This window comes from Brassica napus, chromosome A5, assembly GCF_020379485.1.
Source record: "Brassica napus cultivar Da-Ae chromosome A5, Da-Ae, whole genome shotgun sequence".
Taxonomy (NCBI): Eukaryota; Viridiplantae; Streptophyta; class Magnoliopsida; order Brassicales; family Brassicaceae; genus Brassica; species Brassica napus.
This window is the reverse complement of record NC_063438.1, coordinates 26,800,893-26,939,302: the sequence shown is the minus strand read 5'-3', so window position 1 is coordinate 26,939,302 and position 138,410 is coordinate 26,800,893. Positions and strand designations below refer to the sequence as shown.

General features: G+C 34.4%; 20 protein-coding genes and 1 long non-coding RNA gene across 31 annotated transcripts; 11 read left to right on the top strand and 10 right to left on the bottom strand.

Annotated features, from left to right (window-relative positions):
• Positions 1–27,565: 27,565 nt before the first annotated feature.
• On the bottom strand, positions 27,566–29,994 carry LOC106345634 (protein SINE3-like). The gene is made up of 4 exons (XM_013784808.3): positions 29,881–29,994; positions 29,709–29,792; positions 29,236–29,627; positions 27,566–27,823 (listed from the first exon to the last, which is right to left on the bottom strand). The coding sequence occupies exons 1-3, from the start codon at positions 29,977–29,979 to the stop codon at positions 29,280–29,282; spliced, it is 531 nt and encodes a 176-aa protein (XP_013640262.1). The 5' UTR covers positions 29,980–29,994; the 3' UTR covers positions 27,566–27,823; positions 29,236–29,279.
• A 177-nt stretch (positions 29,995–30,171) lies between these two features.
• LOC106452990 (huntingtin-interacting protein K) lies at positions 30,172–31,299 on the top strand. The gene is made up of 4 exons (XM_013895204.3): positions 30,172–30,404; positions 30,533–30,588; positions 30,923–30,989; positions 31,081–31,299. Exons 1-4 carry the CDS (start codon positions 30,273–30,275, stop codon positions 31,171–31,173), a joined length of 348 nt encoding a protein of 115 aa, XP_013750658.1. The 5' UTR covers positions 30,172–30,272; the 3' UTR covers positions 31,174–31,299.
• Positions 31,300–31,554: 255 nt separating this feature from the next.
• LOC106452988 (serine/threonine-protein kinase STY8) lies at positions 31,555–37,104 on the bottom strand. Its single transcript, XM_013895203.3, has 13 exons — positions 36,505–37,104; positions 35,128–35,542; positions 34,420–35,056; positions 34,278–34,318; positions 34,117–34,185; positions 33,772–33,872; positions 33,595–33,673; positions 33,321–33,419; positions 33,131–33,199; positions 32,989–33,038; positions 32,817–32,898; positions 32,341–32,435; positions 31,555–32,214 (listed from the first exon to the last, which is right to left on the bottom strand). Exons 1-13 carry the CDS (start codon positions 36,888–36,890, stop codon positions 32,085–32,087), a joined length of 2,253 nt encoding a protein of 750 aa, XP_013750657.2. The 5' UTR covers positions 36,891–37,104; the 3' UTR covers positions 31,555–32,084.
• Positions 37,105–49,677: 12,573 nt separating this feature from the next.
• LOC106452987 (peptidyl-prolyl cis-trans isomerase CYP21-4) lies at positions 49,678–51,828 on the top strand. 3 transcript variants are annotated; one of them, XM_013895202.3, is made up of 8 exons: positions 49,678–49,837; positions 50,184–50,374; positions 50,454–50,493; positions 50,582–50,632; positions 50,818–50,903; positions 51,099–51,236; positions 51,338–51,488; positions 51,588–51,828. In XM_013895202.3, exons 2-8 carry the CDS (start codon positions 50,223–50,225, stop codon positions 51,672–51,674), a joined length of 705 nt encoding a protein of 234 aa, XP_013750656.1. In that variant the 5' UTR covers positions 49,678–49,837; positions 50,184–50,222; the 3' UTR covers positions 51,675–51,828. The 3 variants fall into 3 exon arrangements, with proteins under 3 accessions (XP_013750656.1, XP_048636036.1, XP_022575647.1); XM_048780079.1 differs by having other exon boundaries at positions 49,813–49,963; XM_022719926.2 differs by lacking the exon at positions 49,678–49,837 and adding an exon at positions 49,840–49,959.
• A 402-nt stretch (positions 51,829–52,230) lies between these two features.
• On the bottom strand, positions 52,231–55,808 carry LOC106452986 (aldehyde dehydrogenase 22A1). The gene is made up of 14 exons (XM_013895201.3): positions 55,547–55,808; positions 55,401–55,444; positions 55,062–55,166; positions 54,833–54,960; positions 54,604–54,726; positions 54,370–54,523; positions 54,051–54,154; positions 53,900–53,978; positions 53,733–53,828; positions 53,484–53,621; positions 53,166–53,381; positions 52,899–53,090; positions 52,675–52,818; positions 52,231–52,583 (listed from the first exon to the last, which is right to left on the bottom strand). The coding sequence occupies exons 1-14, from the start codon at positions 55,656–55,658 to the stop codon at positions 52,428–52,430; spliced, it is 1,791 nt and encodes a 596-aa protein (XP_013750655.1). The 5' UTR covers positions 55,659–55,808; the 3' UTR covers positions 52,231–52,427.
• Positions 55,809–56,006: 198 nt separating this feature from the next.
• Positions 56,007–59,771, bottom strand: LOC106452985 (probable E3 ubiquitin ligase SUD1). The gene is made up of 9 exons (XM_013895200.3): positions 59,476–59,771; positions 58,878–59,402; positions 58,018–58,800; positions 57,743–57,930; positions 57,354–57,659; positions 57,137–57,288; positions 56,897–57,048; positions 56,662–56,808; positions 56,007–56,568 (listed from the first exon to the last, which is right to left on the bottom strand). Exons 1-9 carry the CDS (start codon positions 59,671–59,673, stop codon positions 56,188–56,190), a joined length of 2,832 nt encoding a protein of 943 aa, XP_013750654.1. The 5' UTR covers positions 59,674–59,771; the 3' UTR covers positions 56,007–56,187.
• A 6,638-nt stretch (positions 59,772–66,409) lies between these two features.
• LOC106452984 (serine/threonine-protein phosphatase 4 regulatory subunit 3) lies at positions 66,410–72,956 on the bottom strand. 4 transcript variants are annotated; one of them, XM_013895197.3, is made up of 24 exons: positions 72,620–72,956; positions 72,250–72,330; positions 72,045–72,144; positions 71,879–71,963; positions 71,730–71,779; positions 71,584–71,663; positions 71,418–71,477; positions 70,987–71,086; positions 70,815–70,892; positions 70,459–70,526; positions 70,129–70,197; positions 69,969–70,046; positions 69,788–69,883; positions 69,480–69,550; positions 69,290–69,367; positions 69,073–69,166; positions 68,852–68,953; positions 68,344–68,540; positions 68,134–68,248; positions 67,688–67,819; positions 67,504–67,611; positions 67,310–67,419; positions 67,108–67,233; positions 66,410–67,021 (listed from the first exon to the last, which is right to left on the bottom strand). In XM_013895197.3, the coding sequence occupies exons 1-24, from the start codon at positions 72,665–72,667 to the stop codon at positions 66,556–66,558; spliced, it is 2,592 nt and encodes an 863-aa protein (XP_013750651.1). In that variant the 5' UTR covers positions 72,668–72,956; the 3' UTR covers positions 66,410–66,555. The 4 variants fall into 4 exon arrangements, with proteins under 4 accessions (XP_013750651.1, XP_013750652.1, XP_048636034.1 ...); XM_013895198.3 differs by having other exon boundaries at positions 68,344–68,537; XM_048780077.1 differs by having other exon boundaries at positions 71,730–71,963.
• A 908-nt stretch (positions 72,957–73,864) lies between these two features.
• LOC106345633 (60S ribosomal protein L29-1) lies at positions 73,865–74,488 on the bottom strand. Its single transcript, XM_013784807.3, has 3 exons — positions 74,360–74,488; positions 74,172–74,275; positions 73,865–74,086 (listed from the first exon to the last, which is right to left on the bottom strand). The coding sequence occupies exons 2-3, from the start codon at positions 74,271–74,273 to the stop codon at positions 74,003–74,005; spliced, it is 186 nt and encodes a 61-aa protein (XP_013640261.1). The 5' UTR covers positions 74,274–74,275; positions 74,360–74,488; the 3' UTR covers positions 73,865–74,002.
• Positions 74,489–74,604: 116 nt separating this feature from the next.
• LOC106454330 (thioredoxin-like protein CITRX, chloroplastic) lies at positions 74,605–76,238 on the top strand. The gene is made up of 4 exons (XM_048780081.1): positions 74,605–74,908; positions 75,022–75,144; positions 75,769–75,849; positions 75,944–76,238. The coding sequence occupies exons 1-4, from the start codon at positions 74,678–74,680 to the stop codon at positions 76,058–76,060; spliced, it is 552 nt and encodes a 183-aa protein (XP_048636038.1). The 5' UTR covers positions 74,605–74,677; the 3' UTR covers positions 76,061–76,238.
• Positions 76,239–77,615: 1,377 nt separating this feature from the next.
• Positions 77,616–78,327, bottom strand: LOC106348751 (formin-A). Its single transcript, XM_013788553.3, has one exon. The coding sequence runs from the start codon at positions 78,161–78,163 to the stop codon at positions 77,672–77,674; it is 492 nt and encodes a 163-aa protein (XP_013644007.2). The 5' UTR covers positions 78,164–78,327; the 3' UTR covers positions 77,616–77,671.
• Positions 78,328–80,227: 1,900 nt separating this feature from the next.
• Positions 80,228–90,131, top strand: LOC106348750 (protein DEHYDRATION-INDUCED 19 homolog 4). The gene is made up of 6 exons (XM_048780080.1): positions 80,228–80,414; positions 85,375–85,506; positions 88,774–88,922; positions 89,321–89,398; positions 89,499–89,758; positions 89,837–90,131. Exons 2-6 carry the CDS (start codon positions 85,428–85,430, stop codon positions 89,940–89,942), a joined length of 672 nt encoding a protein of 223 aa, XP_048636037.1. The 5' UTR covers positions 80,228–80,414; positions 85,375–85,427; the 3' UTR covers positions 89,943–90,131.
• LOC106435328 lies at positions 86,367–88,752 on the bottom strand. Of its 4 annotated transcripts, none has more exons than XR_007339594.1 (6): positions 88,065–88,752; positions 87,670–87,870; positions 87,546–87,585; positions 87,267–87,332; positions 86,948–87,159; positions 86,367–86,852 (listed from the first exon to the last, which is right to left on the bottom strand). It is a non-coding gene; the product is annotated as an uncharacterized LOC106435328 (long non-coding RNA). The 4 variants fall into 4 exon arrangements; XR_001286972.3 differs by having other exon boundaries at positions 87,670–87,836; XR_007339593.1 differs by having other exon boundaries at positions 87,546–87,870.
• Positions 90,132–91,139: 1,008 nt separating the features above from the next.
• On the top strand, positions 91,140–91,962 carry LOC106348749 (twist-related protein 1). Its single transcript, XM_013788551.3, has one exon. The coding sequence runs from the start codon at positions 91,220–91,222 to the stop codon at positions 91,805–91,807; it is 588 nt and encodes a 195-aa protein (XP_013644005.1). The 5' UTR covers positions 91,140–91,219; the 3' UTR covers positions 91,808–91,962.
• A 665-nt stretch (positions 91,963–92,627) lies between these two features.
• Positions 92,628–97,156, top strand: LOC106348748 (probable acyl-CoA dehydrogenase IBR3). Of its 2 annotated transcripts, none has more exons than XM_013788549.3 (17): positions 92,628–92,652; positions 92,752–92,908; positions 92,989–93,123; positions 93,298–93,438; positions 93,531–93,662; positions 93,731–93,916; positions 93,997–94,074; positions 94,153–94,272; positions 94,351–94,449; positions 94,774–95,136; positions 95,427–95,609; positions 95,695–95,837; positions 95,924–96,008; positions 96,095–96,304; positions 96,396–96,548; positions 96,614–96,718; positions 96,804–97,156. In XM_013788549.3, the coding sequence occupies exons 2-17, from the start codon at positions 92,774–92,776 to the stop codon at positions 96,996–96,998; spliced, it is 2,463 nt and encodes an 820-aa protein (XP_013644003.2). In that variant the 5' UTR covers positions 92,628–92,652; positions 92,752–92,773; the 3' UTR covers positions 96,999–97,156. The 2 variants fall into 2 exon arrangements, with proteins under 2 accessions (XP_013644003.2, XP_022561717.2); XM_022705996.2 differs by having other exon boundaries at positions 92,634–92,652; positions 92,746–92,908.
• Positions 97,157–99,376: 2,220 nt separating this feature from the next.
• On the top strand, positions 99,377–101,791 carry LOC106348747 (probable pectinesterase/pectinesterase inhibitor 23). Its single transcript, XM_013788545.3, has 3 exons — positions 99,377–100,140; positions 100,358–100,747; positions 100,948–101,791. The coding sequence occupies exons 1-3, from the start codon at positions 99,510–99,512 to the stop codon at positions 101,634–101,636; spliced, it is 1,710 nt and encodes a 569-aa protein (XP_013643999.2). The 5' UTR covers positions 99,377–99,509; the 3' UTR covers positions 101,637–101,791.
• Positions 101,792–102,600: 809 nt separating this feature from the next.
• Positions 102,601–107,191, top strand: LOC106348746 (glyoxysomal fatty acid beta-oxidation multifunctional protein MFP-a-like). Its single transcript, XM_048780076.1, has 18 exons — positions 102,601–102,844; positions 103,174–103,245; positions 103,340–103,405; positions 103,484–103,540; positions 103,611–103,678; positions 103,790–103,871; positions 104,126–104,181; positions 104,268–104,570; positions 104,671–104,757; positions 104,900–105,074; positions 105,140–105,261; positions 105,354–105,517; positions 105,614–105,868; positions 105,949–106,070; positions 106,145–106,266; positions 106,331–106,479; positions 106,565–106,703; positions 106,868–107,191. The coding sequence occupies exons 1-18, from the start codon at positions 102,742–102,744 to the stop codon at positions 106,901–106,903; spliced, it is 2,178 nt and encodes a 725-aa protein (XP_048636033.1). The 5' UTR covers positions 102,601–102,741; the 3' UTR covers positions 106,904–107,191.
• Positions 107,192–111,568: 4,377 nt separating this feature from the next.
• LOC106348745 lies at positions 111,569–113,061 on the top strand. Its single transcript, XM_013788543.3, has one exon. It carries the CDS (start codon positions 111,826–111,828, stop codon positions 112,900–112,902), a length of 1,077 nt encoding a protein of 358 aa, XP_013643997.2. The 5' UTR covers positions 111,569–111,825; the 3' UTR covers positions 112,903–113,061.
• Positions 113,062–114,679: 1,618 nt separating this feature from the next.
• LOC111213651 lies at positions 114,680–115,354 on the top strand. Its single transcript, XM_048780075.1, has one exon. It carries the CDS (start codon positions 114,833–114,835, stop codon positions 115,208–115,210), a length of 378 nt encoding a protein of 125 aa, XP_048636032.1. The 5' UTR covers positions 114,680–114,832; the 3' UTR covers positions 115,211–115,354.
• Positions 115,355–115,774: 420 nt separating this feature from the next.
• Positions 115,775–118,893, bottom strand: LOC106452981 (probable histone-arginine methyltransferase 1.3). The gene is made up of 15 exons (XM_013895192.3): positions 118,556–118,893; positions 118,423–118,482; positions 118,239–118,341; positions 118,030–118,161; positions 117,803–117,906; positions 117,608–117,706; positions 117,469–117,538; positions 117,286–117,382; positions 117,152–117,206; positions 116,967–117,050; positions 116,775–116,852; positions 116,585–116,688; positions 116,327–116,499; positions 116,088–116,245; positions 115,775–116,003 (listed from the first exon to the last, which is right to left on the bottom strand). Exons 1-15 carry the CDS (start codon positions 118,751–118,753, stop codon positions 115,923–115,925), a joined length of 1,596 nt encoding a protein of 531 aa, XP_013750646.2. The 5' UTR covers positions 118,754–118,893; the 3' UTR covers positions 115,775–115,922.
• Positions 118,894–126,818: 7,925 nt separating this feature from the next.
• Positions 126,819–129,243, bottom strand: LOC106345632 (tRNA selenocysteine 1-associated protein 1-like). Of its 2 annotated transcripts, XM_013784806.3 has the most exons (7): positions 128,939–129,243; positions 128,361–128,484; positions 128,218–128,259; positions 128,040–128,078; positions 127,837–127,909; positions 127,683–127,740; positions 126,819–127,589 (listed from the first exon to the last, which is right to left on the bottom strand). In XM_013784806.3, the coding sequence occupies exons 1-7, from the start codon at positions 129,224–129,226 to the stop codon at positions 127,050–127,052; spliced, it is 1,164 nt and encodes a 387-aa protein (XP_013640260.2). In that variant the 5' UTR covers positions 129,227–129,243; the 3' UTR covers positions 126,819–127,049. The 2 variants fall into 2 exon arrangements, with proteins under 2 accessions (XP_013640260.2, XP_022575645.2); XM_022719924.2 differs by lacking the exon at positions 128,040–128,078 and having other exon boundaries at positions 128,939–129,225.
• Positions 129,244–129,359: 116 nt separating this feature from the next.
• On the top strand, positions 129,360–132,632 carry LOC106452979 (DEAD-box ATP-dependent RNA helicase 50-like). The gene is made up of 8 exons (XM_013895191.3): positions 129,360–129,677; positions 129,779–130,626; positions 130,717–130,911; positions 131,006–131,193; positions 131,289–131,502; positions 131,625–131,756; positions 131,843–132,018; positions 132,114–132,632. The coding sequence occupies exons 1-8, from the start codon at positions 129,434–129,436 to the stop codon at positions 132,349–132,351; spliced, it is 2,235 nt and encodes a 744-aa protein (XP_013750645.1). The 5' UTR covers positions 129,360–129,433; the 3' UTR covers positions 132,352–132,632.
• The last annotated feature ends 5,778 nt before the right edge of the window (positions 132,633–138,410 follow it).

Genomic DNA, 138,410 nt, shown 5'->3' with positions numbered 1-138,410 from the left:
CTTTAGTGTTGTTTTAATATTTCTAACACATTCTACATTTGTAATAATATATATTAAACTCTCTTTCATGGTACATGGATATCGTTTTAATTTTTTGTCAATTAATTTAGCAAAACTTCATAATACTCCATAAATTGGTGGACTAGCCACTATAAAAATGCTATTTTCTAGAGAAACGGAGACAATAAAAGTTTCAAACCTCTTTGACATTCATCATATGTTGGTAAAAGATGCAACTATGCATTAAAACAATATTTTCATTTTTTTGAAATTTTCTCAAAATCTATGGGCTAACAACCCCTACGAAATATTAAATTTTTTAGGTTAATGCTTTATATACTGAAGCCTATGATTTTTAATGTTGTTTTAAAATTTCTAAATACATTCTACATTTGTAGTAATGTATATTAAACTTTCTTTTATGGTACATGAGCATCATTTTAATTTTTTTATCAATTAATTTAGTAAAACTTCATAATACTCCCTAAATGGATGGATCAACCAGTATAAAATCGTTTTTTTCTAGAGAAATGAAGACAACAAAAGTTTCAAACCTCTTTGACCTTCATCATATGTTAGTGAATGATGCAACTATGCAATAAAACAGTATTTTCATATTTTTGAAGTTTTCTCAAAATCTATGGGTTAACCCCTATTAAAATATTGAATTTTTCGGTTAATGCTCTATGTACTGAAGCCTATAATCTTTAGATTTGTTTTAATATTTCTAAACACATTCTACATTTTTAATAATGTATATTAAACTCTCTTTCATGGTACATGGACATCGTTTTATCTTTTTGTCAATTAATTTAGTAAAACGTCGTAATACTCCCTAAATTGGTGGACTAACCACTATAAAAACGCTATTTTTCTAGAGAAACGGAGACAAGAAAAGTTCCAAACCTCTTTGACATTCATCATATGTTAGTGAAGGATGCAACTATGCATTAAAACAGTATTTTCATATTTTTGAAATTTTCTCAAAATCTATGGGTTAACCCCTATTAAAATATTGAATTTTTCGGTTAATGCTCTATGTACTGAATCCTATGATCTTTAGAGTTGTTTTAATATTTTTAAACACATTATACATTAGTAGTAATATATACTAAACTCTCTTTCATGTTACATAAACATCGTTTTAATTTTTTGTTAATTAATTTAGTAAAACTTCATAATACTCACTAAATTGGTGGACTAACCACTATAAAAACGCTATTTTCTAGAGAAACGAAGACAAGAAAAGTTCCAAACCTCTTTGAACTTCATCATATGTTGGTGAAGGAAGCAACTATGCATTAAAACAGTATTTTCATTTTTTTGAAAATTTCTCAAAATCTATGTGTTTTTCGATAGATGTTCTATATATTTAAGCCTATGATTTTTTGTGTTGTTTTAAAATTTTCTAAACACGTTCTACATTTGTATTAATGTATATTAAACTCTCTTTCATGGTACATGGGCTTCATTTTAATTTTTTATCAATTAATTTAGTAAAACTTCATAATACTCCCTAAATGGGTGGAACAACCACTATAAAATCGCTATTTTTTAGAGAAATGGAGGCAACAAAAGTTCAAACTTCTTTGACCTTCATCATATGTTAGTGAATGATGCAACTATGCATTAAAACAATATTTTCATCTTTTTGAAATTTTCTCAAAATCTATGGATTAATCCCGATTAAAATATTGATTTTTTCGGTTAATGCTCTGTATACTGAAGCTTATGATCTTTAGTGTTGTTTTAAAATTTCTAAACACATTCTACATTTTTATTAGTGTATATTAAACTCTATTTCATGGTATATTGGCATCGTTTTAATTTTTTGTCAATTAATTTAGTAAAACTTCATAATACTCTTTAAATGGGTGGATCAACCACTATAAAATCGCTATTTTCTAGAGAAATGGAGATAACAAAAGTTTCAAACCTCTTTGACCTTCATCATATGTTAGTGAAAGATGCAACTATGCATTAAAACAGTATTTTTAAATTTTTGAAATTTTCTCAAAATCTATGGGTTAACTCCTATTAAAATATTGAATTTTCGGTTAATGCTCTATATACTGAAGCCTATAATCTTTAGAGTTGTTTTAATATTTCTAAACACATTCTACATTTGTAGTAATGTATAGTAAACTCTCTTTCATGGTACATGGGCTTCATTTTAATTTTTTATCAATTAATTTAGTAAAACTTCATAATACTCCATAAATGGGTGGAACAACCACTATAAAATCGCTATTTTTTAGAGAAATGGAGGCAACAAAAGTTTCATCATATGTTAGTGAATGATGCAACTATGCATTAAAACAATATTTTTATCTTTTTGAAATTTTTTCAAAATCTAAGGGTTTACCCAGATTAAAATATTGATTTTTTCGGTTAATGCTCTATATACTGAAGCCTATGATCTTTAATGTTGTTTTAAAAATTCAAAACACTTTCTACCTTTTTATTAGTGTATATTGAACTCTCTTTCATGGTACATTGGCATCGTTTTAATTTTTTGTCAAATAATATAGTAAAACTTCATAATACTCCCTAAATGGGTGGACCAACCACTATAAAATCGCTATTTTCTAGAGAAACGGAGACAACAAAATATCCAAACCTCTTTGACCTTCTTCATATGTTAGTGAAGGATGCAACTATGCATTAAAACAATATTTTTCATATTAGTGAAATTTGTTCAAAATCTATGGGTTAACCGCTACGAAAATATTGATCTTTTTGGTTAATGCTCTATATACTGAACCTATGATCTTTATTGTTGTTTTAAAATTTCTAAACACATTCTACATTTGTAGTAAGGTATATTAAACTTTCTTTCATGGTACATGGACATCGTTTTAATTTTTTATATTCCCTAAATTGGTGGACTAACAAATATAAAATCGTTATTTTCTAGAGAAACGGAGTCAACAAAAGTTTCAAACTTCTTTGACTTTCATCATATGTTAGTGAAGGATGCAACTATGCATTAAAACAATATTTTCATATTTTTGAATTTTTTTCAAAATCTATGGGTTAACCCCTATTAAAATATTAACTTTTTCGGTTAATGCTCTATGTACTGAAGCCTATGATCTTTAGTGTTGTTTTAATATTTATAAACACATTCTACATTTGTAGTAATATATATTAAACTCTCTTTCATGGTACATGGACATCGTTTTAATATTTTGTCAATTAATTTAGTAAAACTTCATAATACTCCCTAAATTGGTGGACTAACCGCTATAAAAACGCCATTTCTAGAGAAATGGAGACAACAAAAGTTTCAAACCTTTTTGACCTTCATTATATGTTAGTAAATGATGCAACTATGCATGAAAACAGTATTTTCATATTTTTGAAATTTTTCTCAAAATCTATGGGTTAACCCTATAAAAATATTGAATTTTTCGGTTAATGCTCTATGTACTGAAGCTTATGATCTTTAGTGTTGTTTTAATATTTCTAAACACATTGTACATTTGTAGTAATGTATATTAAACTCTCTTTCACGGTACATGGACATCGTTTTAATTTTTTGTCAATTAGTTTAGTAAAACTTCATAATACTCCCTAAATTGGTGGACTAACCACTATTAAAACGTTATTTTCTAGGGAAGCGGAGACAAGAAAAGTTCCAAACCTCTTTGACCTTCATCTTATGTTGGTGAAAGATGCAACTATGCATTAAAACAAAATTTTCATTTTTTTGAAATTTTCTCTAAATCTATGTGTTTTTCAATAGATGTTCTATATACTTAAGCCTGTGATCTTCTGTGTTGTTTTAAAATTTCTAAACACATTCTACATTTGTATTAATTTATATTATACTCTCTTTCACGGTACATGGGCATTGTTTTAATTTTTTTTATCAATTAATTTAGTAAAACTTCATAATACTCCCTAAATGGGTGGATCAACCACTATAAAATCGCTATTTTCTAAAGAAATGGAGACAACAAAAGTTTCAAACCTCTTTGACATTCATCATATGTTAGTGAAGGATGCAACTATGCATTAAAACAGTATTTTCATATTTTTTAAATTTTCTCAAAATCTATGGGTTAACCCTATTAAAATATTGAATTTTTCAGTTAATGCTCTATATACTGAAGCTTATGATCTTTAGTGTTGTTTTAATATTTCTAAACACATTCTACAATTTTATTAAATTTATATTAAACTCTCTTTCATGGTGCATGGGCATCATTTTCATTTGTTTGTCAATTAATTTAGTAAAACTTCATAATATTCCCTAAATTGGTAGACTAACCAATATAAAATAGCTATTTTCTACAAAAACGGAGACAACAAAAGTTCCAAACATATTTGGCCTTCATCATATGTTAGTGAAGGATGCAACTATGCACTAAAACAGTATTTTTATATTTTTGAAATTTTCTCAAAATCTATGGGTTAACCCCTACGAAAATATTGAATTTTTCGGTTAATGCTCTATATACTGAAACCTATGATCTTTATTGTTGTTTTAAAATTTCTAAACACATTCTACATTTGTAGTAAGGTATATTAAACTCTCTTTCATGGTACATGGACATCATTTTAATTTTTTATACTCCCTAAATTGGGGGACTAACAACTATAAAATCACTATTTTCTAGAGAAACGGAGACAACAAAAGTTTCAAACTTCTTTGACCTTAATCATATGTTAGTGAAGGATGCAACTATGCATGAAAACAGTATTTTCATATTTTTGAAATTTTCTCAAAATCTATGGGTTAACCCCTTTTAAAATATTGAATTTTTCGGTTAATGCTCTACATACTGAAGCCTATGATCTCTAGTGTTGTTTTAATATTTCTATACACATTCTACATTTGTAGTAATATATATTAAACTCTCTTTCATGGTACATGGGCATCATTTTAATTTTTTATCAATTAATTTAGTAAAACTTCATAATAATCCATAAATGGTGGATCAACCACTATAAAATCGCTATTTTCTATAGAAATAGAGACAACAAATGTTTCAAACCTCTTTGACCTTCATCATATGTTAGTGAAGGATGCAACTATGCATTAAAACAGTATTTTCATATTTTTGAAATTTTCTCAAAATCTATTGGTTAACCCCTATTAAAATATTGAATTTTTCGGTTAATGCTCTATGTACTGAAGCTTATGATCTTTTGTGTTGTTTTAATATTTCTAAACACATTCTACATTTGTAGTAATGTGTATTAAACTCTCTTTCATGGTACATGGATATCGTTTTAATTTTTTGTCACTTAATTTAGTAAAACTTCGTAATACTCCCTAAATTGGTGGACTAACCACTATAAAAACGCTATTTTCTAGAGAAGCGGAGACAAGAAAAGTTTCAAACCTCTTTGACCTTCATCATATGTTGGTGAAAGATGCCACTATGCATTAAAACAAAAAATTTATTTTTTTGAAATTTTCTCTAAATCTATGTGTTTTTCAGTAGATGTTCTATATACTTAAGCCTGTGATCTTTTGTGTTGTTTTAAAATTTCTAAACACATTCTACATTTGTATTAATGTATATTAAACACTCTTTCACGGTACATGGGCATTGTCTTAATTTTTTTATCAATTAATTTAGTAAAACTTCATAATACTCCCTAAATAGATGGATCAACCACTATAAAATCGCTATTTTCTAGAGAAATGGAGACAACAAAAGTTTCAAACCTCTTTGACCTTCATCATATGTTAGTGAAGGATGCAACTATGCATTAAAACAGTTTTTTCATATTTTTGAAATTTTCTCAAAATCTATGGGTTAACTCCTATTAAAATATTGAATTTTTCGGTTAATGCTCTATATACTGAAGTCTATGATCTTTAGTGTTGTTTTAAAATTTCTAAACACATTCTACGTTTGTATTAGTGTATATTAAACTCTCTTTCATGGTACATGGGCATCATTTTCAATTTTTGTCAATTAATTTAGTAAAACTTCATAATATTCCCTAAATTGGTCGACTAACCGCTATAAAAACGCCATTTCTAGAGAAATGGAGACAACAAAAGTTTCAAACCTTTCCGACCTTCATTATATGTTAGTGAAGGATGCAACTATGCATTAAAACAGTATTTTCATATTTTTGAAATTTTTCTCAAAATCTATGGGTTAACCCCTACGAAAATATTGAATTTTTCGGCTAATGCTCTATATACTGAAACTTATGATCTTTATTGTTGTTTTAAAATTTCTAAACACATTCTACATTTGTAGTAAGGTATATTAAACTCTCTTTCATGGTACATGGACATCGTTTTAATTTTTTATACTCCCTAAATTGGTGGACTAACCACTATTAAAACGTTATTTTCTAGAGAAGCGGAGACAAGAAAAGTTCCAAACCTCTTTGACCTTCATCTTATGTTGGTGAAAGATGCAACTATGCATTAAAACAAAATTTTCATTTTTTTGAAATTTTCTCTAAATCTATGTGTTTTTCGATAGATGTTCTATATACTTAAGCCTGTGATCTTCTGTGTTGTTTTAAAATTTCTAAACACATTCTACATTTGTATTAATTTATATTATACTCTCTTTCACGGTACATGGGCATTGTTTTAATTTTTTATCAATTAATTTAGTAAAACTTCATAATACTCCCTAAATGGGTGGATCAACCACTCTAAAATCGCTATTTTCAAAAGAAATGGAGACAACAAAAGTTTCAAACCTCTTTGACATTCATCATATGTTAGTGAAGGATGCAACTATGCATTAAAACAGTATTTTCATATTTTTTAAATTTTCTCAAAATCTATGGGTTAACCCCTATTAAAATATTGAATTTTTCGGTTAATGCTCTATATACTGAAGCCTATGATCTTTAGTGTTGTTTTAATATTTCTAAACACATTCTACATTTGTATTAAATTTATATTAAACTCTCTTTCATGGTGCATGGGCATAATTTTCATTTTTTGTCAATTAATTTAGTAAAACTTCATAATATTCCCTAAATTGGTAGACTAACCAATATAAAATAGCTATTTTCTACAAAAACGGAGACAACAAAAGTTCCAAACATATTTGGCCTTCATCATATGTTAGTGAAGGATGCAACTATGCATTAAAACAGTATTTTCATATTTTTGAAATTTTCTCAAAATCTATGGGTTAACCCCTACGAAAATATTGCATTTTTCGGTTAATGCTCTATATACTGAAACCTATGATCTTTATTGTTGTTTTAAAATTTCTAAACACATTCTACATTTGTAGTAAGGTATATTAAACTCTCTTTCATGGTAGATGGACATCGGTTTAATTTTTTATACTCCCTAAATTGGTGGACTAACAACTATAAATTCGCTATTTTCTAGAGAAACGGAGACAACAAAAGTTCCAAACTTCTTTGACCTTCATCATATGTTAGTGAAAGATGCAACTATGCATTAAATCAGTATTTTCATATTTTTGAAATTTTCTCAAAATCTCTGGGTTAACCCCTAATAAAATATTGAATTTTTCGGTTAATGCTCTATATATTTCAAAACACATTCTACATTTGTAGTAATATATATTAAACTCTCTTTCATGGTACATGGACATCGTTTAAATTTTTGTCAATTAATTTAGTAAAACTTGATAATACTCCCTAAATTGGTGGACTAACCACTATAAAAACGCTATTTTCTAGAGAAACGAAGACAAGAAAAGTTCCAAACCTCTTTGACATTCATCATATGTTGGTGAAGGATGCAACTATGCATTACAACAATATTTTCATTTTTTTGAAATTTTCTCAAAATGTATGGGTTAACAACCTCTACGAAAATATTGAATTTTTTTTGGTTAATGCTCTATATACTGAAGCCTATGATTTTTAATGTTGTTTTAAAATTTCTTAACACACTCTACATTTGTAGTAATGTATATTAAACTATCTTTCATGGTACATGAGCATCATTTTAATTTTTTTATCAATTAATTTAGTAAAACTTCATAATACTCCCTAAATGGGTGGATCAACCACTATAAAATCGTTATTTTCTAGAGAAATGGAGACAACAAAAGTTTCAAACATCTTTGACCTTCATCATATGTTAGTGAAGGATGCAACTATGCATTAAAACTGTATTTTCAGATTTTTGAAATTTACTTAAAATCTATGGGTTAACCCCTATTAAAATTTTGAATTTTTTGGTTAATGCTCTATGCACTGAAGCTTATGATCTTTAGTTTTGTTTTAATATTTCTAAACACATTCTACATTTGTAGTAATATATATTAAACTTTCTTTCATGGTACATGGGCATCATTTTCAATTTTTTGTCAATTAATTTAGTAAAACTTCATAATATTCCCTAAATTGGTGGACTAACCAATATAAAATAGCTATTTTATACAAAAACGGAGACAACAAATGTTCCAAACATCTTTGACATTCATCATATGTTAGTGAAGGATGCAACTATGCATTAAAACAGTATTTTCATATTTTTGAAATTTTCTCAAAATCTATGGTTAATCCCTATTAGAATATTGAATTTTTCGGTTAATGCTATATGTACTGAAGCTTATGATCTTTAGTGTTGTTTTAATCTTTCTAAACACATTCTACATTTGTAGTAATGTATATTAAACTCTTTTTCATGGTACATGGACATCGTTTTAATTTTTTGTCACTTAATTTAGTAAAACTTTGAAATACTCACTAAATTGGTGGACTAACCACTATAAAAACGCTATTTTCTAGAGAAGCAGAGACAAGAAAAGTTTCAAACCTCTTTGACCTTCATCATATGTTGGTGAAGGATGCAACTATGCATTAAAACAAATTTTTTATTTTTTTGAAGTTTTCTCTAAATCTAAGTGTTTTTCAGTAGATATATATACTTAAGCCTGTGATCTTCTGTGTTGTTTTAAAATTTCTAAACACATTCTACATTTGTATTAATGTATATTAAACTCTCTTTCACGGTACATGGGCATTGTTTTAATTTTTTTTATCAATTAATTTAGTAAAACTTCATAGTACTCCCTAAATAGATGGATCAACCACTATAAAATCCCTATTTTCTAGAGAAATGGAGACAACAAAAGTTTCAAACCTCTTTGACCTTCATCATATATTAGTGAAGGATGCAACTATGCATTAAAACAGTATTTTCATATTTTTGAAATTTTCTCAAAATCTATGGGTTAACCCCTATTAAAATATTTAATTTTTCGGTTAATGCTCTATATACTGAAGCCTATGATCTTTAGTGTTGTTTTAAAATGTCTAAACACATTCTACATTTTTATTAGTGTATATTAAACTCTCTTTCATGGTACATGGGCATCATTTTCATTTTTTTGTCAATTAATTTAGTAAAACTTCATAATATTCCCTAAATTGGTGTACTAAACACTATAAAATAGCTATTTTCTAGAAAAAATGGAAACAACAAAAATTCCAAACATCTTTGACCTTCATCATATCTTAGTGACGGATGCAACTATGCATTAAAACAGTATTTTCATATTTTTGAAATTTTCTCAAAATCTATGGGTTAACCCCTACGAAAATATTGAATTTTTCGGCTAATGCTCTATATACTGAAACCTATGATCTTTATTGTTGTTTTAAAATTTCTAAACACATTCTAAATTTGTAGTAAGGTATATTAAACTCTCCTTCATGGTACATGGACATCGTTTAAATTTTTTATACTTCCTAAATTGGTGGACTAACAACTATAAAATCGTTATTTTCTAGAGAAACGGAGACAACAAAAGTTTCAAACTTCTTTGACCTTAATCATATGTTAGTGAAGGATGCAACTATGCCATAAAACAGTATTTTCATATTTTTGAAATTTTCTCAAAATCTATGGGTTAACCCCTATTAAAATATTGAATTTTTCGGTTAATGCTCTATATACTGAAGCCTATGATCTTTAGTGTTGTTTTAAAATGTCTAAACACATTCTACATTTGTATTAGTGTATATTAAACTCTCTTTCATGGTACATGGGCATCATTTTCATTTTTTTGTCAATTAATTAAGTAAAACTTCATAATATTCCCTAAATTGGTGAACTAACCACTATAAAATAGCTACTTTCTAGAAAAACGGAAACAACAAAAATTCCAAACATCTTTGACCTTCATCATATCTTAGTGAAGGATGCAACTATGCATTAAAACAGTATTTTCATTTTTTTGAAATTTTCTCAAAATCTATGGGTTAACCCCTACGAAAATATTGAATTTTTCGGATAAAGCTCTATATACTGAAACCTATGATCTTTATTGTTGTTTTAAAATTTCTAAACACATTGTACATTTGTAGTAAGGTATATTAAACTCTCTTTCATGGTACATGGACATCGTTTTAATTTTTTATACTCCCTAAATTGGTGGACTAATAACTATAAAATCGTTATTTTCTAGAGAAACGGAGACAACAAAAGTTTCAAACTTCTTTGACCTTAATCATATGTTAGTGAAGGATGCAACTATGCAATAAAACAGTATTTTCATATTTTTGAAATTTTCTCAAAATTTATGGGTTAACCCCTATTAAAATATTGAATTTTTCGGTTAATGCTCTATATACTGAAGCCTATGATCTCTAGTGTTGTTTTAAAATTTCTAAACACATTCTACATTTGTATGAGTGTATATTAAACTCTCTTTCATGGTACATGGGCATCATTTTCTTTTTTTTTGTCAATTAATTTAGTAAAACTTCATAATATTCATTAAATTGGTGTACTAAACACTATAAAATAGCTATTTTCTAGAGAAACGGAGACAACAAAAGTTTCAAACTTCTTTGACCTTAATCATATGTTAGTGAAGGATGCAACTATGCCATAAAACAGTATTTTCATATTTTTGAAATTTTCTCAAAATCTATGGGTTAACCCCTATTAAAATATTGAATTTTTCGGTTAATGCTCTATATACTGAAGCCTATGATCTTTAGTGTTGTTTTAAAATGTCTAAACACATTCTACATTTGTATTAGTGTATATTAAACTCTCTTTCATGGTACATGGGCATCATTTTCATTTTTTTGTCAATTAATTTAGTAAAACTTCATAATATTCCCTAAATTGGTGTACTAACCACTATAAAATAGCTATTTTCTAGAAAAACGGAAACAACAAAAATTCCAAACATCTTTGACCTTCATCATATCTTAGTGAAGGATGCAACTATGCATTAAAACAGTATTTTCATTTTTTTGAAATTTTCTCAAAATCTATGGGTTAACCCCTACGAAAATATTGAATTTTTCGGATAAAGCTCTATATACTGAAACCTATGATCTTTATTGTTGTTTTAAAATTTCTAAACACATTATACATTTGTAGTAAGGTATATTAAACTCTCTTTCATGGTACATGGACATCGTTTTAATTTTTTATACTCCCTAAATTGGTGGACTAACAACTATAAAATCGTTATTTTCTAGAGAAACGGAGATAACAAAAGTTTCAAACTTCTTTGACCTTAATCATATGTTAGAGAAGGATGCAACTATGCAATAAAACAGTATTTTCATATTTTTGAAATTTTCTCAAAATTTATGGGTTAACCCCTATTAAAATATTGAATTTTTCGGTTAATGCTCTATATATTGAAGCCTATGATCTCTAGTGTTGTTTTAAAAATATCTGAACACATTCTACATTTGTATTAGTGTATATTAAACTCTCTTTCATGGTACATGGGCATCATTTTCTTTTTTTTTGTCAATTAATTTAGTAAAAGTTCGAAATATTCCTTAAATTGGTGTACTAAACACTATAAAATAGCTATTTTCTAGAAAAACGGAAACAACAAAAATTCCAAACATCTTTGACCTTCATCATATGTTAGTGAAGGATGCAACTATGCATTAAAACAGTATTTTCATATTTTTGAAATTTTTCAAAATCTATGGGTTAACCCCTACGAAAATATTGAATTTTTCGGCTAATGCTCTATATACTGAAACTTATGATCTTTATTGTTGTTTTAAAATTTCTAAACACATTCTACATTTGTAGTAAGGTATATTAAACTCTCTTTCATGGTACATGGACATCTTTTTAATTTTTTATACTCGCTAAATTGGTGGACTAACAATTATAAAATCGCTATTTTCTAGAGAAACGGAGACAACAAAAGTTTCAAACTTCTTTGACCTTAATCATATGTTAGTGAAGGATGCAACTATGCAATAAAACAGTATTTTCATATTTTTGAAATTTTTTCAAAATCTATGGGTTAACCTCTATTAAAATATTGAATTTTTCGGTTAATGCTCTGTATACTGAAGCCTATGATCTTTAGTGTTGTTTTAATATTTCTAAACACATTCTACATTTGTAGTAATATATATTAAACTCTCTTTCATGGAACATGGGCATCATTTTAATTTTTTATCAATTAATTTAGTAAAACTTCATAATACTCCCTAAATGGTGGATCAACCACTATAATCGCTATTTTCTATAGAAATAGAGACAACAAATGTTTCAAACCTCTTTGACATTCATCATATGTTAGTGAAGGATGCAACTATGCATTAAAACAGTATTTTCATATTTTTGAAATTTTCTCAAAATCTATGGGTTAACCCCTATTAAAATATTGAATTTTTCGGTTAATGCTCTATATACTGAAGCCTATGATCTTTAGTGTTGTTTTAATATTTCTAAACACATTCTACATTTGTATTAAATTTATATTAAACTCTCTTTCATGGTACATGGGCATCATTTTTATTTTTTTGTCAATTAATTTAGTAAAACTTCATAATATTCCCTAAATTGGTAGACTAACCAACATAAAATAGCTATTTTCTACAAAAACGGAGACGCCAAAAGTTCCAAACATATTTGTCCTTCATCATATGTTAGTGAATGATGCAACTATGCATTAAAACAGTATTTTCATATTTTTGAAATTTTCTCAAAATCTATGGGTTAACCCCTACGAAAATTTTGAATTTTTCGGTTAATGCTCTATATACTGAAACCTATGATCTTTATTGTTGTCTTAAAATTTTTAAACTCATTCTACATTTGTAGTAAGGTATATTAAACTATCTTTCATGGTAGATGGACATCGGTTTAATTTTTTATACTCCCTAAATTGGTGGACTAACAACTATAAAATCGCTATTTTCTAGAGAAACAGAGACAACAAAAGTTCCAAACTTCTTTGACCATCATCATATGTTAGTGAAAGATGCAACTATGCATTAAATCAGTATTTTCATATTTTTGAAATTTTCTCAAAATTTCTGGGTTAACCCCTATTAAAATATTGAATTTTTCGGTTAATGCTCTATATACTGAAGCCTATGATCTTCAGTGTTGTTTTAATATTTCTAAACACATTCTACATTTGTAGTAATATTTCATGGTACATGGACATCGTTTAAATTTTTTGTCAATTAATTTAGTAAAACTTGATAATACTCCCTAAATTAGTGGACTAACCACTATAAAAACGCTATTTTCTAGAGAAACGAAGACAAGAAAAGTTCCAAACCTCTTTGACATTCATCATATGTTTATGAAGGATGAAACTATGCATTACAACAATATTTTCATTTTTTTGAAATTTTCTCAAAATGTATGGGTTAACAACCTCTACGAAAATATTGAATTTGTTTTGGTTAATGCTCTATATACTGAAGCCTATGATTTTTAATGTTGTTTTAAAATTTGTAAACACATTCTACATTTGTAGTAATGTATATTAAACTCTCTTTCATGGTACATGAGCATCATTTTAATTTTTAATCAATTAATTTAGTAAAACTTCATAATACTCCCTAAATGGGTGGATCAACCACTATAAAATCGTTATTTTCTAAAGAAATGGAGACAACAAAAGTTTCAAACATCTTTGACCTTCATCATATGTTAGTGAAGGATGCAACTATGCATTAAAACTGTATTTTCAGAATTTTGAAATTTACTCAAAATCTATGGGTTAACCCCTATTAAAATATTGAATTTTTCGGTTAATGTTCTATGTACTGAAGCTTATGATCTTTAGTGTTGTTTTAATATTTCTAAACACATTCTACATTTGTAGTAATATAAATTAAACTCTCTTTCATGGTACATGGGCATCATTTTCATTTTTTTGTCAATTAATTTAGTAAAACTTCATAATATTCCCTAAATTGGTGGACTAACCAATATAAAATAGCTATTTTATACAAAACGGAGACAACAAAAGTTCCAAACATCTTTGACCTTCATCATATGTTAGTGAAGAATGCAACTATGCATTAAAACAGTATTTTCATATTTTTGAAATTTTCTCAAAATCTATGGGTTAACCCCTATTAGAATATTGAATTTTTCGGTTAATGCTCTATGTAGTGAACCTTATGATCTTTAGTGTTGTTTTAATATTTTTAAACACATTCTACATTTGTAGTAATGTATATTAAACTCTCTTTCATGGTATATGGACATCGTTTTAATTTTTTGTCACTTAATTTAGTAAAAGTTCGAAATACTCCCTAAATTGGTGGACTAACCACTATAAAAACGCTATTTTCTAGAGAAGCGGAGACAAGAAAAGTTTCAAACCTCTTTGACCTTCATCAAATGTTGGTGAAGGATGCAAATATGCATTAAAACAAAATTTTATTTTTTTGAAATTTTCCCTAAATCTAAGTGTTTTTCAGTAGATGTTCTATATACTTAAGCCTGTGATCTTCTGTGTTGTTTTAAAATTTCTAAACACATTCTACATTTGTATTAATGTATATTAAACTCTCTTTCACGGTACATGGGCATTGTTTTAATTTTTTATCAATTAATTTTGTAAGACTTCATAATACTCCATAAATGGATGGATCAACCACTATAAAATCGCTATTTTCTAGAGAAATAGAGACAACAAAAGTTTCAAACCTCTTTGACCTTCATCATATGTTAGTGAAGGATGCAACTATGCATTAAAACAGTATTTTCATATTTTTGAAATTTTCTCAAAATCTATGAGTTAACCCCTATTAAAATATTGAATTTTTCGGTTAATGCTCTATATACTAAAAGCCTATGATCTTTAGTATTGTTTTAAAATATATAAACACATTCTACATTTGTATTAGTGTATATTAAACTCTCTTTCATGGTACATGGGCATCATTTTCATTTTTTTGTCAATTAATTTAGTAAAACTTCATAATAATCCCTAAATTGGTGTACTAACCACTATAAAATAGCTATTTTCTAGAAAAACGGAAACAACAAAAATTCCAAACATCTTTGACCTTCATCATATGTTAGTGAAGGATGCAACAATGCATTAAAACAGTATTTTCATATTTTTGAAATTTTCTCAAAATCTATGGGTTAACCCCTACGAAAATATTGAATATTTCGGCTAATGCTCTATATACTGAAACCTATGATCTTTATTGTTGTTTTAAAATTTCTAAACACATTCTACATTTGTAGTAAGGTATATTAAACTCTCTTTCATGGTACATGGACATCGTTTTAATTTTTTATACTCCCTAAATTGGTGAACTAACACCTATAAAATCGCTATTTTCTAGAAAAACGGAGACAACAAAAGTTTCAAACTTCGTTGACCTTAATCATATGTTAGTGAAGGATGCAACTATGCAATAAAACAGTATTTTCATATTTTTGAAATTTTGTCAAAATCTATGGGTTAACCCCTATTAAAATATTGAATTTTTCGGTTAATGCTCTATATACTGAAGCCTATGATCTTTAGTGTTGTTTTAATATTTCTAAACACATTCTACATTTGTAGTAATATATATTAAACTCTCTTTCATGGTACATGGGCATCATTTTAATTTTTTATCAATTAATTTAGTAAAACTTCATAATAATCCCTAAATGGTGGATCAACCACTAAAAAATCGCTATTTTCTATAGAAATAGAGACAACAAATGTTTCAAACCTCTTTGACCTTCATCATAAGTTAGTGAAGGATGCAACTATTCATTAAAACAGTATTTTCATATTTTTGAAATTTTCTCAAAATCTATGGGTTAACCTCTATTAAAATATTGAATTTTTCAGTTAATGCTCTATGTACTGAAGCTTATGATCTTTAGTGTTGTTTTAATATTTCTAAACACATTCTACATTTGTAGTAATGTGTATTAAACTCTCTTTCATGGTACATGGACATCGTTTTAATTTTTTGTCACTTAATTTAGTAAAACTTCGTAATACTCCCTAAATTGGTGGACTAACCACTATAAAAACGCTACTTTCTAGAGAAGCGGAGACAAGAAAAGTTTCAAACCTCTTTGACCTTCATCATATGTTGGTGAAGGATGCAACTATGTATTAAAAAAAAAAATTTATTTTTTTGAAATTTTCTCTAAATCTATGTGTTTTTCAGTAGATGTTCTATATACTTAAGCCTGTGATCTTCTGTGTTGTTTTAAAATTTCTAAACACATTCTACATTTGTATTAATGTATATTAAACTCTCTTTCACGGTACATGGGCGGCATTGTTTTAATTTTTTTATCAATTAATTTAGTAAAACTTCATAGTACTCCCTAAATAGATGGATCAACCACTATAAAATCGCTATTTTCTAGAGATATGGAGACAACAAAAGTTTCAAACCTCTTTGACCTTCATCATATGTTAGTGAAGGATGCAAGTATGCATTAAAACAGTATTTTTATATTTTTGAATTTTTCTCAAAATCTATGGATTAACCCCCTATTAAAATATTGAATTTTTCGGTTAATGCTCTACATACTGAAGCCTATGATCTTTAGTGTTGTTTTAAAATTTGTAAACACATTCTACGTTTGTATTAGTGTATATTAAACTCTCTTTCATGGTACATGGGCATCATTTTCATTTTTTTGTCAATTAATTTAGTAAAACTTCATAATATTCCCTAAATTGGTCGACTAACCGCTATAAAAACGCCATTTCTAGAGAAATGGAGACAACAAAAGTTTCAAACCTTTTTGACCTTCATTATATGTTAGTGAAGGATGCAACTATGCATTAAAACAGTATTTTCACATTTTTGAAATTTTTCTCAAAATCAATGGGTTAACCCCTATAAAAATATTGAATTTTTCGGTTAATGCTCTATGTACTGAAGCTTATGATCTTTAGTGTTGTCTTAATATTTCTAAACACATTGTACATTTGTAGTAATGTATATTAAACATTCTTTCATGGTACATGAACATCGTTTTAATTTTTTGTCATTTAGTTTAGTAAAACTTCATAATACTCCCTAAATTGGTGGACTAACCACTATTAAAACGTTATTTTCTAGAGAAGCGGAGACAAGAAAAGTTCCAAACCTCTTTGACCTTCATCATATGTTGGTGAAAGATGCAACTATGCATTAAAACAAAATTTTCATTTTTTTGAAATTTTCTCTAAATCTATGTGTTTTTCGGTAGATGTTCTATATACTTAAGCCTGTGATCTTCTGTGTTGTTTTAAAATTTCTAAACACATTCTACATTTGTATTAATTTATATTATACTCTCTTTCACGGTACATGGGAATTGTTTTAATTTTTTATCAATTAATTTAGTAAAACTTCATAATACTCCCTAAATGGGTGGATCAACCACTATAAAATCGCTATTTTATAAAGAAATGGAGACAACAAAAGTTTCAAACCTCTTTGACATTCATCATATGTTAGTGAAGGATGCAACTATGCATTAAAACAGTATTTTCATATTTTTTAAATTTTCTCAAAATCTATGGTTTAACCCCTATTAAAATATTGAATTTTTCGGTTAATGCTCTATATACTCAAGCCTATGATCTTTAGTGTTGTTTTAATATTTCTAAACACATTCTACATTTGTATTAAATTTATATTAAACTCTCTTTCATGGTACATGGGCATCATTTTCATTTTTTTGTCAATTAATTTAGTAAAACTTCATAATATTCCCTAAATTGGTAGACTATAAAATAGCTATTTTCTACAAAAACGGAGACAACAAAAATTCCAAACATATTTGGCCTTCATCATATGTTAGTGAATGATGCAACTATGCATTAAAACAGTATTTTCATATTTTTGAAATTTTCTCAAAATCTATGGGTTAACCCCTACGAAAATATTGAATTTTTCGGTTAATGCTCTATATACTGAAACCTATGATCTTTATTGTTGTTTTAAAATTTTTAAACACATTCTACATTTGTAGTAAGGCATATTAAACTCTCTTTCATGGTAGATGGACATCGGTTTAATTTTTTATACTCCCTAAATTGGTGGAATAACCACTATAAAAACGCTATTTTCTAGAGAAACGAAGACAAGAAAAGTTCCAAACCTCTTTGACATTCATCATATGTTTGTGAAGGATGCAACTATGTATTACAACAATATTTTCATTTTTTTGAAATTTTCTCAAAATGTATGGGTTAACAACCTATACAAAAATATTGAATTTGTTTTGGTTAATGCTCTATATACTGAAGTCTGTGATATTTAATGTTTTTTTTAAATTTCTAAACACACTCTACATTTGTAGTAATGTATATTAAACTCTTTTTCATGGTACATGAGCATCATTTTAATTTTTTATCAATTAATTTAGTAAAACTTCATAATACTCCCTAAATGGGTGGATCAACCACTATAAAATCGTTATTTTCTAGAGAAATGGAGACAACCAAAGTTTCAAACCTCTTTGACCTTCATCATATGTTAGTGAAGGATGCAACTATGCATTAAAACTGTATTTTCAGAATTTTGAAATTTTCTCAAAATCTATGGGTTAACCTCTATTAAAATATTGAATTTTTCGGTTAATGCTCTATGTACTGAAGCTTATGATCTTTAGTGTTGTTTTAATATTTCTAAACACATTCTACATTTGTAGTAATATATATTAAACTCTCTTTCATGGTACATGGGCATCATTTTCATTTTTTTGTCAATTAATTTAGTAAAACTTCATAATATTCCCTAAATTAGTGGACTAACCAATATAAAATAGCTATTTTATACAAAAACGGAGACAACAAAATTTCCAAACATCTTTGACCTTCATCATATGTTAGTGAAGGATGCAACTATGCATTAAAACAGTATTTTCATATTTTTGAAATTTTCTCAAAATCTATGGGTTAACAACCTCTACGAAAATATTGAATTTTTTTTGGTTAATGCTCTATATACTGAAGCCTATGATCTTTAGTGTTGTTTTAATATTTCTAAACACATTCTACATTTGTAGTAATATATATTAAACTCTCTTTCATGGTATATTGGCATCATTTTAATTTTTTATCAATTAATTTAGTAAAACTTCATAATACTCCCTAAATGGTGGATCAACCACTATAAAATCGCTATTTTCTATAGAAATAGAGACAACAAATGTTTTAAACCTCTTTGACCTTCATCATATGTTAGTGAAGGATGCAACTATGCATTAAAACAGTATTTTCATATTTTTGAAATTTTCTTAAAATCTATGGGTTAACCCCTATTAAAATATTGAATTTTTCGGTTAATGCTCTATGTACTGAAGCTTATGATCTTTAGTGTTGTTTTAATAATTCTAAACACATTCTACATTTGTAGTAATGTGTATTAAACTTTCTTTCATGGTAAATGGACATCATTTTAATTTTTTGTCACTTAATTTAGTAAAACATCGTAATACTCCCTAAATTGGTGGACTAACCACTGTAAAAACGCTATTTTCTAGAGAAGCGGAGACAAGAAAAGTTTCAAACCTCTTTGACCTTCATCATATGTTGGTGAAGGATGCAACTATGCATTAAAACAAAAAATTTATTTTTTTGAAATTTTCTCTAAATCTATGTGTTTTTCAGTAGATGTTCTATATGCTTAAGCATGTGATCTTCTGTGTTGTTTTAAAATTTCTAAACACATTCTACATTTGTATTAATGTATATTAAACTCTCTTTCACGGTACATGGGCATTGTTTTAATGTTTTTATTAATTAATTTATTAAAACTTCATAATACTCCCTAAATAGATGGATCAATCACTATAAAATCGCTATTTTCTAGAGAAACGGAGACAACAAAAGTTTCAAACTTCTTTGACCTTCATCATATGTTGGTGAAGGATGCAACTATGCATTAAAACAAAATTTTTATTTTTTTTGAAATTTTCTCTAAATCTAAGTGTTTTTCAGTAGATGTTCTATATACTTAAGCATGTGATCTTCTGTGTTGTTTTAAAATTTCTAAACACATTCTTCATTTGTATTAATGTATATTAAACTCTCTTTCACGGTACATGGGCATTGTTTTAATTTTTTATCAATTAATTTTGTAAAACTTCATAATACTCCCTAAATGGATGGATCAACCACTATAAAATCGCTATTTTCTAGAGAAATGGAGACAACAAAAGTTTCAAACCTCTTTGACCTTCATCATATGTTAGTGAAGGATGCAACTATACATTAAAACAATATTTTCATATTTTTGAAATTTTCTCAAAATCGATGGGTTAACCCCTATTAAAATATTGAATTTTTCGGTTAATGCTCTATATACTGAAGCCTATGATCTTTAGTGATGTTTTAAAATTTCTAAACACATTCTAAATTTGTATTAGTGTATATTAAACTCTCTTTCGTGGTACATGGGCATCATTTTCATTTTTTTTTGTCAATTAATTTGGTAAAACTTCATAATATTCCCTAAATTGGTGTACTAACCACTATAAAATAGCTATTTTCTTGAAAAACGGAAACAACAAAAATTCCAAACATCTTTGACCTTCATCATACGTTAGTGAAGGATGCAACTATGCATTAAAACAGTATTTTCATATTTTTGAAATTTTTTCAAAATCTATGGGTTAACCCCTACGAAAATATTGAATTTTTCGGCTAATGCTCTATATACTGAAACCTATGATCTTTATTGTTTTTTAAAATTTCTAAACACATTCTACATTTGTAGTAAGGTATATTAAACTCTCTTTCATGGTACATGGACATCGTTTTAATTTTTTATACTCCCTAAATTGGTAGACTAACAACTATAAAATCGCTATTTTCGAGAGAAACGGAGACAACAAAAGTTTCAAACTTCTTTGACCTTAATCATATGTTAGTGAAGGATGCAACTATGCAATAAAACAGTATTTTCATACTTTTGAAATTTTCTCAAAATCTATGGGTTAAACCCTATTAAAATATTGAATTTTTCGGTTAATGCTCTATATACTGAAGCCTATGATCTTTAGTGTTGTTTTAATTTTTCTAAACACATTCTACATTTGTAATAATATATATTAAACTCTCTTTCATGGTACATGGGCATCATTTTAATTTTTTATCAATTAATTTAGTAAAACTTCATAATATTCCCTAAATGGTGTATCAACCACTATAAAATCGCTATTTTCTAGAGAAATAGAGACAATTTTCTAGAGAAATAGAGACAACAAATGTTTCAAACCTCTTTGACCTTCATCATATGTTAGTGAAAGATGCACCTATGCATTAAAACAGTATTTTCATATTTTTGAAATTTTTTCAAAATCTATGGGTTAATCCCTACTAAAATATTGAATTTTTCGGTTAATGCTCTATATACTGAAGCCTATGATCTTTAGTGTTGTTTTAAAATTCCTAAACACATTCTACGTTTGTATTAGTGTATATTAAACTCTCTTTCATGGTACATGGGCATCATTTTCATTTTTTTGTCAATTAATTTAGTAAAACTTCATAATATTCCCTAAATTGGTGTACTAACAACTATAAAATAGCTATTTTCTAGAAAAACGAAAACAACAAAAATTTCAAACATCTTTGACCTTCATCATATGTTAGTGAAGGATGCAACTATGCATTAAAACAGTAATTTCATATTTTTGAAATTTTCTCAAAATCTATGGGTTAACCCCTATTAAAATATTGAATTTTTCGGTTAATGCTCTATGTACTGAAGCTTGTGATCTTTATTGTTGTTTTAATATTTCTAAACACATTCTACATTTGTAGTAATGTATATTAAACTCTCTTTCATGGTACATGGACATCATTTTAATTTTTTGTCACTTAATTTAGTAAAACTTCGTAATACTCTCTAAATTGGTGGACTAACCACTATAAAAACGCTATTTTCTAGAGAAGCGGAGACAACAAAAGTTTCAAACCTCTTTGACTTTCATCATCTGTTAGTGAATGATGCAACTATGCATTAAAACAGTATTTTTTCATATTTTTGAAATTTTCTCAAAATCTATATGTTTTTGAGTAGATGTTCTATATACTTAAGCCTGTGATCTTCTGTGTTGTTTTAAAATTTCTAAACACATTCTACATTTGTATTAATGTATATTAAACTCTCTTTCACGGTACAAGGGCATTGTTTTAATTTTTTTATCAATTAATTTAGTAAAACTTCATAATACTCCCTAAATGGATGGATCAACCACTATAAAATCGCTATTTTCTAGAGAAATGGAGACAACAAAAGTTTCAAACCTCTTTGACCTTCATCATATGTTAGTGAAGGATGCAACTATGCATTAAACAGTATTTTCATATTTTTGAAATTTTCTCAAAATCTATGGGTTAACCCCTATGAAAATATTGAATTTTTCAGTTAATGCTCTATATACTGAAGCCTATGATCTTTAGTGTTGTTTTAAAATTTCTAAACACATTCTACATTTGTATTAGTGTATATTAAACTCTCTTTCATGGTACATGGGCATCATTTTCATTTTTTTTGTCAATTAATTTAGTAAAACTTCATAATATTCCCTAAATTGGTGTACTAACTACTATAAAATAGCTATTTTCTAAAAAAACGGAAACAACAAAAATTTCAAACATCTTTGACCTTCATCATATGTTAGTGAATGATGCAACTATGCATTAAAACAATATTTTCATATTTTTGAAATTTTCTCAAAATCTATGGGTTAACCCCTACGAAAATATTGAATTTTTCGGTTAATGCTCTATATACTGAACCTATAATCTTTATTGTTGTTTTAAAATTTCTAAACACATTCAACATTTGTAGTAAGGTATATTAAACTCTCTTTCATTGTAGATGGACATTGGTTTAATTTTTTATACTCCCTAAATTGTTGGACTAACAACTATAAAATCGCTATTTTATAGAGAAACGGAGACAACAAAAGTTCCAAACTTCTTTGACCTTCATCGTATGTTAGTGAAAGATGCAACTATGCATTAAATAAGTATTTTCATATTTTTGAAATTTTCTCAAAATCTCTGGGTTAACCCCTATTAAAATATTGAATTTTTCGGTTAATGCTCTATATACTGAAGCCTATGATCTTTAGTGTTGTTTTAATATTTCTAAACACATTCTACATTTGTAGTAATATATATTAAACTCTCTTTCATGGTACATGGGCATCATTTTCATTTTTTTTGTCAATTAATTTAGTAAAACTTCATAATATTCCTTAAATTGGTGTACTAACCACTTTAAAATAGCTATTTTCTAGAAAAACGGAAACAACAAAAATTCCAAACATCTTTGACCTTCATCATATGTTAGTGAAGGATGCAACTATGCATTAAAACAGTATTTTCATATTTTTGAAATTTTTTCAAAATCTATGGGTTAACCCTTACGAAAATATTGAATTTTTCGGCTAATGCTCTATATACTGAAACCTATGATCTTTATTGTTTTTTAAAATTTCTAAACACATTCTACAATTGTAGTAATGTATATTAAACTCTCTTTCATGGTACATGGACATCGTTTTAATTTTTTATACTCCCTAAATTGGTAGACTAACAACTATAAAATCGCTATTTTCGAGAGAAACGGAGACAACAAAAGTTTCAAACTTCTTTGACCTTAATCATATGTTAGTGAAGGATGCAACTATGCAATAAAACAGTATTTTCATACTTTTGAAATTTTCTCAAAATCTATGGGTTAACCCCTACGAAAATATTGAATTTTTCAGTTAATGCTCTATATACTGAAGCCTATGATCTTTAGTGTTGTTTTAAAATTTCTAAACACATTCTACATTTGTATTAGTGTATATTAAACTCTCTTTCATGGTACATGGGCATCATTTTCATTTTTTTTGTCAATTAATTTAGTAAAACTTCATAATATTCCCTAAATTGGTGTACTAACTACTATAAAATAGCTATTTTCTAAAAAAACGGAAACAACAAAAGTTTCAAACCTCTTTGACCTTCATCATATGTTAGTGAAGGATGCAACTATGCATTAAACAGTATTTTCGTATTTTTGAAATTTTCTCAAAATCTATGGGTTAACCCCTACGAAAATATTGAATTTTTCAGTTAATGCTCTATATACTAAAGCCTATGATCTTTAGTGTTGTTTTAAAATTTCTAAACACATTCTACATTTGTATTAGTGTATATTAAACTCTCTTTCATGGTACATGGGCATCATTTTCATTTTTTTTGTCAATTAATTTAGTAAAACTTCATAATATTCCCTAAATTGGTGTACTAACTACTATAAAATAGCTATTTTCTAAAAAAACGGAAACAACAAAAGTTTCAAACCTCTTTGACCTTCATCATATGTTAGTGAAGGATGCAACTATGCATTAAACAGTATTTTCGTATTTTTGAAATTTTCTCAAAATCTATGGGTTAACCCCTACGAAAATATTGATTTTTTCAGTTAATGCTCTATATACTGAAGCCTATGATCTTTAGTGTTGTTTTAAAATTTCTAAACACATTCTACATTTGTATTAGTGTATATTAAACTCTCTTTCATGGTACATGGGCATCATTTTCATTTTTTTGTCAATTAATTTAGTAAAACTTCATAATATTCCCTAAATTGGTGTACTAACTACTATAAAATAGCTATTTTCTAAAAAAACGGAAACAACAAAAGTTTCAAACCTCTTTGACCTTCATCATATGTTAGTGAAGGATGCAACTATGCATTAAACAGTATTTTCGTATTTTTGAAATTTTCTCAAAATCTATGGGTTAACCCCTATGAAAATATTGAATTTTTCAGTTAATGCTCTATATACTGAAGCCTATGATCTTTAGTGTTGTTTTAAAATTTCTAAACACATTCTACATTTGTATTAGTGTATATTAAACTCTCTTTCATGGTACATGAGCATCATTTTCATTTTTTTGTCAATTAATTTAGTAAAATTTCATAATATTCCCTAAATTGGTGTACTAACTAATATAAAATAGCTATTTTCTAAAAAAACGGAAACAACAAAAATTTCAAACATCTTTGACCTTCATCATATGTTAGTGAATGATGCAACTATGCATTAAAACAATATTTTCATATTTTTGAAATTTTCTCAAAATCTATGGGTTAACCCCTACGAAAATATTGAATTTTTCGGTTAATGCTCTATATACTGAACCTATAATCTTTATTGTTGTTTTAAAATTTCTAAACACATTCAACATTTGTAGTAAGGTATATTAAACTCTCTTTCATTGTAGATGGACATTGGTTTAATTTTTTATACTCCATAAATTGGTGGACTAACAACTATAAAATCGCTATTTTCTAGAGAAACGGAGACAACAAAAGTTCCAAACTTCTTTGACCTTCATCATATGTTAGTGAAAGATGCAACTATGCATTAAATAAGTATTTTCATATTTTTGAAATTTTCTCAAAATCTCTGGGTTAACCCCTATTAAAATATTGAATTTTTCGGTTAATGCTCTATATACTGAAGCCTATGATCCTTAGTGTTGTTTTAATATTTCTAAACACATTCTACATTTGTAGTAATATATATTAAACTCTCTTTCATGGTACATGGACATCATTTTATTTGTTTTGTCAATTAATTTAGTAAAACTTCATAATACTCTCTAAATTGGTGGACTAACCACTATAAAAACGCTATTTTCTAGAGAAACGCAGACAAGAAAAGTTCCAAACCTCTTTGACATTCATCATATGTTGGTGAAAGATGCAACTATGCATTAAAACAATATTTTTATTTTTTTGAAATTTTCTCTATATACTTCCTAAATTGGTGGACTAACCACTATAAAAACGCTATTTTCTAGAGAAACGAAGACATGAAAAGTTCCAAACCTCTTTGACATTCATCATATGTTGGTGAAGGATGCAACTATGCATTAAAACAATATTTTCATTTTTTTTGAAATTTTCTCAAAATGTATGGGTTAACAACCTCTACGAAAATATTGATTTTTTTTGGTTAATGCTCTATATACTGAAGCCTATGATTTTTAATGTTGTTTTAAAATTTCTAAACACATTCTACATTTGTAGTAATGTATATTAAACTCTCTTTCATGGTACATGAGCATCATTTTAATTTTTTATCAATTAATTTAGTAAAACTTCATAATACTCCCTAAATGGGTGGATCAACCACTATAAAATCGCTATTTTCTAGAGAAGCGGAGACAACAAAAGTTCCAAACTTCTTTGACCTTCATCATATGTTGGTGAAGGATGCAACTATGCAATAAAACAAAATTTTCATTTTTTTTGAAAATTTCTCTAAATCTATGTGTTTTTCGGTAGATGTTCTATATACTTAAGCCTATGATCTTTTGTGTTGTTTTAAAATTTCTAAACACATTCTGCATTTGTATTAATGTATATTAAACTCTCGTTCATGGTACATGGGCATTTTTTTAATTTTTTTTCAATTAATTTAGTAAAACTTCATAATACTCCCAAAAAATTTTTTTTTATAAAATTTCAAATTTATTGATCAACTAGGTAAAAGAATTACATTTACAAAGAATCAGATTATGAAGAATATACTAAAAGAATAAAACAGAATAGGGAGATCTATAGAAAGACCCCCATCTACCTAAGCAGTGAGCTCGAACCATCTCTGTAGCAGTCCAGCATATCGATGCTGCGGGCCATACTTCAGCGACACTATCCATGGTACATGGGCATCATTTTCATTTTTTGTCAATTAATTTAGTAAAACTTCATAATATTCCGTAAATTGGTAGACTAACCACTATAAAATAGCTATTTTCTAGAGAAACGGAGACAACAAAAGTTTCAAACCTGTTTGACCTTCATCATATGTTGGTGAAGGATGCAACTATGCATTAAAATAATATTTTCATTTTTTTTTAAATCATCTCAAAATCTATAGGTTAACAACCCCAACGAAAATATTGAATTTTTTGGTTAATGCTCTGTATATTGAAGCTTATGATTTTTAATGTTGTTTTAAAATATCTAAACACATTCTAAATTTGTAGTAATATATATTTTATGGTACATGGACATCATTTTAATTTTTTATCAATTAATTTAGTAAATCTTCATAATACTCCTAAATTGGTGGATCAACCACTATAAAATCGCTATTTTCTAGAGAAATGGAAACAACAAAAGTTTCAAACCTCTTTGACTTTCATCAATTAATCAATTGTAGTAAGTAATTAATCTTTTTTCTCTTTCTAATTTTTATTTATCAATGAAAAAGTTAATTAGAAAAGGAAAAATCACTCTTAAGTATGATGAAGGTGGCACATAGATTGCCTCCCGTATTCTGGACACCCAAAGAACAAGCGAATGACAATGGGTGATACGGAGTGTTTTTTAGTAAGGAGAACAAAGTGAAGTATTGATGAGATAACATTTTGTTTCTTTTTAAAGGGCTTTCTTAAACATATCAATTATTAACCACTAAATAAGACTAAAGTTGCCAATATCAATTAGAAATATCAGCTCAACACTGTTCAGAGAACAAATACGAAATACTTATCTGTAGAATTGTTTCCATATGTATATGCTTCCACCTTTTACATGCTTGGCTTCCGAATAAGTAGTTGAGTTTTTGGCCCCTGGTTTCTCAGTGACAGCACCCAAGATCCTGTTTAAAGAGCACAATATGATTATTATTATATTACGTAGACTAAATTATAAGCATTTTGAAGCCTAACTCTTTTAAGTTGTTATCATTGGTTTACCAACAAAACTGACCAAACCTGACAGGTACTTGAGAGAATCAATTACAATTCATTTTTGTCAGTCGGTAAGCTGAATTGATACATGTGAAAAACACCAATATTTCCTAATGGGAACTCGATTTTCAAAATCGAGAATCAGTTTCTCACAAAGAATCACTATTCAGCCAAATGAATTAGACAAATGCTACAAAAGTCAGAAAATAATGATACCGACCCTTGCTCATAATACAAAAATATGATCATCCATGAACTAATCAATGTTAAGAAACTTTACATCAAAAGTAAACCAACAAATGCTCCTTTTATTTAACACATGGTATATATAATAATTTTAGTTTTTCTTCTGATGTTTATTGGCCTAGCTACTACTCTAATCTCCTGTAAAAAAATCAAACACAGTCTGGATAATTCTGTCATTCATTTTTTTTTAATTAAAAATACATGACTACTAATTTCCAATTCCTAATACATTGTACCATTATCCATAATGGAGAAGAAACCTAACCTAACGCTTCCAAGAGCTTATCCTAATGATTTATGAAATAAATATCAAATCAAGTAATTACCCAAAAAGCTTCACACGCTGGACTTTGCATATGATTTGTCTGCCTTAATACAACTAAAATAAAGGAACATCTTGCATAAGAATGGAAACAAAGGCTAGCACATGTCTTGGCACTAAGATCTAAAACCTACCAAACTGAGAAGCAGAAGAAAACAAGCTTGCCAAATATATGATTACAGAGCTAAGAACGGAAACTCATCAAAGTAGATTAGGACCTATAGACATAAACGTTACAGAAGCCTATATATTGGACATGTGATGCAGAAAAGACTATGTATTTAGCCAACACGAGTCACCATGATTACAAAGATCAAATGTCATATCACTTGTGCCAATAAAGTGTAAGGGATCACTCATTGGTTAGGAATGAGACTAACCAGCAGCTTATAAGGCCTACTTGTCGACTAACAATCATCAACTTACCAAACGAATCTTGTAAGACCACTTGGTTTGGGCCTAGAATGTGCTATCAAAAGGCCTGGGAAGCTTGAAATTCTACCAAATAAGACTTCACTGAGAGATCAATTATTCAAAGAGATGTGTGACTTCTTGAAATAGTGACAAAAAAAAAAAAAGTGTGACTTCTTGAATTAAAGAAACAATCTAGAACTGTTGATTGAAATATGTTACAACGAACTAGAGATACTAACGCAAGATAGATGATCATAAAAAGAGATTCAACTTCAAAAGAAGCAAATCAGCATAGGTACTAATGTTATCATCATGTAACGAAAAGGAAAGTGAGATAACCTGACGATTCACAGAATCAATGGATTGTTGTGACTTTGTATCCTTCAAGTTGGAAGTGGTCCAGAGTAAGCAACCTCCTCTCCTGAGCTGACTCCGACCACAACCGCAGCAAAGAGAGCCCAAAGGACGAAAGCGAAAACCACAACGCGGAACTTGAGAGTAACAGCTCCATCGATCCGTTTACTTTCATCAGAACTCTCAACTGAACAGATCGTTTTCTTCAGGTCGCTGATCTCGTCGCGCAAGGACTGCACAGAAGCAGGCAAGTCCGCAGCAATCGCAGCGTCGATGACGTGAAAAGCCTTATCATCAGTAACGGTTGAAACTGGAGATTCGTCGTCACAAATCTCTGGCGTTGGTAAGAGGTCTACACTCGATCCTTGCAGGAAACTCTGAGGTTAAACAAACGCAATTTCAAAATCGAGCTAACCGAAACTGAAGATCTGAGCTAAACGGATCTGGAGAAGCCGTACCTCAGCTTCGTGATCGGAGATCGCGAAATAGATCGGATCGAAATCAGATGGATCCTTCGTGCTTCCGACGGTTGCGCTCTGTCTCTTCTCCGCAAACGAGAAGGAAAATGTGATTAAACTTACGGCGGATGAAGAAGAAGAAGAATCAAATAGGTTCATACGTTCATACTACCTTTCGATTCTTGAGCTCAGGATCCTTGATGATGATCCTCTTCGTTGCGGGATCAGATGAGCGCGTAGAGTTTTTCCTGGGAATTTGAATTTCCTTCATCTCTCTCTCTCCAGAGCGTTTTCGAATTTTGTGATGGAAAGATATTTGTTATAGGCTATTTCTATGGGCTAAGTAAGGCCCAGCCCAATATTAACGTTTACTAAACCGAATTATCAACTAAAATCAGAGTTATTTCAATTTGGTTCGGTTCGACTCGGTTCGGGTTTGGTATTGTTTAGCCTTTAGGGTTTCTTCCTAACGCTGGAGCTCGAGACACTACCCAACCTCAAAATCTCTTTGTAGCCGGACGGAGAGTTGGATTCACCGAGAGAGAGGAGAAGAGTTTGGAAGCAATGGAGGGAGCAGAAGAAGCCGGGGCGGAGATGACGGTCGATTCAAAGGACTTACAGCAACAAAGCAAAGCTTTAGATAAGCTTACCGATCGCGTCGAGGATCGCCAGCTCGATTCTAATCGTGTTCAATCGGTTTGTTCACTCTTTCTTCATCTACAAAGAATGACTATTATATCTTATGATTAGACTTAAATTTTGAGCTCAGTTAAGTTTAAAAAAAAAATTGATTGGGGTTACGAAGGTCAATGTCCGTGTTTCAGGCTATGGCTTCGATTGGTGCTTCTAGGGAGGCTGATCTTAATGCTAAGAGATTGAGGTAAAAGAAAAGTCTTAGCCTTTTCGTTTTATAAAGATTCTTACGAACATAACTCAATCTTAATTCAGAATTAAGTTAAATAAGGCATTACACTTGTCGTTGATACTGTTTCTAATGTCTCTTATGTTAGTTAAAAAAACGTTCACAGGATCATTTTGTCACTCACATCTACATAGTATTGACGCCAAATATTCATTGTATTGTAATAGTACCAGTCAATAAGTGCTTTTATTGATACAGAAGTGAAGATAAGGAGGACTAGAGTTTTCTCATATCAGCATCTTCTGTGTAGTGTTTGATAATGATTGACAAGTTGCTGGAACTTTATATGCAGGGAGAAGGAACTGGCTTCTGTTAAGATCAATGCCGCTGATGTTGAGCTCATTGTTAACGAACTTGAGGTTAGTTTCTTCCTCTTTTTTTTTTAACATTTTAAACATCCATTATTATTGTGGCTGTGTCCTTAAAGTTTGCTGTCTGTGAACATTGTAGCTGGAGAAGAATGTGGTGGAGAGAACTCTAAGGGAGCACAAAGGCGATGCAGTTGCTGCAACTAGGGAGTTGCTTTCACGATATCCTCTATGATGGGACCAGTACCAGCATTTCTCGCTTGTTCTTTGTGTGTGCGAGGTCGAGAGACTTGAGAGTTATGTAAACCAAATATTAAATTGAGTTTTGAAATTTCATTGCTGAATAAGTCTTCTTCCCTGAGTATACATCCCTCAGTAAAATGTCTGCTCCAGAAGTTATATTTTGCGATTTGGATAACAAAAGGTAACAATCCTGATAGTGTAAAGGAGCCACCTCACATAGTCTTATCCCTTATTCCTTTTTTTTTGATCAAAAGTCCTATTCCTTATTTCCAGATGCTGCCACAAGAATGAACCAACCTCTCTTGAGCCTTTAGCTGTGCTAAGTGGTTCACTGTTTGTTTGATTGGGCATTACTGTGTTTGTATGTAGAGAATAGGATAATGACACATGATTATACAAAAATCCCCAATGATGTAGCATATTCTCTCATAACTATCCCTTTGTCCTCTATGTATAAACCATCAAATGGTTCTACCAATTGATCATATAGATATGTAACAGTGATAAGTGAATATGCAAATAAACATATTATATATGCAGTAAGTACTCTCTTGTACACCTACCCAACGAATTGTGACGTCTTTGCAATCAACTTTACATCAAATCCCTTTCACTCACTTCCTTTAAGCCTCCACCAATCATCACAGTTGCACTACCCAAACTGAGCCTTTATGTTTCTTTTGGCAATTTGTGTAATGACCAGAAACACATCACTAACTGCACTTTAGACCAGTCCAGAATTCCACTGGCTGCCTCTGCTCATGAGTCTCCTCCACGTTGTAATTACAACCAACCATTATGTTACTGCTCAAAAACAGACCAATTCTCTATCTTCCTCTGTTTTCATGAACAGCTTTTAGTCTTAAAGCGTCACCTTGAGGAACAAAAGAGTATACTTTGTGTTTAGTTGTCATTAAGGGGCGAGTTGTCAAGTAAGGCAGCACGTTTAGCTTGGAACTGTATTGAATACTTCTTTTGCAGCTCTCTTAGCTTCTCCATCAGTTCTCGGAATGTAGGTCTCAGCTTCGTATCGCTGCAGTGTTGGAGAAACAAAAAAAACACATTTTAATGTCTAGCATTAGCTGTGAAATATGTAGAACATCAAAATCAAGGAGAACTGTAATAACTAAAGGTTATATTCTTCAATATGTTAATTTACCTGTGCCAACAGCTCTCCATTAATGCGATCCATAAGGGATCAATGTCCTTTGGAATTTCAAGCCTCTGGTTCATGAACCCCACAGCTCCTATCACCTGCACATTTTTCAAATAAGCATTTCTGCATTTATCATACTTTTCAAGTGAAGCGAGTCTGAAAATGGAAGTTTTCTGCAAGCAGAATAAACATATGCCATGGAAACATGAAATTAAATTCGTAGAGATGTTGCAAAAATATCCCACCTATAAAAATGGCCAAATCGTATATAGTAACAAATTTCACTGTATCTATTCTATACACATTACACTATAGTATAGCGTTTATGAATCTTACCTTCCTAATTTACAATTAATTTTGTATTGACAATAATTAGATGAGCAAAGGTTTACCCTGAAACTAATCTTTTGAAAGTTCTATGACCAGTTGGCAATTGGAGACATTATCTTTTCGTTGTTCTATCTATAGAAACATAATACCTGCATAGAGTTGAGAGTTTCCCAAGGGATCTTCTCTGTGGCAAGTTCCCAGAGTACTACTCCAAAGCTGTAAATATCAGACCTGTATCAATGAATTAAGAAGCTAGTTAGCATGAAGGCTAGAAGAACAAGTAATCAAGAGAACTTAACCAAACAGAAAACAGGAATATACTTCTCATCAGCAGACTCATTTCGAAGTACTTCTGGTGCCATCCATTGAGGCTGCAGAACAGGTAAAAAATGCATTCAAATATCGCTGTGAGAGGATGACTATAAATCAGGATTCAAATAGGCAAGAGCCTAAATTTAAGTACCGTTCCCTTCCCGGACTTGGAGGTAAGGTATGTCTCATGCTTGATACGTGAAAGACCAAAGTCAGCTACCTGTTAGACAAGTGGATGTAAGTTTACGATGTTTCTAGTTGCAAGGTCTGAGTCTAACTTTTCTGCTTCGCTCACAAAATTAATTTTTTAATCTAAATGTATCTCAAGATGAATATCTTACTTTAACGGTCCAGTTCTTGTCTACCAGCAGATTTGACGACTTCAGATCACGATGGATGATGGGTGGACTACAATGATGAAGATAATTCATACCGCGAGCCTGTGTGAAGAATTATGTAATATGATGGATGAGATGCACAAGAAGGATCACAAACCAAATACAACGAAGTAACCAAATAGAGCAGCTCATCCTTAGAAAATTGTCCAAGTGCAATCATCAATGATCATAGGAATGGAAAAATCACATGTCAAATGACCATATAACTAATACTCACAATGTCCATTGCCATATTGATACGCCGCCTCCAATCCAGTTTTGACGTGTTCCTCTGAAGTAAACGGAAGAGACTTCCACTGCAAATAGTAAATCGAATTATTATGAGCTATGGCTTGAAGGGCCGAGAAGCACAAAGAAAGTGAGAGTAGTGAAACTAAAAGAGATGAGACCAAACCGTGGAAGGAACTCCGACACTATACAGAGGCGCGGAGGTGAAGTGACAGCACCCATAAAGAGCAGTACATTAGGATGTCTAAGTCTTCTCATCAACGATACCTTCACAATAAAACAAGAGCAACAATGACATAATTAAGAATTTGGAACTAGCTGCAGTTTTTGTTAGGGTGTCTAACTAAGTTTTCATAAATGAATCCTTCAGTGAGATGCAGTCTGTAAGGGAAAATGCTTAGCACATAATATTGGTCTACTTGAAAAATCAATCTGCCTATTATGATATGAAAGACCGAGCGTCTTTTGCCAATAACACTCAGACAATTCCAGCGTAGACAACAAGCAATACCTCTTGTCTGAAAGATTGGATAATCTCTTTTGAATATTCTTGCTTGGAGAACACTTTTACAGCTACATCCTGTGGTGACATTATAAGCTCTCAATGTGACAGATATTTGAACTTGCATTTTTGTTTTTTTATACAATGGGAGCCAGAAGCCAATGACTTACAGATCCAAACCAGAGACCGTGATAGACAGTTCCACATGAACCTGTAAAATAGAAAAATGCATTTGTTAGCAAAACAAATGACAGAAAATCACATAAAAGTAAGTCTGGGAAACGAGATAATCTGTTTAAGAGAATAAATGACCTTGTCCGATTTGTTCTCCAATTGTCAAATCATCCCATAAAATTTCATATTCGAGGCCTTCACTATCAGTATCAACCTTGTTCATTACACTATTGCTGGTACTTCCGTTGCTACTAGCGCTGCTTGTGTTGTTCGCATTTACAGAGGAGGACCACAAACTACTGCCCTCACTATTCGTAGGCTTCTTACTCTCAAAGGCAAGGCTTTCAGACTTCAAACCAGACTTATCTTTCTCTTGATCATTTTGTACCCAAGGCCATACAGAATGAGTTGGCCTTCCTTTTGAATCTTCCTGCTCATTCCCTTTCCATGGCAATGAAAACCCTTTCTTTGCCATCCATTCTTCAGCTTTTGAGGTGAGAACCTTATGGATTGCAGGCTTTTCATCACCCTCGTCACTGGAATCTTTGAAGGGTTTCGAAGGTAACTTCTCATCGTTACATGTGAATACACCAAAAGGCGCCGGGATCAAATCCCCTCTTGGTGTGGTGGAACCACTTGACGCTGCATCGTCCCTGTGGTCAGAGAGAGTAGCACCAAAGACACCGTGATCTGAATGATGACTATCACCACTTCCACCCTCAGAGAGTGTGGCACTACTGTCACCGGCTCGCATTTTCGACCTCACCTTGGAGGCCTGCGAATTTTTAACACTAGTCAGAATTAAAGGTGAGAACTGAGAATATGCAAAACCACAACTGAACTAACCAAGTTTGATATCTTTGATGATATAGCAGCTTGTATAGGCTGATCAGAGTCCAAACCAAGTTTAGAGGAAAAACTATTCCTTGCAGGATGAGAGCTCGTTTCACCTTCTTGCCCCTTTAATTTAGCCAAAGAGATTCTCGGGTTCATGTAATGTTCCGTTTTACTTGTGATACAAATGACCCCTATAAGAGTACCATCATCATCATAGAAAGGGGAACAAGTAGTGACAGCTGAGAATCTTTCCCCTGATTTGGTCTTGACAGGAAACTCACCGGTCCAGCTCTCTCCACGGACACAACGTCGAGCAATATTCATTGCACAGGCAGCGTCTCGGTTATCTGCAAGAATATCAATTGGGTTCTCACCAAGTGCTTCTGCAGCAGAGTACCCGTAAAGCTTTTCCGCCATAGCGTTCCTGTAACAATCACGACATCGAACTGGAATCTTAATACATAAAAGAGATTACAAGAAAATACTACAAAATGAACAATGATCCACTAACCAAATCTACTCCTGGCCATAAAAGAGATTACAAGAAAATACTACAAAATGAACAATGATCCACTAACCAAATCTACTCGTGGCCATATTATCCATACCCAAACCAAACCAGAACCGAACAAAAAAAAACAAAACTGAAACTGGACCAAAATTTACAAAAACTGGAACAGTTTCTATTTTTCTAAATCCAAAAACCGAATTCTAACTGGAATCTGAAATTTTAAGAGATTACAAGAAAATACTACAAATGAACAATGATGCATGAATCAAATCTAATCCTGGCCATATTATCCATATCCCAAAACAGACCAGAACTGAACTGAAAAAAACGAAACCCAAACCAGACCAAAATTTAGAAAAATCTGAATAGTTTCTATTTTTCTAAATCCAAAAACCGAAATCCAACCAAAAACCTAACGAATACCTTTTTTAACTATAAGAAGAATATAAATTATTTTAAATTATATATATAAATATCTAACCCAAATTACACGATTTTTTTTTAAATATAAGAAGAATGTTAATTATTTTAATTTATATATATCTAATTGTCTAAAACTCCAAATTACCCGAATATTTTTTGTTTCTTTCCTCGGGTTTTGGGGGTTATTTCTTCTTTTTTTTTTGCTTTAACCCTGAACCAAACTCGAACTATTTCTAATTTGGTTCCACTTCGGGTTTTATGAAAAATATAAACCCAACCCGGACATTACCATCCGATTCAAAAAATGTCTTCTGCCTAAACGGAACCTAAACACCCCAACCCGAATAATCAAAAATCTAAATAATCTGATCCTAACCGAAAACCCAAATGCCCAGTACTAATCAAATCCACCATCTAACTTCGATATTCAAAAGATGGAACTACATACATACCAAAAGATAATTCGCATATTGAGATCGTAGGCATGAACAGTCTGTGCCATCGACTGCAAAATATTCAAATACTGATTATCCGTAAACTTCCCGGCCGATGCTCCCGCTCCTCCTCCTCCTCTCAGATTCATCGAACCTTGGAAACGGCTCTCCTTCCGCATCGGCGAAGCGTTTCGATTACGAAACGAGGCGGCGCCGCTCTTCCTCCACAACTGAGCTCCGTCCCCGATGCTTCTCCTCGCAGGACGATGAGGCGAGACGGAATGCGATCGCTGCCTGATCTCCGTGGATACCTTGAGCCTCGACATCTCCTGCTTCAGATGCTCTTGGCTTTCCTCTAGCTCGAGTATCTTCTTCAGCAGCTGTTCCGCGGGTGGAGTCTCCATTTTCAGTCGAATCTGGAGGTAAAGCGAGTTGAATCGCGGGATCGTTCGAGTCGAATCGGAGGTTGAAGAAGAAGGTGTTAAGCAAGCATGGTGGATGATTCGACTATGGAAGCAAAAAAGTTTTTTTTTCTCTCTCTAGAGAATAAAAATGGAATTGAAGAAATTGAGTGATGCGAGAAGATACGTGCTCTGCGGTCTCAAGCGGTCAACATTAATGGAAACTTTCCTTTCTTATCTTGCTTCTTTTGGTTTACTTTTTCATTTATTTAATTTAATATTTACTACTTTTGCCTCAATTTTCCAGGTTTAGCTTCTTTTTTTTTTTTAATTGTTGTATTTTAATTTGGAGAGATTCTTGATTATATCAAGAAAAATATCTGAACTAGATTGTAAACATTTGACTCATCCTAAATTAAGGCTTTGAATGGTGACCAAAGAACGAAGGGGAACACTGAATTCCTTATCATTCCCAAAAAAAATCACCATTCACAAAGAATAGTTTTTCCTTCTTGTTCCTCTCCATTCCTTTTTTTGTAGAGAAATATAGAACAAAAACATTCCTTGTTAAATTTGATAAGGAACAAGCATTCCTTTTCATTCCTTCAATTTTATTCCTATACATTCCTTTCCTATTCGTTCTTCGTGTTCCCGAAAAGGTCACCAGTCGGAGCCTAAGTGTATTTCTTTTCAGTGTTCCATATAAGCTATAGTTTTTTGTACGTGAGATTTTTGTTCTAATCTAAACTATATAAAAGGGATAGTTTTTATTCAGAAAACTTAAAGGGATAGTTTTTATTCAGAAAACTATATAAAAGGAAATAATAAGAAATGGACAGAGGTTGATCTGTTCCTAGTTTCTTGGGGGTTCCTCAGTTTTTGTGATCAAAGATTGCGTACTATGTTGTCACTCTTAATTGTCGACAAAAAAAAATGTTGTCACTCTAATTTATTGGTACTCGACAATTTTGCAGACAAAAACAAAAACCTCAATCACTTGAAAATTCACGTGATACGTAAGAAAGAAACTCGCGACTATGATCCACAATCAGTGGAGCTTCTACGTTCTTCTTCTTACTAATTCTATTTATTTATTTTTTGGTATGAAGGTTAAGATTTTTAGTTTTCCATTATATATATAGTACGTGACAATCGGTACAATAATTTACAATTGCATGAATGTAAGCTAATTAAACCTCTTTCGTGTATTAACGAACATATTATCACGTCACAATTCTTTTCTTAATAACTTTAAAAAGGTTCAAATTCAGAGTTATAGCAAAAAAAAACATTAAGAACTATAAGATTTATACTACATAACTGAAAATTAAAATTAATTTGAACTCCCTATTTTCTTGCTGATATCACATATGTTCTTCATTATAAATGCTAACCCTTTTTTTTTTGAAACCATTATAAATGCTAACTTGGCAAGCTGGCATCATGGTTTTCGTTTAGCATTTGGATATTATAGGTTTAAAGTTACTGGTTTCTTTTTTCCGCAGTTACTGGTTTCTATAGAAAACTAGATTTAGATGGGGACTTTTGATGTAATAACCAGAAAAGTTATGTGAAATCACAACAAAACACAAAGATGATATTCAGAACAAATAACTATACAAATATACACAAAAAGCCTCATAATTAATAATATCATGAGAATATACACAAGATTCTCATGACTGCTACAGTCTCTAGAGAGTATGAGGTTGTTGGCTTTAGAGTGTGTGTACGTCTCTACTTTGACTGCGTATTCCATGTGCCTCACTGACACACTGGACTTCTGAAGCACTCTTATGTCTCTTTTCTCCATCCTACGAGATACAAATAAGATGTTAGAAAAAGAATCCCGCAAGAGAACGTTCTTGTTTCGGCTGCTCGAGATGTCAGAGCGCAGAGTCGGTCTCACTAGCTAATAGTAGTACTCAACATCATCTGTGTCAGGACATGAAAAGACGAGCAAAGATATGCAACCTCAATAAATTTTGTACAGCAACAAGGAAGAAGACTACATTTGAACTGATCAAACAAAGGCCAATTCTCTATCTTCCTTTTTTTTATGAACAGACTCTTTGCCTTGAAGCGGTGCGTTTAGGAACTAAAAGCTGTTTTGTTTTAGTTGTCCTCTAGGAGAGGGTTGTCAAGTGACCCAGCACGGGTCGCTCGGAACTTTAGTGTATACTTTCTTTGCATGTCTCTTAGTTCCTCCATCAGTTCTTGGAATGTGGGTCTCAGCTTCGTATCGCTACAGTGTTGGAAAGACCACAATAAAAACACAGAATTATTTAACAAACACCTATTTGAAGGTTATATTCTTCTAGCCAGGAACCATGGGGTACTCCATATGTTACCTGTGCCAACAGCTCTCTATTAACGAGATCCAACGAGGATCAATGTCCTTTGGAATCTCCAGCCTCTGGTTCATGAACCCCACAGCTCCTATCACCTGCAGATAGATAGAGCAACACAAATCGCTTACAGATGATTACATATGTGATTTCTAGGACCATTTTTCATCTGGAGACACTTTAGTTTCATTGGTTTAGCGCTCAAAAACGTACCTGCATGGAGTTTAGAGTTTCCCATGGGATCTTCCCTGTGGCAAGCTCCCATAGTACTACTCCAAAGCTGTAAATGTCAGACCTGTATCAATGAATTAAGAAGAGCTATTTAGCATTAAAGGCTAGAAAAACAATTAACCAAACAGAACACGAGAGTATACTTCTCATCAACAGACTCATTTCGAAGAACTTCTGGTGCCATCCACTGAGGCTGTAGAACTAGGCCTGGGATTTCGGGTATTCGGGTCGGTTCCGGATAAGAACCGTTCGGGTCCGGGTTTTCGGTTATTTAATAAATGTATCCAATGAGTACTTGGAACACTTACGGTTCGGTTTCGGATCGGGTACGAGCGGTTCCGGGTCGGTTCGGTCTTTCGATAAAAGTAACCATATTCAATCCAAAAAAATGGGTACCCAATTTTTCGGTTTAAAAAATATCCAAACTTTTACCCGAAACCAATTGGGTACAAAACGGTTCGGTTAAAACCGTACCAAAATCAAATTAGTAACCGAAATAAAACCGATTTTGAAACCAAACTCATGGCGTACATCATGTCTGAAGACTGAAACATGTAAAACCAATTTTGAAACCAAACAAGAACAAGAATATAACATACTTGATGTCTGAAACAAGAACAAAAACTGAAAGCAAATCAAGCAAATCACAAGTTCACAACAGAAACATAAAGAAGTTGATGTCTTAAACAAGAAAAAAAAACGAAACGAAGCAAATGATCACAAATGACACAGTCACTCTTTGTCGTCCACACTCCATACTCCATAGCCACTCCTTAGTCTAAATTGCATCCAGCTTCAAACTCTATGAAAACAAAAACAGAAACGTATAAGTGTTCAAAACTTCAAGTCTTCAAGATTCAAAGCTATACTATAAATGTAAAGAGTTTAGAAGAAGTGAATCATACCTCTCATAAGATCATCTTGAGTTTCCACATCTGAAAGTAACTGCTCTATTGTAAGAATGCCTTTCTCATTGATGTGAATCTCGGATTTCAACCATTGTTCTGTGCACACTAACACCTCGACCATGAAGTGTGTTAAGCAGCTCCTGTATGGGTCTAAGACTCTCCCACTAGTGCTAAATGCACTCTCTGATGCTACAGATGATGCTTGAACCGCAAGAATATCAGCAGCTATCTGAGACAAGATCGGGAACTTCACACTGTTTCTTCTCCACCACGATAAAACATCAAACTCGGTCCCAAGTCCAGTACCACCCTTTGAAACCTCTACTTTCTCTCTCAAATAAACTTCTAACTCATTACTAGAATCTTCTGTACCTGTTTCTTGTACAAGCTCCTCATAGAGATTATCCATTCTTTCATATCCGATACCACTGCCTATAACTTGACTCTGGAAAACTGCACCAGCACCACTGTCTTGAGTTTGGGTTTGAGAAGACGATCCTCCTTGCGACTGTGAACCACCTGATCCTCCACCACTTGTGCTGTATCCAAGAGTGTACTCTTCATATAAGCGCTTCATGATCTCCATAATTGAGTCAGAAAGCAGAGTATACTCGATGCTTTCTTTTCCATAGAGCTTCTCAAAGCAGAGGTTAGCAAAATTCATCTTCTTTCTTGGATCAAAGACAGTAGCAACAATCAAAAGCTTGTTCATCTTACAGCTCTTAGACTTACTGCTCTCAGACTCAGATTCTTCCGTAAATGGATTCCAGTACTTCCTTATTTTCCCCATCATCGTCAAAGCATTGACCCGCAGTGTTTCATCAGGACCAGGCGCAGAGCTTATCTTGCTGACATTCCTAGTGATCGTGACAATCTCATTGTAGATCTTGTGCGACGTAATGCCCTTTGTAGCCGAGAGCATCAGAGTTGAATTGTAAAAGATGACAAGAAAGTGCACCAACCTCTCAGCTTCTTCCCAATCTGTTCTAGTCGCTGGCCCAATCCTCTTTTTTCCATTTTCAAGCTCCAAGAAGTAGTCATTGTACGGTTTGTCTTCAGCCTCCATCTTCTCAAATGCTGCTCTGAATTTGATCGCTTGGTCTAGCATGAGATAGGTCGAGTTCCATCTCGTCTTGACGTCTAATGGAAGGCTTCCTCTAGTCATCTTTCCACTATCAACCCGAAATTCGAAAGACTTGAGTCTATTGGTTGAAGACCTCACATACTGAACCCCATTCCGAATGGCAGTCAAGCTATCATCCACCTCGGTTAACCCTTCCTTCACAATCAGATTCAGAATATGTGTTGCACACCTAACATGCAAGAACTCACCCTTTAGAACCAGCGCATCTTCACCATGTTTCATGAATTCTTCCTTGAACTTCTTCAAGGCCGACGTGTTAGCTGTGGCATTGTCAACTGTGATGCAGAAGACTCGTTTTATATCCCACTCTGCTAAACAATCTATCAGGACTCTTGCAATGGTAGACCCTTTATGATCGTCAACATTCTTGAACCCAATTATCATCTTTCTAAGCTTCCAACTTGAATCAATGAAGTGAGCTGTAATCACCATGTAACTAACCGCAGTGTAGGGAGCAGTCCAAATATCGGTTGTGAGAGAGAGTCTTTGCTTGTTCTGTCCGAGCACCTTCTTCATCTCTGCTTTCCTCGCCATATACATTGCCGCAATCTCCTTTGTGCAAGTCTTCCTACATACCGGCGGATCCATCTGGGCTTTCTTGCAAAAGTTTTTCCACGCTAAGCTCTCCACAAAGGATAACGGCAACTCGCCTAAGACTATCATCTCATTGGTAGCTTCTTTGAACACTTCCTCAGACACCTTAGACAGACTCACGTTACCTTCTTCATCGACATTTATCTGTGACTGATCTCTGGACTTATTTGCAGCCTTCCACGCCATGTATGCCCTACAACCGCTCTTGTGCTTCCTCAGATTAGAGGTCCCAGACTTGGTTGGACAGCTAAACTCTTTCTTACAATAGCGGCATTTGCATCTGTTGTAGTTGGTTGGCAGCCTGCTGTAATGGTTCCAGACATCAGACCTCGTCTTTTTCTTTGACCTAGAACCATCATCTTCTTCTCTCTCGTTCCTTTTTCCCGAACCCGGTGTTTGTACATCTTCATCTGAAGATATTTCTTCATCCATTAGTTGATGGTTGACTTCGTCTTGTTCATGAGTTGGAGAAGAATCCATCTACATAGTACATACAAGAACAAGTTAAGAACTGATACAAATTTTGAATAAATAAGTTGTAGCAATCAAACATCAAAACTGTAATCATACTCGACTAAGAGTCTAAGAATTATCAAACATCAACATTCGACATTATCAGATCAAAAGTTATCAAATACGATTGAGGAATCAAAGTTATCATTTATCAAACAATCAATATAGCTTAATCGATCAAAGTATCAAACAATCGAAGATTCGAAATCGTTGCTCACCTCCGAATGAATTCTCGAAGATGCAGACGGTGGAGAGAGAAGAGAATCGACTAATGTTTCCAGCTTTAATATTTCTGATAACACCAGTTGCTCTATTTGTATATAAACCTTCACAATTCTCGATTGCTATAATGGAGAAGATGAATCGAAAAGCTAGGGTTCGTATTTTGGGAATTGGGGTTTGTCTCGAGCTGATACACTGTGTATGATGTATCATACCCACGCGTGTAACGGTTATGTCGGGACTTAAAGTCTAGATATATCGGATATCCGATTTGGCTCGGGTAAAACCCGGATCCGACCCGTTACCCATGGATTTTTATATTATTATCCATTGGTTATTTTTGGCTGTACCGAAGTCAATCCGAACCGGGCAAAATCGGGTCGGTTCCGGTCCGGTTTTCCGGTTCCGGTTATAAATCCCAGGCCTATGTAGAACGGGTAAAACGCAAGCAAAGATCATTGTGAGAGACTGACTATGAATCAGGATTAAATAGAAAAGAGCCTAAGTTTAAGTACCGTTCCCTTCCCGGACTTGGAGGTTAGGTATGGTTCATGTTTGATACGTGAAAGACCAAAGTCAGCTACCTGTTAGAGAGATGTCACTGTAAGTTGACTTTATTTATAGTACAAGTTTGGAGTCTCACTTTCCAGCTCACGGAAAACCAAACGTACAATCAAGTACTATATGTTACCTTAACAGTCCAGTTCCTGTCTACCAGCAGATTTGACGACTTCAGGTCACGATGGACGATGGGTGGACTACAACAGTGAAGATAGTTCATACCGCGAGCCTGTGTCATTAATTATGTCATAGTTTGTCTCACCATATAGAATGCAAAAGAACCAATCAAATAGAACTAATACTCACAATGTCCAAGGCCATATTGATACGCCGCCTCCAATCCAGTTTTGATGCGCTCCTCCGTAGTAGAAGGAAGAGACTTCCACTGGAAATAGTAAATCGAATTATAAGGAGCTATGGCTTCAAGGATGAGAAGCAAAAAGAAAATGAGAGTAGTAACTAAAAGAGATGAGACCGAACCGTGGAAGGAACTCTGACACTATACAGAGGCGCGGAGGTGAAGTCACAGCCCCCATAAAGAGCAGTACATTAGGATGTCTAAGTCTTTTCATCAAAAATACCTTCATAATAAAACAAGACCAATTAATATTAATAACTTTAGAACTTTTAAATGTTGGCTCTACAAAATTTTGACTGTCTTTAGTTGACTACACTCAAAGCAATCAACTCTAAACAATACCTCTTGTCTAAAAGATTGCATAACCTCTTTTGAATATTCTTGTTTGGAAAACACTTTTACAGCTACATCCTGCAGTGACATTAGCAACTCTAAATAAGACACATCTATGAATTTGTAACTTGTTTTTTTAATATCATGGAATCTTGACCAATAGATCAACAAATGCTTATTCTGTAACATCACTAGAAACAAAGAAACATACAGATCCAAACCACAGACTGTGATAGACAGTTCCACATGAACCTGTCAAAATAGGAAAATCACATCTAAGAAAATGTTTGATTGTTATAAACAATGGATTTGTATGGTAAATAAAAATAACAATGTTTAACTGGACAAGTTACCTCGTCCGATATCTTCTCCAATAGTCAAATCATCCCATAGAATTTCATATTCCAGGCAATCACTATCAGTATCATCAACCTTGTTCATACCACTGCTGCTTGCACTTCCACAACTACTAGTGCTGCGTGTGCTGTTCGCGTTTACAGAGGAAGACCACTTACTACTATCAGAGGATTCGCTTCCAGAGTTAACGTCACAAAAGGGATTAATCTGGTGACACCTTTCTCTCGCTTGTTCATTTTGTAACCAATGCCATCTGGAATGAGTTGGCCTTCCTTTTGAAACTTCATGCTCAGCCTTTGAGGTGAGAATCTTAGGGGCTGCAGTATTTCCATCACTCTCATCACATGAGAATACACCAAAAGGAGGATAGATAAGATCCCCTCTTTGTATGCTAACACCACTTGATGATGCATCGTCACCTTTGTCAGAGAGAGTAGCACCGCAGACCCCTTCAGAGAATGTGGCACCACTGTCACCTACTCGCATTTTCGACTTGACCTTGTTGCTCACCTTGGATGCCTGTAAGTTCAACACTAGTCATCAAAACGTGCAACATCAAAATAAAAGGTGAGAGAGAATGGTGTTGTTATGAACGAACGCGAACTAACTTAAGAAAAATAAAGAACCTTAAGAACAAAAACGAATTCAGACAAATTCACGTTTAGTATTTGTATATTGATTGGACAATTCTTTCAAATAGCTATTTTAAAAATTTTGTCACAAAATAACCTTCAATAATGAAAATGACCAAAATAGTTCATTTTTATTTTAAAAGTTTTAATTTTAATTTTTTAAAATTTGAAACCATATCCTCCAAACCTCACTCATTAACTCTAAACTATAAGTCTAGATTAGTTAACCTTAGAGTATAAATGTATTTTTATTCTTTAACAAAACTTATTTTGGTTATTTTTCTAATTTATGGTTATTTTTGTAACAAAAACTTATGATATCTTAGAGAATTTCTCTATTGTATTATGTAGATGAATAAAATTACAATCAAAACTCATATTTATAGTAGCCACAAAATCCTTTTTTATTCTTAAGAAAAATATCATTATTTACAAAAAAAATTCCTAAGTTCAGTCCAACCGAATGTTGATTTTTTTTTTCTGGTGCACATGAATTAAGACATTACGAGAATTAACAGGCACTAACCAAAAATGATATCTTTGATACTATAGCAGTTTGTATAGGCTGATGAGAGTCAAGGCCAGCTCCATTGGTTCCAAAACCAAGTCTAGACGCAAAACCATTCTTTCCAGTGCTAGAGCTCCCTTCATCTTCTTTTGCCTTTAACGTAGCCAAAGGGACTCTCGGGTGCATATAAGGTTCAGTGTTACCTGTGATAGAAATGATCCCAACCAAAGAACCTTCATCATCGTAGAAGGGAGAACACGTACAGACAGCTAAAATTCTCTCCCCTGATTTGCTCTTCAGAGGAAACTCGCCGGTCCAGCTCTCTCCACTGACACAACGTTGAGCAACACCTCTAGCAAAAGGAGCATCTCGTTCATCTACCATTACATCAACTGGGTTCTTCCCAACTACTTCTTCAGCTGTGTACCCATAAATCTTTTCAGACATGGCATTCCTGTCATAAATCATATTAGTATTTGAATACTGTTAATGAATGAATGAAATCCGATGCTAAATATGTAGTTGGAAACTAATATATTTAAAACTACATACATTATAACCTTTTTAAATTAATAATCTATAAATTAATATACACTAAAAACTTCTATAAAATAATATAACTTTATACTCTCAAATTGAGTTTTTGGTTCAATTAGTATATCGATAAATTAATATCTCTATAAATTATTAAAAAAATTATAGTTTTAGTGTAGTCCCAACATTATTAATTTATAAAGGTATAAAGAGTTAGAGACTTATGGCCGATTGGCCGATTGGTTTTAAGTTGAAATCTCCTCATAAACTCAAACTTAATAAATATATATATGAGATGTGGATAATAATACAGAAAGATGGAAATACTTACCAAAATATTATTTGCATATTTAGATCGAAGACATGAACAGATTGTGAAATCGACTGCAGGATATTAAAGTACTGTCTATTCGTGAACTTTCCAACCGATGATCTTCTTCCTATTCCACCTACTCCATTTCTCAAGTTGATTGAATCTTGGATACATTTCTGCTTCTGAAACGCGGCAGGGACGCTCTTCCTCCTCGCTGGAGCTCCCTCGCCGATGTTTCTCCTCGCAGGCTGATACGGCGACACAGAATGCGATTGTTGAGTAAGCTCCGTAGATACCTTGAGCCTAGACATCTCCTGCTTTAGATGCTCGTGGCTTTGCTCTAGCTCTAATAACTTCTTCAGAAGCTCATTAGGAGGTGGTTTCTCCATTGCGCTCGAAAAACCGAACACAAAAGCAAGTTGAGTAAGAACTTGAACAAGGAGTACTCAAACAATGGTTGAAAGTCTTCTTGTCTGTGGGTATTGAGATTGATCACTGCCTTTCTCTTTCATTAAGGAAACGTTACGCGAGAAACCTTTTAATGTCACAAAAGCACTCGACAGGGATGAAAACGTTTCTTCACTTACACTCCTTAAATTGAAGGAGTGTAAGAAGAGGAGGAGGTTGGTCGGATCTATACTTCTATCTGGATTGAAACTCGACGATTTGTTGGTTACGCAGAAAACCCCAAAACTACAATCAGTTGACAGTATCATGATACGTAAGAAAAAGAAGACAGAGACCATAGACTGTTTCCATAACCTTCTTTTTTAGATTTTTGGTCTGTATATTACAAAGATAACCTTCTGTAGTAGAGACTATATTAATAATATGTACGTATACGCAGTGGCAGAGCCATGATAATTGTATAGTGGTGGAAATGTAATATAATTTTGAATTATACTATTATTTATTGTAAAATAAATGATGTGCAGGTCTGGATTATGGGGGCAAAATCAAATTAATCTTTAAACTAGTGGGAGCATATATTGAAGAAATACAACCAATTTTCTGAGACATTAACTAAATTATTCAGCAAAATAATATAAAATTCACAAATAAACTGGGGGCACGTGAACCCCTTATGCATAACATAAATAATGGGGGCAAAATCAATTTAATCTTTAAACTAGTGGGGCATAATGAAGAAAATACAACCAGTTTTCTAAGACATTAACTAAATATATATTCAGCTAAATAATTTTAAATTCACAAATGAACAGGGGGCACGTGAACCCCTTTATGCACAACATAGCTCCGCCCCTGCGTACACGAATGTAAAGTAAACGTGCATAGTATCTTAAAATGTACGTGGACGATAATGCGTAAACACATTAATAAAATTCACAAATTAACTGGGGGACGTGAACCCCTTATGCATAACATAGCTCCGCCTCCGCCCCTGCGTACACGAATGTAAGTAATTGTGCATAGTATCTTAAATGCAGTACGTGGACGTTAGTGCGTAAACTCTTATCAGAGTGTTCATATTTACGTGGACGATGCTCAAGAGTGCTATCTTGGCAAATTAAAATAACTTTGATCTTGCCGCCTCACCGCTTCTTTTTAACTACAATATTGCATTCGTTATCTTAGACTAATAATGTACGTATGTCGGCCAAAATATCGGCAAGTTCAACGTAACTAACGCACCTTTTGCAATTGAAATCGTATATTTTCCCCTCTTCTCTTGCACGTATCACATGTCCTTCAGTTAGGAACGTGGCGTAGCTTCCGTTTAGTATGTGGAAGATACTAATTCAAGTTCTTTGGTTTCTTTAGAAAACTTCAAAAATAATCAAAGACTCATCATCGTTAAAGAACGCCAGAAGGAAGCTTTTTTCTTTTAAGACACCAATTCAAGTTTAACAAAAGCTTTATTCATCTAGTGTTGGTTTTCTTTACAACCAATATCTAAGAAATATTGAACACCCCAATTTTCAAAAACTATTCCAAGTTAAAATAATTACGGTTTACCGATGGTCAGCGAACCCAAAACCATCAACAAAAGTGGCATTTTGTTTGACAAAAGTCAGAAAACCGACTCTGACCTAGTTTTCAAGTGATTTTGCATTTTCATTTTTTCATTTAATGTCTGGCTAGACTAGAAGATTTGTTGACTTTGACCATATACTTATGTTTTAAGGATTTGAAATCAAATAAAATTGTAGCCAATAATCTAAACGGATGTGTCTGAATTAGTGAAGTGTATGGCAATCATGATAACTAGAATTGGTTATAGACATACACAAAGTGGAATATTAGTTTTTGCCACCAAATTTTAAGAGAATCTTTTATAGCAGAATCTCTCAAATTTGTTTAAAAAAATTATTTTATTGAAATCTTTAATAAATTATCTATAATCTTTGCAATATTAGGGTTGGTCTTTGTGATTAGGACTGTGCACAGATCAGATATCCAAATTTTTAGAGGTATTCATATTTGCTTCGTATATTACAGATATCAATTTTTTTGATTTGTTTTGCTCCGGAAAATACAAATATCCAGAAAATTGAATATTTGAAAAATTTGTAGATATTTACAAATATTTAAAAATATTATGGATATATCATTTTGTTTTAGTTAATACAAATAATCTAAAAATGAGATAAATTTGTTCTTTCAAATATTTTTACATGATATATAAAATAAAAAATAAAAGAAGCAATGAAACTATATGTTTTTAAATTTTTAAATTGTTATAAGAAAGACAAACTTAAGAAAAAGTTATAAATATCATAAAAAAATTCTTCACTTTTTTTCATTTTAATACTTTTATAACTAATAATGTGAATATAATTTCTTAAATCATATGTTAAAATAATAATTATATAAACTCATACATATAAAACTCTACATTTAATTGATATATATATATGTATTTATTTAGCTGTCGGAGCGGAACGGATATCCGATTCTTAAAATTTTAGTATTTGTGGTTTGTTTCGTTTTTAACAGATATCAATTTTTAGTATTTATTTTGCTCCGAAAATTTACGGATATCTGGATTTTTCGGATCGAATCAAAACAAATAAAGATCGAATCAAATTTAACGGATAAAATATCCGGCCCTAGTGATAACCACAACAATAGAGTAAAGTTTCATATTACAAGGTTGATGATGTATGATAACCGGTTTACCTTTGAAGAAAAACCAGACCAATTATCGAGTTTTTAAAAAAATTGGAAGAAAAGAAAACTAAAAGAGTAATAATTTTCGTCGAGTTCTGGTAAGCTGTAAATCACAGCCGTCGGATAATAGCACACGGCTCATCTGAAGCGTCTCTGCAAAAAAAAAAAAAAATATTCAAAAGCAGTTTTCCGATCGACGATACAAAACACGACCAATCTTCGCACGGTTCCTGTCGTAACGCTCTTTCCTTTTGTTTTCTAGGTGCGTCTTTTTTTTTCTTCTTTCGAATTTATATTATCTGTTTGAGACATGAGAGCATCCGTTACTCGAGATTGATTATATACTTTTTGTTTGATTTGATTGAGAATTGGAAAAAAAAAAAAGTAAGTGGATCTGATGTATCTGAAGTTACTGGTTGAAGCTATTGCCAGAGATAAACTCTTTTGTGGTGTTTTCACATGTGTTGATTTGATTATATGTTAGATTCTGAATCAAGTCAATACCTTAGTATGATTAGTGGCTTGTTGAGCTGGGGAGAACTACCCAATCTTATGCAGTTTGGAGCTTTTTGAGTTTAAGTTAATAAAGGATGATTTGTGGTTTGCAGAGAACAAGTTTTATTTGCTGTGAGATATAAAGGTTGGCAATGGCGAGGATAAAACCTCAGGCTCTGCTTAATCAAAGCAAGAAGAAGAAGGGTCCTAGTCGCATAAGTATTTCTACAATTGTCGTGTGTAATCTCGTAGTTGCTGTAGTTGTACTCTCCTTGGTCACTACTTATCGTCATTGGTCCCAGAGGTTTTGTTTCTTTCTTTCTTTCCATCTTTCTTCTTTATCTTACAACTTTCTATCTGTTAACGTTTAATTTATCTCTCAGGTCAAGAAACACACTTGAAACCCAGAGCCATAGTTTTGAGGTACTGTTTTTGAGATGTCTTTTTTTTTTCTCAGTGATCGTGTTTTGATTCTGATGAACTTCTAAGCACTTTGTGTTTTGTGTTGCAGGACACAAATGCTGTATCACAACAAAAGAATTACGATCTTCCTGGTTATGCCGTAAGTTAATCTAATCTCCATGTTTACTTGCTTAAGTTTATTGTTTAATCACTGTTTTTATTATCTCACCTTGGTTATTATGTTTCTGTTCATAGACGTATTTAAATGTAATACATCATCGGTCTTATCTCCTGGATATACATTCGTAATGATATATATTTGCTTCTACTTCTTATCTCATGTAGGATATAAACACATCCAAAGGTCTCATAGCTGTGGAACTCTTTAAAGATGCTTCCCCTGAAGCTGTCGACAAGTTTCTGGATCTATGGTTAGTATATCATAATTCTCTTACCGTCTTTCAAGCTAGATATAAAGGGAAAGTTTAAGAACTTGATTATTTAAGCTTGGTCATGAATTGTTATTAAGTAGGACTGTTACATCGACTTTGATAGGTTTCGAGTAACGTGACAATATTCTCAATTCTGTGGTAGAGGCAATAATACATTTCGAGTATTTGTTGCAGTCAGAAGGATCACTTTAAGGGAATGCCGTTTCATCGGGTAATAAAAAACTACTTGGTGCAAGCTGGTCACTCCTCGAGCTCTATACCTATAGAAGAATGGACAGCTAAAGGAAAGCTCCGTGGTCGCCTTGACACAAGGTGATTTTTCTTTCTCTGCCTTTGCTTTTAAGACTTAAAAATCCTCATCATATCTGTTTAGTCTAATAAGATCAAAACCAAACCCGTGTTGTGTTATTCAGCCCGAAACATGAGGCGTTCATGTTGGGGACACCAAAAAACAAAGGGAACAACAAGGACTTCGAGCTTCTGATCACAACAGCACCAATCCCGGATCTGAATGATCAGCTTATAGTGTTTGGAAGAGTTCTTAAAGGAGAGGATGTAGTTCAGGTTTGATCCATAACAAAACATACTTATTTGTTCACCTTTTATAGTTTGTTTCATTTGTTTTCATGTGTATTTAACTGTTAAGTCATGTTATTATTACAGGAGATTGAGGAAGTGGATACAGATGAGCATTTCCAGCCAAAATCGCAGATAGGGATCATTAGCATTGTACTTAAACGAGAGTTATGAAATGAAAAAAAAAACTCTTTCTTTTGTTACCTCACGCCAAATCTTTTCTTCATACTCGCTGTTTGTCCAAATCTTTATTTTACTGAGTATTTCCTATTGTTTTGTAATTTTAATTGATATCGAGGAAATAGCATCTTTGTTTGAGTTGGCATAATTGGTTGTTTCTGAATGTTGGATAGTCTTCATAAGCACACTGTCTTCAACAAATCGAAAGTTACAATACCAACAGATCATAACCAGTTATTACGTATCTGCCATTTAACTAAGATGAAACAATGACTTTAACTAGTTATTTTCATCCCTCGTTAACTGTTGGTCATCATTATAGAGAATCATGAGGAAGACGAAGCTTGCATCCGCTTAATGAGAATCATGTTACTCCTTGAGCTCCTCAAGAGAAAGCTCCTTGATACATTATCAATTCTCAGTCCGGTTCTACGTTTCTCTATCAGTAGTATTATACTTTATATTGTCGACAGTGACACTTTCCAAGAAGGTTCCATCTATATATTATATTATACCTACCAAATATCCTTGAAGACCTGAGAGATTTGAATAGACCAACTGACAGTTCCTGTATTATATAAGACAACGCAAGTGAATTTTAAGTATCTCACAAGTCACGAATCATCGCCCTTCCGAGGAAAATGAGTCTGTAAGGCTTATGCTCTAATCCCAAAAGGCTTACTAATACCAAAATTAGCAACTCAGCTGATGCATGGAAATGGTAAAAAGTTATTCGTCACCGGGTCTTTAGTGGCTCTTTCTAGTTCTGCTCACGTGAGAGCTCTGATCGGTAAGGAACTTGAGGACATCGATTAGTGATCTCAGCCGGTCCCAGATGTTGAGTCCATAAAGGGTTTCAACTAGTGCCTCCTGGAATTCAAATGCGTTTTCTGCTACCGGGTACTGTGATTTGACCGCAAACAGGATTATTATTAACAGTTATATTATCAAGATTGGATATACAATTTTTTTTGTAGTTTAAGAAAGAACTTGCCTGAATAGGTTTTGGAATCTTGGTTTTGATGAGTGGCCAGAATCTATCCTCGACCACGGATTTCACAAGGCAGCAAGCTCTTAAACCTTCTATGCCAGCAAACCGTCCAAACCCACTATCCTTTACACCTCCAAACGGGAGCGACTGCAACATTAAAAGAGGAAAAAGTCTTAATCAAAGAAATGAAAGTTGAAATCCCCTCGACTATAGCCAGAGATGAGTACCTGGCACATGTAGTTTGACGCAAAGTCATTGATTGCAGCAACGCCGCACTGGATTTGAGAAGCAATTTGTTTGGCACGACGCTGGCTTCCAGAAAAAACAGCACAGCCGAGCGCATAACGTGAATCATTCGCCAGCTTGATGACCTCTTCATCGGTGCTGAATTGCATGATCGGCATTATTGGTCCAAAGGCCTGATGCATCACCAACATGAAGCAACATAAACAAAAAGTCTTCGAGCAAATGAAAGTAAGTGTAAGGTTAAGTACCTCTTCTTTCATTATCTTCATGTTGTGGTTTACATTGATAAGAACAGTTGGAGGGAAATACTGATCGACTGCATCCTCGCCCAGATGACCAAAGCTTCCACGAACGGCAATTTCTGCTCCTTTGTCCAAGGCGTCATTAACTAGGCTCTGTAGGTGTTCAGAGTGCTCTTGTAAACATATAGCTCCCATGTCGTACCTCCCAGTTAGAGGAGGACCCTGATGTAAAAGAAGGATTTTAATAAGATAAAAGGAGAAAATTTGAGAAAGAGAAGACTAAACGTTGCTGGAAACCGAGAAAAAAGAGAACAGTGCACTTACAGCAGAAACGGACTTCACAATCTTGGTAACTTGGGTAATGAATGCAGTATATATGTCTTTGTGAACATAAAATCTTTCAGCACCCGCACAGTTTTGCCCGCTGGACTGAAGAGTGCCCCTTACAGCCACTTGTGCAACCTACATCGTACACTAGAAGTGTTAGATTTATCAAATGAAAAAAAACAACTTTTCCAATAATAAACAATAAGGACTCACAAGAAAGCATGATGATACATAAAGAACACTTACATGGGAGACATCGGCGTCCTCACATATGATAAATGCATCTTTTCCACCAAGCTCAAGAGTGACAGGTGTCAATGTCTCAGCCGCATTTCTCATTATCTGCAACATATTGGATAATTACTGCTCATAGTAAACGGATGAGAATGAAGAAGAAAGTCTGTAGACTGCACCATCTTGCCAACAGCTGTAGATCCAACAAATATCATTTTATCAACAGATGAGACAAGTGCTTCTCCGGTCTCCGCAAACCTGAAACGAATGTGTTATTTTGAGGAAAATATTTTAATAACAGCACGCTAAGGAGAGTTTAAATATACAGACCCTGTTATCACATCGACTAGATTTTCAGGTGCTCCAACGGCAGCTAAAGCTGCTTGAATAATGCGGAAGTAAAAGCATCCCGACCAGCTAGCGTGTTCAGAAACCTGCAGAAAAGGTTTTCCAGATATCATAAATGCATACAAAACCTTAAATGAAGACTAATCAACTTCCTCTCAATGGTTGCACTACCCAAGATGTCGAAATCATATTAACAGTAACTGTAAGCCAATTGAGATTTGATGAATGGTATTGTCTTTGGAAAGATAAAATCAAAAAGGGTCAGGGAATTATAGTGATATAAAAGGCATTACGGCAATACCTTAATAACAATGCCATTCCCTGAGAAGACTGCAGCCAGCATAGGGTTGAAGATATTGTGGAACGGATAATTCCACGGGACTATAGCTCCAATAACACCAAGGGGATGGAACTCTACTCTTGATACTTTATGAAGCATAGCTCTTCCTGAAGACCTGCAAAAAAAAAAGATTTAAATTGCCATCATAGCTATGCAAGATCAAAGAAGAACTATACGTAAAACTGAAATTAATACCGATGTTCAGGCTTTAACCATCGTTCCCCCTCGGAAAGAAGCCAAGTGATTTTCTCACAAGTAGTCATTATCTCGCCCAAGGACGCATCAACCATGGTCTTTCCAGTATCACGTGACGAGACTCTAAACAAACACGAGACTATCTTAGCATCAATCGGGGAAAAAATATACAGATGTCAAACAAAACTTCTATAGCAAACCACTGAGTAGCACAGAAATGAATCCTTACTCGCATATAAGCTCTTGGTGTTCGATAATGTACTTGAGAAGAATCCGCAAGAACTGCCTTCTCACCTTGAAGCTACTTTGAGCCCATGTTTTCTGAGCCTTCCTTGATAGTGCCACTCTCTCCTTAACCTGAAACACACAAAAGTGTCAATCCTATCTCAGGATAAAGTGCATCGCCTTAAGAGAAACCTTTCGAGTAATATAGCTACATTTCTCTTGAAGCAACTAACCTCGGAAGTAGAGAGAGCAGGGAAATATCCAAGATACTTCATCGTGGCAGGTTCATAGCACTGAACTTTTTTGTCAGACTGTTGGCTCCGTCCTCTTGGAGGAATCTAAAAGATCCAAGTCACAGAGAAACTCTTATTCAGTGTGCTAATCAATTAATGAGCTATCATAAATATAACAGCCGCTTGGATTTACAAATATGGAAACCAAAGTTTATTTCATAACACAGAAATGGAATCTACATTAACATTCCGATATCAGGAAAATATACAAAGATAAACAGCTTAAATCTCTTATCAGGCAACGATAAAAATGAGAAGTGATGCGAATGAAGAACTCACGTAGATGAAGCTATTCTCTTCCGTTTCTTTTCCATGAGCCAACACTGTTCCCAAAAAATTAATAAATCAAACATCGATAAGCAAAGGAATACGCAAAAGCCATAAACGGAAGTCAGGAGAAGGTACAGATAGAGAGGAAGAGTTACCATCGGATGCGTCTACGTCAATGGAGGGAACGTTGGGAGGAATGAGCATAAGAAGGAATCTGCAGATCGCGTAAGCGAAGGCGAGAACGATCAGCGGCCACCAGAACGCCATTTCGTCTTCAGAGATTCTTCAATCAAGAGCTTGGAGAAGACAACGCCGACGAAGGATGAATCTCTCGGCGTCTCCGTCAATCGGATGGATTTAATAATATTCTCAGCTTTGAATCGCTTTTTTGTTTGTTTCGAGTCCACTGGAACTGTGAGAATGGTACGTTGGTAATATTTGGTAACTTCAGGGGTTATCTCAGAGAGAGAGATGGATTAAATAAAAAATTAAATATTGCGTGCGTCATTAAAACGAGCATCCACGTTGAAGCAAAACGACAAGAACGTGTACACGAAAGAAAACAACCAACCACACGCTGTATATAATTCAATTGCGTTTGCTAAACCGAGATAAAACCAAAATATTAAACCGGCTGGTTCATATTATCACGATAATATTGTATCTAAATTTGGTTTCTTCCAAGTTAATGTCAAAGTTAGAAACCTAAGCATTGCTAAAGAGTAGAGACAACAGCATATTTTGATTTGTTACTATCAACAAAAGAGTCTCTTTGTTCGTCGTATACTCCCATGGATTATGTCCGCTCTTCTTCAGTCACATTGTTAAGTATTTCACCCACCAAGTACCGTTCATTGAAGACCAGTTGGTGAACGTAGATGATGAAGTCATGTGTGATCCTGGCAATGATCCAACCCGCTAGCAAGGCTAATAACGCAGGCCATATAAGCCGCTCAGTAGCTGAAGTGACGCTTTCCGAAACGCCAAGCAACGGGAACAGAAACTTCACGAGCAGGTAAGGGATGGTCAGTGTGGTTAGAAGTGTGTTTATGATGGAACCGATCACGTCTCGAAGCAGCCACGTTGAAGGAACTCTATTAAGTCCCACATTTCTGATTCTTTCCAGCTTTCTTAGCCATGCTTCAGTTGCGAACCAGTTGATTGGCGTGAGCATTGTCTGTCAAAGAAACAAGGAGAAACAGATGCATTATTACTTGCTCTGCAAGAAACTGAGGCTTTGTCAAAACCCTGCTACTGATGTTTTTCTTACCAGAAAGACCCATGTGTGAAGCACAAATACTCCTATCAGCCAATCTTGGATCAAGAAATGGACCGGTGATTCGTCTAGTGGCACTCGTAATGGGATGATGATCATAAGTTCGATAAGTAGACCGAGCAACCCTGGTATGACAGAGATCTGTTTACACCGTGGTTTTTGCAAGTTAGAAGTCATAATCTTGATGAGTTTTTTGTTGTTGTTGTGAAAATTGAAGGTTTATTCTTACCCATATGGAGAAAAGCAACCCATTTCGTATCCACATGAAGACATCTTTGAGAAGCAAATCGAATCTTCCCTTCTGAATTTCATCATATACAAAGCAAGTGATGGTGTAGGTTTGTCCAATGATACAATATCCAATCCAGAAAGCAAGAAGATCTGCAAAAGCATGAGATTCACAGAGAGAGACATATAAGGTTGGAGGCATGTAAGTAAGAAACAAGATGAAGAAGAAAATACAACACACCGTCACGTTTGAGTCCAACTCTTAGCATGATGAAAGAGAGAGACTCAAGGAATCCTCTCCCTAGCAAAATAGGTAAAGCCATGAAGGCTGTACTAACGACAAACATACTCAAAGCCGCTAGCAGCAACATCAATGTAATCCTCAGCAGAAACCTAATAGGTGCAACTTGTCAGAACAATTCATTTTAAAAAAAAGCTTGTCTGTATAAGTCAATCACCTGTTATCTCTTTGGTCATTAGTATCGTCTTCAGCATTCTTAGATCCATGCAAAGAGACCAAAGAGCCTTCAGCTACGGAACAGAATAGAAGCCACCGCCTTCTTGGTTGCATCCTTGGTCTCACATTTTGATCAGCAACCAGCAAGTAATCACTCAGATCAAGCCAAGAGCTAACAGTGATGATCCAGTTCTGAACCATGAGTTCCATAGCTGGTTTGACGAGTCCGATTAGCCATTTTGGGGAGGACGACAGTAGGTGGAAATAGATTGAGTGTGCAGCAGCAGAAACCTCTTCGTCGCTGACCCTGCGTTATGTTCAAAGTACAAGAAATTAGAAATGATATATAAGGTTAAAGGTTCAGAGGGAAGCAAATGCAGCAAGCTTTACCATAACTCAAGAGGGAAAAATGATGGGCTGATAAGTGTAATTGCTCTAATTGGTAAGTGAAACAAAATCACCAACAATATCCCATGAGAAGCAAGCGCAAAGAAAGTGTGACCAAAATTCATTTTGGTGATCTTGTAGTCTGGATCTGTGACATCTAGGAGATACCAAATGGCTCGTTTATGAACAATCTGCCAAAAAGAAGAAGAAAATGAGGAAAAATCTAATAAAAGAACTAAGATTCCGCTGTGAATGAAACAAAAATTTAAACATATTACCTCCTGGATACGGTACATGCAAGACTGAGCAACCAACAAGCAAACGATTCCAGAAGACCAACGTAGGAACATCATACATGGGAAGTGTGAAACAGTCTCAAAGCTCCGGGGAGACAAGGTTCCAAACAAAGGTGAGGTGCAGATTTCGAACCAACAGCCAATTATCCAAGGCAGAACACCAATTTTGAAGCACAAGACAAAAGCTTCCTTAAGGACAGATAGGATTACGCAGGCCACTGCTGAGGAAACCCACAAGAAACGTGGCAATGTCACTGTTATGAAGTGAAATCCTATAGAAAACCACTGGAATATGGCTGGAAGTGTGGCTTGACGGTCAATGGAGATGGTTCTTAAGCGCACAAGACTTTGAAAGCTTTTGCAGACCATTTCTGAGGAAACCCACAAGAAACTTGGCAATCTCACTGTTATGAAGTGAAATCCTAGTGAAAGCCAATGGAATATGGCTGGAAGTGAGGCTTGACGGATTCCAAAGCCTACAAGACTTTGCAGGCGTTTGCAGGATTTTACTGAGAAAACCCACAAGAGACATGGCAACTTCACTGCTACGAAGTGAACCCCCAGAGAAAGCCACCGAACTATAACTGGAAACAAGTTCTGATGGAGAGCGAAGAGGAATCCAACGTAAGCAAACCAAACCGACAACATTATGATGTATCCAAGAACAACAGGCGAGTTTACAGACAAATAGCTGCCTCCAATCCTTCCAATCCAAACAGGCAGAAGAACAACGAGGATAGCCACATACACACTGATGGCAAGAATCTACAGAACAAACACAGCTTTGTTACTGAACAATCTTCATTGTGGTGCATCAAGAAAGAAAATTAGATGAAACTTACAGCAAAGGAATCATCATCCAGAAAGAAAAGCACCCGTCTGATAACCCCAAACTCATGAAGCGGCGCCTCTGGAGGAAGAAAGATAAGCCGAGGAGGTTCCCCCAAGAAGTGTATGAGTTTATGACAATACCAATCAAAAAGTATCTTCATATACTTCAACAAGAACTGCAAACCTCCGCCATTCCCAATAAACCTCCTGACATTGACATCTCCCACCTCCAACTTTACAAGAGCTATAACCGTCATGAGACACACGCTAAAAACAATGTATAACAAGCCAGTGGAGAAACACGCGAACTTCCTAGACATCCCAAAATCATTCTGGAACTCAGCAGCAGCTACTTGGCCCCAAGGGTGTAAAGAAACGAAGTAGCAGTTCAAGAGAATCAACACAATCCAAGGAACAATCATCTTCAAGTAACGTCCTGCTCTCGATAAGACTCCGAGAAGAAACTCGTCGCAAGAAAGCCTCTCCGGAGCGTTCTCGGAGTAAATCGGAACAAACGAGTAGCTACGCCCACACACCTGCAACAGGAAAAACCCTAAAAAATCAAAAATCCCCCAAACTCTTGAGGTATGAGAAAGAAAGATAAATCACCTCGCATTTGTTGTTTCCGCGGCGAATGAGCCAGGTACGAAGGCAATCCTGGTGGACGAACTTGATCGAACCTCGGCACAGGCACGGGTACCTTAAGGGGTTTCCTGGTTCCTCCGGCGATCGACAAATCCGGCACTGGTCTTCATCTTCTGCTGAGAAAACCTCGTCGTAGCTACCGGCTTCCGGCGAAACGTCCATTTTAGGAAACGCGGAGCTCTTTCTCGTCTCTCTCTATGTCTGTCGTCACTCGTCACCTGTGTATTCCTTGAAGCGGCAAACGTGAGCTTAAAAGTTAAAATTTTATAAATGAATAAACGATTTAAATAAAAAATTACTAATATTGGTGTGATGACTGATAGGTGACGATTCCTTTCCTGCGGATGCTTTTTGACAGCTAGCTGAGTAAAGAGTGGTGACTTTCCGCGTTGCTTCCTATCTATTTTACCACGGAAAAAAAGTTGAATTATTACCACTGTTAAAATAGTTTTTCTTTTGACAAAGGTGAATTTTCTGTGACCAATATTCCAACTTATTTTTAAATATCGGATGCTTTTAAAAATTTAGAGTGTATTTCTCCGTTGACAAAAAAAAAGAGTGTATTTCTCCAAAATTATTATTTTTTAAATCTAAACAAATGTTAAAATAATACATTAATTCAAGATATTTCATTAAACACTTTTGTTTGAGAAACTAAGGACAAAGATGCTCTTAATTTTTTAATTAGTTAGTTAAATAGAGATAGATAGACTCATTCCCATGATTCATTACTTGTCATTCAAAGGTAAGACAACATCTACCAACATTAGAAACCTAACCACTGCTAAAGATATTAACATATTTTGACTCGTTCTATCAACAAAAAGAGTTCTTGTTTATCATATACCCCTGCTCTAGAGATCTTCAGTCAAATCCCCAAAGTATATATATATATATATGAGACACCTAAGGTCTTAAAATACAAACATTCTCTTTTCATTCTTTAAAGTATTATTCACAAATCTCTCCTTTCATACTATTAAAGTATTACGAGATGCTGCTTGTGTGCTAAGAAAAATGTGTTTAGACGCAAAGGCTCCTCATCTTTCATCGACTCTGCCACCCACTTTGCCTTGGAAGTATTATATGCTACTTGATGAATCGACTCTGCCACCCACTTTCATCGACTCTGCTCATTCCTTTCTTTCCAGATGTGATAGATGGATGTCTGAAACGCCATTTTGAGTAAGATCTTGTCAAGAGCCTGCAGATTATTTGTAGTCAAAAACTGCAGAGTGATTAACCAATCAGGGTCAGTCATGTTTCCACTCAATCTGTTTACTAAACTATCCCAGATAGTAACGAATACGGGCAGGCAAAAAAAGATATGATCACGAGTCTCATCAGGCTCTCCACAAAGAACACATGCCTGTTGAATACCCCACGCTCTCATTCTATCCCCTGTTGACAATCTTTTTCTAGCAGCCAGCCGAAAAATAAAGGAGAATCGCGGCACTGCTTGAGCAAACCATACACCTCTGCACCAAAAACTGTAGCTCTTCTCTCTCTAGTCTGATCCCAAGTGCAAGTAGAAGGGAAATATGGTTTATAAGAATCGTCAGAATGCTTCCAAAGCACAACATTGTTACCTCCATTTGCATCAGGCACTGGCTTTTTTTGAATACGCAAGTGTAGGTCATGAAAATGACGACTCCTGTGACCCCTTACGTTCCAACGAGATCGCGTTGCAGCTTCACAAACCTGAACGTTCCGGGGAACTCCAAGATAGCATGTACCTATTGCTCCCGTGATGTCTATCAATTTACCCATTTGTAACCAATCGTCAAACCAGAAGAATGCAGTGCGGCCATCTTTAATCTCAGTCTGGATAATAATATTATGATAGATGTTTAATGTAATATTTCTATTTCATATAATGTATATTTACTTATTATTTATTTTTCCTATATTGTACATTTACTTATTATTTACTTTTTGTTTTTTAGTAATAATGTCATGTTACTTCTTTTGGAAGAAATATTTTATGCTTATGTGGACACTTTCTCAAGTCTCAAATAAACTATTTTATTAGTATATATTTTATATACTTTAGTTTTCTATGAAAATTACTTATTATGATTTTATTTTTTTATTTTTTTTTGAGATACATGAAATATGAAAAATAACATTAAAGTACTAATAACTTTTTGATGGTTATTATGGTTTTTGATAATTTATGCTAAATAAAGAAAATAAAAATATTGCATTAACAAAGATAACAAAGACATGTTAGAAAATAAAAATAACAATATTTATAAGAACTATATATATTTGATTAATAAAACCATTGAACGTCAAATATATTTGATTAATGGTTAACTATGCTAAATAAAGAAAATAAAAATATTGCATTAACTCTCAAAATCGTCCTTATAAATATTGAACCTCAAATATATTAGTTTTTATACATCATTTTTTATATATTAAAAGTTGTCAAAGGTATTAGTCATTCGCAAAGTTATCAAAATAACGTCATTTTAGATAAATTTAAACTAATAAAAACTAATTTTTAAGAGATTAGATCTCTCACACTTCTAGACAAATAATAGCATATTAATTGCTCGACTAAAGTAATTTTCTTGTTCAAATTTGCAAACATTGACTTAGATATAAATTTTGGCTTAATGAAATAAATGTAATCAAAATTTTTTTTTTTAATTTTAAATATATATATATATATTTATTTATTTATTAATTTAAATGTTAAAATCATCATTTAATACATTCAAATTAATTATTATTAATTTAAATATTTACTTTATAGCATACTTAAAATTGATGGTAAAATTAAAGTTTTGTGTTGTTTATGTATATAAAGATACATTTAAAAATAAAATTAAGTTTTCCAAAAGATATTTCAATTTATAAGAATATTAATAAAGTAATAATTAAATAAATATTTTTTTTTGAAAATTTAACTTTGTTTTAAAATTTTATGGTCAGTACATATATAAGCGCGATTTTGAGAGTTCATGTAGTATTTTGAATATTTTTTAGTTTAATATAGAATATGCAGTACTATAAAGTTCGGAATGAAAAGTTACAATGCTTAAAGTTCATGTAGTGTTTTTGTATTTTTATTCAGTTCAATAAGAAATATGCACGACGAATAAAGTTCTGGTTGAAATAGGCATATTTTCCTAAACTACACCAAATCTTCCACTTCGGATGAGAATAATATTAGAATAATATTATTTTGTTTTATATATTAGTAAAAAGATTTTAGCAATTTACCAGGACAAGACTTGGCAAGATAGTTATCCACAGGGGCGGAGCTACATCATTTAAATGTTTAGGAAAAAATTGATTGCCCCAGTTGAAAAATATTTATTGCCCCCCCCCCCCCCCCCCCCCCCCCCCCTCCCAGCAAAATCAGCTCGCAAAGTTTAATATAAAGTTTCCATTATTTCTGTTTTGTTAACATTATTATGTTGCCTTATTTAATTTGAACATTAAACCATTATTTCCATTTTTATATAATGAAAATGATTTTCTTTCTTCAAGAACAATTTGCTTGATAGTTTTACTGAACAGAAAATTAATATATATTTATCTAATAAGTAAATATACTCAATGACAATAAAAATACAATATTTTTATTTTAGTGATTATCTGTTTATTTAATGAGTGAAAAATCTTCTTAAAAAAATTTCTTTATGATTTTGTTATTTTCATCATTTTGAAGTACCATAAATTTTAAGGAAGACATTTTAAATTATAATCAATACTTTTTAAAAAAAAAATTGGTTTTATAAACTATATTCTATAATGAATTTATATAGTTGACAAAATGAATTTATTAAATAATTAATATTTAATAATAATTTATTTATAATTATTATTTGCCCCCGGTAAATTTTTATTCTAGCTCCGCCACTGGTTACTTGTGTTTATTCCTTGTTTTGAAAATGTATAGTCTGATTCATTAGCTAAGATAATTCTTTTTGTATGGATCTATACTACATTGGTTATTCTATCTCGGTCTAATTTCTCATATCACCTTAAGTTTGAATAATAAAATAATCATTTAAGAGAAAAAACGGATAATAAGTTTGCAGAAAAATAACTGGTAACTTATAAAGCATATCATTATATTTTTTCTTATTTGTCATTTATTGAAAAACTACTTTTCTCAAACCGGTAACAGTCAAATAATCTTATCTTCTTTGACATTTGTAAATAACCACTAGAAACTAAATTTTCTATATATTTTTGATATATTACCTTGAACATCACCTATTAAGAGTGATATGAACATACAGGAAATAATGAACGAAATAGTAGACTTCATGATTCAATATAACTGGAGAGAAAGTTGCTTGTTTTACTTGGTGAAACTTTTTGGTTATCTAATTGTTGTAACGATTTTGTTTTTGTTAAGACTCATATATGTATGCAGTACATTCTCTAAATATAACTCTTTTTTTCTTGTCACCATCTAAATATAACTATTTCTATTAAATTAGAGGGGGAAAAGCTCAACCAGTTCAACGAAAAAGAAACAAACAAAACTGGTAATTAACACCCAAAAGTTTTTTTTTTAATAAAAAAAATCAATAATATCTATATTTTACTGCACTAATTAAGGATTGTACTAATTAAGAATATTATTATTAGGTAACTGCCCGCACCTTGTGCAGCCCTGAAAAATTGTACATATGAAATGAAATATTTTATATATCTATGGTTTTATTAACTTTTAACAATGTTTTTTATGTTTTAGGTTTTTCAGAGTTTTTTCTTTATGATTCATGTGTTTTAAGTGTTAAAGTGTTTTCGAGGAGAAAGTAAAGCTTTTACAGAATTTTGAAAAATTTCATCTGAAAAAAGTTTTCAAGTTTTCAAACACAAAGGAGGATAGATCGATACCTTTAGAAGCTTTACGGGGATTGAGAAAAAAAAATTAAAAAAATACTATCATAGAGAATTTTTCAATATAAATATGTGTAAAGACTTACAGCAAAGGCATAGTCGTCGAAAAAGAAAAGAAGCCTCCTGACAATCCCAAATTCATGAAGTGGAGGGTTAGGAGGAATATGTATGAGAACACGTAGACCCATGAAATGAGAGGATTTATGATAACACCAATCACAAAGGATCTTCATATGCCTCCCGACATTGACATCTCCCACCTCCAACCTTACAAGAGCGATAATGGTTATCAAAGCCACGATATAAGAAATGGTTGACAAATAAGCGAACTTCCGAGACACCCCAAAATCACTCTGGAACCCAGCAGCAGCTACTTGGCCCCAAGGGTGTAAAGAAAGGAAGTAGCTGTTCAAGAGAATCACCACAATCCAAGGAACGATCAACTTCATGTAACGTCCTAGTCTTGATAAGACTCCAGTCAGAAACACCTTACATGGAAGCCTCTCCGGAGCATTATCCGAGTAAACTGGAACAAAAGAGTAGCAACGCCGAGATACCTGCGGTGGAAACAGAAGTATGTTAGAACCCGAAGTGTTTGAAATGTTAAGCTAGATGGGAGTAAACACAATCGAAGAATAGATGTTGACGGGTCTCGTCAAACTGAGAGCAAAGGAGGCAAGAAGAAGGGGCATCAATCAAGACCCCATTCTCGAAGCCTGTCACGAGTAGGTAGCCTGTTGAGAATGATCAGCCAGGTCCTGAAGGCGTGCTTTGGGATGGCACGCTGATGCCCAAGTGAGTGAAGTTCTGAAAGATGTAGTTGGAGCATCATCACCTATTTTCCATAGATAAAGATCGTCCGCTTCAGAGTTCAGACAATTGTGAAGTAGGCTCAGCACCAGGTTCCTGCTTCTTGATGTATGGATTCCATTTGTTATCCCCTCTGCAACCGTTGCGTTAAAGTCCATACCCGAGACCCGCGGACCAGTTGGTCCAGTAAGTTCAAAAAGGGGGCCAAGTCCAGTCCATAAACTGGCCGTGATTCCTGAGCCTAGTTTCCAGATCCAACTGCCTGAGTTAGGAGAGTCTATAGTCCATAAATTTTTACACATATATATATATATATATACATATAATAGTTTTAAAATGAATATGAAGTGTTATTTTACATAACTTAGATATGTGTTAAAAAGAATATGAAAGCAATGCGTCCAATATAACCCCAATCAATGGATAAAAGTAAAAAAAGAAACAGACCTTTGGGTGGTGTCCACAGATGCACCGTGCCATCATCACCTGCAGTGTGAGTAGAAGGTGTCGACTGGACCTTGAAGGACCCACAATACCTGGTCTCCAACCGATTAGAAAACTAATAAGTTTTGAAGACCGAGGTTCTGAGCTATGGATGGAATTAAACATGTACAAACTGAACAACCTGCCCCTTTGGATCTTTGAGCTCGCTGGCTCTTGCTCCAGATGCAAGGATGTGTACCATCATATCCCCCCAACAACACTAACAGAAGCCAAAATGCTTATAAGCGATTAGAATCAAGTTATACGCGCCAACGCATCCTCCCTTTTCAGAAAAGGAAACTTTCCTTTTTATTTTCCCACCAAAAAGGAAATAACATTTAAAAAAAATCATCTGAAAATCCAAAAAGAGGAAGCTCTTGACAAGTCAAGGTTTTATTCATGTATTTATCTGATCTGGTGGAGATCATTCTGTGGGATAGTCATGCATTGATAATATTTAATCTCCTTGTTTAGCTTCTTAGGACATGATTAATCACGGTTTTTTAACCGGAATTCTTAGCTCATAATTTATGATTTGACATTTTTTTGTTTTTTTTTTTACACTTTTCGGCTAAAAACGACTTTTATATCTCTTAAAATAAGAGACGGTTTTTATTTTTTTTTAGTTAAAATCTAAAAAAAAACTAAAAACTGTCTCTAAGCTGAAGTTAAAAACTCCAGAGTTAAGAAACTAGAAATAATCATTGTCTTAGGCCTCAATTTATAAGCCTAATTATCTAAATACTAGATTCCATTTCAAATATAAGCCCACAGAATAAAAGCCATAAAATACAAAAAAGAATGTTAGCTTGTTGAGCTTACATTTTGTAGGCCTATTACATTTCCATTTCAAATAAAAATATACTAAAATTCAAAAATTTATAGTGTGGCTGCACGGCCATTTACAGCCATCTCAGGTGATGATTTTTGAGCTACTACCACGGATTCTTCCGCATTCAGCTTTCCATTGTCTGATGATGTTCCGTGTTCACAACAGGCAACTCCATCATCCTCCTTACGGCCTTCATCATCTGAACTGCTTCTAGTATTCTCTTCACTACTTCTAGATTCCTCAGGTTCCTTGGCTGCAGATTCAGACGTGCCTTGACTTTTCTTGCCCGTTCGCACTGCATGGCTCAGCGTCGAGCACAGCACAGTAAACACATTTTCTCTTTTACCCAGCCGTGTTTTTTTGGATGGCTCTTGTTCTCTTTCCACCAAAGGGGATTTGCGTTTCAAGCTAAGGAGCTCGTCTTCGTCCTCCTCTGACTGCCTCAGAGGAGGAGGCTTATAGTCTTCATCATCTTCATCGTCCTCATAGTCAACTAAGCCTCCAGACCTCGTGCTATATATCGTTGATAGAAGTAGCAAGCAAACCCCATTAGACAAAGGTACTGCTTATGCATTTCATGAATTTACATTGTGGAATACCTGGAAGAAGAAGAAGGGCTTGCATCCACTCCATTTGAAAGATGAGGCTCTGCTTGATCTTTCTCTGTATTATAAGCAGGTTTTTCCTTTTGTGTATTCGAAGCAGATGCAGAATCTTCTTCATCGCTGTCAGTACAAAACTGTGTCAGAAAATGTTTAATCAGAAAAAAAGAAATCATTGTTTTAACACCAAGAGATAAACCTCTCTTCGTTGAAATAATCTTCCTCCTCTTTATCCAAAGCACGCTCCTCAACTCTTCTTCTCGGATCAACAGCATCAGCTGTGCTTTTCGGTCTGGCAGTTTCTAAGCACTGAAGACAATTTGTTTTAACAACTATACATACAAATTTCTCTAAAGTAAAAAAAAAAAAAAAAACAAGTACCAGAAGCAATACCTGTTCATACTTGAGCTTGAAAGCCTGGATGGAGGCCAAGCACTGAAACGGGGCCAACTGATCCCAGAACGTATCAACTATGTATTTGAGTAACAGAGTCGCATTTCCCTACACATGAATAAAAAATTGATAGCTAAATACGATTACTTCGGTAACTAGATACACAAAAGGGGGAAAGAAGAACCTTGCGTATGTGCTCAAGCAGATCCAAGACGGCAGAGTTCAGTAGATTGTACCGGTTCCCATTGGCAATGAAGACATCCATAATCGGTTTCAGAACATTGTTCTTAACAACGTAACTCTGGACATAATCATCCTGAAATAGAAATGTATTTCAGCAATTACGGTATCTAATGAGCTTTTTTGTAGTCACGATGGAAAATCAAAGGTAGCATCAGACGAAGAAACAAAAAGTCAGCTGTCACAAGCAATTTAATTCGTTACAGAAAGACTATGATACCTACTGCTTGCAAGAATTCGGGAAAGTGAGATAAGATAATTCAACTATTTAGCAAAAAAAAAACGTGATTACCTACACTAAATGGCTCAATTATTTAGTAAAAGGGATTATTCCGGAACTATATCAGATGACCAATATATATCGTCTCAGGTTCAAACAAATCTACTTACATGCACATATAGGAGAGTACGGACAAATCGAATAGCGGCAACCACTAGGTATTTTTCTTTTCTCCGTGTGAGATGGAAGACCTTTTCAGTCACGTTGTTTTGGAGAAAACTGCATCTGTACACAAGAAGAAATTGCCCAACAAATAGTATCCAATGGATTCCAGTATGAGAACAAAACAGAAGAAGTGGATAAGCATCAAATATGAATACCTCGTTCTAGATAAATCTTGCATGATGCAAAAGCACAGCAGTTCACATATGTTCAGTAGGACTTCAGGCTTTGTGATGATCCTTCCGGCTGCGCCTTCAGATGTGTTGGCTGACTTGTCAGGACATGAGGAAGTAATAACATCCACTAACTCAGGTAGATGCTTCTCATAGAAAATATCCATGATATTCGCTCTCTGCTAAGATGGAATAAATTAAATAAATAACAGAAATCAGATTAGAAGAGAAACATGGCTAAGGTTAAACAAAAAATTCAGGGCTTTAATAATTCCAGCAGATAGCTTGAAGAACATTGAATACAACATAAATGGTGAAAACAAAATTTTAAGTGTCTTCTGCTGATTCACAGGCAAGATATTGAAGGACTCGGAACTTTTTTCTTAGCAAGCTTGACTATAAACTGATTCAAAAGAAGTACGCAAAAAAGGGGGAGAATAGCGCCACTATTAATTATCAGAAATTGAGGTGTTGAAAGGAAACAAGGATGCACCTGAACTCCACCAGACAATGCATTTGCATCCAGTAATGTTCGGATAATTTCTAGAAATTGGCAATGCATCTTTTCACCAAAGTCTTCCGTCATTCCCTTCAACTGTTACTTACACAAACAAGAGAGACAATTATAACTCAAGTCTAAGCAAAACAGAAAAGAAAGCCAAAAAAAAAGACCTTACAACTGAATAAACAATCAAAAGGCATACAGAAAATTACCAGGAGGCCGAGCAGGGGGGTTCCTTCTGTACGAACAACATAAGAACGTAAAAGGTTGGGGTCTTGAGCCAAGAAAAGCATCAGGATATCTGCCCTGCCTCCACAACAATAGTTATCTTGAGTATACAGTTTGAAAATTACCTGAAATTTCTTACAGGCACTAGAAAGTGGAAACAGAGTAACCACAATGAGCTATCACGTTTAATTAACTGTATACCCAGTTAATACGAGTTTTTTGTCGGGAATCTGCAAGACTTCCTCTATGACATGAAAAATCCCTTCATTAATAAGGTCCCTGAAATATCATTGACAAGACAAACACAGAAACTGAGAAACAGAGCACTAAAGACGATTCTCAAAGAAGCACTTAGCAAAGGAAGGGCATTTAGTTTATGCTGAGGACATACCTAAAAAGCCGTAGCTGCTGCACCACTTGGAGGCTCTTGCTTAAACTACAAAATTCGTGCAGGAAATATACCTATTTTATAGAGAATGAAAGCACATCAGTCTGACTAATCCAACTGAAAAACAATATTATTCTAACGTCAATCTATTGTATCCATCTATGGTCTCACGTAGATCATCTCACCACTGGGGCTAGAGAAGAGGATCCCAATTAAATGTTAACTGAAATAAGTTTTGTAAACATTCACGAATACAAAACAACTGCGGCTTAAAATGAAATACACAAACGCCTCTTGAAAGCAGGAAATACCAAAATTTTCTTGGATTCCATAGATGTAGACGGTGACTTCAACCTTGCAAATAATTCTTGAATAAAAGTGCTATCATCCTTCAGCAATGAAACAACCTGGAGAAGATGCACTTCAGTTAACAAAAATATGGATGCATTCTTTCAAGTCATATATGTGATACTATTTCCATGGACAACTTACAATGGCATTGTTCGCATGGATTACTGAATTCAAGTTTGCAACAATAGCATCATCTACAACTCTAGCCAAAACAACATCCTGTAAAACGTGACAGTAACTGAGAAGCCTAATACCATAGAAGGCATAAGAGTTCGAAAAATAACAAACTATGGGATCCAACCTTCAAGTAACCGATTCTGTAGGTTTGGTGTATCTTTGACAGGACTAAGGGATCTTTAATTGGTATTGCCTGTAAAAATAAAGAGCTATGCTAAAGAATCCAAACAAAATTCAAACATCCATGATTAATTGCTCTAAAAGTCAAGGAAAGTAAATCCCAAAGTATCCATAGTGAGTTCTTACAAAAAAAAAAGAAACGTCCTCTAATATTTCAAGTAGGCATATTATGTTCTTGTAAACGGAAAGTGTACCTACGATTCCTTCTGAATCCAGCCTACGTTAACTAGTCCTGAATTACATGCAATCAATAAAACGGGGAACATTGCGTTACCTCCTTAAAAACGACATGTTCCTTCAGAAAATTCCGGTGATGCTGCGAGTGAGGAACACCAGGATCATCTATCAGGAGAATCAACATGCAGCGTCAAATATTGCTAAATATGAGGCAACGGACAAGAAACAAAGAAAGCAACAGATTGGCTATAATATCTATAGTCGCATACGGAAACCCTCGTGAACAATTCTATTTCATAATCCACCTAATAATCAAGAAACATAAGCTATTGATGTCCATATATAATTAAGACCTGAAACCGCAAGAAGATTCATCAACAGTGTAAGTTCCTACAAGGCCAGTGCATATATACACCTCCAAAGCACTAAGGGATTATTTAGGTTCAAACTTACACTCAAGGCATCCGATAATTTCCATGATCAGCTCATCTCCAAATATTTTCTCAAGGATCTGAGAACTGTTGAGCAGAACTGCATACAAAAGATATAAGAAATGCTGGACATCAAGGGAAATTTTCTGAAATGTGGATGGAAAATTGATAATGATATGTATGAGTATACTAACTGATTCCCTTGACGATATTGAATATCATGTGAAGACCATCAACATTTTCCAATTCCTCACATATTTTAAACACACCCATCAAATTCCGGAAGAAATCATGCTGCACCAAGTGAAAATTTAGTGTTATGAGGTTCCAGAATGTACACCTCAAGACATGATATACTATTGCCACTATTACAAATTTACGAGTTGAAACTCAAATCACAAACTTTGAGTAGTCTAAAGATGAAAATAAAACAACATAGGGCTCAAACTGTATCAAAGGACATGTTATTGCTAGGGCTTGTCAGAAAACAAAACACCATTGACAGAATTAGAGGAAAGTTTAAGCGTGGAATAAGATTTCCCAGAGAGAGTGCAAGCTCAGATATCACACTAAATTGAACTGGGATAATGGCAAGTGGCAAGGACAAGAATACTTGATAACTTACATCCTTCAATATAATTTCAGTAAGACGCATCTGATCTGTCATGCCACTCTCTGTAACAATCTGCAGGGAAGATGGAAAGAGAAAACAAAATATTTGGAAAACGGAAAACCGATAAATCACCACATATGAGAAATGAATAAAGCATAGGGTCCTAGAATCTTAAAACCTTCAGTATTAGAGGAAGTGTAGTAAGCTCTACAGCAGGAAGCTCCTTCAACTCACTATTCAGGCTGTGAAATGTTTCACCTGCTCAATCACAGATGATTACATAATCAGAAGTTAATATAAAATACTCTAGACGGAAATTCTTACTGTTCAAAGAGCCGAAATGCAAATTTCGTTGCATACTGCAGATTTGATCCCTGAATATTACAAAAACAATAATTCCAGTCAAGAGTATTGGGAGATGTAGAAATGAAGGAGGAATAGACATGGATAATGGGAGAAATTTCTTCACTAACCATACATAAGAGCACCCGGCAGTCTCTTGAAAGCTCAAAGCCAATTCTGTTGAGCGCTCAGGGTCTCTCCACGAAATTATTGTGTCTGTACATTGACAAAACACCACCTTATCCACACCAAAAACAAACAGAAACCAAAGAGACAACATAGCTAATAAAGGCCTACCTTCTTGCTTCCTGTAAATATCGTCAGTGTTGATAGGATGCACAAGTAACGTTTCGTTATCTTCCTCATCGACTACACATAGACTGAGTTCTTCAGAACGCTGCATCATCCATCATTTCAATTTAGATACAAAGTTTATTTTTGCAGAATAAAGACAGCAGGAGGGAAAAATCAAGGAAGTTAATTAGAAACACAACAACAGCACCTCCCCATAGTCGATGCTTACATGCCCAGTTCCTCTATCATCCCATTTACCATCTTCATTCAAATGATACACCTTCACTCTCTGAAAAAAAAACAACAATTGATACAAAACAAAAGCATCTACATCAACAAAATTAATCAAACAAACAACACAAGCTTCTAGCGTAACGATTCAAATAACAAATTCGTGCTCTAAGACTAAGGTATCAATTGAATTGCACAGTGATTCGCTACGTAACCATGAATTTATCAAATTAATAACACACAAAAGTAAGGAAACAAAATTAACTTTAAGTTGTACTAATCGAAGAAACCCACACACACAGCTCGAATCAAGTGACCAAAGCGAGAGCTGAGAGAGAAAGACACACCTGCAACGAATTGGAATTAGAATGAGACTTCTCCGGGGCGGCGCCCATCACTGAGTTCTCCACCTCCAACACCAAATCGAGCCCGAGAAAGCAAAGTTAGGGTTTTGGAAGCAACGGATACAGAGGCGGGAGATTCAGCTCTCGGAAGGCAACGAAATCGAACGGGAAACCCTAACCACTCTCTCTCTCTCTCTGTATCTTTCTCTCTCTAGCTTTTTTTTTTTTTTTCTTCTGCGAAAGCTTTCTCCGACCTTCGAAAACGCGACAGAGGAGAGAAGAAAGGAAAAAAAAGGAAAGAAAAATAATAATAATTATTAGGAGGCAGTGGAAAAATATTATAATTCTGATACGTTATGGACGATATTCCATTTATACCCTTAGATACCATCGATATCCACTGAAAAGCTATATCATACACCCACCCGCACGCGCGCGCGCTCTTCCCGCGGGTTTGTATAAAACGCGTTTAGTTCCAATTAAAAGACGCCAGGTGGGATTTTGGCGGTTCACGTCTGTGAGATTAGTGATTGTCTGAATGGGGTATATGGTCAACTAAATTCCCACGTGGCTTTAGGTTGTTGGTAGATGGATGGATCCAAAGCGCTATTAAAAGGAGAGATGACGAATTATTTAAAAGCCCATTGGGCCTGGGCTCCGTTTTCATAAAGAACTTCACTTTCAACTTCGATACATCTTCTTCATGTAAGAACGAAAACAGCAACTGATGATATTAATTAGAACGAAAGAACCCTAACCGCTTTACTAATTTATACTCGCCATATTTTGTAGTTTTCATTAGTACAGATAGTTGCTCAAATTATTATATCTCTTTTCCCTGATTAAGCAAAATAAAAATTTGAGACCATTTGTTAGATTCTACAAAGTGCATTTTACAGTCACTTGTGCAAATGAAAATTTAACCTTTTTCATGCAGTTGATATTAATAGTGTAACACGCACGGTTACATTCACAAGACGGACAACAAAATTGTTCAACTATGGCCCACTAATCATACCAGCTTAAGCTAGACAAAACCAAAATAGAAATTGGTAAGAGATCCAAAGAGATACATGTAGATTAGACATACGGAGTTTCGAAGTTCACACTTAAGAACTATCATAAACACAGACACTATGAAAAGAACGCATTTATGAATAAAAACCACCAGATCGAACTATCCCAGACAACATAGCAGTTGAACGAGCTAAATCAAATCAAGAAATGGAACTTGTAAGAGAAGACGAATTATAAAATCTCTGATATTAAATTAAAGGCCTGGATTGAAAGAGTGCACAAACCATTTGCGGAAACATAATCAAACGAAAAGATAAAAAGTAAACTGGTTCTCTTAGTCTACTAAAAGAGGTGGGAGAATACAAAAGCTTAATCTTCAGTGGTGGCATTCTCGCCGCTCTTGACGTTGTGCTTCCTTGCGTACCTCTGGTTCCTCAAGAACTTTGGGTCCATCTGTAACATTTTTACAAAAGCAAACAAAAATAAGAAACTGGAATCAATATGAAGAGCTAGGATTAAAATTCAATAAAGACTTTACCCCTCTGGTGGGAGTGTGACGGTGCCTCCTGGGCTTCTTGATTCCGTTCTTGTGGGCCTTAGCCGACTGGTTATGCGCGGTATGATTCTTCGACTTGGCCATTTCTATCAACACCACATAATATACGACATTTAATCAAACCACGAAAGAAACAAGACAAAGATATTGAGGGGGCAGAAGAAGCTAACCTGTGTAAGGAAGATAACAGGAGAGATCTGATCGGCTAAGCTTTGCTTTCCACGATACTAATACGGCCACTGAAACAAAAAACCCTAATCCATTGTTGAATTTATAGTAATGTTTTAAATGACTAAAGTGCCCTAATAGATCGTATGGGCCTAAAAACAAATACTCGGCCCATTTGGATTCATTTAAAGCCCATATAATGAACACCAGACATTACGAATTTATTGTCCGGAAAAGTACAGTATTGTTGTCGGAATTAAAAAACACTTTGCCTTATCATCTAAAACCCATCGAGAGTTAATAAGAAAAACCTTTCAAAAATGGCTCTTGTTCAATCCAGAACTCTTCCTCGCCTCACCGTCCCCTTCTCGCCGATTCTGTCCACACTCCACGCACCGTCTTCTCTCTTTCTCCGGAGGGAAATTCGACCGGTAGCCTCGCCGTTCTCGTCCTCCACCGCCGGGAGCTTTCCCCTCTCGCCGCTGACGCATCCAAGGAAGATTATCTGCCCTCCACCTCGCGGCAAGTTTGTTAGAGAAGATTATCTTGTGGTACTTGCTCTTGTCTCCTATTTGTTCAGTTTGAATCTTACATGGTTGAGTGGCCTCACTGACAAGTGACAACTCGTGGCATGTTTTTTTGTTTTGTTTATTGTTTTTGAAAGAGGAAACTGTCAGCTCAAGAACTTCAAGAACTGGTGAAAGGAGAGAGGAAGGTGCCGTTGATTGTTGATTTTTATGCTACTTGGTGTGGACCTTGTATCTTGATGGCCCAGGAACTCGAAATGGTACCCCCCCCCCCCCCCCCCCCCCCCCCCCCCCATTGTTTCTTATTTATCCCTCACCTTTTCTCCATTTCATCAGCTCATGTTCTAGTTCTAGTCTCTAGTAGGGTTGTGCATTTACAAACATTGGCTCTTGGAACCCAGTTGTTCGTTATGTTTACTTGAATTTTTGAATATGTTATAAGGTTTTTCTTGTTAAGTATAGTGTTACTAGCTTAGGGCTTTAGCAACTAATTTTATTTGTAGCCTTGCCAGCTTAATCTTTATAGGGGGAACTATGAGAATGCAGTGTTTCTCGGGCATTCTCTATTTATCTATGGTTTTGGTTTTGGCATTGCTTAAGAGTTTAGTGACTCTTCTCGTGAATTAAGTGTCTTCTGTGTATTTCTTTGGTTAGTTGAATATAAAAGCCAGTTTTCAATATTATTAGTGTTTTTACTTTATTTCTTATGGTGAAGCTGACATGTTTCCATTTTCAAATATGGGATTGGAGAAACTCAGCATATTCTTCTTGAGTGTGTCTGTGTATTACTTTTACTCTGCAAATCTCGTTATACTTTCTTTATGTCTTTTTGAACTAAAATCTCGTTATACATGTGTTGGATAATTTTGGTCTTTGTGAAACAGCTTGCAGTAGAGTATGAGAGCAATGCAATGATTGTGAAAGTTGATACAGATGATGAGTACGAGTTTGCTCGCGACATGCAGGTAACTGTAACTCTCAGCTTCTCTTTTTTTCATCGTCTGCTCTCGGCGTGTCATTGTAATTATTTATAATAACCAAATGTTCATATGAATGCAGGTTCGGGGATTACCTACATTGTTCTTCATCAGCCCTGACCCAAGCAAAGATGCAATCAGGACAGAAGGGCTGATTCCAATACAGATGATGCGTGACATCATTGACAACGACATGTGAAGTCTTGTACTGAGGAAACACTTTCTTGCTTTAGGATTGAATAGAATCGCGGAATGTAGGATTGAAGAATGTCATCTTGGTTTCATGGATGAAGAATGAAATTGTAAAACGAGATGAATATAACTAAGTAAGAAAATCTTATATGTATGCGCACTATGGAGTGTTGGTTTTGGACCTAGTGCTGGGCATTCGGGTTTTCGGTTCGGGTCGGTTCGGTTTTTTTGGTTTTCGGGTTATTCGGATTGGGATGTTTAGGAACCGTTTAGGAACCGAATATTTTTCGGATCGGTTCGGTTCGGATAATGTCGGGTTCGGGTCGGGTTTCTATATTTTTATAAAACCCGAAATAGAACCGTATTACAAATAATTCGGGTTTGGTTCGGGTTTAAAACCCAAAAATCCCGAAAACATGAGCTAAACCCGGAAAAAACCGAAAATATATTCGGGTTATTCGGGTAGTTCGGATTTTTTAAGATATTTTTTATTTATAAATTATATTTTTATATATTAAAATTTAAAATATTCAAAATATTCAAAATATTCGGGTATCCGTTCGGTTCTCGGTTCGGTCCCGGTTCGGTTTCGGTTTTTCGGATTTAGAAATATAGGAACCGTTCGGATTTCTGTAATTTTTGGTCCGGTTTCGGTCCCGGTTTTTTCGGTTCGGTTCCGGTTCGGTTTTCGGGTTTCGGATAATATGCCCAGGACTAGTTTTGGTGCAGCCTTCTTAACTTTGAACTTTTTATTTTTATCAACAAGTTTTGTCAGAGCCCAGAGGGTAAGGAAAGGCATTAAAGGGAATAAAAAGCTATAAAAGGCCTTTTAATCTTAATGAGCCTTCTTAGTTCAGAAGATGCAATCGACCGGTTTGGTATATTGATTTGATCACGGTTACTCTCTCACCAATTCATTCCCGATATATGAAAGTTGGTACAGTCTTGATGATTAAAAACAGAATTAATCCAACATATAGTCATCTGAAATTCACCATATCAATGCAACAAAGAACAAACATACCAACTAGTCAATCTGTGTACCAGATTATATTGAACCGGGCTTGGTGGGGCCATAGCAAACCCATTACTCGCACGTGCTAACCAGCTATTTTCGCATTTTCTTTTGGAGACGCATACTAAAGACTAAAGTTATTTTTTTTTTTTTTTGAACAAGACTAAAGTTATATCTTAGAAAGGCAAATCTAAAAAAAAAGTAAGAGATAAAAAAGAAGAAGATACGATCACATGGGTCAGTGAATAACTTATGGCTGTCATCATAGGGATGTGATTGGCTCAATTTGTGTTGTTTATGTTAGGAGTTTTGATGTTTAATTAATACTTTCTTATGTAATGCGTCATGATTAATCTTACCGACAAAATAGGGCAAAGTGAAACTAGTTGACTTGTATGCTTCTTCCTTATTTACAAAGTAACTCAAACTACCACACAACCACAACAAAAAGTCCTTAGTAAAGAAAAAGTTATAAATACTTTTTAGGCTTATATAGATTCTTAACAACGAGTAATTATGATGTTGATCACAAATTGTCAGCAGAAAGTAAACAAAAATAGTAGCATAGTTAAAAAGGTAAAAGTAGTAGTAAAACATGATCATTCACCCAAAACAAAGCAAGACGGAGAACAAAACAAAGAGAAATGAACTCATCAAGCGTTCCGATCCAGAATCTCCCGGAGGAGGAATGTGATAGTAAAACGGAAAATAAGGAACGATGGGATTTGGCGGAGGCGGCATCGGGTAGTTACCGTAAGAAGCAGGCGGATAATAGTAACTTTGTCCACCGTCGCCATAGCCGCCATACGGAGGAGGGTATTTACCACCACCGGAAGTTGAAGGAGGAGGATAATAATAAGAGCCGCCGCCGCCGCCGCTGGAGCTCTGAGGAGTAGGAGGAGGTGGAGAGTAATAATAAGAGCCACCGCCGGACGGAGGAGTAGGGGGCGGAGAGGAAGACCGGACGGGGTTACATGGATTGTCGCAAGAGGTACACATTGTGCATGAAACAGTTTGGTCTTTTGACGTCACACAGAGGGACAGTGACAGTAGCAGCAGTATAAGAAGAGCTGACACGTTAGAGAATGCTTCCATTGTCAGAATTTTTGCTGTCGACAAATGAGCGAAAGATTAGGAAAATGATCAAGTGATAAGGAGGAAAGAAGATGAAAGGTAGGGATATGGAGAGAGAGAGGAAGAAGCACATTCAGAGGCTCAGAGTAGAAGTGTACCTCTCTTTATTAAGGAAATTCGTATTTTATTTATTTTTTATATTTGAAAAGTTATTTTTTTTATATATTCAAAAGTTGTGTATTTTCTATATGACATGTTCTTATAACATCTATAATTTGTAAGTGTGTGACTATATTGTATATTTAGAGTCTTGGACGGTATATATTATTTTTACTCATTTTAAGCATTAGGCCAAGGCTACATAAAATCAATATGGTGTATAGTAAAAAGTTAACTACATACCATTAGTAATTCTGCTATTACATAATTCTACTATCCCTTTCAAAACTTGATTGATTGAATGCATTCATTCATCATCTCATCGATTAGAATTATCAACTTAGATGGAGTAATGATCTCAAGGTAGAGTGATACTGTATCACCACGAGCACCTAAGATATTGCATGGTTTGGAGTAAGCGATCAAACTCTACCACCTTGGACAAACTATTTTCGGAACCTAAAATGTTTTGTTGCATTGGTATTCATATCATGAATTTCCAAAGGATTACAAAAACTACTGAGAAAAAATTGGCATTGGTATTTTTTAATGAGTAGATTCATTTTAAAACGGGAACTAACTCAAGAAAGCATTGTAGCTCCTCGTAAGAATAGATAGTTGATACGTCAGATATAGCTGGATGAGTTTTGAAAGTAAGTGAAATTAGGTCTTGGAGTACAATTATAGGCCCACTGGAAGTCGGCACCCTATATTGATATAAAAGGTTTTCAGTTTACATATAAAGTTACATTGATGCAAAAGGATCCGTGTCATCATCATGTAACAAAATAGCAATAGAATTTAATTGCATTTAAGAAAAAAGTCTTCCAAATTTGCACAAGTGACAGAGACAAAATTGAATTTTGCTTTTGAATGTTTAATTGATCTTATGTAATGTGAATGTGGCTGTGGGTTGAAGTAATTTGAAACTTTGAAAACGAAAGAAAGAGAGAATCTAACAAAACAACAAAGGCAAAGGGAGACAAAGATCTATATGTGTTGGCAGCCAAAATGTGTATCAGATTCTTCCTTGTTTGTTTTATAAAGAAGTTGATGAGTTAGTATTGCCACCACTTTATCCCCTTCCTTCACATGCAACTTCTTTTTGTATGCTTTTTTCTTACAGGTTTGGAGATGACTCATGTCGCACTCGAGTTTTAAATCATAGTAAACGAATAATTGGTACATGAATCCGCGCATATCATCTATTACAATAATGCGATTTTCTTAAGCCAATTATCCTCCTTCGAACCTTGCATCAAACAATAAGACATAAAGCTGATCATTAGAAAATACTAGAAGTTTTATTAATTTGTTACACTAAACTAAATCGAATTTTAAGTTAAAATTAATTTGAAATGCGTAAATTTATTTTATATTATACATATAAAACTCCAAATTAAATATGTTTATTCTTAATATAATTTGGTTCCACAAGGTCTTTGCCAAATACTTATTTTAATTTAGACATCTAATATAACATGATTATATTTTTTTATCAAAATATAAAATTAAATTTGATAAATTGACAGAATTCGTCATAGCAGAATCCTCCAATTTGCAAGGAGGCTAAAATATTATAACCTGACAGAAACATGATTTATCCATAAGTTACAAAAAAAAAAACATGATATATCCAATACAATAAAAAATTACTAATCAATTAATCCACTTTGCAAGGAGGCTAAAGTATTATAACCTGACAGAAACATGATTTATCCAATAAAACAAAAATTAATTACTAATCAATTAATCATTATAGCAGATTATTTTCTAAATTTTACGTAGTTTCTTTATTTCCTTCAGACAGGAGCTTGTGGCAGACCGAAGCCACACGTGTGAAGCATAGATACAGCGAAACAACCTTTCTTATATGTTCGGTCCAATCCAAACCAAACCGCGTGAACGACTGTTATTAAACGGGGCAAAACTTTAAAATAAAAGTAAAATTCGAGGGTATAACGGGTAAAATATTATGTTGCCTTCTTGTCTCCTTCCGAACTTGTAGTTCGGTAATAAGTCTCTCGCTTCCACTCTCTCTCCTTCCATTGTTCTTCCCCTTCTCTCTTCCGTCCTTCTAGGGTTTCGTTTGATCACATCTCCGTTCATCTCAATTCTGTAAACACAGTAAGCCCAACAAGAGAGATGGGCTCAGGTGAGGAGTTGAAGACTAAGGCCCAGTCAAAGATCTCAACGGCTAAGACTACAAAACGTGAAGACAAAGCTTCCTCTACTGCAAGACAGAGTACGAACTCTAGCATTAAAATGCAGAACAGGTTTTGTCTTCTTACAGACAAAGACTCATGAGATCTACTTTACAGCTGAGCAGAATATGCTACAGTATATTCTATTAGGGCTTTTGTATTCACCTCATGTATAAATAAACAATCTTGTAATCTCTTCTTCCTTAAGCAATGAGAATGAATATTTGATAAACCCTAGCTTTTACTCTGTTCTTCTTGTTTCATTTTGCTTACATGGTATCAGAGCCATGGCGGCTCCAACTCCCTCCGACGTTTTTACTCCAGCGCTGCTCTCCATTACTCAAGTCGTCACCTTGAAGCTCAGTGACACTAACTATCTGTCCTGGAAGCTTCAGTTCGAACAGTTTCTCAACAGTCAGCTTCTTCTTGGCTACGTCAATGGAACAACTCCCTGTCCACCACCTACTCTCACGGTGCGCAACGGAGACCAAGTAACTGAAGCCAACAATCCTGCCTTTCTCAAATGGGTTCACACAGATCAACTTATCAAGGCATGGTTGATAGGTTCCCTGTCTGAAGAAGCTCTCAAAAGTATCTATGGTCTACACTCTTCTCAGGAAATCTGGTTTGCGCTTGCCAAAAAATACAACAGAGTCTCTGCTACTAGAAGACTTGACATACAGAGGCGTATTCAGACAACTCTCAAGGGCTCCAAACCTTTGTCTCAGTACCTGTCAGAGATAAAAACATTGTGTGACCAACTTGACTCCATTGGAGCTCCGATCTCTGAACAAGAAAAAATATATGGAGTACTGAATGGTCTAGGGAGAGAATATGAAGCTATTGTTACAGTGATTGAAGACTCCATGGACACGCCACCAGGACCAAGCTTTGAAGATGTCATGTACAAGCTTACGGGATTCGAGGATAAGCTCCAGAAGTATGAAAGTCCCACTGAAGTCAATCAGCATCAAGCTTTCTATACTGATAGAGGAGGTTACTCTGGTCGTGGTAGAGGTCAAAACCGAGGTGGCTTCAGAGGAAGAGGATACTACACTACTCAAGGAAGAGGCTATTACACTACTCAAGGTAGAGGCTTTCCTCAACAGTTCGGCCAACAAGCTGGTCGTGGTTCCTCATCCTCAACTGATCAGAGACCCACCTGTCAAATCTGTGGCAAGTATGGCCACCCTGCCTACAAGTGTTACAGGCGCTTTGATCAGTCTTTCCAAGTTGAGGAAATGAAACATGCCTTAGCAACCATGAAAGTGTCAGATGGTGCTGGAGACTCAAGAACAGACTGGTTCCCTGATACTGCAGCCACACATCACATCACCAACGATCCTCAGCATCTGCTCTCTGCTGTTCCATATGAAGGACACGATTCAGTGATCGTAGGTAATGGGGATTTTCTGCCAATCACTCACATAGGCTCCATTCCTCTTCCTGCTTTCTCAGGTAACCTTCACTTGAAAGAAGTATTGGTTTGTCCTAACATCACTAAATCCCTACTATCAGTCTCAAAGCTTACAGATGATTATCCTTGTGAATTCACCTTTGATTCTACACATGTGTATGTTAAGGACAAGGCAACACAACATCTTCTCAGTCAGGGAAGAAAGGATAAAGGTCTCTACAGGTTGGAGAATCCTCAGTTTCTGGCCTTCTACTCAGTAAGACAGCAAGCTGCCTCTGATGAGATCTGGCATAGAAGATTGGGGCATACTCACCATCAAGTTCTTCAACACCTATCATCAATAAAAGCTATCACCATCAATAAGAAGTCTCAGTCCATGTGTGAAGCTTGTCACTTAGGAAAGTCTTGTAAACTTCCTTTTTCAGAGTCTGTTTTTCAAGCCATTAGACCTCTTGAGAGGATACACTGTGATGTGTGGGGACCTGCACCTGTTGTTTCGGTTCAGGGGTTCAGATATTATGTTGTATTCATTGATAACTACTCAAGGTTCTCTTGGGTTTATCCTATTAAGTTAAAGTCTGAAGTCTTTTCAAAATTCAAAGTCTTTCAGCATCTTGTCGAGAATCTTTTTAAACAGAAGATAGGTGTTTTTCAGAGTGATGGAGGGGGAGAATTTCTCAACACTCAACTTATCTCCCACCTCACTAACTGTGGCATCAGACATTACATTTCATGTCCACATACTCCAGAGCAGAATGGTCTTGCTGAAAGAAAGCATAGACACATCACTGAACTTGGATTATCCATGCTCTTTCAAGCTCATATGCCTGCAAATCTTTGGGTTGATGCGTTTCTTACTGCCAATTTCGTCATCAATCTTCTCCCGACAACCACTAATGCAGATATGATCAGTTCTTTCGAGAAGCTCACTGGTAAGAAGCCTGTCTACACATCACTGCGAGTATTAGGTTGTGCTTGCTTCCCTTACCTACGCCCCTATGCTCAGCACAAGTTCGATCCCAAGTCGTTGATGTGTGTGTTCTTGGGCTACTCTGAGACATACAAAGGCTACAGGTGTCTCTATCCACCAACTGGCAGAGTCTATCTGAGCAGACATGTCCTATTTGATGAAGCATCATTTCCCTTCTCAGACAGATACAAACAACTCGTCCCACCTCCTCTAACTCCCCTATCCCAGGCTTGGTTGAGAAAATCTGAGGAGACAGTAGCAGAACAACAGCAGTCTACTAATAGCAGTGAAGAAGAATCAGTGGCTGTTCAGACACAACAACCTCAGATTAATACTCCAAACCACTCTGATGCTGAAGACGCAAATGACTCTCAATCTCCAGCGCACACTTCATCAGAAGAGGACTCAGACACTTCTTCGGCACATGAGAATGATGAACAGATTGATATAGTGGCTCCTGAACCTCTAGCTCACCAAGAAGACAATGTGCATTCAATGGTCACTAGAGCAAGAGCTGGTATCGTCAAACCAAACCCACGGTATGTCATGCACACTATCAAAGGCATTCCGACCGAACCAAAGACAACTACAGCAGCTCTGAAACATCCCGGTTGGACAGGAGCTATGGTAGAAGAAATAGATACCTGCAAGGAAACTAATACATTCAGCTTAGTTCCTCTCCCTGCCGGTATCAAACCTCTGGGAAGTCGCTGGGTTCACAGGGTTAAACTCAACTCTGATGGCACTTTTAAATGTTTCAGATCAAGAGTGGTTGCCAAGGGATATGAACAAGAAGAAGGTATTGATTTTTTGGAGACTTACAGTCCGGTAGTGAGGACAGCTACTGTTCGAATGGTATTACACTTGGCTGTAACAGAGAGATGGGATGTCAAACAATTGGATGTAAAAAATGCTTTTTTACATGGGGACTTACAAGAATCTGTATACATGAAACAGCCCCCTGGTTTTGAAGATAAAGATCATCCTGATCATGTATGGAAACTGAACAAAGCTATCTACGGGCTTAAACAAGCTCCAAGAGCATGGTTTGATAAGTTCAGCTCTTATCTCATCGAGTTTGGTTTTCTCTGCAGTGCTCGTGATCCGTCCTTATTCATTTATCAACATGGAAAGAACATTATGCTACTTCTTCTCTATGTTGATGATATGATTCTTACAGGAAACAACAAGAAGCTTCTATCTGATTTTCTACATTCAGTGAGTGAAAAATTCAGAATGAAAGACATGGGGCCTTTAAGCTATTTTCTTGGGATACAAGCTCTACATACAGAGACTGGGTTATTCCTAAATCAAGAAAAATACGCTACTGATCTACTCCAAGCTGCAGGCATGCTCGACTGTTCTCCCATGCCTACTCCCCTGCCATTGCAGACCGACAGAGTACCACATCAAGAGACTCTCTTCTCTGATCCGACGTACTTCAGAAGTTTGGCTGGTAAGTTACAATACCTCACCCTTACCAGACCGGACATTCAATATGCTGTCAATTTTGTGTGTCAAAAGATGCACATGCCGACTCTTTCTGATTTTCATCTACTCAAGAGGATTCTTCGCTACTTGAAAGGGACAATCACCATGGGACTTTCTCTTAGTGCTGACACAGATTTAACATTGAGAGCTTACTGTGACAGTGATTGGGCAGGATGCAAAGACACCAGACGATCAACTGGTGGATTCTGCACATTCCTTGGCTCAAATATAATATCTTGGTCCGCAAAGCGCCAAGACAGTGTTGCTCGTTCTTCGACTGAAGCCGAGTATAGGTGCCTTTCTGATACAGCAGCAGAACTCTCATGGTTATCTGCTATGCTTCAGGAGTTCGGGATTCCTCAAACAGAACCAGCTGAAGTTTACTGTGATAACCTCTCTGCTGTTCACCTCACCGCCAATCCTGTCCTGCACAAGAGAACTAAACACTTCGAAACTCATTATCATTATGCTAGAGAGAGAGTTGCCAAAGGATCACTTGTCGTCAAACATATTCCTGCTAGTCTTCAAATTGCAGATATCTTCACCAAGTCACTTCCAATCCGTGCCTTTGCTGAGCTACGTTTCAAACTCGGTTTGGAAGAAACTCCCACCTCGAGTTTGCGAGGGGGTGTAAACACAGTAAGCCCAACAAGAGAGATGGGCTCAGGTGAGGAGTTGAAGACTAAGGCCCAGTCAAAGATCTCAACGGCTAAGACTACAAAACGTGAAGACAAAGCTTCCTCTACTGCAAGACAGAGTACGAACTCTAGCATTAAAATGCAGAACAGGTTTTGTCTTCTTACAGACAAAGACTCATGAGATCTACTTTACAGCTGAGCAGAATATGCTACAGTATATTCTATTAGGGCTTTTGTATTCACCTCATGTATAAATAAACAATCTTGTAATCTCTTCTTCCTTAAGCAATGAGAATGAATATTTGATAAACCCTAGCTTTTACTCTGTTCTTCTTGTTTCATTTTGCTTACAAATTCATCTTTCTTTTTGTAAAAAAAAAAAAAAAACCCGTAAGAAGCAGAGGAAATGGATTCCTCCAATTCATGGATCAATTGTCCTTCCGTTTTCTCATCCTCTTCGCGACGATGTCAACAATCCAGATCAGGTTAGTTTCTCGCGTTTTATCTTTATTCATTAGAATCGCGTTTTATTATTGTTATTATTATTACTAGGGGCGGAGCCCCGCGCAAGCGCGGGATTGTTGACAATTAGATGGGTTGTAAAACTTGAAAAATGTTATAGCAAGTGCTGTGGATTGATTTGTTTGTTTAGTTGAAGTCGTGTATTATGGGTTGCTCTTATGTTTGCTATGCACATTGGTTCTGTTGTTCGGAGATCTAAAGCAGGTTTAACCATGCTTATTAATCAAATCCTTATACGTAACTTAAGGCATCACACACGTGTAGATATATTAGTCATGGGTATTGTGTAGAAAAGAATATAACAAACGTCAGAATAGAAACATATCTGAGTTGTTGTTTTGGAAATAGTTTTAAAAATGAAGTCGGGAAATTGCGAAACAAAGTAAAAGAAGGAAAAAAATATAATAGTATGATTGTTGATAGACTTGAGATAACAATTTTGATAAATTCTCTTTGTAACGTGAGTTAACCGTGCGTAATCAAAGGCAATGACAATATCTTATTAAACTCTTTTTGGGTTAGTACTTGTTTATGTCTCTAGAATTAACGTGAGTTAACCGTGGGAAACACTATTAGCCCGAGAGTTTCATTAATGATAATGTCTCTAGAATTCATAATTGAAACAATGATTTATACTTAACCATGTACAAAGCAAAAATAAATTTATATTTTTCCTAAGATGAACGAACAATTAAAAAAAATTAGTTTACAAAAAAAAAACATTTAAAAAAAACAGAGTGTAGAGGATCATAAGGAAGCAGAGCTTGTTGCTAATAAGGTCCATATATTTAACGCTTTTTAATCTGAGAGTTTCTTTGTCTACTGGGGTTTAATTTTATGCTTAGATTAAAACTACATGAACTTTGTAGAATATTGACAACTGCTCCGAGGTTTGAGCCTAAACAAAAATCAGTAGAACAACATAGAGACACATCTAGGTGATATTCACCGTTTGGTTGACTGAAATAAAAGAAGCAACCAATTGAGAATCTTAAGAAGCAAAACTCAATCAAGGGGGACTAAGGCAAGGCATAAGCACATTAGTTACCAGACATTTAAGTTTTATTTGATTGTTTCTACTCACTCCATTAGGAGTTGCCCGTGGCGGATGAGTTCGTTGAGGTATGAGGGGGCTGTGTGATCCTGAAAATAGCACGCATTCACAACCACCCCTGACATGGCTTCTGTTGTATCAACAACTCTACGACTGGTTATGACTTATAGAACCAATACACCAATGGCAAACATATCGACCTTCTCATCAACAATATTGGTGGTCTTGGTGGTCCACTTTGGTCGTCAACTCCTCCTGCCATTAATTCAAATATATTCAAACAAATAAACCTATGGATCAAGTTTTCATCAAACGAAAGTAGATGAAAAAATGTAAAGATTGGGTTTTACCTTATCCTTTGAAGTTTTTCTTTCTTTATTCTTCTACACTTGAAAACATCATCTCTAAGTCTAACCATGTTTTCTAGCGGGTCAATGTCCAGGAGATTCTCTGTTACTTCATCACCCTCTTTTTTGTTTTCTCTACGGCCTTCCTCAACACCCTGTCCTCCTGATGGAGCCCTTCTCCCATAGCTTTGCAGTAACGGTACAGCATCCCACAGCTATCAAGGATTAAAAACCTTATTATCCAACAACATCAAAAGATAAATATAATACAGAACTGTAAAAAATATTGGGTATGAGCAAGTACAAAAAGGTATTTCTTTACTTTTCTTTGGCAGCATATTCCATGACTGACTCGATGACTCTGTCACTTCCTTAAATGTGTATCACGCTGGGCCAAAAATATCAATCTCCAATAAATCATATATATAGATAATTTGCACAAAGCTGTAGACAACACAATACTATGGAAAAATCAAAATCACAGGCTCTAACAATCCATAAAATAACAGACGATTGACTGAAAGATTGCAGAATATAAGATCTAGAGTATGGATCAAGAAACCAAGGTAGTTTGTGGGTTGGAATCTCAGAAAAACCATACCTGAAAATACGTTGCTTATGAGCTCGTATTGCTTCTGTAGCTGTAACCGCAAATCATAAGTTGAGAATAGGTCACAGTCGTCCACGTAAGAAATTAAAATTTCAAAGAAACGAAGACATATCACCGTAGAATTTGGCTAGGTTTGGCTTGCCTTTATCATCCTAAATCTGTTCCCCTGAAACTCTGAAACTCTCTAAGACTCAAAAGATGTTTCTCGATGATGCATCAAAGCTTCAGACGCTCTGCCTCTGCTCGATCAAATCAATGGTTCTGACTCATTTTTTTGCTCATCTATCGAACCAGAAGCGTAGAATCAGACCAAACTCTGAATCAATAAAACATATCTAACATAACTGAGGAAAAAAAACAGAAAGATACTAAAACAAAATGCTGCAAATCCAATGAAAAGAAAAACGATCGAGCTCCCTGTAGATGGAGTCATCAAAAGATTAATAAGGAATATGAGATTGAATTAAAGTGTAAAGAACCGAATCTCGTTGTTTTTTAAAAAGTTTGTACCTTCTGATGATTTTAATCGTCCTGAAGCATATAGTTAGTCATCTGCCTCTTCAAAGCATCTGTGGACGACTTTATCAAAGGATCTTTGTATGCTTGATATGGAAGATGAATCGAAAGTGATTGTGAAGATTCATCCCACCCGGAATCCTCTCCAATTTATAGATCAAATGAAGGAAACAGAGAGGTTTACATTATTACTGGATTAATGGGGAATTAAGTAGAATACGTTGAATCTACGTTAGGGGAGGTTAAGAGTTGTAAAAAGAAAACTTTGGGTTTACAGACCGAGTTTTGAGGAACGGCGAGGGTGAAGAAGAGTCAAAAAACGATAACCCTAGAACCGTAAGAGAACCAACGACATTAAGAGAACCGTACGGGAAAAAAATTAAACCGTAGAAAAATAAAACTCAAATTAAACAAACAACATTAGTTAGATACCAAACCAAATCAATATAAAGTGGGGCTCACATCTGCTGATGTGCCAATTCTAATTTCTAAACGAACACGAAGCCCAGAGCCGAAGACATATCAAAGCCCATTCGAAACAAAACTGAAGCCCAGACCCGAAATGAAATATTCTTATTGGCTGATTATTTTTGATGAGGTGGCACACTCTCTGCTCACCATATTGTGCTTTTAGTATTGTGATTATTATTATTATTATTAGGCGTCGTCATGAGGTTGATCCGTTGAATTTTTGTTTGTGAAGATTTGTATATAGGTGGAGGCTACGAGGATCTCGAAGGAGAAGACGATTTGAAATCAGAGTTCATCTGCCCGTTTTGCGCTGAAGTCTTTGACATCGTTGGGCTCTGCTGTCACATTGACGAAGAGCACCCTGTCGAGGCCAAGAACGGGGTAAATTAACAATCATTAACCAAACCGTTCTTTAGTTTTGTCTGATTCTTTGATTCAGGTCTTAGCTTTGTTAAGATTGTTACAAACTTTGGGTTTCTTATTTAGAAAGTTTTAAGCTTTACTTGAAATCGAAAATTATTATTATTATTTTTTTTTATGTTCTGCTCTTGGTGATGATGAAATGCTCTCTGCCTACTTCTTGTTTCTTCTTATCAGATGAGCCTTATGAATCTTTGGAATGTTTCGTTAAATTGAGTATTCGTCATTAGCTGGTAATCGGTAAATTAGTGGATCTTTAATGATCCGGTTGCTACTATTTTGAGCTACTTATCGGTCTTGTCTTAAACGTGACGTCGAAAAAAAAAATGTGATCTTTATTTTTTTTTTTTTGCTCTCAGGTCTGTCCTGTATGCACAAAGAGGGTGGGATTAGATATCGTCGGCCATATCACGACACAACACGCGAATTTCTTCAAGATATCCTTTTCAAAACTTTTAATGTTTTAATCTTCTCTTATTAGTTATTATTATCATTAGAGTGAGTTTTTGTTTATTTCCTTGACTAAAGAGTTCCTACGTGCAGCGAAGGAGAAGGTTGAGAAAAGGTGGTGGATACAGCTCTGCTTATCTCACCCTCAAGAAAGAGCTTCGTGAAGCTAACCTACAGTCACTTCTTGGTGGTTCCTCAAGTTTCGCTTCTTCTACCAATATAGATTCTGATCCGTTGCTGTCGTCCTTTATGTTTAATCCTCCTTCAGCTGCAAACAAATCCGCTACACCTGTTACAGAAGGAGCCTCCGCTACAACAAAACTCTCCCAAAAGGAGTCTCTCAAAAGGTATCTCTATTGACCCTTTTGTCCTCAGGAAAGCAAAGGAAGAAGGTTTGTTTCTCACTTGGTCTTTGGTTTGTCCAGAGACATTCGAGAAGGTCCACTTTCAGGGGAAGATCGAGAGAAGGCGAAGAAGAGCGAGTTTGTGAGAGGTTTGTTCTTGTCAACCATGCTTGGTGACGATCACTAATGAAGCCACTCGCTTTTGTTGTGGGTGGTTTATGAGAGTGAGTAATCTTTGTGAGGTAAAAAAATTGTTAGTGATGTCAGTGTATGATGGAAGAAGCTTGTAAGTTAAGAGGATGCAGAGTTAAAATACATTATACTATTGTCATCGTACCTACGAACCTCTAGATTCGAATAAAAACATTTAACACGATTTGCATCATACTTCTCATCCGGGTGAGAACCAAAGCTACCATTAGCCACAACCGCAGTACCAACACTCGACATGTAGATATTTGAAATATCAATCCCTTTGATGTAACCACCTCTTCCTTTAGTGATTTTAAAGGCAATGCCGGTTAATGAGCTGTGTATAAGGGGCTTATCTACCAGAGCATCAGATATCCCACCATCTTAAAGCCTAAATTTTATTGGGCTTCTTAGGCCTCGGCGTTCGGTCCCGTTGGTTTCTTCGGTTCGGTTGATTCAAATTTTCGATGTTATGCTTATAAGTCATGTTCGGCTTTTACTAATTATCGGATCGAATTCGTTTTTTTTACGGGTTCGATCCGGAACGGATTGTAACCAATCTTTGAAATTGACAAAAAAACATATTTATTAAACTTCAAAATTGACAAAAAAAATCAAAATATAGAAATTATTCACAAATCTAATTAAAATTTTAATTAACTAAAGAGTATTCTAAATAACAAATAAAATAAACTTCAAAGTATTTTGAATATTTTAAAACATTTAAATTACTTTAACATATATAAAAACACTAACCTATTTAACTAATTTTTGATATCTTTGAATCCTAATTTGGATTTCAATTCGGTTTGGTTCGGGTTTTAACCTAACTCCAAAGTACTAAGTTCATAAGTCTCGTTCATATATTTATATGTATAACAATTTAAATCTGGTTTTAGTTTTTCTTGTTCAGATTTAGGTAGCTACTTCGAATTGGGATAAGGGCTTGAAATGTATATTGGGTTTGATAATTTGGGATGATTAACTTTTTTTCCAAGTATCATTAGGCTTTACAGAGTATGGGCCAAGAATGAGTATTACAGCCCAGCTATCGGGCCTTTCGAAAAGATCATGGGTCCGGTACCATCTAGTCACGTTTGTTTTTTTTCCAAAAGACACGTGGCTAATCTATTCAACACGCAAACCAGTTACGTGTACAATCAACCCGCCTCCCTCGGATCCGAATCAGGTTCCCGATATTTATTAACCCGAAACGTATCCATTTCCGTGGACCTGGGGAAAACAAGTTCGTCGTGGGGATTTGTGTTAACGATGGAGCTCTCTCTGATCGCTGAAACGGTAGCGTTTTCCACGGCTAAGCAATGCGTAGCGTTCGGGAGCTCTCTCCTTCTTCTCAATCGAGCAAATCACGTTTCATTCACCGCTGATTCCCTCGTCGATCAGTCTCCGGCGGGAATCGTTCAAGCATCGGCGGCGGTTATCTTCCCCGTCGATGCGATCGCTCCTTCGCCGGTTAGATCTAGCTCTTACAAGACGATCCGCCGGATCCGCAAAAGGCGGCGTGCGAAGCGCGTTTCGTACGGCGGCGATTCGGAGGACGGAGGGGATTTCGGTCGGTTTCTGTTAGAAAGCGGGTTCGGTGGTAGCGACGGTCCGTTCGGGTTTGGCGGTGGAGGCGGTGGGAAGGGGTGGAACTACGGCGGAGGCGGTGGTGGTGGAAATTGGGATGAGTCGTCGTCGTCGTCTTCTTGGTCGGATCCGGCGATGGAGTTCGTGTACGAAGTGATTTGCTGGATCGCGTTGTCTAATTGTGTGCATTTTGCGTTCAAGAGGATAGTGAGGATCGTTACGGATGGTGAAAGGGAGAAGTTGAACCTGACATTGTCTCCGGTCTGCTGACAAATTCGTTGTTAGGTTGCAATCATGCGACTTGGAAGATTCTTAATCTCAGCTTCAGTTCGATCTAATGATCGCTCGTGTGTATATATATTTATAGGCATTGTACATATAAATATTTCATTTCGTTGGCAATCTTCCTTAAGATTCTTCTTCTGCTTAGAATGATGAATGATGATACTGTGAATAATTTGATAAGTCTCTGACACGGTGAGAGAGTCTTAAGTCATAAAGCAACTCCATTACAGATGCATGCTTGTTCATTTGTGTTTGAGTGTAATAAACTCTAATAACTAGGGTTTTATATATTATCAAGCACTGCGCTTTGTCTAATTCTCCAGAGCTTGATGACCCATGGATGCTGGTGGTTGATTCTACCGAAAATAATATTTCAGACAGAGCAAGATCAATAGAAGTTTCCTCCGTAAAGCAATTCAAGTGACTTAACCATTCAACAGATGACAAAACCAGAAGGATAATTTTGAAAACCATTCTATAGTAATCATTCTCAGAGCAACGAAGAATCAAACTGACAAAAGAGAAAAGTTTCTTTAAGAAAAGCTTCTTATCTTTTGTTTATCAAAAAAAAGATACGTCTTTCTAAGTACAACCTAAAGATTAAAACATCTGATCAACACACGACATGAGCTGGCAAATCATACCAAGTTAAATGTATACATTAATGTATTTTAGGATCTCTTCTTCGGAACGTGATCTCTTAAAATGGTATGATTGATCTCTTAAAATAGTATTATATTATATCTGTGCTGTCTCTTTAATTTTAAGAAGATAGACTGATCACTGATTGATATCATCTACGATATAAATAAATAAAATTATCCAAAGGGGTAAGGTTTTGCGACTTTCCACAAGTTTTGTTTTGTCTCAGTACAACCTTTGTGTTTATTGAAATCTCTCTTGATTTGTTGTTGCAACTTGAGGATCAGAGAGAGAGAGACAGCTAAAAACATGGGAAGTAACACCGGCGATCTGGTGACACGTGTCCAATCAGCTCATCTGTTCGATCACGATGCCTTGTTTCGTTACGCCGCCGACAACGTCTCCGGTTTTCCGACCAATCCATCTCAATTCACCATCTCACAGGTACACTCTCGGTTCTCTCCGCCCCAAAGATCGAAGCTTTATCTGATTTCTTTTCCTCCTCTTCTTCTGGCTATTTGCAGTTCGGACACGGGCAATCGAATCCGACCTTTCTGATAGCTGTCGGCTCGGGGAGCTCCATTAAACGCTACGTTTTGAGGAAGAAGCCTCCTGGGAAGCTCTTGCAATCTGCTCATGCTGTTGAAAGGGAGTTTCAGGTAATCAAAAATCGAATCTTTTAACTCTTGAAAACACTAATTTAACTCTTTGAGATGCTGCGTGTGATAGGATAGATACAGAATCGAATAAAGGTTGATCCTTTTTGCCTATTGCTTTTGATTTTCGATTTTTTTTTTGTCAACTTCCAAATGCTTTTGATGATGGTTATGTAGGTGCTTAAGGCTCTGGGTGAGCATACCCAAGTTCCTGTCCCCAAAGTCTTCTGCTTATGCACTGACCCTAGTGTGATCGGGACTGCTTTTTACATTATGGAGTTCATGGAAGGAAGAATCTTCATAGATCCCAAGTTACCTGTAAGATTACACTCTCTTTCGTTAACGTAAATGCTTTTCTAGCTTTAGATGTGACGTGTGTGTGTGTGTGTGTTTCATTGGTTTTGAATTAGAATGTAGCGCCAGAGAGAAGAACTGCGATCTATCGTGCAGCCGCCAAAGCCTTAGCTTCTCTTCATTCTGCTGATGTTGATACGATTGGTCTTGACAAATATGGCCGTCGTGCTAACTACTGCCAAAGACAGGTTAGTTGATTAGTTCAGACTGGTGACTTGTTGCTGTAATGATTAACTATTGGATATGTATATTTCAGATAGATAGGTGGTTCAAACAGTACTTGGCTTCAACGAGCGAAGGCAAACCCGTAAGGAATCCAAAGATGTTTGAGCTTGTTGACTGGTTACGCAAAAGCATACCCGCTGAAGATTCAACAGGAGCAACATCAGGCCTTGTCCATGGAGACTTCCGCATTGACAATCTAGTGTTTCATCCTTATGAGGTCTAATGACTCTCTAAGCTCTTTTGTTTTTTTAATGATTCTTGGATAGTCTTGGAGACCTTATTACCTTAAGCTGGCAGGATCGAGTTATTGGAATACTTGACTGGGAACTGTCCACGCTTGGGAACCAAATGTGTGATGTTGCATACAGTTGTATGGTAATAAACTATTCACAAAGCTTTTTTTTTTTTCTTTTGCTTCATGCTCTGATATATAAAGTAAATGGTGTTTGGCAGCATTACATTGTGAATGTTCAGCTCGACAAGGAGCATGTCAGTGAAGGTCTTGAAATTACTGGACTCCCAGACGGAATACTTTCTATGCCAGAGTTTCTCTTAGAATACTGTTCTGCATTGGTATGTCCTGTTTCTATATTATATGTTGTGTCTTGAAAAGGATCTGAGTCAGCTTTACTTGTGAATTTTGCCTATTAGGGGAAACCATGGCCTGCTGCAAACTGGAAGTTCTACGTAGCCTTCTCTCTGTTTCGAGCTGCTTCTATCTACACGGGAGTGTACAACAGATGGTTAATGGTATTAACCCTGTAAACTTTACTCATTCCGTTTCATGAAGTTACATATTCTTGAGAAAAAAATTGTTTCAAAAAAAATCTATTTTCTGCATTTTCAATGCATGTTTTATTAACTAATTACAAACTTCAAAAAATTTAATTACACTTATTGAATTTTTATTGGCTTAAAATTATGAGAAAAAGATAATCACAAAAAAATTATGCAAATTTAATGTGTTTTATTAAAATGTGTGAAAGTCTAAAATACGTAACATTTTATAACGGAGGGAGTGTTTAATTGTAAAGATACAAATGGTCATCAACATTGTATTTGATCATCATGCAGGGGAATGCTTCAGCCGGTGAACGTGCCAGGAACACAGGGGTTCAAGCCAATGAGCTTGTAGAGTGTGCCTTGGGTTACATCGCACGCGAGAATGTTCTTCCTGCGCACCCTCCATCTGGTAAAAGAGATGTGAGCCGCCCATCGTATGAAAGCCTTGTGGATGGAACCGGGAGATTCGTTCCCAACAGAAAAGTGTTGGAGCTAAGGGGGAAGTTGGTCAAGTTTATGGAGACTCACATCTACCCGATGGAGAAAGAGTTCTCCAAACTTGCTCAGTCAGATTTGCGGTGGACCGTTCACCCTGAGGAGGAGAGGTTAAAGGAAGAGGCAAAGAGACAAGGCCTATGGAACTTATTTATTCCTGTAAGTATGATTTTATATCTTTATATGCTAGTATATAAAATGTTTAAATGTAAAATAGAAAGAAAATGACAAAAAAAAACAGATTTTAAAAATTATGATTTATACAAAAACATTTTTATAATAGACTAAAATGTTATTTTTTTTTTAACTTTTAAGTTACCAAAAATATATATTTATCTTAAGAAATAGTTTAGAATAAGTTTTTTTCAAAAAAAAATATCTTTTAAAAAATAAAATTTTGTTTTGGATGAGAGTGTATAATTTTGTTATGGAGTTCTTGGTTATTGCAGGTGGATAGTGCTGCTAGAGCTAGAAGAGAACTGGCAGCTATTGAGAATAAACAATCTTTTGATCAGTTGTTTGGAGAGGGGCTAACGAACCTGGAGTATGGTTACCTTTGTGAGATCATGGGTCGTTCAGTTTGGGCTCCACAGGTGTTCAACTGTGGTGCACCTGATACTGGAAACATGGAGGTAACAAAAAAAACAATGCATGATTCTATTTACCTGACTAGAAGTTGTGTCATTGCTTATTACTTGTATTCATACTATCTTGTAGGTGATACTGCGGTATGGAAACAAAGAACAAATTGCTGAATGGCTTATTCCGCTTCTTGAGGGAAAGATTCGTTCTGGATTTGCTATGACTGAGCCACAAGTTGCTTCTTCTGATGCAACCAATATTGAGTGCTCTATTAAAAGGTTAGATATTTTCTTTAATTCTCTTTATGTTGGAATCTGACTTAGTCTACATAACTCCTTATAGCTAATTATGTTTGGTTATATAGACAAGGTGATTCATATGTTATTAATGGCACAAAATGGTGGACAAGTGGAGCCATGGATCCAAGGTGCAGAGTCCTTATTCTCATGGTTAGTTTCTCTGTTTCTTGCTCTCTCTTTTTATCTCTCAGAAAGTAAATTCAGTGACAAACGTATTTGTTTATATTTATTTACAGGGAAAAACAGATTTCAACGCCCCAAAACATAAGCAACAGTCAATGATACTAGTGGACATGCGGACTCCAGGTATTCACGTGAAGAGACCTCTCACGGTGTTTGGTTTTGACGACGCCCCTCATGGACATGCTGAGATTTCTTTTGAGAATGTGATTGTCCCGGCGAAGAATATTCTCCTAGGAGAAGGCCGAGGATTCGAGATTGCTCAGGTAATACTACTACTAAAGGTGGACACAGAGAGAGAGAGAGAGTAAGGATTTGTATTTATCTGCTGCTTTCATTGTTTGTGATATTAATCAGGGAAGGTTAGGCCCTGGAAGATTGCACCATTGCATGAGACTAATAGGTGCAGCAGAGCGTGGAATGGAGCTAATGGCTCAAAGAGCTCTTAGCAGGAAGACTTTTGGGATGTTTATAGCGCAGCACGGTTCTTTTGTCTCTGATCTTGCAAAGGTAAACCACACTGTGTTCTTTTTATCACCTAAATGAGTCCTTATATGAGTTCTTGAATGATACAGTTGCGAGTAGAGCTGGAAGGAACCAGATTGTTAGTTCTAGAAGCTGCTGATCATCTCGATAAGTTTGGGAACAAAAAAGCTCGAGGGATTCTCGCAATGGCCAAGGTAAAAGATGTTATATACATATGTGATTCTGTCAGAAATGGACCAAAGTAGACCTTAAAGAACCAAAAATCATGTCGTTACTCAGGTTGCAGCTCCAAACATGGCGTTGAAGGTACTGGACACGGCTATTCAAGTTCATGGAGCAGCTGGTGTGTGCTCGGATACAGTTTTGGCGCATCTGTGGGCAACGGCTAGAACGCTCAGGATTGCTGATGGACCTGACGAGGTTCATCTTGGGACCATTGGCAAGTTAGAGTTACAGAGAGCTTCAAAGCTTTAAAGCCCAAAGAGAAATCAGATTTGCCTTGTACTATTTATACATGATAATAAAGCTGTTGTTGAGATCTTTTGCAGTATGGTAAACCTGAATAAGTTTATACAGGATCTTCTCATCTGTTTCACACTTGTTGATGATAATGCATTGTGAGATTCTTTTCATGCCTCGTCCCAACTGCATTTTTACTCTCTAATCTCTATATCAAGATCACAGAAAACATAACATCCCACAATTTCAAGAACATCATAAACGCGGTTTAGATGGAGAGAAGAACCACAATACTTTGTAAATCCATTAACAAAGATAGAATTTATAAAGAGCAGTGGATTTAAAGTTAATTCTCTCGGTTTTATAATGTAGTGTTATTCAATGATTGATTTTAAATCTTTTATATTGGTTAACTGTATTTAAAATCTTTTTTGTTAAAAGATTTTAAAATCTAAGATTATTGGTTCTTATATTTAAATGAATTTGTAATATATTGTTATTCAATTAAAGAATTCATACAAAAGACTTAAAATCTTGTGTTATTCATATTTGATACAATTTGACAATTCATTTGACTTGAAATACTTTGAAACGGATTTAAATTATGTTTTATGTGTAAAATATATGAGTCAAAATCTAACCTATTATCTCTTGAATTTATAAAATTTTTCTATTAAAACCAAAATTCAATGAAAAAATATGATACGATGAAACAATACTCATTTTTTGAGAAAAAATTTCAATTATACCACAAGTTTGATACCATTTTTCATATTTATCATTAATGAATGACTACTTTACGTAGAGTACAACACTACATAGTGGATGAGAAATCTATTCTTTTTACGCGTAGCATTAGGTAATAGCAAAATTAATCATGTTATGACATATAAACAAGATAAGGTAAAACATATAGTTAATTCTAGAAACTTTACGTAGACGAACGATATCTTGCCAGAATACAAATGAACGAATTATAGGTAAGATAAAATATATAAAAAAATTTTGTTTGCGTTATATACCAAAGCTAGATCAGTGTATGATATTTTGTATCCGATTCTAAACTAAGTAGATAACCAAAATGAGTATTCTATACTCAGATATGACATAAAATAAAATATGATTTTACTGTTTTTATAAGAAAGTTGAACCTATAAATATTCATACTTATGTTTCTAATAGTTTTCATATTTTTTGATATATTATCATTTTAATTTATTATTTTTTCCATTACAAAAGGTAAAACGTATCCAAAATAGCCTAATCAAAAAATTGTATTGGGACAAACCCAAATTCTAAATATCTCATTTATCCAATTTTCTCTTTATTTTAAGAGGATTCTAATATCATTGATTGAATAACAATAATTTGTTCAACATAATAAAATGTGTTGAACAAATTGATGTTATTCAATTCAAATAAGCTGTGTTGATTTATTTACAATACAGTTTGATCCATCAAAATATATTTGCAATTCAAATTAGAATCCTCTTAAAATATGATTATGTTAGATAAATCCCATTTTGTTTGTCTCCAAAACGAAGAAAAAAAAGCTTCAGTTTCAACTAAAAAAAAGTGGTAAAGCATGTGAATGTTAGCTGCTTGTACGTTGTTGTATGAGGATGAAAAATATGAGGCTTGACTTAAATAAGATGAAATCTCTGCTACAGGGGAATCTAATTAATATCTATAATGGACTCATCATCAGGCAGGTTTAGAGTTCAGTTTGTGTTTGTGACTCCCACCCAAAAACGATTATTTACTGTTAATGTTGTTAAGTCTAGTAGTGTTGCATCTTTTTCTGTAAAATATATGAATTAAAATTTTTAAGAGAGAGACATCACTGAAGCCTCATGTGGCTTTTGGCTAAACCATATGATCATTTGCTCTAGTACTCGAAGTTCAATAAAGGCGGTTAAAAAAACTGCATATGTACATGAACAACACAAATACACACGGACACAAATTTATATATAGAGGATCTTCTCATCTGTTTCATACCTGCTAATGATAATGCATTGTGAGATTCCTCTCGTGCCTTGTCGTACTGCTCTTTACTCGCTGATCTCTAAATCAATTCCTCATTCAGTAAGAATCATTAGAGTCACACAGATTTCTTTAAGAGGATTATGAAGATCACATTTAACATAATTTCATTTCATACCACAAACTCAAGACCACTATTCATAGGGTTATGGTAAAAGCGGGAAACCAAACGTTTAGATGGAGACAAGGACCACAAAACTTGTAAGGAAACAAATAAAAATATTCCTAAAGACAGAAAATGTAACATAACCTCATGTTATTCTTTCCTTAAACCCAAAAATAGCATTACAACTCATCTCTATATTTAACCCCATCAAGATTTTTCTATCCATTTGTTTAAACATTTGTAAATACTAAACACCAAAGAGGCCTTATAGCCACAGTTGCAGGCCTCGTCTGCTCCATTTCTAACATGTAAAAAAAACATATTAGGAAAATTAGAAGAAAACAAAATTGAAAACTAGATTTGTGTAAGAAGAAATGACGGTTGATGGTGACAAGAAAAAGAAATGCCTCATCGCCGGTAGTGTCTCAGGTTTGCTAGTCATCATGGTTGTCTCTGTAGCTGTCGTAACATCTAAACACACTCCCAATGAAAACCAAATCCGGACAACCACCAAAGCCGTTAGAGCAGTTTGTGCACCTACTGACTTCAAGGAAGCCTGCGTCAAAAGCTTAATGGACGCCTCTCCCAATTCAACCGAGCCTCTTGAACTCATCAAGCTCAGCTTCAACGCAACTATCAAGTCCATCAACGACAACCTCAAGAAAGCCTCTGAAGATGTTAAACCCAAGGCTGACAAAGACCCAGGAGCCAAAGGCGCTTTCCAGCTCTGTGAGAGGCTAATGATCGACGCTATTGATGATCTGAAAAAGTGTGTTGACCGTGAGTTCTCAGTTACTCAGATTGAAATCTTTGTTGAGGATCTTAGGGTTTGGCTAAGTGGCTCCATTGCTTTCCAGCAAACATGTATTGATACATTCGAGGAGATTAAGTCTAATCTTAAGCGTGACATGCTCAACATCTTCAAATCATCAAGAGAGCTTAGTAGCAATAGCCTTGCCATGACTACTGATCTTCCCACCATTCTCCCAAATTCCAACATCACAGGTATGTTTTTCAATCTATCTCTAAAATTATCCATACGAAAAAGTCTTAGCCGATCCTGAATATAGACAAATGAAACATCAGTCTATCACATCCAAAAATTTATGAATTAATTAAAAAACATTTTAATTAGATTTCCTTATAAATTGTCTATAGCCTTTAAAATTTCAAAACTGGCCTGAAAAAATGAATATGTAACGCTGAGTGTTGATGTTACCAGGACTAACCGGAGCTCTTGCAAAGTACGCGAGAAAGCTTTTGTATACAGAAGATGGTATACCAACATGGGTTGGACCACATGCACGGAGGCTCATGCAAGCAGAACCAAAACCAAAAGGAGGAGGACCACCAGTGAAGGCTAATGTTGCAGTGGCTCAAGACGGAAGTGGCCATTTCAAGACCATCACCGACGCATTAAAAGTTGTTCCTAAAAATAACAGAATGCCATTCATCATCCACATCAAAGAAGGTATATACAAGGAGAGAGTCAAGGTCACGAAGAAAATGGCGTACGTCACTTTCATCGGTGATGGACCAAACAAGACCAAAATCACCGGCAACCTCAATTTCGGTATTGGAAAAGTCAAGACGTTCCTAACATCCACCCTCAGTAAGTTTCATCTTTCAAATGTTTATTAAAAAATGATTCACTACATAAACGAATGCGACCACATAATATTATATCGAAAATTATATAAACTATATGAATCACATGACAACATACTTTAATTATATTAAAAATTACATGAACTATATGAATCACGTGACAACATCTATAAATTAACGTTACAAAACCATTTGTTTTGGCAGCAATCGAAGGCGAGCACTTCACAGCGAAAAACATCGGGATCGAGAACACGGCTGGACGAAAGGGAGGACAAGCGGTGGCGTTGAGAGTCTCGGCGGACTACGCAGTGTTCTACAGCTGTCAAATCGACGGTTACCAAGACACCTTATACGTCCACTCTCAGCGACAATTCTACCGTGACTGCACAGTCTCCGGGACAGTAGATTTCATCTTCGGAGACGCTAAATGCATACTCCAGAACTGTAACATCGTCGTCCGGAAACCTAAGAGAGGCCAGTCGTGTATGGTCACCGCTCAGGGAAGGAGCGACGTCCGTGAATCGACGGGTTTGGTGCTACATAACTGTCATATAATGGGAGAGCCGGCGTATATTCGGGTGAAGTCTGTGAACAAAGCGTATCTAGGAAGACCGTGGAAGGAGTTCTCGAGGACTATCATCATGAAGACGACGATCGATGACGTGATCGATCCCGCGGGATGGCTACCGTGGAAGGGTGACTTCGCGCTCAAGACGTTGTACTACGCTGAGCATTTGAATGCTGGGCCTGGATCGAATGAGGCTCTTAGAGTTAAATGGCCCGGTATTAAGAAGCTAAGCCCTGAAGAGGCTTTGTTATATACTGGGGGTAGGTTCTTAGTAGGTGATACGTGGATTCCACAAACACAAGTTCCGTACTCTGCGAACATGTAGTAGGAGATTGTATTTGATTTTGTTTTAAAATTGTTCTTGTAAAATTGTCTGAAGGATGATTATTTGTAGCTCATTAGTCATTTCATCGTGAGTTTTGCATCTCGTGAGTAATATAATTAAGCTAAGTGAATAGACATAACCAAACAATGGAAACTTTTGGATTCGAATATAAAGCCGCTTCCTAAATAATCTATTGCATGTTTAAATGCCCAACATTATCTTTGGAACGTGAACTAGGAACCTTACATGCATAAATTTACACTTTTCTATTTTGTGTGTGGCCAACCGTTACACTTTTTCGATCATCCATGGGGAAAAAAAATCAATCTTGTTGGTGAAAAGATATTTTACACAACCACAAAGCCTCAACAGCCTCATTACCAATCGGACACTTGATCTCTCTCTCTCTCTCTTACATAAGTACTTCTCATCCGACAAATCAGATCACCAACAAAATCTGATTCTCAAATGACATCTATCGATTTCATGTCGTGTATATATGTATGCAATTTAGGGGAAAATGTATATATATATCTCTTGCAGCTTATGAGGCATTAACAGATATGAAGTCATGATTGTTGATTAATGTCTAAATAATGCATGTTTTAGTACTTCCTATGTGAAAGCTTACTCGATATCTCATTTATGAATACATTTTTATTATGATTTGAATATATGTCTAAGAATATGAATTTCATTTACGATTTTTATTGTCTGGTTACAAAAAAAAAATGGATTTGATTAAATTTCGTCAAGTTTGGTAGCAGATCACACAATTTTATTAAGAAATGCAAGCAGATCCAACGGTCAAATCCTTTTTAGTTAAAATTTACATCCAGGAAAAGAATAGAATTTGAAAAAAAAAATATGTTCAGTTATCGAAAACAATCTATTATTGACAAAAAGAAAGAAAATAATTATTATTATTATCCAAACGCAGCGTTGCGTAGAGGAGTGTGGCACTGTATTCATACGTCACCAATCGTCATCTTTCTATTTATATCTTTACTTCCACGTTTCTCTCTCTTTTTATATCCAAGTTTTGACTCGGAATCTCAAACGAAGAAGAGGATCGAAGAGAGAAATTCGAAACCGAGCTCGAAGAATGGCTTCACGACCGAAGGGAAAAGCGACGATGGAAGTTGGAGGCGATGGCGTCGCCGTCATAACGCTCATCAACCCTCCCGTCAATTCACTATCATTCGACGGTACTCTCTGCTCCTCTTCCACCTTGTTTACGTAATTTTTGATCTGATATCTCTTGGATTCATCACCTATTCACAATTCTAGGTCAATTTCAATCGGTGCTTGATCCTCTCCCAATTCGTTTCTGCGATTTTTAGCTTCCGATCAAAAATATATGATCTGATTATGTGAAATTGGGACTACTAATAGTTTAATCTCATGGGGTTGTCTTTTAGTTTTAGCAAATAGCGTTATTCGGGCCTGGGCCTGGGCCTGGGCCTGAGGATTATGGGCTTCGGCCCAAATCTAGAAAAAACAAATGTTCTGTAGCTGATACTCTGTTTCTGTACAGTGCTAGAGAACCTTAAAAGTAATTACGAGGAGGCCTTGAGCAGGAATGATGTTAAAGCTATTGTTATTACAGGTAATCATTCTCTTCCTTGCCAATAATAGAATATACGTTTTATGCAAATTTTTGTTAATGGGCTTTTGTGTTTTTTTTTCTGCTTATACTGCAGGTGCCAAGGGGAGGTTCTCTGGTGGATTTGATATATCTGGTTTTGGTGATATTCAGAAAGGGACAAGTAACGTTTTCAGTGTCTCTTGGTATCTTTGCTGATTGTATTGATGTTTGTAGTAATCGATACTGCTTATTTTCTCAGGAAAAGCGCCAAAGCCTGGATACATATCAATAGACATCATCACTGATTTGCTTGAAGGTATTAACCTTTAATGGTTATGGTGATTTATTATTTCTGAGTGGTGTCTATTAATTTCTTTGGATTTCAGCTGCAAAGAAACCGTCTGTAGCTGCCATTGATGGGCTTGCCTTGGGAGGAGGGTTAGAGCTCGCCATGGTAGACTTTCTATGTTATATACTACAAAACTCCTCTAGAAACTGCCGAGTCTGGTGAACATTATTTATTAGGGTGGATGTTGATACAATTGTATTTTTTTTTTTGTTTCAGGCGTGCCATGCAAGGATATCAACCCCTGGTGCACAGTTAGGTCTGCCTGAGCTGCAACTCGGTGTTATTCCTGGGTTTGGAGGTACTTAATTGTCAAATAATTAATGTTTTTGCGGCCCGTCAGCAGCATACAGATTTTGATCTTATAGAAGCTAGAAACTTTGAATCCTATGGAACAATCATATGTTTTAAAACCTCTTGGCATAAGAACTGAAAACATTTTTTAAAGCAAACTAGACTATGAGGACGGGGATATGTGATTCATGTTTATGTTGAAAGAATCTAGTCACTTCCGTTCTTTACTTTCTTAATTATGCTACTTTGGATTTGATGCAGGAACACAGCGTCTTCCACGTCTTGTTGGTCTTACAAAAGCCCTTGAGATGATTTTGGTACGTCGTCAAGGCCTTATTCTTATGGTAGGGTTACTCTGCTTTGTTTAAAATCGTAACGATATTTATTTTGTTGAAATTTATAGACTTCTAAGCCGGTTAAAGCTGAGCAAGGTCATTCATTGGGTCTTGTTGATGCTGTCGTGCCACCTGCCGAGTTACTAAACGCTGCTCGTCGCTGGGCTCTTGACATAGCCGAGAGAAGAAAACCATGGGTTTCTAGTGTTTTAAAGACTGATAAGTTGCCTCCTCTTGGAGAGGCAAGGGAGATACTGAAGTTTGCCAAGGATCAGACACGCAGGCAAGCCCCCAACCTGAAACACCCCTTAATGTGCCTTGAGGCTGTTGAAGTGGGTATTGTTTCTGGTTCTAGGGCTGGTTTAGAAAAGGTATATATTACTATCTTGTCGTAGCTGCGTTATATGTTGTTGAACGTTTCCCCTGAGTGTACTAACCTTTTATGAATTTCCATCACATTGTCACTTATAGGAGGCTCTAATCTCTTCACAAGTGGTCAAGCTGGATACCACCAAAAGCTTGATCCATGTCTTCTTTTCTCAGCGAGGAACTACAAAGGTGTGTGAGTGTTTATGCAGTCATGTCATTTAGACTTATGTACTACCAAACCTCTGGTTTCTTTTTTTTTCTTATTACAAAATTGTAACTAATAGCTTTCCCTCTGTTTTTGATTCCTTCCAATCTAATATCTTATGGACAGGTTCCTGGAGTTACTGATCGTGGGTTGGTGCCAAGGAAGATTAAAAAGGTAGCCATAATTGGAGGCGGGTTAATGGGATCTGGCATAGCCACTGCATTGATCCTCAGTAACTATCCAGTGATTCTGAAGGAGGTAAATGAGAAGTTCTTGGAGGCTGGACTTGGCAGGGTCAAAGGTGGGGATTGATTTCTCTAACATTGCTTACCAACGCTTATCTGACTAATTTCATTAATTTATCAGCTAATCTTCAGAGTAGTGTAAAGAAAGGAAGGATGTCCCAGGAAAAGTTTGAGAAAACCATGTCACTCCTTAAAGGTTCTCTTGACTATGAAAGCTTTAGGGATGTGGACATGGTCATCGAGGTAATAATGAGCATAGTGAAGCTGAAGTTGTTTTCTACATGGCAAGCTAAGTGACTGACTTTGTTTAATGTCTTTTTTGGTGGCTTGGACAGGCTGTCATTGAGAATATATCTTTGAAACAGAAAATATTTGCTGATCTAGAGAAGTACTGTCCTCAACATTGTATCCTTGCTAGCAACACATCTACCATTGATTTAAACAAAATTGGGGAGAGGACCAAGTCCCAGGATCGGATTATTGGAGCACATTTTTTCAGGTGCTTACTTATCCTTTGCAGTTTGGATGAAGTCTTATGCTTGTAGTGTTTTTGTTCGCTCTAGATGAATCATGTCTGTTCATTTTTCTGATACAGTCCGGCACATGTCATGCCACTACTTGAAATAGTTCGGACCAATCATACATCTGCCCAAGTAATTGTTGACCTGTTAGACGTTGGGAAGAAGATCAAGAAAACGCCAGTGGTGGTGGGAAACTGCACAGGGTTTGCAGTTAATAGGATGTTCTTTCCGTACACACAGGCAGCTATGTTCCTTGTTGAACGTGGAACAGATCCATATCTGATTGACAAGGCAGTCAGCAAGTTTGGAATGCCAATGGGTCCCTTCAGGTAGTATATAACATTTTAAAGAACCACGTGAACCTCATACACCTTTTTTTAATACTTTTGTTCCTTATATGAACGAGTAGATTGTGCGATTTGGTTGGATTCGGTGTGGCGATTGCAACCGCTACGCAATTCATCGAGAACTTTCCAGAACGAACAAACAAATCAATGATTATCCCACTCATGCAAGAGGACAAGAGAGCTGGTATATCAGAGAGGACAGCTATATAATGTTTTTATTGGTTTAACATTTTTTTTGTAAATCTTGTGAACTTTCAGGTGAAGCCACTCGTAAAGGTTTCTATCTTTATGATGAAAAGCGAAAGGCTAAACCTGATCCTGAACTAAAGAAGTATATCGAGAAGGCAAGGAGCGTATCAGGAGTGAACCTTGACCCTAAGGTAAAGATCTTCGTTTTGCATTTGAGAAGATCTCACGCTGACTGATTGTTGTGGCTTCTTGCAGCTGGCGAAACTTTCGGAAAAGGAGATTATTGAAATGACGTTTTTCCCGGTAGTGAACGAGGCGTGTAGAGTTTTTGCGGAAGGGATTGCTGTCAAAGCAGCAGACCTTGACATCGCTGGCATATTTGGAATGGGGTTTCCACCTTACAGGTCAGTGTTTTGTCATTCAAACAAAATGGTATCAAGTTCTCTGTTGGTTATTGTGAATTTAATAATCTAAATCTCTTGTGAACAGAGGAGGAATCATGTTCTGGGCTGATTCCATTGGATCGAAATACATTTACTCAAAGCTAGATGAGTGGTCGAAGGCTTATGGTGGTTTCTTCAAGCCTTGTGATTTCTTGGCTGAAAGGGGATCTAAAGGAGCTCCTCTGGTGAGTATTAACATAACCTTGTTCAGACTTGCTTATATATATATATATATTAAATGGCTATTACTTAATGATATCAACTTAATATCTATAAACATGTCCAGTTTAGCATCTTACCGTTTAGGCTCTCGATTGTAACTCAGACTCTTTGACTATATGTGTTGCAGAGCGCTCCCTTGGAACAAGCCAGATCGCGGTTGTAAGGTCAGCGTTTCAACGGAAACTTTACTTCGTTGCTGCTGCATCTTCTGTGTTTTCCTTTTTATGTCCACATTTACTTGCCAAAACTTTTAAGATCTTTGGCCTCACGAGCTGTTTAAAATAAATTATCATCTCAGACAGATGAAAGTAGAAAGTAAGTTGGAGTAGCAATAAGAATATTTGTTTATGTAATCTTTCTTTGTTATACAAAGCCGTCATATACATTTGTTATAAAGCTCTATGGAGTAAGTACGCTCAATGATTTATTGATAATTTTACGATTCTAAGTCTTTCTTCACTCTATTATAGGAAGATTAAAAAGTTGCTTGGATCTGGATACTGTTAGTGCAAAACACAATTGAGTAACACAGAAGATGAATTAAGAGACAAAATAGATACAAGCAACCAACTATGATTTATTAGAAATCTCCTAAACAATCTATTACAAGACTTGCTTATCAGCTTTTAAACGTTAGTGTTAACACTTTAACACACGTTACTGACAGATTCCTAATCTACCCAAACATGTCTCTTTCCCGTCAGTACTTCAGCATCTGCTTCAGCACGATCCAAGAACACCCCTAAAGGATTTTCACCATTTCTCTATAATAATAGCCAGTGTCTTATGGAATACAGACGACTCCATAGCTCTTTTATAGTGATCTCCACGTTCCTGAAACCCTAGTCTCCAAGGCAACATGAATATGGACAACTTCCATATCAATAAGTACACTTTCCTTTTCTTGAAATGTACTTATTCCTCAAGGCATAAATTTGCTCCCCAAGTTTATCTCTTGCCTTTTTCTCCACGGTATAAACTTGATCCTCAAGTTTATCCCACGCCAGCTCAGCATCTTGCGTCCACATGTCTCTACCACTCTGCATGCCTCCTGGTTCACTCTCTGACACACACTGCCTCAGCAACTACTTCAACGACTACGTCAAGACAAACCCTCAGTTTATCCTTCTCCATCTCAGCATCTCTTGCATCCACATGGTAACCCACCACTCCGCATGCCTTATGTAGTAACGACTAATGCCTCCAGCATCAGTGACTTCGTCGCCTAGTTAGTCATGGAAGACCATTGACATCTACAAACACCACTTGCATCCAGTGGCAGATGCAGAAACAGATTTTATAGGAGTCACAAAAAAAATTCCATTGTATTTTATTTTTGAGTTGGAGGCACTTATATACACTTTATAGCATTTGTTAAAAGAAATTAAAAAGTTAGTTGGGGGCACGTGCCCCCGTACGTTATGCTCTCCGTCCGCCACTGCTTGCATCTTCAGATACATGGACCGGTGTATGTGGTTTCACCCATAGATTACCGAGTGTACGTGGTTAGGCTTACACTTACACCTATAGATTAGTGAGTTTACACCCAAGCAATATGAACTGCGTTTATGTCTGTAAAATTTAGAAATTGTAAGGGATCTATAATATATGTGAATTTATGTGTATAAAAATAGAAACAATTAGTAGTAACTAAACCTGACAGAAGTGGAAGGGGACCATAAATAGAAGGAATGGGAGAAAGATCAGACAAAGAACTGTATAGTAAATGTAGAGACGAGAAAAGGTACGAGTAATTAATTTCTTGGACCACATTTTGTTTTTCTTCTCTTACGTCTCTTGCTTTTCGATACGTTACAGATTACAGCTCAGTATCCTGTACCATTCAAACTCATCTTCGTATCAATTTTACCCCCTTGAAAATAAAGTAAAAAATCGAATTCCTGGTTATGTGCATTCTCATATGTTTATCCTCAAAGATTATGTTTATCTAAGAAATAATTGATGTGTCTAGGTCACGTTCGAGCTTCCGTTTTGGCAGGAGGCAGGAGCTTACTCGGAATGTCCTTGTTTAAAAACTAACCAAAACACAATACTTCTACGAATTTACACCATGAAACCCTGATCCTCAATTATTCCAATACCACGTGCAGATTATTTACTTACCAGTTTGACTGATAGCATGAAACTAACGACTCCATATTCATGGAGGTTAGTCTCCGTGAATATTTTTCATGTTACGGGATCTTCGATCCAATAATCTCAGATTCTGGATAGTATTATATATGAATATCTGAAACGGACTTCCACCATATGGATGATACTCTCACATCAAATAGTTAACTCCATATTTAGAGGTGGGTGCACTACGATTTTAGCATTTCTTGAATTTATACAATTTTATAAGTTAAATACAATGGAGAGGTCGCGAATAATAAATGATTTTGTTTGCTTGGTTGGTGCCTATCAAACGTAAGGCGGTGAATTTAGTAATTAGAAAAGCTAAGGATAAGTGATATTTAATACACACTAACATGCATGGGTCCAAAGTTATAAAATGACTAACATGGGAAACAACTAGGGTATATTGGCATAGTAAGCGTATTTTTCGTTGTTGTCAACTATCAAATGTTCATTAATATATATTTGAAATTAACGAGTCAATCGTATATTTATACGTTAAAAAACTAGTTGATCATAAAACTTCAATTAAGAGGAAACTCGACCTCCAACATAAAAGTTTTAGTTATTCTTTTTTTTTTAATGTAAAATTGATATAACTAAAAAAAGTGAAGTGTTGACAAAAAAAAAGTGAAGTGAACTAAAACCATGGATATAATAAAAATAGTTATTAGCGATAAAACTAGAATCATCCGTCATTTGTAACTCTACTAGTGACTTTCCACACGGGACTCAAAGTTGCAAGTTCGAGTTTCGATGCTTTGGGTTTTGGCTCGAAAAAATTCTACACTGTAACCAAAAATAATGGAGTACAAATTAAAAGTCTATTTAACTATATGTGATTAAGCTAGAAATGTTGGCCCTACGATCTTCTACATCAAATGTTTAGTTTATTCATCGATTATTTTCTTTGGGGTCAGATTCAAATTAAACTAATTTATCCTAAAATAGTTTAAGCTACTTGGGGTTTGTCGGTTTATGAATTTAAACCAAACTTAAAAAAATCAATTAATAAATCCTCAATAATGTTCCCTTTCACATTTGTCATCTAGATCTAACCAGTTTATCAGATACAAATACACCAAATCTTTTTGTTGATTTTTTTTTTTGCTAAAACATATTGCACCAAATCTTCAAATGTGAAAAAAGTTGAACCCTACAAAAATAAAATTAAACTTTTGTTCTTAATCACAACGGCAATTTTTTGTAATGTAAATGGTCACTTAAAAACAAATGAAGTTAATTAGTGTTTTCATAAAACTAAAAATAGCTAGAAAGACACGTGGAATATTGGACTCTTATCTTAACATTTTACCCCCAAGAAGAAAAAAGAATAATGGAGCCAAAAAAAAGATTAAAATGAAAGAGTTTTTTTTTGGAAAAATGATTGCTGACTACATGAAGTATCGGTCATCACATGGCTAACCATGCAAACTAAATTAATGTATATCTAGCTACACGAAGTATAAGTTATGCATGACAACATCCATCAACTTAATGATGTTATGTAATTAACATCACAAGTTTAATTTTGTTTATTCAAAAGCTGATGTAGATGTTAGAGACTGTTTAAATATTTTGTTTCATCAATTAAAATATAATCAATCTAACCGTAATTTAACTTAAATTGTGTTTTAATCCGCGTTTTAAAAGCATAAGAATATTTTTAACAAAATTTAATTTACAAAAACAATATTTTTAATATTTTTTATAAGTAGTGTTTTAACCTTTTTGTTTTAGTGTATTTGATAACTATATAATTATATTATTTTATTTATATTAAATATAAAAGTTATATAGGATTATTTAATTTTGTTTTTAATTATTCTAATCTGTTTTGTTATTAAATTTTAATAATATTTCTGTAATTCATTTTATTAATTTTGTGATATATACTTATCTTATAATTTTTTATTATTATAAAACTTATTTGATGTCTATTTATTGACTCTAACATTTTATTTGTTTAATATAAAATTTATTAAATTAATGAATTATTTTATTTATATTTTCATAAAAAAACTTAATTCATTTAAACTTAATAAAACTTTAATATTAGATTTGTATTATTTGATTACTTTTATTCTTAAAAGTATATAATTAATAACTATATACACGAGATAATATTTGATTTAAATTGACATCAAATAAGTTTTAAACAAATAAAATGTTAGATTGACGTCAAATAAGTTTTATAATTAAAAAATAAAATAATATCTTATATAACTTTTAAATTTAATATAAATATAAATAATATAATTATATAGTTTTCAAATGCTAAAATACTAGTTATCAAAAAATATTGAAACATATTGATTTTGTAAATTAATTTAAGAAAAAATAATCTTATGCTTTTAAAATGCGGATTAAAATCTAATTTTAGTTAAACTACGGTCAGATTAGTTATATTTTAATTGATGAAATAAGATATTTAAACGGTCTCTAACATCCACATCAATTTTTGGATGAATGAAATTAAACTTGTGATGTTAAATACATAACATCATTAAGTTGAGGGATGTTGTCATGCATAACATATACTTCATGTAGCTATGTATACTTTAGTTTAGTTTGCATGGTTAGCCATGTGATGGCCAATACTTCATGTAGCCAGCGATCAATTTTCCTTTTTTTTTTGGGTGCATATGTTAAGAAAATGAGAGAGCTATTATAATTAAAGATCCGAAGAAGACGAGCTAAAGAGCCGGTACAGGTCAGAACTCTCACGTGCACTTGTGGGAACTCGACTCTCTTTTCTCTTTCTCTACAAACTCTACACACTCCTCTCTCATCTCTCACTCACAAACACGTAATCTCTCTCTCCATCTCTCAAAAGACGCTAGCTAAAAGCTGAATCTCTACTTCATTACACGCAGAAGCAGAGGGAACCACAGAGAAGACTAATAGATTTTGGTTTTCTTCTTCTTGCTTCCTTATCTTGTTGCAATGGTGGACCTCAAAGATCAAGACATGGGAGATGGGATGCAATGCACAACACATCCTTACACAAAGAACCCTGGTGGTATCTGTCCACTATGTCTCCAAGAAAAGCTCGGTAAGCTCGTCACTTCCTCTTTCCCTCTCCCTAAACCAAACCACCTCTCTGCTTCCTCTTCTTCTAAATCCTTCTCTCCTTCTTCCACCACCACCTCTCTTGCTCTGTCACTCTCATCTGGAAGAGACAGCAACAACAACAATAACAACAACAGCCTCCCGTTTCTTCTTGCCAAGAAGAAGAGTATGCTCGCAGCTGCTTCTTCATCCTCTTCCTCTTCTTCGGCTAGTCTTATCTACAAGAGAAGCAAATCTTCGGCTGCTGCTTACGGTGAGAGTTTAAACCGCAAGAAACGAAGTGGCTTCTGGTCGTTTCTTCATCTCTACTCTTCCAAACACCAAATAGCCGCCGCCACAAAAAAAGTTAGCCATCCTTCGGTGCCAAGAAACCAGACAACAGAGACATCTAACAAGGTTGTTGGTGGAGGCATTGATGTGATAAAGGAGGAAGAAGATGAGAGCTCTAGTAGTAACAAAGTTGTTGTAGAGACGCCAGCTAACGGTGTTGGTAGTGGTGCTGGTGGGTCGTCTTTAGAGAGGAAAGTGTTGAGATCTAGATCTGTGGGGTGTGGAAGCAGAAGCTTCTCTGGTGATTTCTTTGAGAGGATCTCTAACGGGTTTGGAGATTGTGCCTTGAAAAGGATTGAGTCACAAAGAGAACATTCAAAGGTTATTAGCAATGGTGGTGGTGGTGAAGCAGCTGATGCTATGAATGAAATGGTGAAATGTGGTGGTATCTTTGGTGGGTTTATGATTATGACATCATCATCATCATCAACTTCAGCATCATCAACGGTTGATCATCATCATCATAAGATGGGGAATAAAAGCTCATGGGGAAGGGCGTTTGCAAGTCCAATGAGAGCCAAGACTGTTCATAAAGGTGGTACTACTACAGAGTCATCAACTGATAAAAACACAACTCAAAACTTGGACTCAGTTTCTTCGTTGGTTACTATGAGAAGTTAAAAGAGATACATTATAAGTACTTTTATTTCATTCATGTGATTAGTTAGGCTGTTTATTTGTTCTTTGGTTTGATATTTTGAGTACAACTAGTAATGTAATGTCACACTATTTATCTTTTTCATTTCTATGTTTGGCCTATTGGCTAGATGTTGTTCATCATCAATGATTCATTATAAAAGCTTAAAACCTTTAGGAGAATTGAGCTTAGGATACTTGCTGTTTTGTGTTATAATTTTTATGATTACATTCTTATATTATTTAATATGTCTAATTCTCCCAAAATTATGTTTGTGGTGTCGCTTAAACCAGATGTGTTGGTACATAATAATACTATTACAATAGTAACAAAAGCAGTCAACAGGTTTTAGGGTTTTTGAGTATTAAATGAGTGGAATCAAAAGGCACATGGCTTTGCACATGCATTATGATTCCAACAGTTCAATAGTTTTATCTTCTTATTTTGTTTTGGAGCCCCACAAATTTTAAGTAAGACATGCAACACAACAAGAAGTCAACAGCATCTACAACACTATCATTAACATGGTTAGATCACCAACCAGCTAATCTAATATATAAGAACTCAAATTTAATGCAAGCCAACATATTGAGTTTGCTGTCCCGACCAAAAACCACAAGTTTGTAACACAGCACAGTGTTATGATAACATTAATAAATTCAGATGATATAATATGTGGAAGCGATGGTCGGGACAAGTACATCAAAAGGGGTCCCTGAGGTGAAAATAAAGACGAACAATTCTGCAAAGAGACAGAAGGCAAAATAAAAAAGAGCCTGCCTTCTGACGTAACCATATTCATATTATAAATCATTGTGATCTATTATTATATTTGATAATTCTTCTTCTTCTTTTTTTTGCGTGGGGACCCAACTTTGGACTTGTCATATGTATATTCCAAAAATCTGCGAAGATAGATACTTCAGACGTGACCATGTGAATACGATCAGTTTTCCGTTGTGAAATATTTGTGAAGCATCTTTTACATCAAAATGTAGTAGCTGGCCCATTGAGATCTTAAAAAAACTTTACTGATTCCATTGTTGTTATCTTATAGTTGTTTTAATTTCTTTTGTTAGTAGAAAGTAAAAATGTTATTGCACTGTTGATGCATGAACTTAATTAGTATCAGCCAGTGCAGTGCTTGGTGTGTGTAGAAATGATTATTTCTTTTTGCTTTTCAGCTAAGTGTCAAGCGTGTCTTTTGTGTTGGAGTTGAGGCATTATTAGATTATGATGCCATGCTGGTGCTTGTTCGTCTAACTATCACGTAACTTCTAAACATTTGATATATATATCTAATTTATTTGGTTGTATAGGTTGGAATGGATCAAGCATACTTGATGCACATATCCGTGAGTAAAGAGACTTCTTCAAGATAGTCAAGCTATAGGGTTTTATCGCTTTATCTTGTAAAAAAGTTATGCTATTTAAATTTGAAAGCCTTTAGTTAAAAATAAAGATCATAGATACTTTAAACGTCAATATTAATATACACATTAGTGAAATGGACGACTCAACTACACTCTTACACACACTATTATAGCATGGCTATGTAATACATGTTCAAGTATCACAATAAGCTTATTCATTTCGGTCTATTATATTCCTGTGTCAAAAGTGACTCAAAACCCACATTCCTCTATTACTACTCATTTTTGAAAATGGATATTATTATTGTAAAGAACGTAAAAAGGGCCCTGGTGCCACGTAAGGGCCCAGTATGGAATGCTTTGTACATAACCTTGTACTTGTTCCTTGTTGGGTTGTAGAGGACCGAGATGCGGTTCGACCGGTTTTCAAACACGGCCTATAATTTTGAAAAAGGAAAAGGCTCTCTAGTCTCTACTGTCGACATTCCAACTGTAAAACAAAAAAGAAAAAGACACTCTAACAACAGCACTCTCAACACTAATGTACCAAGATCGTCAAGGCGTTGTAGGCGGTGGCGGATCTACCCCACACGGTATCATACTCGCCGTCGTCGTTGCATTGGTAGTCCTCGTTCCCTTCTTCCTCGGAGACGGAGGAGAAGCCATCACAGACGGGATCTCAGAGCTTCTCAGTCCAGTGGGACATCTCTTGCTCCACATCATCCTCCTCCTCACCATCCAGTTCCTCTCCTCTGAACGCGGTTCCTTCGTCTCCGCCATTTTCTCCACTGGAGAGCCCGAGTCCATTCACCGTGTTAGCGGATCTCCAGTAGGCGTCGCGCTGTTCCTAGTCCTGATCTTGTTCTTACTCTACAACCGCTTCTCCATCTTTGGTGGAGGTGATGACTCTGACGACTGATGCGACGTCGTTTTCCCAGATCTAGTTTATTTTTCTTTATTCTATTTTTTTTTTGTTTTCTTTTCGTTTTATTTGACGGTTGTGTAGTCAACGGTTTGATGTAATGCAGTGAAACAGTAATTAAAATTTTCACTGTTAACCCTCCTCATCAGAGTTAACACAACCACATTGTTAGTAACTTTACTATGTACATGAAAACCTTACAAAACTAATCTCTTACAAAGATCACTTTAAGCTTGCGGTTGCAGAATCTCCTTCGCTGTCCTAACCCGACAGTATTGCATTTGTTCCTGTCGGAAGCGTGCAAACAGCTTTAACATTCAGCAGAGTCAAGTGAATTTTATAAGAATAGAAATCTCTTTTGCGTATTGTTACACTGTCATATTACAGAGCATGAGTTTGATTTTCTTTTTATGATACTATCCCAAGGTTGAAAGCCTAATTATTGTGTATATTACTTTGGATTATCTGCAGGTTTAGCTAGTGGATAAAAATGTAAACTAAAGCAAGAATGTTTTATGTTTACGTAGGCGTTTGATGCTATCAATGTAAAACAAAATCATGTAGGTAAATATCATAGATAACTTGATTAGTTGTGGAAAAAAACACAAAGGTGCAAACACTGTTACATGGAACCGTAGCCAAACTCATAAGGAACCTACAAACATGAATCCACAAGTCCAAAGATGAATGAGATTCAATGATCTAAGCATTATAGCTGGGTGGTACTCGCGTTCTGTGCCGGTTCTTGTAATAACTCTTCTTCAAAATCATCGCTCTGTATCTGTATGTCCTGCTCGTAGTATATACACATATTGGTACACATAAAAAGAAAGCAAACATAACTATTCTAGCCGCTGAATGCATTTTTTTTAACCTGTGGGTTTAGCTGCGGTTGTGGTGGTAATGGTGGCTCTTGTGCAGCAGGGTATGCTTGTGGCTGAGACATTCTATAGTAAGGTTCCTTCAGATCGAATTTGCCTGTCGATGATTGGAGGATTCCTCCTTGACTTGCACCAGGACCCCACATTTTAGCTGTTTAAAATCCAGAAGAAAAATTCAAAGTTATGATAATACTTTTGAATGAGAAGAAAAACATAGAAAGGTATATTGGACCTGATAGAGTTAGATCAATGGTGTAACTCTGAGCACTGTGAGCTACCAAATGAAGTCTACCAGTGATCTCTTGACCTGCCATCACATAAATGGGTTGCGCCAGAACGCATCTGATCTGGTACCAATGCGTTGTAGGCGCACCAGGAGCAGTTGTGAGCCATCTTTGTACCGTGCTGTTGGAAAAAAGAATAAAACCATGAGTTGTAGGTACACTTTGAAAACGACATGGCTTGACCGAAAAAAAAGAAGCAAAAGTACCTCCCGTCAAAGAGAACGTCGAACCAGCAGGCAAGTCCATGCACTCGGGTGCATACGGAAGAAGTAAACTTCAATGGGATATCGATCTCATAAAAATCTTCTTCCTGTGAAAATAAATGGAGACTGAAAGTTACTTACTCAGTTCCTTGACGTTAGAGAAACCCAAAGAACGGTTCTAAGTAGCGTATACCTTCATCTGAGTGAAATCTATCGTATGAAACGTAGGGGGAGCAACCAGTAACCTCGGATCAAATGCATCAACCACAGGCTGTACAATCCGCAGATACGACTCATCAATATTTTGGTTATGATAGTTAGAGAATAACCTAATACAATGAACCGGTTACAAACTAGTATTTTGCTGGTGTGCAAACACATGTACCTGAGAAAAATAACCTTGGTGTGCTGAACCAAACAGAGGTGTCAAATCAACTCCATAATAGTTCTGTTGTTGCCAAAACAAAGCCTGCATAGATGAAGAAACTGAGTTATTGAATCCTGAAGAAGAATTACACTAAACATGTAATATCACTATATTAGTCCTAAGAACAAAGTGACATTCCGTACCTTATTTGCCATTTCAATAAACAAAAACTCATCCGAGAAAGGTGCCATGTGAATCCTACAATGATAAAACAACAAGAGAATCAAAATACATAATAATAGATATAAAGAAAAGCCTCTCAACAGGTTGACTTTACCTTCCAACAGTGGGAAACATTTTGCCATTCGGAGACATGAAACGATCCCTAGCAATTACATACGATTCCAACATTCTCTCATTGACCAATAAGGTGCCTGATATTAAATTACAAGGCATGTCAAATCACTTTGCCCACATATAAGAAAGTGACACATTCTAAACTCTGCGCTGAAACACTTACCCATTGGTTCAGAGATTAAAATATCCGCTTTCTCAGGCAACTCAATATCCTCGACCTTTCCCTTGATGACCTGCCAGGTTCAACAACATCAGAAAAAATGCATATAGCACAGCAAAAGAAAAGTAATCAGAAGTCTTACTGTGATTCGATCAGCGAACAAGGGGTTACCAGCGATCAGCTTACGTGCATATTCAGCCATTTCCGATGCTTCTACAGCATACACATGCTTGGCACCAGCCTAATTCATAAAAAGTAAAAAAGGTATTAGACATGTATGAAAGAGACAGAAGCAAAAATACACAAAAGTCATTAAACAAGTCATCTTAATGCATACCTGGGCAGCAAACATAGACAAAATGCCACTCCCAGCACCCACATCGACCACAACACGACCAGCAAAATCTGAACGGTTCTCCATCACCGCAGCATAATATGTACCTGAAGACATGAATGAGGTGCTAAGAAGACAGATGATATTTCTTCTGATGAATTTACATCCTCTACAAGAGAAGTGGACCAGTTCCTAGGCAACCAAATACATACAATCCCATATAATTTTACCTGTCCTGACATAATCTTGAAGCATGTTTTGCTGATGTAGAAGTTGTCCATAGTAATGGAAATACATTTTGGCAGAGGACGCCTCAATCTTATCGTCAAACTTGCTTTTACTAGCTGAAACTGTGGATGATCCTATAAACGAAAGAATGAAAAGAACAATCAATGAGTATGCACAGAGATAAACTGGTTCTTCAGAGTCTAAGACGCACCATGAACAAGAGCATCCTTTCTCCACTCCTCGAATGAATCACAAAACTCTTTGCTATCCTTCTCACTTCCAAACTTTATATTAACTCCTTTAGAGAACGATCTCTGTTCCAAACGCAACAAAATAAACACATTCTGATTACATAATCAAGTATAAATATAGTAAAGTAAGTAACTTTTACGAACCTCCTCCTCTGAGTTATCATCAGATACACATATGAACTGGACTGTCCCCAACTTGAATAACTGTGAAACAAAACACAATACGATCAAATTGCATATTGGGTCTTCTACACCAAAATTCAAATAAGTGTTTCACCTGAGCTGAAGCGAGATCAAAAGTGAAACAATGGGTCGAGTCCGATTGGAGAAACCGGAGCTCCGTGACGCCGTCAACGCACGAGAACGTAGCTACGGCGGGAGAGGAAGGCGAAGCGGAAGGGGAGGAGGAGAGATCAGTGACGGAATCTAGAGAGAACTCTAGCTGCTCGAGCTTTTTCAAAGGAGAGGCATCCATTACGTGAAGCGCTGCTGAATGTGGAGATGTGTCTGTGTATGTGTAACAAGGAAAGGTGAGAGCTTTAGGGTTTTTGGTGCGGAGAGCTTCTTCCGAGAGCTCGAGAGTGGGAGAGAGAGATAGAGCCGCCAAAGAGAGTGATGAAACGGTGGCGTTTTATGAAGTCTTGCAATTTAAACCGGAATCAATTTTACCGGAAGCTTTTTAGACCGTACTATCTCGCAATTTAAACCGGAACCTCTTGCGATTACCTTCACCATTTAATCCATTTAATCTTACAAATTAACTTTCAGCATTTAAAACGTATCAATCATAGTCATTTGAAATTCTTATTTTTTATAAATAAAAATTAATACCATCTAATATTTAGAAAGTTTTACGTTTTAATATTAAAATAAATATAATTTCTGGCACCAAAAGTCTAGAACAAAGAAACATCAGCTTGATACATTTTTAGTCGTGAATGCTACACATGTTCTTTGGGGTTCTCACAAACTACAGATGTTGAATCAAAGAACAAAAAACATCGAAGTGTGAGCTCCCGTGACATGTGAACTCTATATGGTTCAAATGTGAGTGTCATAGATTGACAAGTTCTGCGAAACCAAAATGAAAAAAAAGTTCACTAGGTTTATTTCTTATTTTAGAATCGCTGGTAATCAAAGTTGTTCAATTTGAGTATAACCACTACTTTTCTGAATAAATATTACTTCTCAAAAATACATTAACATATTTTAGTATCCGTACAATATTTATATTGAGTACTGACGTGGAAATGTAACAGATTTACTTTAGCAATTAAATTTTTCACATAGCTTCAACTCCAAAGTTTTCTTTTTTGAGAAATGCTTCAAATACAAAATTTGCTATATAAACTTAATCAGAAAACTAGATTTTTCACCCGCACATCCGTGCGGGTAGATTTTCATTTTATAAATATATAACAGATACCATCGCAAAACTTTCAAAGATATAATTTACATTTTAGCGTTATATATTGTTTAAATCTATAATGTTATTGGTTATGTTTCTTATCCGATATTATTAATGTATAATGATTTGTTTTATACATTTTACTTTATTATTAATTGTTATTATATATTAATATATTTTCGAGTTTGGTAAAATAAATTCATAGTATGAAATAAAAAAAATTGAGAATCTCTTTCATTTTTTTTCTAATTTTTACAAACTGAATACAATACATTTTAAAATTTATTTAGTTATACTATAAAACTGATATTTTCTTAGCATAATTTATATTTCTATGTTATTTATTTTAGTATATTGTGGGATTTTATAAGTAAATATATTATAATAATACTATATTATTAATTATGAAATCAATCGTTGCATTAATTTAAAAATATTTTAAAATTTTATTAAGATTTTGTTAGATTTTTTCCAACATATTTTGTTATAAGTAAAAATAAAATTTAAATTTACAGTTAAAATTTATTTATTAATATCTATATAATTTATAATATTTTTTAGAAATGTTATGTATTAAATAGATTAACTTAAATAATCAAATAGATGTAATTGATGAAATAGACCTAGTATGAATTTTTATGGTATTTCTTTTAATAAAGAAGATATAGAATATAATTATAAAATTTGAAAAATAGCAAACACTTTTATTTTATTTTGTTTTATAATAAAATCTTATTTAAATTAATGTATAATGGTATATATTATTAATTACAAAATTAATCAATGGTATTAATTTAAATAAAATATTTTAAATTTTTAGAAAGATTTTGTTAGATTTTTTCTGAACATTTTGTTATAACTAAAAATAAAATTTAAATTTACAGTTAAAATTGATTTGTTATTAATATCTTTATATATTTAATATATTAATGTAAATAATTAAATAAATGTAATTAATGGAATGGACCTAATAAAGTTAGTATGACTTTTTATAGTAGATAAAAATGGTATTTCTCTTTTAATAGAGAAGATTTGTTACGGAAATTCTTTTTCCAAATGCCTGCATCTCTATTGAGCGTTCATTTTTTTTTTTAAAAGAAAAAGATATTATAAGTGAAAAGTTATATCTTTTTGGTTGGTGGGGGTGTTTCGTGCATGGTTCCTCTAGGATTCCAACTTGGCCAGCCTTCTATAAAGAGAGACCTTGTGTTTTGAACCCTAGACCATCAGAACTCACGTTCCTTCACATGCTTATATGCATCTTTAGATAAATACAAGCAATATACATCTATATCTCTAACGTATTATATTTTCCTCTCTATATAGGATTATAATGGGAGGTTCTTGGCGTTTCTTGTTTAGCTTCTTCGGCAGCTTCAAAGCATGGTGGAGGAGAAGGCAGCGATCAAACCAGGCAGGAACAGACGACGAGATGTATAGTGAAGATAGTGAAGGCAACTTCTATAACTGGTACGTCGTCGAACCGGCTATTAACCGGAAATCCACTGATTTCATCAGAAGGTTCCACGAGACTCGTGACTGATTCCATCACCTCTTTATTCTTCTTCTTCTTCTTCAGCTTCAGTTTCTTTAAACTTAGTACTTTGGAAGAAAATTTGTTCTTTTCTCGTAGTGTGTATGTGTGTTTCTATGTGATTCCAATAAATATAATCATAATTTGTTAAGTCTGTCGAGTTTGTTATGTGTTTGTTTTTTTCTCTATTTACATTATTATTGCATGTACTAATGATTATAAACGCTGGTTTGTATTTTAGCAAATATAATGGTTGAATCTATGATTTGTGGATAACAAATACAAAAAATATAAACCAAAACACTTCAAATTGCAGGTTACTTCCGCAAACATTTGTTGAATGTTTTTGAAGGATGATATCTCTTGACATCAGATACAAAATTCTATTTGAATCATTGTAAACAAATAATCTACTGGAATTAAACCACCTAGCTGATCGTTAAGGCGCCGTCGAATGAGTTTATAATTTTTACGTCCAATATACTATTCTCATGGAATGAATAAGATGTATCCTCAGAAGGAAGAAAAATTTATCCCTTCAGAACAATGTAGAAAGTAATTCACATGGGGCTTACGTAAAGCTGTCAGTGAAAGGATGGATTGAATCATTGTATGCGAGAAGATTAATATATCTTTCTTAATGTTATATTTACATGAATTTACTATGATTTTTGGTTAACAAATATCTTCACAAGACAAAGTTGAGGTGTCTCATCATACGTTGGCTAAATCATCTTTCCATTCTTATTATAAGACGATATGCACAAAATAATTGAAATGTTATTTAATTACACTAACTTTTGGAAAAGAAAACGAATACATGTTAGAAAGGAAGAGCTTTTGTAGGCACGAATCGCTATAAAAGCAATGAGAATCAGTCAAAAGAACGATATGTTTATAAGAGAAGAAGAAGGAAGATAGCTGTATCACTCATACATGTGCCTCCTTTGCCTTTGTATTTTTCGTCCCAAGCTCTAAGCCACCTTTAAAGCACTGCTTTGGGGTTAAGTATCCACTTTCTATATATAGGCTTAGGCCCTTTGTTAGCTTTCTGAATTCTTACATTGGAAGCTTCTCACATTTCTTATTTTGTGTGATATTTTGGGACATGTCTTAGTCTCTTTTACTTTACATTTTCTCTTCGTTTTGTGATAATATACTGATTATTTTATCAAGGCAAAATTTGTACACGTATACGCTCAAGCACATGATTCTTTCCAATTGTATATACAAGCATACATAGTTTGTGTTGGTGATAATCGAATATGAATTGCAAGTATCAATGTCCGCTTGCATGATGTGCATCCAAACACTTCAAATGTCTACTTCCCAATGCGGTTTATTTTTCTCTGATTTAAGCAAATGAAATTTAATTAGACTTTCGAGGTGTTTGAATGCACATCATGCTAGCGGACATTCAAGTCTGAAATGGTAGTACAAGCACATACCATTGCCAAACACTGTTTGAGAGACTTCCCAGTTTTAGACTTTACTTGCTGTTTCTGTATATTTCCACTTGCTTTAGTACTTTACAAAATGTTTTGTAGAATTTGATAGGTGGACGATATTTTAGATGCGTAAAAATATCGAAAACAAATCCAAGCCGTTGGTTTGTTTTGTCAGATGAACGATATTAGATCACTGAGATAGTGATCATCGTTTATTTTCTAAAATAACGAAATACCACTCGCACGTTGCCAACTCACATTGTCTATGATTGGTTCATACTTCATAGTGTACGTTTGTTCAACCAATAACTTAAGGGCCTGACTGGTTCAAACGCAGCGGTTGCGGTTGCGGTTGCGGGCGTTTGCGGATGCGGGTGGTTGCGGTTTCTAGCGGTTTTAAGAGATTTGTACGACTGGTTCTGCGGTTAGAAATTGGTGCGTTTGCGGGATACTTATGACTGGTTAACTACTAGATACAGCAGCGGTTAAATAATAAATTAACAATATTTACATTTTATATAATTATAAAAATATCAAAAATCATAATATTATAATAAATATATAAATTATATTTTCAAAGTTATAGTTTAAAATTTTTAAAATTATAGAAAATATTTTTATTTTAAAATTTTGTAATATTAATTAAAATATCATAGATATATTTTAGTATTTTTATAATTTCATTTTTAAAAATTTATTGAATATTTTTATTTTTGTATTTATATGGTTTTTAAAAAAAAAAAAAAAATTATCCTCCCGCAACCGCCCGCAACCGCAAACGCTAGCTGGAACTAGCTTTTGAATTTAAGAGGTTCGGAGCGGTTTGAAGCAATTTATAGCGGTTTGTATGATTGTTTCGAAACGCTGTCAACCGCTACCAAACGCAAAAGCTGCGTTTGCGGGTGGTAGCGGGGAAACCAATCAAGCTCTTAAATTGTTCCTCTTGGTTGTAAGGATTTAATATTTTTTTAAATATCAACACATGATTTGATAAATATTATGAAAATACATGCACATTTAAGCGATAAACTAGATTTCCACCCGCACAACCGTGTGGGTATATATTTTCATATTTATATATATAGATATTTGTTTTACATAATTATTATATATTTTTAATGTTACTCACATATTTAAATGTTTGTATAATTATGCCAAATATAATAATTTTAAAGTTTTCATACTGTAAATTAAAATCATCACATATATATGTTGCTTATTATATATTTGTCTTATTGAATTTGCGTTTGATTACTAAATTAAATTTTTTAATGCATGAAACAACATATATGAAAATAATTTTATATTTAATTTATTATAATCATGATCCGTAATTCAAATCGCTAGATTTTTTTAGTAATTTTTTAATGTTTATTTATTCTATATAATAAATTACTGTATATTAAAAAGTTTAAGATAAGTTAAAATTTTATACATGTATTATATAGTTTACTAATATTAACCCGTTCTACCAACATATTATATTTTTAGCATAAATATTTTATATTTATGAAAATAAAATATGTTAATTTATCAATTTAAAATAATTTGATCATATTTTCTTCAATATAACATTTTTATTTTAAAATGATAGATTTTATTATAAAATTGATAAAATAGGATATAATTTTATTCTTTTAGTAACATTTCATTACTAATTACAAAATTAGTTGAAAATATTTATATTCAATTTATGACAATTAAGATCTTATTATATCTTTTTCAAGAGATTTTGTTAGAATTTTAATTTATTTTTAAAAAATTAAAAGATATAAAAGATATTATGATTAAAGTAGTTAAAAATATTATGTATATTAGCATTAGTGATATACATTTAATATAAAATTTAAATGAGGGTCCAAATAAAAATATCACTCATCAAAAAATCATGATTTTTATTTTATTAGAAAACAAATTTGAAAAACTTAAAATAAAAATAAATATTTATTTCTAACAAAATCTTTAAAAATTATTAGTAAATGTATTTGTGAAATTAATTAATTTCATTTTATTTAAATTTTCGTTTATAAACCAAAACTATATTCAATTTTAATTTCTAATTATATTTTATGATAATTTAAATTAAAACTAACTAATTTTTGAAAGTAAATTTAAAAAGATTCTAAGGATATTTTAAAAAGATTTTGTTAGAAGATTTTAAATATATTCATTTGTATTTCAAATAAAATGATAAAGGTATTAAAATATATAATAATGAACTTATGTAAAATATGATATTTTCTAGGAATGATCCAAACTAAAAGAATCACACATGAAAAGAAGTCATGACTTCTGTTTTAATATATAAGATATTACTACTTTATTTGACTTAATCAAAAATAAATACATGTCAGTCTTAACTTGAAAGAATATATGAAATTCAATATACTCACAACATGAGTGACTCGATTAATTGAACTTATATCTAATTCATATATTTAACTACAATAAGAATATATATAATTTAATAATAATATTTATTTATTTTATAAATATAAGTTTAGGATGACTCAAAATATATTAATAAATTAAAATAAAATATTAACCAATTGTTACAATTTAGTTACTAAAATTTATATATATGCATGAGACTTTAGAGTATTATCATTATATTAATTTATGTAATTTAGAATCATACACTTTTGTTTATTTTTTATTTCATTCTAAGCATAATATATTTTAAGTTATACATAATCTTTCTACCTTAGAAGGTTTTGATGGATTGTTGGGGGCGAGGAATGTTAGAGCCAGTCTTTCTCCTCTTCATGCGGAGATGGAAGCGCTCCTTTGGGCTATGGAATGTATGAGGAATTTACGTCAGTTTGAGGTTACGTTTGCAACGGACTGCTCTCAATTGGTGAAGATGGTTTCGGAACCTGAGGAGTGGCCAACATTTGCAAATTATTTGGAAGATGTGAAGATCCTGAAAGAGATGTTCACCCGATCAGAGATCATCTATATACCAAGGACGCAAAATACAATGGCGGATAGACTAGCACGCAGTGTTAGACAGCAGCCGTCTTTTGTCGTTCACATGGATGCAGATCACCCAGTTTGGTTTACAGAGTCAGTTTGAGTCTGTAAAAGTTGATGACAAAAAAAAAAAAAAAATACATAATCTTTCTAAAATACATTTCCATATATAAAACAACAACCAACCTAAATGCAAATAATAAAATTAATCAAAACTTTAAGACAATTCTCCCAAAGAGCATTTTTTAAGTTTTGTCACAAAAATAACCCTCAAAAATAAAAAGACAAAAATAGCCCTTTTTATTTTCAAAATTTTAATATTTATTTTTTATTTTAAAATTTTTTTAACCCATCCCCGAAACCCAACTTCTTAACTCTAAAACTAAGTCTTGGATTAGTTAACCCTATAGGGTATAAATGCATATTTTACCCTTTAATAAAATCTCTTTTGGTCATTTTCCTTCTTAGATGTCTATTTTGTGAAAATAAACTAAAAACTGTTATTTAAGGGAATTTCTCAAACTTTAATATATTTAGAATATAAAACATTATAGTTGAATTCAGAGAAATAGATGCAATTCAATATGCCCAAATGATAACTAAATCGACTGTGAAAACAACAATACCGACTAGATATAACATATCAAAAATCATGTCTAATTAAAATAATATAATATTATTAATATAAATTATACATATGAATTATAAATTAAATTAAAAATAAAAGTAAATATTAATCAATTATTATATTATATTTATTGTATATATATTTATACCCGTGCTCATCGGAAAAATCACCTAGTCTAAAGTATGTTCTAATTAATGTTCATGTAGTTTTCTAATTCTACTCTATAAAAGTGTGGTTTTGGAATTTAATACCTTAGAGGCTAAGATGGTCCTAGTTCAAGTAAAGGAGCAAGAACCGAATCCCATAGTACATCAAGTACAAAAAAGCTCATATTTGTATAGTTATTTTCTTTTCAGTGGACATATTTTTAATTTTCTAGTTCAAACTCCACTTTTTATGTTCGTCCGTCAAATTTCTCTGGAAAGGAGCCACCCTACTACTATCCACACACAAAAAAAAAAAAATTAAAGAAGAGAAACTACAAGACCTAGTTAGCTTTCATAATTTATTACGTATAGTAACCCTCTACCATTATGCTTAGAAGGAACGTTATGATTTTAATAAGTATGAATTTTAATGCAACTTGCTTTTGCCCAACAATAATACGATTCTAAGCAATTGTAAGGTTTATGAATAAGATTAATTAGAAGCTGACTTTTGGTTTTGTAAATGAAAATAAAATCGTTTGGCCAATAAGTAAATATAGCAACATAAGGGCGAGAAGATAAAATTGATTGATCCAGCTTCTCTTACTCATGCATTCTTGAGTCTCCTTTGTGATCAGTCCAACTTCCTATGCTGCGTCTTCTCTTCATGATCAAAACCGTTTTCTTGTGGTGTGTTTTCAGATTTTTCTTCACGGCCTGTCTCGATTTGGAGTGTAACATTGATCGCAGAACAAAACTGATTTGTCACACCTGCACCCTGCTTGGTGTTTTCATCTTCTCCACTCACGATATTTCCCTCTTCATTCTTAACATCTTGCTTGATGCCATTGTCTTGTCCATTGATCTCTCCTTCTTGATCCTTAACATCTTGCTTGATGCCATTGTTTTGTCCATTGATCTCTCCTTCTTGATCCTTAACATCTAGCTTGATGCTATTGTCTTGTCCACTAATCTCTCCATCCTGATCCTTTCCATTTTGCTGATCGACACCACTGTCTGTTTCTGTATCGACCTCTTCATTGTTGTCATTGCGCACAACATCTGGAGTGGAGACAGCTTCTTGATTGGTATCAGCAGGGAGCTCTTCAAATCTTGGTTCTGTAGGCGGCTGAGACATACCGGGAGGTCGTAAACTGTGGGTCTGATGCCAGTTCTGCACAAATACCAGTAAAATATTCAAAATGTTAATTAAACAAAACCAATGAAACAAAATAAAAACACACTAGTGTGGAGCATAAGTACTAACCATGTTGGAGGAGCAAGGATGGTGTGGAATTTGAAAATATGCTCCACGATATGAATCCCTAAAGAATATCCATAAAACTTTATTTGTTATTCGTTACAATCAAAACAAGATGTTTTAGCTCTAGTTTCAAGCAAATCTATATGTAGAATTTTACCAGTAGACTTGAGGAAACTGTGGATTTGTACAAAATTGCGGATATTGTTGCCAGGCCACCTGATTAAACCAACCTGCAATTTTAGGGTTTATAAAGATTATTAAGAAGCTGTTTGTGGAAAGTTATAATTGCGTAACAAAATAAATCATATTAAACCCTTTTCTCAAAAAAAAAAAGTGAAAATTTTAAGATCAAACTCAAACCGTTCTGGTATTGATGCCATGCCATCTGATTAAACGGACCTACATTTTAGGGGTTTATAAATATTTAATTAGAAGCTGCTTGTGGAAATATTTGTTGCATACCAAAATTAAATATACTAAAACCCTTTGCTAATTAAAAGAAAAACAAAATAAAATATATTTAAGTAAGAGATTAAACCGTGTTGATATTGATGCGATGGTCCAGCCTGTTGCAGTAAACCTACAATTTTAAGGTCACGAATAAAGATTAAGCAGGGAAATCTTAAAAAGATAACTATAAAATAACCTGTGATAATCAAAAAAAAAAATTAGAGACTAAACCAGTTTGGTTAGGGTTATTCTTTGCATTAACGTAAGCCAGATTGATGTTGGTTCTTCTTCCCTCAATATCCGGATACGGAGGTCGACAAGCTCTAGTTGCAGCTGCAACATCCCTAAAAGTAACCTGAACAACTCAAACCCGTAACAAAATTCAGAAAAAAAAATCCAATCGATTTGTAATAGATTAACACATAATGGTGGAACCAGGAAACTATGAAGCCCAGTCATAAAATAACACATGATAAGAAGAAAGCCCAATTATAAAACAAACACGAGATTCTGGACAATCCTTTGGTTAACCTAAAAGCCCAATCGTGAAACAAACAGCAAGGATGGTTTTGTATTTACACACAGCAATTCAAATAAACGTAACAAATATGAAGCTGCAATTTACAAGAATTAAACAATTGAAGAAAAAAAATCTCTTCGAGCTTGTCACAGTTCACAAGTTTATTTATGATAATAATAACAACTCGCACGAATCAAAACGAATAGTTTTTTGTTATACATATCAAGCAGTTATCTCCACAAATCACAAGAACACAAAGATTATACAATAATGAAAAGAAGATACTTACAAAACCATAGCCTTTTGATTTCAAGTTACCATCAGGGAGAGTCTCGCTGACAACATTAGCTTCAAGAACCTCTCCACAGTTTTCTTGGAAGAAACTTCTCAAAACATCTGTTGTTACGCTCCAAGCTAAACCTCCAACGAAGATCTTCTTGTATCGTTTATCATCATCACCATTGTTATTGTTTGGCTGAGACATAGCTAGAGCTCTTCGAGACCAATGATCGCACAAAGCTGGAGAGATAAATCGAACGCTGAGTCTTAGGGCTTTTGGAAAGAATGTGGCACACATATCTCTTATATATATAAGTAAATGGAAACTAGTTTCTTAGTGGAAAAAGGAGAAACGGGGGAAAAAAAAAGGAAAATAGAGAAAAAAGATTTTTTTGCATATTTATCTTTTATTTTTTAAAGTAAAATAAAGATAATAATTATCATCAAACAGAGTCTATCCTTATCTCTCCGTTTCCGAGAGAGAGTGAAGAAGATATTTTGCGAGATGTTGGCGCGAGCTCCACCTCCGTCAGTTACTTTTCCGGCGAGGAGTAAAGTTTGTAATCGGAGAGAGATTGTGCGGCTGTTCCGTTACGGCGGAGGAACGAGAGCCGGATTCACTCGTTCATGCTCGAGTGAGGTCGTTAGCGATTCGACCGATGATGGATTCATCGTAATCAAAGCGGAACACCACGAGAAGGAGCTCTATCCTCCGCCTCCGTCCGATTTAGCCTCCTCGATTCCGTCAGGTACTTAAGTTTTCGCTTGATTGGAATTGTAGAATGTTAGTATTAGGAATCGCGTTTGCTTCTCTGTGTTGATATGCATTTGGTGGTTGATAATGTGGTAGAATCTTCGAGAAGAGATGGTTCGCGTTCGAGAGGAGTAACCGCGAGCTTCGGAAGGCTAAAGGCGCAGAAAGTGAAAGCTCTTGTTGGTAAGGTAACGCAGAAGAAGCAGCAAGTGAGTCGTAATGAGGAAGAAGAAGACGAGGATGATGATGTTTTTGAGGATGAAGAGTTTGGTGGATCATCAATTCTTGATTTGATGAGGAAGAAGTTGGCTATGAAGGACCTACCTAGTTCAGGAAAATCTTCAGAGGTGAAAAGATTCAGCAGAGTGCAGGAATCTAGAGAGCAGAGAGATAGAGATAGATCTCAGACTAATGAGAGAGATTCAAACGGTTATGCTGCTAACTCCAGGGGTAGAGGAGATAGGCCTTCGCTTGCGAAAGATTTAGATACATTCAAGGGGCGTGACAGAGCTGTTGGTGAGGTTTCAAAGTTTAGTGATAACGAAAGAGCAGGATCGAGGAGTTCATATTCAAAAGACTCTGCTGCTAACTCTAGGGGTAGAGAAGATAGGCGTTTTGTTAACAAAGAGTCAGATACATATCAGAGACGTGATAGAGCTACTACGGATGAGTTTTCAGATTCTCGGTATTTCAATGATAATGAGAGAGGAGGATCATATTCTTCATATTCAAGAGCTTCCGCTGGTAACTCCAGGGGGTGGGGTGATAGGCGTTCTGTTGTGTACGCAAGAGATATTGAGGATTGGAGAGAGAGAGGGAATAGAACCAAAGCTACTAGGGAGACCGGGTTCTTTAGCCGCAAAAGTTTTGCAGAGGTTGGATGCAGTGAGGATATGACGAAGGCCTTAAAGGAGAATAATTTTGATCGACCGGCTCATATTCAGGTGTAGGATTTGTTTTTTTCTTTCTTTCAATATCTAGGTGCATGTGTATGTACAACTCTCGTCTGACCACGTGTGTTTATAATGATGCAGGCTCTGGCTTTTGCGCCAGTTGTTGATGGAAAGAGTTGTATCATAGCTGACCAAAGTGGTTCAGGCAAGACACTGGCATATCTTGTTCCTGTTATTCAGCGTCTCAGGGAAGAGGAACTCCAAGGACTGAGCAAGTCGTCTTCTGGTTGTCCTCGTGTGATTGTTCTGGTACCAACCGCAGAGTTGGCTTCCCAGGTTGGTTTCTTCATATATGAATGCTCTTACTAGGTTGCTTATTTTGTATCCGAATATTTTTTTAGAAGAAACCATCGTATGAAATCCTTGGCAGGTTCTTGCCAACTGTAGATTAATCTCAAAGTCTGGGGTCCCGTTCCGTTCCATGGTAGTGACTGGTGGTTTCAAACAACGAACCCAGCTCGAAAATTTAGAGCAAGGTGTGGACGTTTTGATTGCAACACCAGGGCGTTTCACGTACCTTATGAATGAAGGAATGTTGGGGCTGTCAAATTTGAGATGGTATTATAAATCTTTCAAGGATACAAACGTTTGCTATTTTTGTGTGAGGAACTTTGAAAATTAACGGGGCACAATCTTGCTAACGTATCTTGCAGTGCCATATTAGATGAGGTGGATATACTCTTTGGCGACGAGGAGTTTGAGTCAGCCCTGCAGAATCTGATCAGTTCTTCCCCTGTGACTGCGCAATATCTGTTTGTTACGGCAACCCTGCCCCTTGAGATATACAACAAACTTGTTGAAGTTTTCCCTGATTGTGAAGTTGTAATGGGACCTCGCGTGCACCGTGTTAGCAATTCCCTCGAAGAGGTTGGTATTAACATAAGTATATATAATGGAAACAACAATATAGCTTAATTTTCTTTAGTAAAACTTGGTTGCTGCGTAGTCTTCTTTTGATCGTCTCTGAAACGATGAGTTGGATTGTGCAGGTTCTAGTTGACTGCAGTGGAGATGATAATGCAGAGAAAACTCCTGAAACTGCTTTTCAGAACAAGAAAGCTGCTCTACTTCAGATTATCGAGGAGAACCCTGTTGCCAAGACTATCATCTTTTGCAATAAGGTCCCGCACTGGCTCTTGCCCGCACTTAAACCATTTTGAAAAAAATCATTCTCATGTTTGAAAGCTGTACCCTATGCATTTTCCAGATTGAGACATGTAGGAAAGTTGAGAACATATTCAAGCGGCTTGATAGAAACGAAAGGCAGCTGCACGTGCTACCGTTTCACGCAGCACTCGCACAAGGTGCAAGGCTTACAAACATGGAAGAGTTCACCTCATCTCATCCCGAAAATCATTCACTGTTTCTGGTCTGCACGGATAGGTACTTCGTTAATCGTTTCTTGTGATGCTATACGTTGTTGCCTGAACATTGAAAGATACTAAAGTTTTGTTTCCTCTTTGCAATAACATTGGCAGAGCTTCTCGTGGGATAGATTTCTCCGGTGTTGATCACGTGGTGCTGTTTGATTTTCCGCGTGACCCGAGTGAATACGTAAGACGTGTTGGAAGAACAGCGAGAGGGGCTAGAGGAGAAGGAAAGGCTTTCGTCTTTGTGGTGGGGAAACAAGTAACGTTGGCACGGAGGATCATTGAAAGGAACCAGAAGGGTCATCCGGTTCATGATGTCCCAAACGCTTACGAGTTCACAACCTGAACTTTAGGTGAACTCTTCGTGGTATCCTTCCCCTTATTGCAATCTCTCTGTGTTGAGAGAAACAAGAAAGGTCTTTCGGTTCATGATGTCCCAGATGCTTACTGACAAGAACGTACTAATTACGATACAACTGGCGTCTAGTAATTCCTTTTTGATGTAATGTTTGTAAGCATTCTAATGGGCACCTATTGGGCCGTTTTGGCCTTAAGTTACAATTTTTCTGTATTACATACTATATTCCAAAATTCAGGAAAAAGTGCCAGGCATGCAGGATTTGAAAAGTTTCATCTTTCCCTAAGAACATTTATGCATGGAGGATCATTCGAAATAACATAGCACCATTACAATCTAATCTTAACCCTAAATTTGAATTAAAAAAATTACAGCATCTTAGTAGTGTTCTAATAGTGAATTATAGATATGCATCAGATCATGTAAAGTGATTTTTCTTTTTCAAAAAGTCATGTAAAGTGATTGGCGCGCATTGTGTGACGGGTTGCGTTTAGTAGGTTGAAAATTTTAAGTTCAAAAGAGCACAGATGAGGTTCGACCTACTCTGTGCCCAAAAGAAAAAAGGTTCGACCTATCTTTTGGAACGATGAGGTTGGTTGCTTTGACTGATTGTTTTGTTCAGAGTTCAAGATAGAAACTTTATTTTCATTTTGTATTCACATATCCCTTACAGCTATTTTCATTTTAGAACTATTTATTTTTTCACTATTTTCATTTTACAGCTATTTTCATTTTATATCCCTAAGGCCTATGGCTTGTATTTTTTGTATTCTCATGCTTTGAATAGAAGAATTTCGTCAAAAAAAAAAAAACTATCTATTTTTTCCTTTAGCTTGTTTTTTTATTTGCATCATTCACTAACATATCATGAAGGTAAAGAGGTTTGAAATCTTTATTGTCTTCGTTTTTCTAGAGAATATCGATTTTATAACGGTAGTCTACCAATTTATGGAGTATTACGAAGTTTTACTAAATTAATTGACAAAAAGTTAAAACGATGCCATGTACCATGAAAGAGAGTTTAATAAACATTACTATAAATGTATAATGTTTTCAGAAATTTTAAAACAACACTAAAGTTCATAGGCTTCAGTATATACAATATTTACCGAAAAATTCAATATTTTCGTAGAGGTTAACACATAGATTTTGAGAAAAAATTCAAAAATATGAAAATACTGTTTTAATACATAGTTGAATCATTCACTAACATATGATGAATGTCAAAGATGTTTGAAACCTTTGTTGTCTCTGTTTTCCTAGAGAACAGAGATTTTATAGTGGTTAGTCCATCAATTTAGGGAGTATTATGAAGTTTAAATAAATTAAATGACAAAAAATTAAATCGATGCCCATGTACCATGAAAGAGAGTTTAATATACATTAATACAAATGTAGAATGTGTTTACAAATTTTAAAACAACACTAAAGATCATAGGCTTCATTATATAGAACATTTACCAAAAAATCAATATTTTCGTAAGGGTTAACACATATATTTTGATAAAAAATCAAAAATATGAAATTACTGTTCTAATGCATAGATGGATCCTTCACTAGCATATGATGAAGATCAAAGTGGTTTAGAACCTTTGTTGTCTCTGTTTTCCTAGAGAATAGTGATTTTATATTGGTTAGTCCATTAATTTAGGGAGTATTATAAAGTTTTACTAAATTTATTGACAAAAAGTTAAAACGATGCCCATCTACCATAAAAGAGAGTTTAATATACACATTCTTTAATGTTGTTTTAAAATTTCTAAACAAATTCTACATTTGTATTAATGTATATTAAACTCTCTTTCAAGGTACATGGGCATCGATTTAATTTTTTGTCAATTAATTTAGTAAAACTTCATAATACTCCCTAACTAAGAGCATCTCCAAAAGACACTCTATAACTTCAAATATAGAGTTTTTTGCTCTCCAAAAAGAAACTTCAAAACTTCAAATTTGAAGTTTTAAGTAGTGAAACTTCAAATATAGAGTGTCACTATTAGAAACTTCAAATTTGAAGTTTCATCTTTTTATTTGCATTTTGGTCCTTACAATTACACATCCTATTTATGATTCTTAAAATATTTTCTCATTTCTCATTTTAATCTTTAAATTTTTTTTATATTTTATAAATCTTCAAATTTATTTCTATAAATTTAAGTTTTACACATAAAATTAAATAAAAAATTTAAAACAAGCTTTATTTTATTTTAAAAGTAGAATTAGATAACAAGAATATTATAAAACAAACTTAATAAAAAACCTTTTAGAAAGGTACATGAAGACATAATTATTAGGGAAATTTAAATATCATAACAACACTAATAATCTGATAAACTTGCTCCGGAAGCTCCAAAAATTTCAAAATATTTTCCAAACAAATTTTATGTAACCGAAGATGGTTGTTGTTGTTCTTGACGCCTTTTTGTGTGATTATTTCTTGTTCAAAACGAATGTACTCACGAGTGTTAATATCACCGATAGAAGCTAAGTCTTTTAGCAATATTTTATTTTCTTCTTTTACTTCTTTTAAAACTATTTTTTTTTTCATTTTGCATTTGCAATTCAATCATCTCATGACTTTTTCCCCTGCTTGTTGCACTTTCTTTTAAAAGATCAAGGATTTGTTCGTTTGATGATATCAAAGTATCATAGGCCATATTATTACCTTTTGAATTTTGCTTTCTTTTAAAAGATCAAGGATTTGTTCGTTTGAGTCATTTCTTACTTCGAAATGCACTTGTTGATCATATATGAGAGCATTATGAAAATAATTTTATGGAATAATATGGTATTTTGTTTGTAGTTTAATATTTAATTATGTATTTCTATTGCTGTAATATTTTTATATATGTGTTAGTTATTAATCAAAAGTTTTATGAATTTATATTAGTTGTAACAAATATAAGGATCATAATGTAAAATATAAATAATTTTGAAGTAAGTTTTGAAGTTTTGTTTTTGGAGAAGGACACTTTAAAACTTCAAATATAAAGTTTGAGAAACTTCAAAATAGAGAGTCATTTTGGAGATGCTATAAACGGGTAGACTAACCACTACAAAATCACTATTCTCTAGAAAAACAGAGACAACAAAGGTTCAAAACCACTTTGACCTTCATCATATGCTAGTGAAGGATGCAACTATGCATTAAAACAATATTTTATATTTTTGAATTTTTTCTCAAAATTTATGTGTTAACCCATACGAAAATATTGACTTTTTTTGGTAAATGTTCTATATAATGAAGCCTATGATCTTTAGTGTTGTTTTAAAATTTGTAAACATTTGTATTAATGTATATTAAACTCTCTTTTATGGTACATGGGCATCAATTTAATTTTTTGTCATTTAATTTATTTAAACTTCATAGTACTCCCTAAATTGGTGGACTAACCACTATAAAATCGCTATTGTCTAGGAAAACAGAGACAACAAAGGTTCTAAACCACTCTGACCTTCATCATATGCTAGTGAAGGATCCATCTATGCATTTAAACAGTATTTTAATATTTTTGATTTTTTTCTTAAAATATATGTGTTAACCGTAACGAAAATATTGAATTTTTCGCTAAATGCTCTATATACTGAAGTCTATAATCTTTATTGTTGATTTAAAATTTGTAAACACATTCTAAATTTGTATTAATGTATATTAAACTCTTTTTTATGGTACATGGACATCGATTTAAGTTTTTGTCAATTAATTTAGTATAACTTCATAATACTCCCTAAATTGGTGGACTAACCACAATAAAAATGCTATTCTCTAAAAAACGTAGACAACAAAGGTTCCAAACTTCTTTGACCTTCATCATATGTTAGTGAATGATTCAACTATGTATTAAAACAGTATTTTCATATTTTTGAATTTTTCTCAAAATATATGTGTTAACTCCTACGAAAATATTGAATTTCTCGTTAAATGTTCTATATACTGAAGCCTATGAACTTTAGTGTTGCTTATAAATTTCTAAAAAATTCTACATTTGTATTACTGTTTATTAAACTCTCTTCCTGGTAAATGGGCATCGTTTTAATTGTTTATCAATTAATTTAGTAACACTTCATAATACTCCCTAAATTGGTGGACTAACCACTATTAAATTGCTAATTTCTAGAGAAACGAAGACAACAAAAGTTCTAAACCTCTTTGATTTTCATCATATGTTAGTGAAGGATGCAACTATGTATTAAAACAATATTTTCATATTTTTAAATTTTTATCAAAATCTATGTGTTAACTCCTACGAAAATATTGATTTTTTCAGTAAATGCTCTATATACTGAATCCTAAGATCTTTAGTGTTGTTTTAAAATTTGTAAACACATTCTACATTTGTATTAATGTATATTAAACTCTCTTTCATGTTACATGGACATCATTTTAATTTTCTGTCATTTAATTTAGTAAATCCTCATAATACTCCCTAAATTGGTGGAGTAACCACTATAAATCACTATTTTATAGAGAAACAGAGACAAAAAATTTCCAAACCGCTTTGACCTTCATCATATATTAGTGAAGGATGCAACAATGCATTAAAACAATATTTTCATATTTTTGATTTTTTTTTTTCAAAATCTATGTGTCCCTACGAAAATATTAAATTTTTCGGTAAATGCTCTATATACTGAAGTCTATGATCTTTAGTGTTGTTTTAAAATTTCTAATCGCATTTTATATTTGTATTAATATATATTAAACTCCTTTTCATGGTACATGGGCATCGTTTTAATTTTTTATCAATTAATTTAGTAAAACTTCGTAATATTCTCTAAATTGGTGGTCTAACCACAATAAAATCACTATTTTAAAGAAAAAGAGAAAACAAAAGTTCAAAACCTCTTTGATTTTCATCATATGTTACTGAAGGATGCAATTATGCATTAAAACAGTATTTTCACATTTTTGATTTTTTCTCAAAATCAATGTGTTAACCTCCTATGAAAATATTGATTTTTTTTTCGGTAAATGTTATATAAACTGAAGCCAATGATTTTTAGTGTTGTTTTAAATTTTCTTAAAACAATCTAAATTTGTATTAATGTATATTAAACTTTCTTTCATGGTACATGGGCATTGATTTATTTGTTTGTCAATTAATTTAGTAAAACTTCATAATACTCCCTAAATTGAAGAACTAACCCCATAAAATCATTATTTTCTAGAGAAACGGAGACAACAAGAAGTTCCAACCTCTATGACTTTCATCATACGTTATTGAAGGACGCAACTATGCATTAAAACATTATTTTCATATTTTTGAATTTTTCTCAAAATCTATGTCTTAACCCTACGATAATATTGAATTTTTCGGTAAATGCTTTATATACTGAAGTCTATGAACTTTAGTGTTGTTTTAAAACTTCGAATCACATTCTACATTTGTATTAATGTATATTAAATTCTCTTTCACGGTACATGGGCATCGATTTAATTTTTCGTCAATTAATTTAGTAAAATTTCATAATACTCCCTAAATTGGTGTACAAACCACTATAAAATCGCTATTCTCTAAAAAAACGGACACAACAAAGGTTCCAAACCACTTTGACCTTTATCATATGCTAGTGAAGGATGCAACTATGCATTAAAACAGTATTTTCATATTTTTGAATTTTTTCTCAAAAACTAAGTGTTAACCCCTACGAAATATTGAATTTTTCGTAAATGTTCTATTTAATGAAGCTTATCATCTTTAGTGTTGTTTTAAAATTTCTAAACACATTTTACATTTGTATTAACGTATATTAAATTATTTTCATGGTACATGGTACCGTTCTAATTTTTTGTCAATTAATTTAGTAAAACTTCAGAATACTCCCTAAATTGGTGGAATTATCACTATAAAATCACTATTCTCTAAAAAAAGGAGACAACAAAAGTTCCAAAACTTTTTGACCTTCATCATATGTTAGTGAATGATGCAACTATGCATTAAAATAGTATTTTTATATTTTTGAATTTTTCTCAAAATCTATGTGTTATAACCCTTACGAAAATATTGAATTTTTCGGTAAATGCTCTATATACTAAAGTCTATGAT

Bases quoted from the DNA above. Each gene is read 5' to 3' on its own strand.
- LOC106348745 (XM_013788543.3), top strand. From the start codon at position 111,826: ATGGTGGACCTCAAAGATCAAGACATGGGAGATGGGATGCAATGCACA.
- LOC106452986 (XM_013895201.3), bottom strand. From the start codon at position 55,658: ATGGCGTTCTGGTGGCCGCTGATCGTTCTCGCCTTCGCTTACGCGATC. The intron at 53,979-54,050 runs GTCTGTATATTT...CATTCGTTTCAG, and splicing joins CTAGTCGATGTGATAACAGG to GTTTGCGGAGACCGGAGAAG. The intron at 53,829-53,899 runs GTGCAGTCTACA...AATATGTTGCAG, and splicing joins CTACAGCTGTTGGCAAGATG to ATAATGAGAAATGCGGCTGA.
- LOC106348747 (XM_013788545.3), top strand. From the start codon at position 99,510: ATGACGGTTGATGGTGACAAGAAAAAGAAATGCCTCATCGCCGGTAGT. The intron at 100,141-100,357 runs GTATGTTTTTCA...TGATGTTACCAG, and splicing joins CCCAAATTCCAACATCACAG to GACTAACCGGAGCTCTTGCA. The intron at 100,748-100,947 runs GTAAGTTTCATC...TTGTTTTGGCAG, and splicing joins GTTCCTAACATCCACCCTCA to CAATCGAAGGCGAGCACTTC.
- LOC106345633 (XM_013784807.3), bottom strand. From the start codon at position 74,273: ATGGCCAAGTCGAAGAATCATACCGCGCATAACCAGTCGGCTAAGGCC. The intron at 74,087-74,171 runs GTAAAGTCTTTA...AAAATGTTACAG, and splicing joins GTCACACTCCCACCAGAGGG to ATGGACCCAAAGTTCTTGAG.
- LOC106452987 (XM_013895202.3), top strand. From the start codon at position 50,223: ATGGCGAGGATAAAACCTCAGGCTCTGCTTAATCAAAGCAAGAAGAAG. The intron at 50,494-50,581 runs GTACTGTTTTTG...TTTGTGTTGCAG, and splicing joins CCCAGAGCCATAGTTTTGAG to GACACAAATGCTGTATCACA. The intron at 51,489-51,587 runs GTTTGATCCATA...TTATTATTACAG, and splicing joins AAGGAGAGGATGTAGTTCAG to GAGATTGAGGAAGTGGATAC.
- LOC106345632 (XM_013784806.3), bottom strand. From the start codon at position 129,226: ATGTGTGCCACATTCTTTCCAAAAGCCCTAAGACTCAGCGTTCGATTT. The intron at 128,485-128,938 runs GTAAGTATCTTC...TGAGTTGTTCAG, and splicing joins AATCAAAAGGCTATGGTTTT to GTTACTTTTAGGGATGTTGC. The intron at 127,741-127,836 runs GTAAAATTCTAC...GATATTCTTTAG, and splicing joins CAGTTTCCTCAAGTCTACTG to GGATTCATATCGTGGAGCAT.
- LOC106452981 (XM_013895192.3), bottom strand. From the start codon at position 118,753: ATGGATGCCTCTCCTTTGAAAAAGCTCGAGCAGCTAGAGTTCTCTCTA. The intron at 116,853-116,966 runs GTACATGTGTTT...CGGATTGTACAG, and splicing joins ACCAAGGTTATTTTTCTCAG to CCTGTGGTTGATGCATTTGA. The intron at 116,004-116,087 runs GTTAAAAAAAAT...TACTACGAGCAG, and splicing joins AACCGCAGCTAAACCCACAG to GACATACAGATACAGAGCGA.
- LOC106348751 (XM_013788553.3), bottom strand. From the start codon at position 78,163: ATGGAAGCATTCTCTAACGTGTCAGCTCTTCTTATACTGCTGCTACTG.
- LOC106454330 (XM_048780081.1), top strand. From the start codon at position 74,678: ATGGCTCTTGTTCAATCCAGAACTCTTCCTCGCCTCACCGTCCCCTTC. The intron at 74,909-75,021 runs GTACTTGCTCTT...TGTTTTTGAAAG, and splicing joins TTAGAGAAGATTATCTTGTG to AGGAAACTGTCAGCTCAAGA. The intron at 75,145-75,768 runs GTACCCCCCCCC...TTTGTGAAACAG, and splicing joins TGGCCCAGGAACTCGAAATG to CTTGCAGTAGAGTATGAGAG.
- LOC106345634 (XM_013784808.3), bottom strand. From the start codon at position 29,979: ATGAAGGAAATTCAAATTCCCAGGAAAAACTCTACGCGCTCATCTGAT. The intron at 29,793-29,880 runs GTAGTATGAACG...TTTGCGGAGAAG, and splicing joins CTGAGCTCAAGAATCGAAAG to AGACAGAGCGCAACCGTCGG. The intron at 29,628-29,708 runs GTACGGCTTCTC...GTTTAACCTCAG, and splicing joins TCTCCGATCACGAAGCTGAG to AGTTTCCTGCAAGGATCGAG.
- LOC106348749 (XM_013788551.3), top strand. From the start codon at position 91,220: ATGGAGCTCTCTCTGATCGCTGAAACGGTAGCGTTTTCCACGGCTAAG.
- LOC106348748 (XM_013788549.3), top strand. From the start codon at position 92,774: ATGGGAAGTAACACCGGCGATCTGGTGACACGTGTCCAATCAGCTCAT. The intron at 94,450-94,773 runs GTATTAACCCTG...ATCATCATGCAG, and splicing joins TGTACAACAGATGGTTAATG to GGGAATGCTTCAGCCGGTGA. The intron at 96,719-96,803 runs GTAAAAGATGTT...GTCGTTACTCAG, and splicing joins GGATTCTCGCAATGGCCAAG to GTTGCAGCTCCAAACATGGC.
- LOC106452988 (XM_013895203.3), bottom strand. From the start codon at position 36,890: ATGGAGACTCCACCCGCGGAACAGCTGCTGAAGAAGATACTCGAGCTA. The intron at 34,319-34,419 runs GTCATTTATTCT...TCTATTTTACAG, and splicing joins TGGAGAACAAATCGGACAAG to GTTCATGTGGAACTGTCTAT. The intron at 32,436-32,816 runs GTATTATGTTTC...AAAAATGTGCAG, and splicing joins AAACTCTCAACTCTATGCAG to GTGATAGGAGCTGTGGGGTT.
- LOC111213651 (XM_048780075.1), top strand. From the start codon at position 114,833: ATGTACCAAGATCGTCAAGGCGTTGTAGGCGGTGGCGGATCTACCCCA.
- LOC106452979 (XM_013895191.3), top strand. From the start codon at position 129,434: ATGTTGGCGCGAGCTCCACCTCCGTCAGTTACTTTTCCGGCGAGGAGT. The intron at 131,503-131,624 runs GTTGGTATTAAC...TGGATTGTGCAG, and splicing joins TTAGCAATTCCCTCGAAGAG to GTTCTAGTTGACTGCAGTGG. The intron at 132,019-132,113 runs GTACTTCGTTAA...TAACATTGGCAG, and splicing joins TTTCTGGTCTGCACGGATAG to AGCTTCTCGTGGGATAGATT.
- LOC106452985 (XM_013895200.3), bottom strand. From the start codon at position 59,673: ATGGACGTTTCGCCGGAAGCCGGTAGCTACGACGAGGTTTTCTCAGCA. The intron at 57,931-58,017 runs GTAATATGTTTA...TCTTTTTGGCAG, and splicing joins GCATGTACCGTATCCAGGAG to ATTGTTCATAAACGAGCCAT. The intron at 57,049-57,136 runs GTGTGTTGTATT...ATGCTTTTGCAG, and splicing joins AGTTGGACTCAAACGTGACG to ATCTTCTTGCTTTCTGGATT.
- LOC106348750 (XM_048780080.1), top strand. From the start codon at position 85,428: ATGGATTCCTCCAATTCATGGATCAATTGTCCTTCCGTTTTCTCATCC. The intron at 89,399-89,498 runs ATATCCTTTTCA...AAGAGTTCCTAC, and splicing joins AACACGCGAATTTCTTCAAG to GTGCAGCGAAGGAGAAGGTT. The intron at 89,759-89,836 runs GTATCTCTATTG...TGGTTTGTCCAG, and splicing joins CAAAAGGAGTCTCTCAAAAG to AGACATTCGAGAAGGTCCAC.
- LOC106348746 (XM_048780076.1), top strand. From the start codon at position 102,742: ATGGCTTCACGACCGAAGGGAAAAGCGACGATGGAAGTTGGAGGCGAT. The intron at 103,406-103,483 runs GTAACGTTTTCA...TTATTTTCTCAG, and splicing joins TGATATTCAGAAAGGGACAA to GAAAAGCGCCAAAGCCTGGA. The intron at 106,704-106,867 runs GTGAGTATTAAC...TATGTGTTGCAG, and splicing joins GATCTAAAGGAGCTCCTCTG to AGCGCTCCCTTGGAACAAGC.
- LOC106452990 (XM_013895204.3), top strand. From the start codon at position 30,273: ATGGAGGGAGCAGAAGAAGCCGGGGCGGAGATGACGGTCGATTCAAAG. The intron at 30,589-30,922 runs GTAAAAGAAAAG...CTTTATATGCAG, and splicing joins CTTAATGCTAAGAGATTGAG to GGAGAAGGAACTGGCTTCTG. The intron at 30,990-31,080 runs GTTAGTTTCTTC...TGAACATTGTAG, and splicing joins TCATTGTTAACGAACTTGAG to CTGGAGAAGAATGTGGTGGA.
- LOC106452984 (XM_048780077.1), bottom strand. From the start codon at position 72,667: ATGGGCGCCGCCCCGGAGAAGTCTCATTCTAATTCCAATTCGTTGCAG. The intron at 69,884-69,968 runs GTAAGTTGTCCA...CATCTTCTCCAG, and splicing joins TCCATGCGAACAATGCCATT to GTTGTTTCATTGCTGAAGGA. The intron at 68,541-68,851 runs GTGCATCCTTGT...ATTCCATCTTAG, and splicing joins CATTGTCTGGTGGAGTTCAG to CAGAGAGCGAATATCATGGA.